The sequence below is a fragment of the Corvus kubaryi genome, unplaced genomic scaffold, assembly GCF_017639235.1.
Source record: "Corvus kubaryi isolate FWS band 111438036 unplaced genomic scaffold, C.kubaryi_AGA036_p1.0 37396, whole genome shotgun sequence".
In the NCBI taxonomy this organism is placed as follows: Eukaryota; Metazoa; Chordata; class Aves; order Passeriformes; family Corvidae; genus Corvus; species Corvus kubaryi.
In genome coordinates, this window is record NW_024581135.1 from 11142925 (window position 1) to 11272642 (window position 129718).

The 129718-nt window shown below is 45.1% G+C and overlaps 5 protein-coding genes across 13 annotated transcripts; 3 read left to right on the forward strand and 2 right to left on the reverse strand.

The window, feature by feature from the left end:
• Window positions 1–14079: 14079 nt before the first annotated feature.
• Window positions 14080–27257, reverse strand: EAF2 (ELL associated factor 2). Its single transcript, XM_042040847.1, has 6 exons — window positions 27072–27257; window positions 24619–24713; window positions 23806–23942; window positions 22911–23056; window positions 19394–19660; window positions 14080–14925 (listed from the first exon to the last, which is right to left on the reverse strand). The coding sequence occupies exons 1-6, from the start codon at window positions 27172–27174 to the stop codon at window positions 14879–14881; spliced, it is 795 nt and encodes a 264-aa protein (XP_041896781.1). The 5' UTR covers window positions 27175–27257; the 3' UTR covers window positions 14080–14878.
• A 155-nt stretch (window positions 27258–27412) lies between these two features.
• Window positions 27413–47547, forward strand: IQCB1 (IQ motif containing B1). 2 transcript variants are annotated; one of them, XM_042040846.1, is made up of 15 exons: window positions 27413–27738; window positions 27886–28121; window positions 28919–29081; window positions 30717–30846; window positions 33489–33582; window positions 34632–34731; window positions 35112–35284; window positions 37787–37899; window positions 38967–39076; window positions 43835–43977; window positions 44395–44543; window positions 45007–45135; window positions 45516–45672; window positions 46750–46979; window positions 47260–47547. In XM_042040846.1, the coding sequence occupies exons 2-14, from the start codon at window positions 28028–28030 to the stop codon at window positions 46977–46979; spliced, it is 1785 nt and encodes a 594-aa protein (XP_041896780.1). In that variant the 5' UTR covers window positions 27413–27738; window positions 27886–28027; the 3' UTR covers window positions 47260–47547. The 2 variants fall into 2 exon arrangements, with proteins under 2 accessions (XP_041896780.1, XP_041896779.1); XM_042040845.1 differs by having other exon boundaries at window positions 27414–27567; window positions 46750–47547.
• A 6231-nt stretch (window positions 47548–53778) lies between these two features.
• On the forward strand, window positions 53779–107164 carry LOC121670830 (kalirin-like). 7 transcript variants are annotated; one of them, XM_042041667.1, is made up of 10 exons: window positions 80082–81498; window positions 84524–84642; window positions 86305–88041; window positions 93697–93871; window positions 94580–94784; window positions 95215–95837; window positions 96769–96914; window positions 99962–100069; window positions 100248–100399; window positions 100529–107164. In XM_042041667.1, the coding sequence occupies exons 3-10, from the start codon at window positions 86474–86476 to the stop codon at window positions 100540–100542; spliced, it is 2991 nt and encodes a 996-aa protein (XP_041897601.1). In that variant the 5' UTR covers window positions 80082–81498; window positions 84524–84642; window positions 86305–86473; the 3' UTR covers window positions 100543–107164. The 7 variants fall into 7 exon arrangements, with proteins under 7 accessions (XP_041897602.1, XP_041897596.1, XP_041897598.1 ...); XM_042041666.1 differs by having other exon boundaries at window positions 100248–107164; XM_042041662.1 differs by lacking the exons at window positions 80082–81498; window positions 99962–100069; window positions 100248–100399; window positions 100529–107164 and adding exons at window positions 54280–54363; window positions 97715–99423.
• On the reverse strand, window positions 106524–114259 carry TSN (translin). Of its 2 annotated transcripts, XM_042041671.1 has the most exons (8): window positions 114125–114259; window positions 113949–114042; window positions 113760–113848; window positions 113611–113653; window positions 110115–110211; window positions 109186–109301; window positions 108458–108537; window positions 106524–108111 (listed from the first exon to the last, which is right to left on the reverse strand). In XM_042041671.1, exons 1-8 carry the CDS (start codon window positions 114188–114190, stop codon window positions 107875–107877), a joined length of 822 nt encoding a protein of 273 aa, XP_041897605.1. In that variant the 5' UTR covers window positions 114191–114259; the 3' UTR covers window positions 106524–107874. The 2 variants fall into 2 exon arrangements, with proteins under 2 accessions (XP_041897605.1, XP_041897606.1); XM_042041672.1 differs by lacking the exons at window positions 113611–113653; window positions 113760–113848 and having other exon boundaries at window positions 114125–114252.
• Window positions 114260–114534: 275 nt separating this feature from the next.
• Window positions 114535–119169, forward strand: NIFK (nucleolar protein interacting with the FHA domain of MKI67). Its single transcript, XM_042041669.1, is given in 7 exon segments — window positions 114535–114708; window positions 114780–114905; window positions 115637–115745; window positions 116406–116617; window positions 117302–117382; window positions 118587–118731; window positions 118734–119169. Coding segments are annotated over 7 exon segments (870 nt in total). The 5' UTR covers window positions 114535–114564; the 3' UTR covers window positions 118787–119169.
• Window positions 119170–129718: the final 10549 nt, after the last annotated feature.

Consider the following 129718-nt stretch of genomic DNA (forward strand, 5'->3'; position numbering starts at 1 on the left):
AGCCTGCCCATCCAGTGGGGTTATTTTAATTCAGATTCACACAGACTTTTTAATTTGAGGAGGTCAGGGGTTCAGTGCTCTGTGCCCTGTGCTCGCCTGGTTACTTCACAGATAATACCTAATAGAGTTTGAAAGGAAACTTATGTTCATGTATTTTCAAAGATTTCTAGCAAGCATTCTGGGCAATGTTTCCAATTTAGAATTTATCTGGAAACTAGAGAAACCTATTGAGTTGGAGTTTTGTTGTCCTGTTCCATTAGAGACTGCATGGATATGAACACACTGCACAGTAAATCCTGCATTTCACTCCCATAGCTGTTCTACCGAGACAAATATTGGGTAGAAAATGGGTTACCAACCTAAAAGAGATTTTTTGCAACTTTGAAAAAGCCCATTTTAAAATAAAAACAAGGCCTCTCAAATCCTTTCTGAAAGAAATGCATGTGTACCCCAGTGGTGAGGGGCTATCAACTAGGACAGGGTGAGACTCTTCAAGTCCAGGTTGAGTTTTCAGCAGGTCTCCTCCAAGCAGGCTACTGGGCATGCTACAATCTCTGCTGCTGGAGCTTCTTCACACTGCATAAACATCACAGCTTCAACCAAACAGTGTCTTGAACCCAGCTTTCTCAAGGCTAATCGTTATTTCTCTTCTACAAAGTGGAACTGTTTCAATAGGATGAATTGATAAAAACTTTACCCAAAAAATCCCAGCCTGGTACACAAAGTTGGGATACATTCACCCAAACTCGCATTCAGCATTCTCTCTCAGCTCCTGCTGTCCTGATGAGTGCTGTTAACTCCCATGCTCTGTGCTGTAATAGAGCATGCAATCATTTCTCTCTTTCATCCGAGCAGAATTTAATCAAAACCACCCCCCTTTTGAGAAGTGTTTTCTGAACAAAACTATTTCATCAAAATATTTTCAGCCATTTTAAGCACAACAGCTCAAAACCATTTGTTGCATTGTGCAAACTCTGCAATTTAGAAAATCAGTAGGAAATCTTTGCCTTTGTCGCTAGCTAACAGTGAGAACCTTTGCCATGCAGACACTCCCTTCTTTTCACGTGCTTTTAAGAACACTTCTGCCTTCAGCTTCTCTTTGCATCCAGGCACTCTGCAAGCCAAGTCAGCATGTCTTTCATGGGACAGATGAGGCAGAATAAAAAGAGGGCTGAAAATACATCTCTCTTGCAGAAGGAAAAGCTGAAGTCTCTGTAATTCTGCAGGGCAAGTTGAGCAAGCAACAAAGACCCTCGCTTTCCTCTGGTGACAGCCCCAGTGAGTGACAGCCCCAGGAAGCCAGCTGGGAGTGCAGAAGCACATTGTGAGCACTTAGGCTAACAGAGCAAACTCCCAAACGGCGAGGGACGGAGAACGTTCCCTGTGCTCTGCAAACTGCAGCTGACCTTCCTTCCACATCCCTGCTCCATCCTCCCAGCACAAGAGAGCCTGCCCAGCACCTCCCGTGTACCAGCACACGCCTTGCCAGGGCTGACGTCTGGGCTTTAGCTTTGCTTTCAGTGCCACTGCCTGGCCAGTCCGGGAACTGGCGTGTGCTCCGCGAGCCTCGCGTCTGCCCGCTGCAGCAGTAGTGTTACACACGGGCTCTCCAGCTTGCAGAGCTCATCCCGAGTCACTGCTGCATCAGAGACACACAGGATGCAATCCAGCACGTAGCGCAGAGTGCTTCTTCATTGACGTCCACGTTTGATGGATGAACCAGGCTTTTAAGATGATGTTACACGTCTTCCAAATATTTTATCACTCCTGACCCTTAGTAATCAAGTTCTTACAGAAGGACCCCTCAATTTCCCCATCAGCACATTCAAACATAAACAACTACAGACACCAAGTCCAGCCCCTCAGTTTCAAGGAAAAAAAAACCAAAAAACAGCGTTTCCCAACATAAAGACCTCACAGTCACCACCAAATCTTGGGGCATAGCTGCAGCAGTTTCTCCCTCGTCCTCCAAGGCTTCAGGGCTCGTTACCAAACTAACAGATAGATAGGGTTTGTCTCTTAGGAGCTTTTCCCCATACGACAATCTATCTGCAGTTCAAACAGATTAGAACACAGCAGGGACACCACATAACACAACTGAAAACAGCTTGAGCCTGGCACTGTTTGTCTCAGAAAACAGGGCTCCCTCCCAGTGTCCTGGAGATACACAAAGCTGTGTGTCAGAGGTGTGTAGAGGATGATGCTGAGCACTTCCTGCTCAATGAGGAAAAGAAGGCTGGCAGCCCTTCTAGGGGCTCGCTCCATATCCTAAAGCCCATCCGTAGGATACAGTCACCAGTTTCAAGTAGTTATTTGGAAATTGTTATCACTCCACTGTGTTCTTCACTGAGGTGCAAGCCAAATTCTTCCTGCAGGTGAGAGCAGCAGCAAACTGTAACTCTGAGATAAGAAAAGCATCAGGGAGTCCTCTCATCAGTCCAGGCTTATAATGATGAGGACACAGAGCTTTGAATGATGGCTGAGAAAAGAAATTATCATAACCCATAAGTTAGTCTGACCTCAGGCAGTTCAAGGTTTTTTGAGGCTTTTTCAGTCAGCTCTGAGCTCTTCCCTCCCCCAGGCCACACTACACATCCCATTTTCCTCCCTAGAAATTGTAGTGATTTAAACAAACATCACTTTCCATGAAATGTGTCACACTTTATTCTGAGGCTGTCAAAAAAACCCTTCCTTGAAAAAGTTCTCCATCTTCATTTTTGCCCAAAACAATTCACTGAACTCAACCCAGACTCACAGATAATTTTGTTCTGCAAAACTGTTTTTCAGTGAATCCAGTATTCCTCAAAAGGTATGCTGATGACCTCCATCACCTTCTTCTTTGATGTGGTAAATAATAAAAGACAATTGAACAAGAACAAAACACTCCTTTACTGCTACACAATTGATTCCACACACAATTTTTAACATCAGAAACAGGCTTCTCAGACTTTCAGAGACAGGAAGTTACTCCAGAAAGAAGAAATTACTTGCCTACAGTCACACCAAGCCAATGGCAAGGCAAAAGTGGTCCCTTGCATTGTAACCCTGCTTGAACCACAAAACACCCTAGAGAGGAAGAGATTTATTTCTATAGTTTCCTGTTTTTCAACAGAAGCACCACCACAGGGGTTCCTGCAAGGAATAGTCATTAGCAGAAATGCTCTCTGGTGCCTAAAAGCACCAGATACAGCAATTGCATTGTGCAAGATGTCATCCCCACACCTAGTGAGAGATGGGCCTTGGAACTGAGGGCTTGCAGTCTGGGAAGATGGCAGAAGGATGGGATGGGGAGTGCTAGTCCCTTCCAAAGGCACAGAGGCAGTGACTCCATGACATTCATTATACATTCCCACATTAGCAAACCCAAAGCTTAGCTAGGCCAGACTTTCTTCATCAGTGCATATTAGCCAAGAAGTGCAATTCATTTTTGTAAATCTCCCATTTCTCACTGGTTGCTTGGTTGTCTCACTCATTGCAGACCATGGAAGGATCCACGCAGAGTAGCAGTTATCAGGGCAAGGACGTACCGATGAGATTTCTTTTTGATCCCTCAGATAACAACCATGGAAACCTCTTGAGGCTGACCCTGAGTAAACTGAGGGAACCAGCATGCAGTGTACCATGCCTCTTCTTAACTCCTACAGCTCTGTGAAACCTCAGCATGATTGCTAAATCCTGGTCCCCAGAACCCCACCTTCAGTCAATGCTTAGCAATGACTGAGTGTTACGCCCTCCTCCTTGAGACACACTGAATTCGGGAGGTTCTTAAGTGCAAATAAGATCTTTACTGAACACCTCCACAGACTCCGTGGGCATGTCTGCATAGACAGGCACAGGTCCCACCAGTCTCACGCTCTGACCTGCCTGGCACAAGCCAAATCCTGCCTGGAAATAGGGAGCAGGGTGAGTGCAGCACCGCCTGCTCTGACTCCCGCTCGGGACAGGGTCGAGGTACTTACCCAGCCCTCAGAACGTGTGTCTGACAGGGCAGTACACATCCCACCACCTTCGCCCAGGAAAAACACCTTTCCCATGGCTTCCTGACACGAAGGAGATCGGTGCATCTTCTTCCTGTGTTCTCATAGTTAGCATTCTGCTGGGCAGAGTAAGTCCGAGGACTCCCAAGGCCACGAGGCCTGCATGGCCCACGCTGCACCGTGCGAAGCCTTGCCACGCCAGCGCCGGCAGTCAGCCCTCAGCGCGTTCTTCCACAGCTGGCAAAGCACCTGGGACCGCGCTGGGCTCTCTGCCCCGAGCTGAGCGGGTTAAGAAACACCGGGCTGGAAGTGATAAAAGCCCCCGTTAGCAAGTGAGGAAGGGGAGAGGAGCACAGATCCAGAACACTACTGAGGGGTTTTATGAATGCCCGCCTCTCCTCCAAGCTGCTAGCAGGCCGGCGGGGCACCCAGGCTTGAGGGCATCGGGTTGTTCTTCGACCACCGACTGCACTTGGACGAGCCCTCCCAGCCGCGGTGCGGGCGTTTCCCCAGCCCGGCTGTGCCCCCTCAGCCGTGCCCAGGAGGTGGCGCTGGCCCCTCGGCCGTGGCCGCCCTGCCGGCGGCACCTGCGGGCTCCGAGGTACGGCACACGGGGAAAGCCGTGCTGGCCCCGGGCTCCGGGAGCGCCCGGAGCAGGGCTCCCCTGCCACGGGAACACGGGGCTCGGGAGCGGGAGTGAGTGCGGTCACCCCGGGAGGGAAACATGAGGTTTTGTCAGGGCAGCCTGCAGCGGGCGGGGTTAAACAGAGGCCTGAGGAGACCCGGACATTTGCTGCTGAAGAAGTTTTGGAGCACCAGCCGGAGGAGCCCAAGGCCCCCGCGAGTGCCTGGACCTGAGGCCAGGAGGATGTTTGCTCTGGGCCGGGCTCTCAGCACTCTCCCTGCCGCTCTCCCCAGTCGTCACTACCTTCAAATCTTGAAATGGCCGCTGAGCCATTGCAAAACAGCTTATATGCCAAGCTGGTGCTCTCAGGCTGTGTCAGGGGTTCTGTGAGGGTGACTGTAGGATGAGGTGCTTGCAGCCAATCTTGGGAATTGCAGGTGAAATTTTCCTCTTACAAACAACAAAAATGCAGTGTAAAATCGTAGAACCATTAAGGTTGGAAAAGAACTCTTAAGATCACCGAGTCCAGCTGTTAACCCAGCACCACTGAATCACGTCCCAAAATGCCACATCCACACACCTTTTGAACACTTCCAGGAATGGTGATTTCACCACTCTCCTGGGCAACCTGTTCCAATGCCTGACCACCGTTTCAGTGAAGAAATTGTTCCTAGTATCCAACCTAAATCTCCCCTGGCACAACACAAGGCCATTTCCTCTCATCTTGTCACTTCTTACTTGAGAGAACAAACCAACCCCCACCAGGTTACAACCTCCCCTCCCTTCAGGTTGTTTGTAGAGAGTGGGAAGGTCCCCTGAGAGCCTCTTTCTCTCCAGGCTAAAGTTAGGGGTGAGGCTGTGGAAAAATGGTCTGCCTTCCTTGGAAAACTGTGGCTGCACAAAAAGAAAAGCATGCAGCATGTAAAAATAACAGATTTAAGAAAATTGTGGGAAGAGGCCCCAAACCAAATAGCTTCATATTTCCTTGCAAACCACAAGTCCAGGGAGTCAAACTATTCCTGAACACAGCACCATCTCTTGTCTTGCACACAAATGCCACAAACTGCTCGCCCAGTGCCATGTGCTGAAATACCAGTTTTAAGGAAAGTTATATATGCATGTCACCCATATTTGACTCTAGCTTTTTGGGGAAAGACAGTCTCCTGGAAAACTGTGTATCCGAAGGAACTGAAACTTAAGCAAAAGTTTGCCCAGAGAGGGTACAAACCAGAGCTGGGGGTCAGTCTGGTCAAATAGGTTGAACTATTTGGCATGCCAAGTTTAGGCTTTTGGAAACCTTCAAGCACATGAAATACAAGCATGTTTACCAATTGGGGTGTCCTCTAATTGCAGCTAAAAAAAAAAAAAATCCGGCTTCAATTTAAATTTCCTCTGTGCTGAGGAGCAGCTCTAGCTCAACCCACGTCCAGGCACCAAAACCTCCAGGAGAAGGGATGCTCCCTGGTTCTTTACTCTCTTCCCACCAACAGTCCAGCTGTGCTAGTGCATAGGGATGAGCAGTCCTGCTGGTAATCAGTAGGAGAGTGAAGTACAGAAAGACCAATCAAACCACACCAGTCATTCAAAATAAGCTGAGAACAGGGGCTGCAGATGTCATTGGGCATTTACTGAACCCTCCTGGAAATTACTTTTCCATGCCTGAAGAAAGCCACTTGGATATTTGTAAATTCAAGTTGTCATTTTAATCAGGTGGAAGTCAGTTAGAATTTTGCAATTAATTTAAGTAATGGTCAGAATTTAAAATCCATGTTCCTTCTCTAGGGCAGTTAAAGCCACTGTAAATGAGAAATTAAGTTTATCAACCATTTCTCCCTTGCACTGAACAAGTGGCCTTCACTGAACAATTGCTGCGTAAGACTTGTCTTTATCTTGCTGAAGCTGAGACCAGAATCTGCAGCAGCAAATGCTCTTTCTTCAGAGCTATCTGTATCTCAGCACACGCACACACACACGCACAAAGGAGAGTTAACAGCAGGCCTTGCCAACACAGGAGTTTATCTTAACACAGCTAATGCATTACCAGCTAATTCCTGGAAATTCAAAGCAGCCAGGTCTCAGACCCTGCTCACACATGTTGCTTGTGATAAGAAGCCTCACTTTTGTATTTCTGCATCTGCTTGTTAGTGTGACTGAACAGGTAAGCTGCTTTACTGCTAAAGGTGCCCTGACCATCTTGTTTCCTCACAGCCCCATGCCAGCCTGCTGCTCCAAGGAGTTTTTTTGGCTCTGCTGGTTGCTAGCAAACAGCCATCACACTCTAGTCTGGGGGAGGCTGCACTGTGCCTATGGTTGGGGACATACAAATTTTACACTCTCCATAGAGGGCCTCACAGTTACATACTTAATTTTATCATACCCTGAAAGCTCAGATAAAGTCATTTGAGAAAGGAGTGCTCTAATTTCCAGTTGTTTTGTTGTTCAAGAACTAGCAATGTTAAAAGCAGGAACAAGATTCTGGTCAGACAAATGTCTCTCTGCAAATTGCCAGAGATACACAATTAGTACTAAACTGTCATTAACCCTGAGTACAGCTTTACAAAGCAGAGTATAAAGTAATCTGAAATTGTGTCCTTGCCAATTTCATCAGGACTTGCTTTTTCAATACAAAGACACCAATTGTTTGAAACAGCTCCTAATGAGTCGTTTTGGGCCACACATAAGTTGTTTCTGCCTCAAGGGATTTGACTGTCAGATGCAAGAGCAACAATGATATATTCCTAGTTTGCTTTTTATCACTGATTTTGTGTTGTCTCTGTGTAAATCCAGACAGATCCAGGCCTGGGATATCATTTTGGCAGGGTGGCCCAGGATCAGTTAAAATGTTTCTGCACCTTTCAACACCACCTTGAGCTTTAACACAGCCAGATCCATTTCCTTCAGGACAAATTGGGAGCAATACTTGCCTGTTGTTGGGGTGGGTTAGTCAGCACAGCCTCACCCAAACCTACTCACCCAGCCTTTGTTTGTGACTCAAACATTTACACTTTATGATTTTTCTTTCTTCATGGGCAGTAGTGCTGGAGGCTGGGAGACCATGCAGCTGGGTGGGTTATGTCCTGACAGGACTGTAAGCTTGGATGTGTGACTAACTCAGACCCAGAGGGAAAAGGGCTACCTGGTGTGGTTCCCAAGGCTTGTCTCCCTTCTGAGATGTTCTTTATGCTTCAAAATGGGCACTTTTTTAGGAAGACTGGGCCTCATTCCTTTGTCAGAAGAGGCATAGCAATGATGTAAAATACTGTTACATCAGCTCGAACGATATAGAGTAGCTACATGAAGAGTAGAGTGAGAGACTCATGGCATAAATACTCTCTTGCATGAGAAGGGAGGAGGGAAGCTCATGATAGCATGGGGGAAAAGAAACCTGTGAGGCCAGGTGGCCTGATTTCACTGGAACTGGGTTTGTGGCAGTCTGGAAACACTGTAGTAGCACAACAAGCTGGTTGGGTGTTAAATTGTGTGGCTCTGTCACCTGAGCAGAGTCCAGCAGTGAGGAGCCCTGCTGCTGAGCCACTGCACTACCTGGAACAGTCACCTCACCTTATTGTGGGATGACCAAAATATTTCCCTCCCCGCTGAGCACCCTGCCAGTATCCCTGTAAACTGGAAAGCTGTGAGAAGTGCCAAGGCAAGCAAGCTTGAAATTACAGTTTTCATTTAGCTTGGAAAACAAATTTACCATCTGTAAAGCCCATCCTTCTTGTCAAAGAAACACAAGGTGAAGAAAACACAGCTGTGAGGCAGCCTCTCACAGCTGAGCATCTCTATCAGGCAGGAGGTCTCTGTGTGGTGTGAGCTGCTGATAAGACCCAGGAGACTCACAGCTACCACACAGCAGGGAGCAGTTTGTAGCCTCAGCCCTTCCAGTAACAAATGCACCTGCCTGGGTGTTGCTCTCAAAGCCCCAGGAAGCAGCAGATCAATCCATCATTGCATTCCCATGGACACTGGGGGTTTGTAAGCCTCCCGTCACAAAGCTGTTCCCACTGAACAGCAGCTGAAGTTACCTGGCAGCAGTCGTTCTGCAGTACAGCACAGACAATCTCACATGAATTTTTCTTGGATTTAGGGAGATTTGTGCAGCATGAGCATGTAGTGTTTCCACCATGGAGGGCATTTGGATCAAAGGCTCTGATGTAACACGGCAGATTCTTTGGCTTGCTCAGCTCAGCTCATCCCTACAGAATTATAAATATAGGCAAGGCATTATTAAAATTTTAACAAGTTTCTCTCTTGGGGCCCTGACTTATTCACCTGTAAGTAGCTGTTGTTTCATCACCAGGAGGGAGTCAAATGGAAAGTACAAAGGCAGGGATGGGTTCTAATCTTTTAGCAGTCATTTTGTTTTACAAATTAATGGGGATAAAAAGTCCCCACTAAGCTCAGTACACGGCTTCCAGGTGGTACTTTCTAAAATGTAATCATTGTGGAAAGAACTTCTTAAATAGCTTAACGGTCTTGCATCCTCAGTTAAACATAGCCATGGCCACTGATGATCACTGTCCTTGACAAACACCATGTTGGTGAAGGCTACTAGGCGAAGTCTGGCTTGTAAGGGGAGAAAGAGTTCAAACAAGGGAGTAACACAAGTGTAGCTGATAATCTGCATGGAGTTTTCCCCACCTGCATTCAGGTCACATTTGGCAAACATTTTTGATGACCAGCATTTCTAAAAAAAAGCAGTTGTAAAGTGTTAGCTAAATGTCAGCTTTCACACATGGGGAAAAAAAAAAAGAAACAAAAAAACCCCAGAAGCCCAGATCATTGTGCAGCATGGGAATGGAAGTTACTCCACACTGTGGTGGGAGAGGATCATAAGGTACACAAACACTTCCAGCAGAATCACTGAAGGACAGATAATTCCAAAATAGTTTGTTGTGCCCTCATTATTCCAGCAAACTGGCACAAAAATGTTTTTATTTGAAGGGGGAATTTCAATCAGACATTGGCCTTTAAAACAGCCTTAGCTTTTAGAAACACTTCACAGTGGGAAATTTTTTAATACTACCATGAACACTTGGATCAAAACTCTGGTAAATGCCTAAATATTTTCATAAATTGCCAATGTGCAGAGAGTCAGGCATAAAAAAGATAATTGGATAAGGGATGAGTTGGTATTTTCATGCTACAACCAGCTCCCATGTCCCTCTGGGAGCTATATATGAGGATGCCCATGAGTATTTATTCCAAAAGTCGTAGCAATGAAAAGGCACAAGGAAAAGGGGGGTCTGCAGAGTTTATTGGAAATTCAGCACATATTAGAAAAGGTACATCCAATTAAGTGAGCTCAAGTTTAATTCTGCTGGTTGCTGAAAGGAAGCCATTGTGCAACTGTTTTGCAAGAGCATTGAAACTGGTAGAACAAGATACACAGCATGTGGAAGTGAAACTAAAGATATTAAAGAAGAGTTTGGGCTGCTGTTGGGTCTTCTTTAATTACCTTTTTAAGACACTCCACTTTTCTTTAAACTTTAAATAACAGCATGAAGAAGGCCTCATCTCTTAGACAGAGCAAGTAATCCTCTGTCATGCGTAAGCACTTACGAGAACAAGCCAAGCTGCTCAGCGCATGGGAGATGAGAGATGGAGAACAGGTTCTGTAACAAGGGCCCCTGTTCAAAGCGAGTCAAGAGAGGTCTCAGCAGCTAACTCACCAGGTATGTGTTGTACATCAACAAAGCCTGCTCTGTTGAATGAAAGGCTCCTTCATCTTTGCCTCTAACCTCCATTCCTTCCTCACCACAGCAGAGGGATTTGCTTCTCAGAGAAGGAAAATCTGAGAGCACACTCATTTCTTCTATGAATTTAGAAAACCACAGAAACAACTAGAGCCCAAGCCCTGTTCCCAGCAGATGTGGCACTGGTTTTACACAAACCCTGTATGAAGTTGGGATCTCTGCTTAGGAGCTGAGTCATTCTCCATGCCAACAAAAGCCTTGAGCTCTGAGTCTGCCCTTCAGGAGCTTTTCTCCATCATGAGAATCCACAGGTGGGGAAGTAAACCCCACAGTAACAGATTCTTTAGATACTTTCACTACTTCAGGCCACTCCTGTGCATGTATCTGGTAAGCAAGGAGCTGCTGCCTTGGGATGCTACTGCTGACCAGTTAACAACCAGCTGTTACTGCAGTTTCATTGAACTGGGCAGATTAATAGGTGAGACATCCTGCCTCAGATGTGGATGACTACTCCTATCATATTTGAGGTCTAAACTGTGAAAGAAATTATCATTTCTCACTTTTTTTCCTCTACATTTCAGTGCATCTTCACCTTCTTATTACATTTCCCTTACCTCCATCAAAGCAGCAAGAATATGTATTTTAACAATATTCAAAACTATTCTTCCTCATTCTTCTTTTTACATGTCCTCAAAAAGCTGGTCTGAAGCCCATACGTACTTAAGACTGTCTTTAGCACCTTATGTGGTTGGCTGAATGACCTCAAAAAGTTGTGAGAGAAGGAATTCACATGTACTGCAAGCATTCAGCCTATCAACCATCATGACCCAAGTTATCTTCTGTTTCTTCCTCTGAGCTTCTTCATTTCTGTCCAGCTTATGCATCCTCATCTCTTCTGTTTAAGGAGGATTCAACAGTCTGCTTGGCTGTGCTCAGAAACCTTCCTGTACAAGTTCTAAAGAAAATAAAAAGTGTTGGCCCGAAATGGTACGATTTTTGTGGATCAAAGTCTTGAGTACCAAATCAAACTATTATCTGAGATGATCTGTTCATATTTGGTTCCCCAGAAATCCATCAAGAAAGACCCAACAAATAATTCCTAAAAATACTGTGGTTCTGTTCTGAAGGTGATGCACTGTCTGTTAGCACAGAAGTGACTTAGTAAAGTCCTTTAATCTGAAAAATTATTATATCCTGCCTTCAGAAAACCCCAAGTAAATGGCAATCCCAGTGTTTATCATGGAATACAGGGGTGCCAGAGCTACCCTGAAGGGATGACCTCAACCTCTCCACATGCCCCAGGGCAGCATTCATGAAAAACAAGAGTAGGACAGAGTTCTTAAAAAAATGGAAGCTGTCAGGCAAGGTAGGTACAATTGGAAAGCACACTTAATCCCCATTTCAGGACTTAACGGGGGTTGAATACTGCAACTGTGAAGGAGCTACCAGACAAACTGTGCTTGTACCACATGCCATGCAGAGAGAAGGGGCAGGTGAACTGGGGCTGCAGTGGTCCTTAGCACTGAAGACTAAAATTTCTCAAGTTTTCAGCTGCATTGGGAAGGTGGTTTTGATTTATCAATAGAAGTGATAAGCAGCTGTTCTTCAAATCCAAAACATACACAATAGCTTCATTATAACGTCACAGAAAAATATATAATGTCTCAAAATATTATTCAAATGTATCTGCTGCTTAGAGATACACATAAAAATGCTTTAAACCTCTGGATGTAAAGACGTAACTGAAAGCAACAAGATAGAACCAGATGTATTTCAAGTCATTTTGAAAGAGGTACTCAGAGGTTGTAGGAACAGTGCTCATGAAACTTACAGCTGTTACTGATATTATTACTTTGTAGTTAAATTAATATCACATGAATAAAACTGCTTTTAAGGGAGAAGAATAGAATTTTCAAATCAGGGTCCAAAAAAGGAAAGTTGCTTTTAAATCTCAATGCAATCCCCTTCTCACTCCTGCCATTTGGGAACAACCTGCAGCAGGAGATATGGAGGCTCAACACCGCTCAGGGCACACGACCCAAGCCTTAGGGGAGGAAATGCCCCTGCAAGTCCCAAATGAGACTCTTGACAAGTCCACTGCATGCCAAGAGGCTGAACAAGCTCCTTAGCTCACCTGCCAAAGTTTGACAGGTACATGGATAATGGGGGAGCCAATCACATATATTTGGGCTGGAAATAGCAGGCAAAGCTTTATTCCTTAATGCATTTACATGTTATCTTTTTCCCCTTCTCTCTCCAAGAACTGTTAGAGAATCTTATCTCCTGTCATGTTACTTAAAGGGAAGCTTTCCTGAATTATCACAATTGTGCATATGACAAAATGCCAGACTGGCTACTCACCACTCTTTACTACACACTATACAAAAGCTTCACTAACATTCTTCTCTTCCTAGAAAGCTTTCAACCCAAAGATCAAATCCTAAAGATAGCACAGGCTTAGTTACAGTCCTGAGACCCAGGAACTTAGAAATCTTCTTTACTCCCAGAGCTATATTTAAGCACATATATACCTGTGAAGGCAGTTATATACAGATTGCACACAACAGTTTTATCACTGAAGGATGATTATAATCCATGAATACATGTGCTCTGCATGTTTTAGACTGGGGCCTGCTCAGTACTTCCACACATCTGCTTGCTCTGTACATCCTGAATGCCCTGTTATTCAGAAAAATTCTGGCTGGAATTAGAATTTAGCATCATCCTAAAGGAAGGCTGATGTAAATAAACCACTGGGGACAGTGGAAGGCAAGTAGAAGACAGTTCAGGACACTGCATTATCATGCACCCCTTTATTGAGCACACAGGGCTGCTCCTTAGTGTGAAGGAGCAACATCTCGGCTCCTCACACTGCCCTAGTAGACTTTTATCAGCAGCATGTGCCAAGAGAGTCAGGTACTCCATCAGAGCCCTCAGTACCCTTTCCCTCAAGAGTTTAAAATGTCTTACCGGGGTTATTACATAGCATCTTTCCTCAAGGTTGGGTATTAGCCCTTCTCTAATACCTGCTCACCCATGGCTGCTAACTGGAGCTTTTTCCTTTGAGTATAAACACAAGAACATTTTGCTTCTTATGATACCAACTTCAGGAAGCCAGAAGACTAATGAGCTGTGATTTAGTGCAGAGCACAAGGTATGGAAGCATTGGAAAGCAGCATTTCCCATATATTACTGGGATAAGCTCCTCTAGTACCATCTATTGTATACATTTACTGAGTGTGCATTTTTTTCCATGTCTGCGCATTCGGGCTGACATATGGGATTCAACCCTCACCGTTTAGACACAGAGCTGTGACCCAGTCGCTGCAATCCAGCAAAGGAGACTTCTGTGTGAGACTGAGGAGACTTATCTTGTCAGACCTCACCCTACAGACATTTGCTACTGTTACAAAACTCTTCAGTAGCAAATTACAGGATGAAATTTGGAGTCTGATCCCCCGTTCTTCAGGTCTTGAAGCATAATTTCAAATGTGGAAGAAATAAGACCTTTTCTTGTCTAATACTACAGTATTACTTTCCACAGGCATTTGGATGTAATCTGTAATAAACATTCAGTTACATCACCATAAACTTTTGGCAAGCTCTTACTAAGGGTCAGCTCATGTAACAAAAGCAACAAACATTTCAGTCTTGTAGACAGGGTGGAGAGTCCTTATTAGCTACTATTTCAATGCTTTATTTCTTTGCCTGACCCCTTCACTGGCACGACTACTTTAGGTAGAAAATCGAATTCATAAGCAGTAAAAACGGCATCTGATGCATGAAAATGATAAATATTTGCTTTATTAAATTACCTTTATACTTCTACAAAGAAATTTTCTGACTTCCATTACAGAATTAAATGAAGGAAATTCATTGCTGTCTCTGCAGTTACCTACATTTAGATACAAAAAGGTTGTAAAAAGACCGCCCTGGTCAAGTTACATAAAAAAGGCAGAGAATAGATAAGTTCCCTTAGGAATCTTGAGGCTCAGAAATACGAAGTCCCATAATACAATGAAATTAATAATTCAGCAATGTGTTGAACAATTGTAAACTGTAACTGCACTAGTGGACCACATTATTCAGCAGTTTCCTTAAAGGTATGAACTGTGAACTGAACAAAAAGTGTAGCTGACACAGCAGACCTCATTTAGTTGTTCTCCCTTTCACTCCCTCCAAGTCAAAGTTGTGAGATCAGCATTTAAATGATAGGAAGGAAACTTGCCTCCATAAATATCAGAAATTTCTCCATTCCATAGCTATTTATATAAAGTAACTAGCTGTTACAAATCAGTTTCAAGTAAAACAGGTGGCTGAGGCAAAAATAATCAAAATCAGATCATACACAATTTTACTGTAAATACAGTAATTTGAAAGATAAACACATAACCATAGCACTGACAGGATATCAATGCTGCCGTATTATAGACATGATGTGTCAGTAGAAAATTAGGATGTCTATTATCAAAATTGAGGACATTCATTCCAGTCTCTGGTAATCTAATCTTAGTGCAAAACAGATGCTAAGACATATTTAGCAAAAAAAGGTGATACATTTAAGGCCAAAAAGTTGTTCAGTCATCACTGTCGCTTCCAGATTCACTCAGCTGCAAGTCATTTCCTAGAAGAGAAAGAGTCAATAGATTAGTCATTTTCAAGGAAATAATTTTCTTTCAAGGTATTGCCTTTCCCAATTAAGGCTTACAAAAGCTAGTACCAAACAGGTCAGGGAAGCTGGACTACATGATCTTTCAAGTCCCTTCTAACCCAAATTATTTTATGATAAAAGAGTAAATAGGTGTAGAACCAAACTCCCCTTTGAAGAACCTTAGAGATATCACTTTTCTACAATTTTAAAATCTTGGCAAGGAAGCCATTAGCTTATTTGCACAAGAGCATTTATTTAATATCACCAGATCACAAAAGGCAACACCTAGCTATCTCTGCCACCCACATTTTCATGCTTCACAAGTGGAAAAACTGCTGGTGAATGCAGTTTTATGAAAAACAAGTTGTTGGGTTTTTTTGAAACACATCTGAATGCTACTCAGCTGTGCTTGAAAACAAAGTGGTGTCTCAATCAAGAAGAGCAGCTCTTTGACATACCACTTAAAGATGTATCAGTGACCTACTATTTCAAACTGGTTTTGGAACAAGTGACCAAACAAAACATCAAAAGGAATTTTACACAGCACTTTAATTTGGTGGCTCTCTCTATATATATATTTCAAAATGAGGAAGTAAAAAGACTACACTGTGCTCGCCCTGGATGTCCATAAGCTCAGGGGGTGGGAGGGAGGGAATCTTCCCAGGATGACAGATAAGTAACAAAAAATACAGCAGCATGCTCTACACAATCTACATCATATCTAGCAACTTCCCACACATTTTTAGGAGTCTGTTCCAACTGGTATGCTTTTATCCACACCTCCCTTGCCAAACAACCATTACAAAAGAAAAAAAACTCATCTCAGGTTGTGCAGAAATGGCCTGAAAACAAAAGAAAAATCACTGAAACTGAGAAAAATGAGTCAACACACTATCTTCACATGCCCTTTCCTCAGCTGCAGCACCCTTCACAGATCCCTTTTGCAGATGGGTGAAAAAGTAACCTCAAGGGGGTAAACCCCACAAGACACTCAGATTGGATCTTTTGTTCTCAGGCGTATCATTTCTTCCAGAACACTGGAGTCTTTAACATGGCCACATTTAGCCTTCCTTTGTTTTCCACTGTGTCATCACTAAAGCTTAGAAAGTGGTACATGCTTCTCTGCAACAACAAAAACACTTTATATAAGAAAAGAATAGTGAAGATGGCTGTTTCCAGCAATCTTTAAAGTATTAGTGTTGATAATTTTTTTGTTTCCAATCCTCTATATAGAGAAAATATTTACAGCCATATTATTTTAAGATAAATTTAAAAAGCAATTTAGAAAGAACAAAATCAAGTTATTTGTCAATAATTATTCAGAACAATGTAATATCCTAAAAAATCTTTCAAGACAGAAAATGGTATTGGTAAATTAAACTCATGTATTTATCACTCAAAGGAGAATTACAGTGAATTCTTAGAAATCCCAGCCCTGTTATGCAGTACCTACTTTACGAGAAGATAGGGAGTGTGAGCAAGAAGATAACCTTCCAAATAGTGTTTCTGCAGCCTTCAAAGGTTGTTTCAACACAGTTAATAGAAATTACACAAACCCTGTAACACCAGCCAAAAATACCAATGCTTGTGAAAACCAGCAGATGGGAAAAGCAAGAACTCCAAGTTCCAGAGTCAGAATTAATATGTTGGGATTTACTTCAGGCTAAACTTTCTGCCTCATTTTTGCAGCCCTACCTCCAAAAAACACCTTCAGAGAGAGGGCAAAATAGCACAATCTAGAGCTGGTGGCTTTCAGATGGATTTGGTGCAAAGATAGAAAGTTCATTTAACGAGGACCATGAAGAAACATCTAGACTATTGTACTTACGAGGCAGCAATGAAGGGGGGGAGAGCTGTTGAATTGTTTGCTTTCATGGTGCCAGTTGCTTATTAGCAATATTAGTTGGGGAAATAGATTGCACTGCAAATTACAGTATTTCCTAAGTTTTTAAATCGGTGAATATAATATACTCAACTGAATTCTTGCTAGTTATAGGGGACAGGGAAACTCATAGGAGTGATCACTGCTTCACAGATCTTAGTGGTCACACCAACACCAAACTAATGTAAGGGAAAATTATTACTTGACAAAGTAAAACAGCTATGTTTGTACCAGTATCAAAAGTGAAGTTCTGCTGAATACTAAGTACCTAACACAAGGCCCCAGAATAGCCCATCTGTGCTGGGTTTTCTTTGGAAAGTTACTTTGTTTAACATAACCCTTGTTTAAACAAAAAGTAGATATAAAGCAACATATGATCAAATATTCATGAAGAACAGATTTATTAGTGCCACCATTTACAGACTTCGTTATACGGCAAGTTGTGAGCCTATATAACCATCTTCTCAAGGTAGCAAGGGGAAGAAACAGTATTCTGGGAGTGAGGGGCAGTCTTGAGCCCCAGATTCCTGAAGAGGTACATATGTATTTGACAGAAGTATTTGGTTACCATGCTCTAGACACCACTTCCTCCATTTTCCAAATTCTACAAAATCTCACCTGTATAATTTCTACGTGCAAGATAAAACTCTGCTCTCTAAGCTTCCCCCAGCCTTCTCCCTGCACACAGAAAGTCAAAGAACAACTTCACTAATTACCCAGTATGGCTCTGATTCTACAGAGGTGCACAAAACTAGTCACAGACATGAGCACGCACACCTCAAAGCAAGATTAGACAAGCAAGCAGCTTGTGCTGACATTTGTTGATTCAATATTTAATTTTGCAAAACCTTGAGATGGAAGAAATGACTGTGCAAAATCCTGACTGAGAACTCTTGCCATTCAAAGTAGAACAATGTGCTATCCATTTAGTTTCTCCAGGTTTCACTCTCCTGCCAAATTCCCTCAGCAACAAAGCTAGAGAAAAGCAATCTCCTTGGAAGTAGCTGGTTTGATCTTTAACTAGTGGAAGTGTCTTGTAAGTGTTAACTGCACTGGAAGTTGGGGATGGAATCGTTTTAAGCAGTAACAAATCTCTAACCATAATAGAAGTAAATGGCATTAATCTCAAGAGCTGGACAAGCTCAAGAGGCCTGAGGTTACAGGCAGGGGTTCTACCTGTCAACATGGATGTGGAACAACATCAAGCCACCAACTTCCCCTGAAACAGTCTTGACGTCGTCATGGTTTAAGCAGCATTTTCTCCCTATGCTGGAAATGGTGGACTTAGTCACCTGTACTTGTATTTCTCACTGGAAGCTTTGCCAGCTGAGATTCTGTCACCGGCGATAGAGCTTAATCACATTTTCATAATAGTTTTATTTAAAGCATGGAGAATGGGGAATCGCATTCGTGAGTAAGGGCTGAAATAAGTGGCACTCTAACATTACGCAAACTGTACACATGAAGACATTGTTCTCTGCAGTGACAGTAAAATGAAAGCAGCATTTAGTTCTCTGCACATGAAGTCACAGGACTTTTCAGTCTGATCTTATCTGTTAATGCAGTACATAATTAAATACCAATGCAGATTATTTAAGTATTTAAATACTAGCTAAAAACAAAAAGAAAAAATAAAAAAAATCCCATTCAAGTTATCCATTAAGACCTGAAATAAAAGTAGATCTGCCAGTCTAAAATTGCAGTATAAAAGTTCAGTATAACATAGAAATGATAAACCATAAAGATCTTAGGCTGCAAACCAGGGTTGATGGAAATCTCTTCAAACCAAGAGCCAACAGCTAAGGAGCTAATTAAAAATGTAATCATTTTGAAAGAGTCACCATAGCTGAATATTCACTTCTATGTCTGAGTATTCCTGTTATTTAGGTAGTGAACTTAAGTTTCTCTACCTAGTGGGTTTTTTTTTTATGTGACTGTTTTCCAAACTCTCCTTTTTTTGAATACATTGAGCATTCAATTCCAGGCTGTGCAGCAACCCTTCTTGAACATCACAGCTACTCTTCAAATTACATTTTCAGTTGCCTGAATGGGCAGAATAAGATAATATCACCTGAAAGAAGATCACCTCCTTCCTTATATGTAAAGGACAGTTTTGCCATGTTGGCCAGTGGAACACTGCCACGAATAGTAACTGACACAGCTAAGAATACACCATCTCTTCTGTAACTCAGAGCATTGCAACCATAGTACCCTTCCCATAGTTCTATTCAAGAAATTATAAGCATATGTTTAGGGAGTGCCCTGTTAGTTCAAGTATTTTCAATACAAAATTACTGTTCTTCAGTCCCAATGTATAGAACTGGGAGGAAGCCAGAATAGGAAATATATTCAACTGCTTCAGCTTTAATTTAATATCTCTGTGAACCACAAACCTTCTAGCTCAGTGTCTAATTCAGCCTGCTGCTGAACAATCAAACCCTAGCATCACTTCCCACAGTTTTAATTATAACAGAGACATACTTAAAAACAATATGGTTTCCTTTCAGAATCTTGATGTCTGGAATTGTGCACTAAGAAAAGAACAGCCTTTGTACTTACGTAGTGTATTCATCATATGACCACTGCTCTCTTGGGATCTGTTATGACTGGCATCTTTGTCAGGAACAGCCTGTTGTGGTATGGCAGACACAGTAGGCTGAGGCTGCAAATACGGCATCGACATAGGAAGAGAGGGCTTCATTTCCTCATCTTCAGAATCACTAGAACTATTTTCACTACTTGATGAAGAGGACGAAGAACTTTTAGAGTCAGATGAACTGTCAGAGCTACTCAGCTGGTCCATGATACTGGCTTCTGCTTTTAGCTCTGCAAACAATATGATTTGTTTCTCAGTTTACATTCATCATAATTGAAATATAAGGAAGAGGGAAAAAGGAAAAAATCAACAGACATCGGGCACACACACTACAGCGACTTAAAAAAAACCCAGACCAAGCCCACCAAAACTCTCCAGAACAAAGAAAAGGGCACAAGTGAGTATCCAGCCTGTCATGTGATTTTCTTCTCTCATAGCTTGAGCTCCCTTTTAAACCAAGTGTTAGAACAAGGGTGACTGTGAACCCGAATGCTTAACCCCACATTCCATGGGGTAATGCATCCCACACAGCCTTTAATTTCTGCAACTAGCAGAAAATGTTCTGTGTTTTCCTTAGCACCCCAAAAGATGGCTTTCACTGACTAAAAACTGCAGTTACACAGATCAGTGACTGTAAGATGTCTGCAGCTGCACCCAAAATGCCTCCCAGCAGTTCAGCATTACAATCAATACAGTTGTTTGGACCATGTGACATTTTGCTCAAAATCAAGTTAAGCACGAAGAATATCCAAAAGAACCATCCAAAGTTCATATTAGGAAGGTTTCTCCAAATCCTCATTTCATTATAGATTTGGAGGAGCGAATAATGCTGCACAGTATGGATTTCTGACATACATTAGCTTAAGACCAACATCCAGAGGAAGTTAATCTTTGCAGAAAGGTACACATAATAATTGTGCAAAACATGAGTGCTGAGAGAAGTCTGAAACAGACCTCTGAATCATGGTGGAGGGAGGACTTGAGGAGTTATGGTGCAGAAGTTCATCACTATTCAAGACTGTAAGTACCTAGACATTTAAGATGGTCTTACAAGCTCTTAGAATACTTCAGGAACAGCTGTGATATAGCAGACACAATAAGGCAAGTAGGGGAGTGGCTCATCTCACTTCAAATTTACCCAATACAGAATAGGTTGAAGGTGAAAGCCACTGAGATGCAAGACAGTGCACAGTTTAAAAGAAAGGAGAGGGAAAAAAAATTAATTAAATTAATCTTTAACACAAACTTCCATGAAACAGACTCTGAGTTATCAAAGGCCAGTCTAAAGGAAAGGCCAGTTTTACCAAAGGCCAGTCTAAAAGAAAATGGTGTTCAGGAAAAATGACACCTGAAATAGTGCAGCAATGGCTACAGGGACAAATTAACCCAATGCTAGGAAAGAAAGAACAATAAAAGACTGGGCTACTCAAACATAAGCAAAAAGATAGGGGAAGCAGAAGAAAAGTAAGAATTGGAAGCATCTAAGCATCCTTCTTTTGCTAAGGATGTGTATAAGATAATATGATCTACCACACATCTGGAGGTGTAAGACACCTAACTGAAAGACACCACTCAAGTCATAAGCATTTAATTCCACTTCCTGCTAAGCAATGTCTAACATAAGAAAAATTTTAAGTGAATGGCCAATACCAAAAGCTGAGAAATAAGATCTCTGCCTTGAATTTTGATGTAATTTAATCAGACAGAATTTAAATTAAGTACTTTTAACCAGTGAAGGAAGAGCTGTACATACACTAGAGGATAATGGCAGAATGAGCTCCCCCCACCCCAGAAAACAAAGTTAGTACCAAGTTCCAGGTAGCGTACCTAAGCAGGAATAGTAAGTTACACAACCATGGGATGCAGAACGATTAAGTAGGAACGCTTCTGAAGAGTCCGAGAGTCACCGGGGATCCCTACACACTGTTCTACCACACGATGCTGTTGCAGAAATGACTTGATACTATTTGGTCTTGTGTTACTACAGACATGATGCTATTTGTTCTTTGTGTATAAAGATGAATGGTGCCTGTAAGACGGCCTTCTTGCTCAAGTCAGCACTGCTAAAACCTTAGTTGAAACAGTAGATGTGTTTAGGGACTACAGGAAGTTTTTGGACTCATTGCAAGAAAGCTAAAGAAAACTGACAACAAATCAGAGATTTAGAAAGGAGACTTCTAAGGAAAGATTAAACCAACTGGTGTAATTTTGCGTAAAGAATGGGAAAATCAGAGGAGTCTAAGTCCATGAAGGACTGCTCAAAAGCAGCACAGTAATCTGGTCTGTACTTGTGTACTTGCATGATAAATATGAAAGTAGTAATAGGCTTGCTGTCAGACTATTTATACAGGAGAATCTGAACAGTAAGGAGAGCAAAGCCCTGGAATGGCTTGCCAGCAAGTACAAGGATCTGTCAGTGGAAGGTTTTAAGAAGAGGTTAAAAGTTATATCAGAAATCTGACTTTAGGACAGAAGGATGGACTAGATGACTTGATAATATTTCTACCATCCTTTTCAATTTTTCTGCATTTTAAATAGTACTCAAAATTGGACTGGCACTACACAAGAGTTTGGTACATTGGCAGCCACTTTGGAGACTTTTAATGTTTGACACCACCACTCCTCCCAAAAGAACAGACCACCTAGAAAAAGCATCATTTTACTTCATGTGTTCCAGTTTTCCTTCCTCTTTGCAACCTTAGATGCATTCTAGTACTGTTCTGCCATATAGATATCTGGTCAGAGCTTAAGACCAAAATGGAAACAAAAACCATCTTCATAATGAGACGTCTAAAAAAATCTGTTTAAAAAGGAATTCAGAACAACTTAGGAAGCAGATGTCAGTTCCAGTCAATGAAACTGCCACCTGTCAGCATTTCTGTAGCAAGTAATTACCACCTGCCATCTTCCTTGTCCTCCAAAAGGAAATAAGGCCTCCTATTAAGTGAAATATGAGTGTCATACTAAACCAGAGTTGCCCAAGGAAACAGTACACAGCACTGCTCAAGGGTTGATTTGTGCAAGTTTTTAGCTGTCTTTTTCATTGGAACCTCATCTTTCACAAGGCTCTATCTGGTAATTTAAACTGTATGTTGAGTTGTAAGGTACTGTAACCCATGTTTGCTGAGTGCACAGAAAGAAAAAACAGCAATGTCAAAATGGAAGTGACTTAGCTCCAGTACCACAATACAACCAACTAAATACTTGATTAAAGTAGCAGTGGAAGACAAAGTCAAGCAGAGAACAGCAGGACCCTTGGCTTATAAAGCCTAATGGTTCAGCTGGATTTTTACCTTAGCAAGCTACAAATACTGCTCTTTTACCCACTTGAGCCAGAGTGGCCATTTCCATATCAGAGTAAAGTTGCTTCTCAAATAACACAAAACAAAACAAAAACAACCCACACACTCAAAAACCTCTTAAAAACTAATTGCTTGTTAACAGCAAAGTTTCTGAAACTTATGTGCCAATGGAGCTTACGCTGTTCAATATCATCCATAGGAGAAGATGGAAATGTTTTTTCTTTTGTTGGAGAGTTTTTAACGTTGTTTGGAACCTTTGTTGCATTTCGCATTTGCTGCTGTTGCTGCTCAATGCGAGACTGGACTTTACTGCTTCCTTCAGCTCTGTGTGTGAAAGGAAAAGATTTTTAATTACTAGAAGGCAAGATACAAAGAAAAAGGCAGGAATAAAGGGGATATGGTACTATGGAATTATTTCTCATGCCTTTCTAAATAGCACCATTAGATTCTTAGGTAAGTTATTATGCTAACACACATAATATATTAATATTATACTATTAATATCATCTATAAATGTGTTAAAAATTATTTTTTTGATATAGTGCTAATAACTTTATAGCACTTTGTCGGTTGATTTGTTTTTATACCTTGCTACCCTTGCCAAGGATCACTTAATAATAATTCTGCTGGAAATCACTTATATGAACTCAGCAGCAGAAAAAAAATATTTAAAAACTTGGTAGGAGAAAACAAAGCCATTAAAATTACTGAGAAGCGTCACAAAATTTTCTTTTTTTTAGATTTCCTCATTTACAAGTCAGAAGACAGTAGGCAAGTACCAGCCAAACAGATATTTTTTCCTCCCTCTAAACACACCAGAAGATAGTTACTATTTCTTTCAATAATATAACATCTTTTGTTTACAAAAAAATAAATTTCCATTTCTTCTGCCATCATGAAGTTAGTTTGCTGAGAAAGCAGGCTTTTCACTCCTTTGAACAAGGCCAGGTACTTTCTAAAATTATGTTTTCCTAAAAATAGTAATGTGTAGTAATATATCTCAATTTAGACTCGTTAACAAATTGATTTTCGTAATGAGTAAAGCACAGTTGTTTCTCCAGTAAATCACCCACCTGGTTTTTTTCACAGTGATGTTGCTACTAAGTTTCTCTAGGCGACATTCTCCAGTGTCATGGTTGATAATTAAGATACATTCTTTTAAGTAAGGCTTCTTTGAGCCCTTGAACACAGTCACTGGTGGAGTTGAGCCCTATTGAATCAGAAGTCCAGTAAGTGTTACTCCTGTAGTCTTTTTTCTTAGAAACAACAATCCATCAGTGATGACAAGTTCACTACAAGTGATCATTTCTAGCCATTAAAAATGTTACTGGTTAATTCAAATTAGATTCACAGTAGCCATGTCCAAAAGCAGCTGGTGTTTGACTGGCATGGGATTTTACTTGCTTAGCTTAGTTTGAAATTGATTAAATGCTTATTTCCCAAGGAAAGCAGACTCTCTCTAGGACTCCTCTCATCAAAAGGGGTTTCAGTTCCCGTATCAGCAGAGCAGTAAAGCATGGCAGGTAGTAAATTTTCCCTTTCCAGTCTTTCCTGCTTTAGAACTGCACTAGAGCAATAAATACCAGGGGGAAACTTGCACTGCCAACATACACATGAAGCTTTTCTGTGCACACAACACTTCTGGGTCATCCTACAGCATATTTCCAGTGTGGCAAATACACTTAAAGTTACAGTGCAGCTGTTTAACCTTCGTGTCTTTTGTAATCTTGCATTCTTAGAGCAATTGTTTTTCTACTCTAAAAGTCACACAGGCAGCTCTGAAACAGCACTGAAACTTTATGCCCTTCCATAGTCAGGATATATACTTAGGACAACAAAATAAATCATTCCCTTAAGCCTGCCACTCTTCAGCCACACCAACTCACCTCAATATTTGGCAGCGTTATTGTCACCTGTTCACCTTTGCCAACTTCAAGGTCTCCTTCACAGGACATATCAATAGATGCAGGCTTGAAGTCATCTAAATATAAAAACAAACTAGATTATTTACAGGCTTTTCAGGAATCTTATAAATGTAGGCACCACTTAATTGCAGTTGGAGGCTGTTAAGTAAAAGCCTTTTTTGTTAGTGTATCATCTACCATCATCTACCATTCCCCGGAGCAGATCATTCCATAAGTCAGTAGAATTCAAAGTCAAGCTGCTTTTCTCAGGATTCGTTATAAGTGTTTAAATCTTTTGGTTAAAATTAGGAAAACACCTTTAGGTTTTAATGGATAAAAAGGCTGAACAAGCTGTCTTATATTTCAAAAGATAAATCCTCATATAATTATCTTCAGAAGAATCAATAAATAGTTCTTGAAAATGTTAATCCCAAACATGGGAGATGTAGACAAGTAACTGAAAATGCAAAGAACAACATCAACCCTCAATATGCATCCCTCTTTCTGTTTCTGACTTTACTGTAACAAGCATGTCAGAACTTGACGAAAATTTGGGGTTTCAGTATAGTTCTTTTTGTTACAAGTGAAATTCCTTCCCAATTTAACATTGATTTACATTTTGTCTTTTTCAGCATCTAAAGTACTAGTTAAAATAAGTTTTGAGCAAAAGAAGGTATCCATTTCTGGTCCTTTTCAAAACTCTGAGACATTGCAAACGAGCATGTGCTCAGGCATCAGCACAGCAGGTCTGGTACATACCATTACCTACAAAGCATTATTTCCACCGCAAATAAATTGGGAAAGGCTACAGCCAAAACTCTGCCTGTGCCGATTTAGGGAGACAGGATGGCATCAAGAGGCTCTTCGAGGTCTGTGATAACATATGAGGGGTTGAGCCCGCGGCTCCGGGTGAGGCAGGGCCAGTCTCGCACCCCGGGGATGCCGGTGCCCTGCCTCGAACGCCGAATGAGGGCTGAGGGGACCCATCGGCCGGCACACACTCCATGGCCACACCACGGCACACGCTCCTCGCCTGGCTGCCTGCCCCATCTCACGCTGCTGGTCACTGGCGGCGGCATTCCTGCAGCTGGGGAGCTTCCCAGTTCCATAACTCGGCCTGCAGCCACGGGCCGGGTGGCACAGACCGCAGCTGGGAAGCATGGCTCCAGCCAGCACACCAACCGGGCAGGAAAACCAGGCTGCAGGAGCTGGTGGGTAGGGCTGTGCGCGCAGCAGGAGGCTCGGAGCTCACACACAGGTGACAGCCCCTGCTAACCTTGCTTAGGACAAACCCTTAAATGTCATCTTACAGGAATAAGCGTACAACAGTTCCAAAGTTTCTCATCAAATCAGAGAATATTTGCTTTAATATGTGGCCACTGGGCTGTTAATACTTTAGAAAATGAAGATACTGATACTTCTAATCTTCTAACCAGCAGCTGTTTTCCCTTTACTCAACTGTTAAGAAAAACGTCAGGTATCAGAGGATATTTCTTCTGCATGTGCATTTGATAGAACTGATGAACGTGCCAGTTTCTATGTCTCATTTGTTGGAAAGGAAGAGAGATTTCAAAACAGATTTCAGAATAAATCATCAAATTACAAGAGTCAGCATGAAACTCTAAGGGTAGGAGGTACCAGACGGGGTTGTTACTCCTCTTTAAAATTAGGGTAAATTTCAAATTGCAGCATTTGCTTAAATCCATTTTATAGCTTTTTTCCACTCTCCTCCGCTTGCACAGTTGCAGACTATCTGCCTAAGTGCCGTTCCCTCTGCTCACAGAGAGCACATTACCCATCCTGCACACAGGACACTCTCCAGAGAACATACGTGAGAATGAAGCTTGGGGATATCAGTCTATAAATAACCAGACAACAAAACCAGAAGCTACAGTCCTAAATTACCAAGGACTATAATCCTGGGAGCATTTGTTCCCTAGCTACCCTCAGAATCTTTGAGCACACACCTCTCTAGATAGTAATTATTTTGTACTCAGGGAGGGCGTACTGGCTCCGTGATTAACACTGCCTGCCTTTAACCTTTGATTGCTGAATTGCACGGAACTTCTAAAAACTGAGCGCAAGGAAAGAGGGCAGAGCCACAGGTTCATCTTAGCTCGGTTTACAGCAGAACAGCAGGGAGACACTATGGAAAAGGCATAAAAAGCGAACTTAGTGCCCAGCGGGTAGCGAGGGGCAGCTCTTGGCTACAATGGCCGTACGTGCTCCCAGAACCGACTGAGACCTGCACCGCTCCCGAAATCCCGGACCAGCACTCCACGGCACTCAGCTCCCAGCTGCGCCCCAGAATCCCGGGATAGAGGCAGCCACCGAGCATGGCCGCAGCCACCCCTCGCCCTTCAGGGGACCGCGGGCGGCCGAACCCCTCCCCGACCCCCACAGCCCCCGAGAACTGCCCCAAACCCAGCACTCACAGCGGACGGTGTGGAAGGCGCAGCGCGGCTGCTTCTCGAAGCTCTCCCCCAGCTTTAGCACCCGCGCCTTGGGGTCGTAGAGCGACGGGACCGCTCCGTTCATCGCGGCAGCGCCTCACACCATGGCGGGCCCCGGGGCCGCCACCGCCGCCCGCACCGAGCATCGCTCACACCGCCCGGACCGGCGGGAGCCGCCCACGCGGGCTCCGATAGGCTGCGACCCGCAGAGCCCCGCCCCCGCCGGGCTGGATTGGGCAGGGAGCGCGTCCCTCTCTGCGTCTCCACCAGCGGGGGCGTCGGAGGCGCCGGCCCGCACGCGGATATGCAAATGACACCCTCCTCCCTTAGGGGAGAGTGCTGGTTGGCGGAGAGAGGCCGCGACCACGCAGCTGTGAGGGGAGGGGGGGCGTGGGGGAGTTGTCGCGTTGGAGACGGCGGGTTCGGCGTTCCAATCCCCCCGCCCTCCCCCGCGCAGTCGGGGAGCCCCCGCGCGGTGGTGAGAGGGGTCGGGGGTGCGTGTGGGTCCCCTCAGAGCTCCCCGAGGGGGCCCCGCGGCCTGGGGGCTTTGCGGCACCGGCGCCGCCGCTCCCGGGGACAGTAGGGGCACCGGGGTGACGCCGGCAGGAGAGGGCACCACTCCCTCTGCCCTTTCCCCGGCTCTGGTGAGGTGAGGCCGCTCCCGCTGCCCGCCCCGTGGGGCCGCGCTCAGGCTGCCCGGCCGGAGGTGCTCCCTGCCGGCAGAGCCGGTCTGGCTGCCCGCGGCCGCGGGAGGGAGCCCGAATGGGGCTCCCTCCATGTTTGTTTCTTTTCTCAGGGGGAGTCCTGCGGCCCGAGGCTTCCAGCTGGTGGTGCAGGAGCTGGAGGTGGGATGGAGTAGTGGCGTGAGGACCCCGCGCCTTAACATAAAAAGGAAAGAGGCTGGAATCGATGGTGGTGTGCGCCTCTGGCTGTTCCCTATGGCAGCCACGGACCCCCAGGTCCTGGCCTTGGCTGCTCAGATCACTGAGAGCAGAGAACAGGACATCCCCCTGCTGCTGCTGAAGTTAAAGGGTAATTAATACCGTTCCTAAAAGAAAAGGATGAGCTAGTGAACTATGGACAGTCCTCCCGTCTGCTTCCTTAAATACAGAAGGTTTTTCTGAAACTCTGTAAGGAAGGTTGATACGGCAGCTTTTCCTGAGTGGCATTTGGCTTGGCAACAATAAGGAGGAGGAGCTGGGGAGCAAATGGACAGAAGTTTTATCTGCCTTTCAGCTGTCGCCCTGATAAAGTAGGCCTTTTCCCTGCTGCTACGGGCAGGGGTCTTACACTTGGTCAAATAATTTCTCCCAGTACTTTTTGGACAGAGAGCCAGGGTGGTTGTCAGTTTTTAAATCTTAACATAGAAACAAGATCATGAGCTCCTGTGTGATTTCCCTGTCTTTCCTTCTGCTATACAGCCACTGCTCATAGGAACAGTTGAAACAAGTCAGGTCCTGTTCTAAATTGAGATTTAATTATAAGGAAGCTATATGTTTCCCAGTGGTTGTGGTTTTATCTAGCCTAGGAAATTCATACAATTCATCCATATCCCAGGTAATGTATGTTTTGCTACTAAATATGTGGAGAGAAAATGGAAGGCTAAGTTTAGCTATCCTTCCCAATTGTCATATAATCTTACAAATGAGTTGTAGCTGCAGCAGCAAAGATTGCTGACAAAATATTTTATGCTGTTGTTAGCACTTTTACAATTACTTTAATCCTGGCTCTGTGTACATATACTCTTCTGACATTTTAGAAAAAGAAAAAAATCTTGCACATCAGAGTCTTATGTTCCTCTTTGTCTCTCTCCTGCTTTCTTCCCACAGGTATTTTAAGTAGTTCTTCCTTAGGATGTGAAGAATCAAATAAAATTAAGCAAGATATATACGATTATGGTCTTACTCAGTACTGCTTGCTGGTCCTTAAGCGAGACCACTCTCAGCTGTGTGGAGCCTGGGCTACTGCTGCCCAGCTAGCAGAGATACTAAGGTAAAAAAAGAAAAGCTGAGAAGTTTTCCTCTAGTTTTCTTTCTGCCCTTTCATCTTGCTCTTTCTCTTTTCAAGCTGTAATACTTTGGCTCCCATCTAGAACAAGGCTTGTTGTTCAGGAAAGGCCAGGGTTAAAGTGCGGGGAGCAGTCAAGAGCAGAGGGGTCAGGCATAGCCTAATTGGTCCTGTTTAATTCATTTGCATTGTGTTTCATTGAGCTGGGGGAACTGTATGGTGGGAACAGGGTTTATGTTGGCTTTACCTTCTTTTGTGGACAGTACTCACCAGTGCAACAGTTCTTACCCAGTAATTATGTAATTCTGAATTGTAGTTATTTAAAAAGGTTTGTTTGCTTAGATTTCATCTTGAAAAGTCTTCAGCCTGATTGACTCACTGCTCAGCTTGACTGTATTTAAATATTTATTTAATATACCCATTTTAAGTATTTACATTTTTAAATATAATAGATGACACAGTTCATACAGATTAGATAACTGATGTAGTGGTGATGGCATTGTACATAAGAGAACTTTAAACTCAACCCCCCAGTGAGCCAATCTCAATTTTAAATGTCAGGAAAAAGAATACATTTAAAATTTTCCTCAAGTTGTATTTAGTTTTGGCTTAACTAGGGAGCAAAATTCTAAGGCATGAAGTAATTATGTGACCATATGTTATTTATGCCATATCTGCAGTATGAAGTTTTAATGCAAGGAATTTTAGTAAGGGATGCAAGAGTTATCACCAGAGTAGTGTGATACTTAAATCATCCCTTATAAGCTGTTTCAGTTGCAGAGAATACTGAAATTTATTTTAGTTGTAAAAATGTCCTTTTGTAACTAGATGAATCTCAGCTTCATGCCTAGAATTTGTTTTCCAAGGGCTTTGGCAGACATCTTTATGTGTGTGCTTTCCCAAAAAGCTAACATAGCCTAGATAAGATATCAGAATGCAAAATTCATAAAAAGTCAGGAAGACTCTTTTGTTGCACTGATATCAGTGCCGAGTGCAGAATTGAAACAACTTACCAGTTGTAAAACATGCAGTTTCTTGTAAAAAGTCTTCCAGAAACAACCGACGTGTTGTGGTGAGTAAAATAAGAGAGCTGAGATCTGAGGAACTGATTTCTAGCCCACATGTCTTCCCCAGTTAGAGAAAAGTTGTAGGCAGGCTCGCTGAAGGTTTTGTGGTATATTTTTTTATACATATTTTCACTGCCTGATGTGCACTCTCTTCATCATCAGGCTTCCTTTATAATTTTCTTTTCTACCTTTCTATTTTGCCTTTTTTTTTGCTTCTTTATGACCATCAGAGCACTTCCCTAGAATATGAAACAAGCCTGAACAGATTCTTTGAAGCTGAAGGAGAAAGTGCCTTGGATATGTTTTTAACTGAGAGATGCCGTAATAAGTAGTAATATGGTCTCCAACCTGCAAGTGATTGCTCTTCCTTGGAGGCAGCCACCTTGGAGCCAGTCACAGCAGTGAGCTGTTGTTCAGGGGGGAATTATCCCATGGCACTGAAGCATTTCTTTGATGATGTGACATTCATTCAAAGTTGTTCAAACAGTCCTTTGACTATTCAGATTGATTTTTTTTCTTTTTTCTTTTTTTTTTTTTTTTTCCTCCTCTGCAGTCATTGTTGTGTAGGGCTAGAGGTGAAAGAAGATCCTGAGGAATTTTACAAGAAGTTTCTTCCTTCAGCTATAGACAGCCTGCTGGTTTTGGGAAAACGTTTGCAAGCACGATTTATCCGAGCAATCAAGGTATTTAAGTTTCATAGTTAAAGGAGCAGAGAATGCCTGCTAACTTTCTGAGGTCACATATTGGATAAGTAGGATGTTATTCTAGGGACATGGTATTAGGAAACTTTATTTTCCAGAAATTGCAGTAGTTTTTCTTATGCCTTGGAGCTCTGAAGCTGAAATCTGTCATTGTGCAGCATTTGCTCCGTGACTTGTGCAAAGCCACTCTGTTACCATAGGCCTGTTTAGATAGTTTGGCTACTACTTTTCACAAGTTTTAAAGGTAGAGGGAAGAAGTGCAATTACAAGAAGGATTGAAGAATTAGAGCAGTATGAGATGGGAAAAAAAAAGCCCTACAAAAGGCAGCATCCCAGTCATGGTAGTGTCTCAACTTTGCATACCATTAGTTCAGCCTTTGTAATAACTTAGTTCCCACTGATTTTGTTCAGCTTTACAAAAAATGGTTTAGGAAGTATTAAGATTTTAAATCAGATTTGCTGAAGTTTATTTTGTCATTCAATTTCTGCTGCATAATTGGCAAAAAAATACCAAGAATGCTCACTGCTTCTGAACTTGCACATGGAGAATACCAAAGGCAGACTTCATTAATTTATAGATTTAAGCACTTTCTCAAATTTCCCTCCTTTTTTGTGGTGAAGAAGGGTTTTGCCTGGCTAGGTTCCCTCATGCTTCTGAAGCATTGCAAGTTCTAGAATCAGAAGGAAAAAAAACCCCAACAAACAAAAACCCGTGAGTAATTTAAATAACCAACTTCATGGATTCTGACAGTTTCTTTTAATATCCCCATTTCCCCATATTATCTCATTTCTTGGCCCACTGGCTTCTTGCTCTTAGTCAAAGTTTTCCTACAAAGTATTGTGATAGACACCACAAACAATAAATTCTCAGAAAGCACCAGTGCAATGACATGGTTTCTGTTAGTCCAGTACTTGAGAAGTGCGTGTAGTGCTTAAGGAGGAAGCTTCCTAAATGACATCCCAGGAGACTCTTATCCACAATATGTAATTTCCCCTATACTTTCTTATTATGTCTCAGCCTACATGCTACTTGAGTCAGGCTTGTGGGCAAAGATTTCTTTTGAATGCAAATCCAGTCTACGTTATAATTAGTACTTTGGCTTTTAAACTTCGTGGTCTCAGAGGTGACTGGGCACCCAGACTTGGTGCTTGCTCAGTGGAATTTTGGAAATCCCACTCTACCAGTGGAGATTTGAAGTTTATTCTGCTCTCTTTTGCTTTTTGTACAAGTCTTTGAAGTCAAGGGAAGTACTGAAATAGCTTTCAGAAACTCACATGTTGCCAAAACACAGAGCAGATAATATCACAGCTGAACTTATTAGTGTTATTTTGTATCTCTCCTTGTCAGTATGGACGAAATACAAAGTTAAACCTTGACTGAGGACTGGGGCTCCAGCAGGGATCTAGGAATAAGCTTCCCAGGGTTTCATTTGTGGAGGCTCAGTTAAGGCTTAATATAAGGCCATGTGCTTTGTAACAGCATTTGTCAGCACTGTGGTACTGTCAAACGCCCCTTTGCTTTTCCACACACCAGGATTTCAGATTTCCAGTAGCCTGTGGCTCACACTTGGAATAAAGACTGGAATGTGCATCTGTATGTGCATTCACATGTTAAAACCTGAATTCCTGCTGGTCATAGGGGAGCACTGGAGCACCTCTGCAGTGAAGAAAGGCTGAGAGAGATGGGGTTGTTCAGTGTGAAGAAGAGAAGCCTCTGAGGAGAACTTGTGTCACCTCCCAGTACCTAAAGGGGCTACAAGAAAGCTGGAGAGGGACTTTTTACAAGGGCATGTAGTGACGGGAGAAGGGGTGATGGCTTTACACTGAAAGAGGGAGGTTTAAATCAGATATTGGGAAGAAATTCTGTGCTGTCAGGGTGGTAAAACACTGGGACAGGTTGCCTAGAGAAGCTGTGGATGCTCCATCCACAGAAGTGTTCAAGGCTAGGCTTGAGCAACCTGGTCTAGTGGAAAGTGTCCCAGCCCATGGGGCTGGAGCGAGATGGGCTTTAAGGTCCTTTCCCACCCTACCATTCTATGATTGATTCTGTGTTTTTTTCCAGTCCAGTGTTATCACAAGCAAGCACGTAACGTAGTCTGTTTGGCAAATAGATCAAATTTCAGCTAAATAGTGGTTTGGTATTTGCTCCCAGACCTCCAACTAGGAGGTGCTGCTGAAGCTTCACCATATCAATTTTCAGGAATCTTTTTCATTTTGACTTCATTAAAGTAATATATTTCCCACTTAGTCCATTCAATCTGTGATGCATATTTGCTGAGCCATTATTTGTCTTCTTATCCCTCCTATGCCATCAAATATTTTTAAGGAGTAAATGAAGCTTTCTCTCTCCTTGTTGTGATTTTTTTTTTTTTTTTCCCAAATGGATGCCTTTTTTTTTTTCAGTATATTCAGATCTTCTTGATTGATCTCTGACCTTAAAGATCTCACAAGCTGGGTTGGTTTTTTTTTTTTTTCACTAGTTCCTACAGTTTAACCAACCTCATTTGGAAATTTGGTGGTTTGGTCTCCAGATTCCTGAGGCATACAAACTTTCCCATGACATCAAGCTGAAGTCCTTAGTGAAGATACATACACGTGTTTTTACCTACTTCTCTTTTGTTTAGGATAAGGAAAAACAAGACTTTTTACACTGGTTCCAAATAGTAACTGATGCCATCTGCTGGCTGTTCGGTGGGCATATTCAACTAGCAGCATGTGGTAAGGGAAATGTCAACCCACAGAACACCTGAACATTTATTTATGGCAGCTACAAGTACCAAGGATCACTCTTAAGCTGATCTCCACCTAGTCTTCTAAATTGGAGTAGATGGTAATTCAGTCTCTCTAAGTAGTTAGCTCAACAGTAATATCTAAAATGGTAAACATCCTCTAAAGGGAAATACTCAAGAGCTCCCCTTCTAGTCTTTCAGAGACAAATATTTAAAGTGTCATCCTGTAATTTCCCTTTGTAAGTCTATACCTTTTAAAAATAGTTTTGGGGTTTTTTTTCCAGTAAGGGACAGTTGATCTTTTCCTGTGTGTGATTAAAATATGCAGAAATTTGACCAGAGTATATTTCTGGGCCTGACGAGTAGATAGAGTTGGAGACAGATTTCTGAAAATTTTGCCATGATGGGAAAGTTTACAAATATCTAGCAAACTTAACTATGTATTTCTAACCAAAATAAGCTTTCATTTAAACTGATGTTAATCACACTGATTTTGAAAAACAGAATTTGGTTTTGTTTCTAGTATTGAACAAAAACCTAAGGATCATAAGATGTGTAACTAAAACCACACATGGTCAAAAAAATTACTGAATATGTAGCTAGAGATACACTAGGATAAAAAAGATGGTGCTTTAATGACATCAGTGGACTTGAATTAAATAACCTGGGGTAACAAACTGCCAAGGTGGAGGTCCGTAACCTTTTTGGATATTGTTGCCCCAGTGTTAATTCCACTATTGTTGTAAAAAAAGGGTACTAGTGTAACATGAAGGGGTTTAAAGCTTTCATTCCATTGCATCAGTGTCTGAGGGATGTCCAAAGGCAGAAAAAACAGGGTTCAGCATGTTTTTTGGATGTTGAAGTAGTTATCTCAGTAAGTTTCAGTATAAGAATTATAAATGAAGGAATTTGTTCCAGAAACAGTGTCTGGTTTTACTTGCTATGGCTTATGACAAAGTTAATTTGTTTTATGGTATTTTCGAGTCTGGTTGTAATTGCATGATTTCTTGTTTGCTTGGTTTTGGTTTTTTTTTTCAGTACTGCAAAATGGTCGCTTCCTACAGTTGTTAATAACAGATGATGTTGAAACAGGAATTATAATGATGTCTGTGTTACACAATATTTTGAGGATCAATAGGTTAGTTGTTTTCATATCATTATTTTTCTTGATAATAAATATAAAAGGTAGTTTGTTACTGCTTGGTAAAATAATTTTTTTTCATATACAAGCATTGTTCTGTTTTATTGTTTGGGTTTTTTTTTTTTCTCTAGTCTTTGTTGTAGAAATTGAAAACATTAAAGAGCTAGGTTTTTAGTGTTCTTAAATTGAGGAAGTGGTAATTGGCTGATTGAAACAGTAGTACTGCCTGGATTAGATTCCTGCTCCAGCTAGCTGGGCATCTTGGCTTGCTGTATATAGCCTGACATAGCTAAAAATAAGTCACTGTTAAAAAGCTCATGTTTTTTAGTGAACACTTCTGTCCCCCTCCTCTTTTTTTTCCTTTCTTATTTTTAAAGTTCTGTCTTGCTTCAAGTTGAAGAAGAGACCCTTCACTCTGTTTTGGATGAACTTGTTTACAAGCTTTCCTCTACCACCAATCCTGCTGTAGGAAGTGCTGCCACAAAACTGCTGTTGTTGGTGGCAAAACTTTGCAAACAGCTTGTGCAGTTACTCACAGCTCGCTACAAAGGTTTGTAAACATGCATGGGACCAATTACTGAGCCTCCTCTTACATTCCCCGTGAAAATAAAAAGACAGGTTTCCCATTGTGGTTCAATAACTCTCCAGTACAGGTGGAAACTACAGTGCTGTGTTGCTTTGGTTTTTTTTTTCCCTTCTATTCATTTTCATTGCAGTTTAAGGTACCACTCCTCTTTTTGTTTCCTAGATTTATTTTCTTCTGCATATTGAGGACTCTGCATGTGGCAGCTTGTCTTTTAAAGCTGTTGTTTGTCACTTCCAACCTGATGGGCTTTACTTCTTTCTGTTTCCCTGTGCAGGTTGGTTATTGAGGAATCCGCTGGCAGGGTGCCTGTACTGCCACAGTCAGAGAGCCCTGTGTCACATCTGCCACAGTGCTAAGGCTCCCTAATCCAGAATATGAAAGTTTTACTTAGATAAAGTAAACCTTTTGACCCTGGCTGCTGCAGTGACTGCTCATCTGATAAGGGGCTGTTTAGTTATCCAGGAGCTGTCTTTTGATATCCAAGTAATTGGAATGAACTCTTTCGAAGAATTAATGAAATGAGTTTATCATTTTGTCTTGATGCCTTCAGATGATGAGGCTGAGTATGTATATAATTTGTTCCATGTTTTTCATTCTTTAATCAGGTGCCCCATTTAATGCTTCTGTCTCTAGCCTAGCAGGGAGCTCCAGGAAACCCCTTTGTACACTATCATGCCCATGGAGACTAGGGAAGAGGCATAATGTTTGCCAGGTCTTTTATATTCTGGATGTTATTGTTGGTCAAAACTACCTGTGAGCAGCCTCAATCTGTTAAAGACAAGGACATTAAGAAGAGGGAGTGCTAGGCAAAAATGCCCAATTCCCCTTTTTTGCATTTGTGCTGACTACTTATTATACAGTACCAGCCAGATAAATTTCTGGACCAGGTGAACAGCTTTGCCACCTTTTTGCCTACAGAACTGAGAGGAGGGATTCCTTATAGTATGGAATTAAGAATAGTGTGCCTAAGGCTAGTATCACATTGTAGATTCTTGGGAAGCTGCTGTGATGGTCTGATCATCCCAGCTGTAGAATGCTGGTTTGTCTAAAGAGGTGCAAATCTCCATCAAAGGATGCTTTATTTTGCTCTAGAATCACAGTATGCCACAGTCATTTAGAAACTCTTCATCTGTCTCCTGTACGTTTCATCTTTCCACTAAGAAAAGAAAAAGAAATTACTTTTTTACTCTAGTTTTTTTTTAAGTTAGAATCCTTCTGTTAGTTTTAACTCAGGCTTTGGAATCCTTTAGAGATTTTGAGGAATAAAAGCAACAAAGAAAGCATTACAGCCTTTCTACCATCTGGCCATTGAAGTCCCTTGGCTTCACAGTGGCTCAGAGCTGTCAGCAGTGTGAGGTGCTTTGGTGTGACCTTTGCCAGTGAAGGCAGCCTGCCAGAGGTGAGGGCATCTCCAAGACCAGCACAGTCAGGTTTCCAGGAGGGCCTGGCCTTTTGTCTGCATGGGTTGACACATCTGTGAGACACATTTGAGGTATTCCCTGTCAGTAGCCAAAAGGTGCATATGGCTGTGTAGTCTGTACAGAGACTGGCAAATGGTTGTGTCAGACCCGCAGCACTTCTCTTGTGTAGCTTAGCTCCCTGCTTTTGCAGGGCTCAGGCAGCCTTGGGCACTCACTGACTCCATTTACACTCCTGCCTGTCTCTCTCCTGAAGTGTTTAACTGTCGTTGTCTTTCCAAAATGGTGCACATGGTGCCACAGAGGTGCCATTTCTGTGTGCTCCAGATCCTGTAAGTACATGTGAGTGTTGGAGTTGCCCAGTGTATGAATATGCTTATGGACAATGATTTGAAGATGGAAAAGTTACTTGAATCTGCAGTTCAGAAGGCGAACACGTGCCTACTTCCTGCCCTCCTTCCCCTTCCCTCCAACTCTCTGCAGAGCCCTTAGGCTCTGGGATTTGTCTGATACAAACATTTTAGCACATGTGTGTGTTGTGGGGGAGTACAAGTGTGCTTTTTAGCTACTGCAGATCCAAAAAGCTGTTTTGTCTCATGGATTGGATGCACTCAGAGTTAAACTATGCTGTACAGATAAGACATCAAACAATTCCAGTTAGAAATAAATAAAATAGATAATGAAAAATATGAGAAGAGTGTTAATAACACCCAGCACTTGTGTGGTGCTTTGAATTCTTTTTATTACCTTAAAATGACTTACTGATAAGACACTGAAAGTACATTGGCAATTTGACTGCCAGTGGTATAGACACAATACTGCCTTGGACATACAAAATCACTTGATAATACTTCTCTGTGATAGTTGGAGCATCAGATATTCTTTGATAAGATTATGCATTGACACTTAAAAGATGGCTCATGCTGTTCAGCCCTCATGCTCCTTTGCACATAGAATCACATTTGATTTGTTGACTTGCAGTTTGTTACTTTAAAAGCCTGAAAAGAAAAATTCACCTTAGTGAACTAGCTACTTCTCTTTTTCTTAGGATTAAAAGGGCTTTTAAGTAAACAGTGGACTGGCAAAGGATTTGACAGGGAGCTCAATCAACTCTTGGACCTGCTATATTTGGAACAATCCAATGGAAAAGGAGAAATGCAGGTGAAGTTTAATGAGACTTTCAGATGTGAAATCCTATTTACATGTGATTTGTGTATGTTTAGAATGGATTTACTATATCACTTTGTAGACACTTTTTAAAACTTGTGTTATTATTTCACTATGTTAATTTTTTAATTACCTTTTAAAATTTATTTTATTGTGGTTTTTTAAAACATCAAGAAATTGCTCAGTCATTAAGATATGGGACTGTGACTCAAGAGACTGACTTTCTGTGCAGATTCACCATAGATTTCAATATAACAATGGGGCAAAATAATTTATTTTTTTGCTAACTGTAAAATTAAAATAACTGCATCTGCTTTTCTGACATCAGTGTTATAAATTTAGATCTCTGAATTCTAGGCAGCATTTACATAGAGCTAAGTCATATGCAGAAAATGTGCAGTAAGAACACCACCTGGACTATGTTCCCAATAAGAGACAATGTGTGTTTCATGATCATCTTAAAAAAATTTTACATGCAGGTTTCTCAGAGACAATACTTTAAAGAAAATCAGAGTTATGTTTGCTGAGACCTGCTTTCATCTCCAACAGAGCAGGGTGTTTTGTGTTAGTTTGTTTGTGAGGTTTTTTTAAATCCATTTAAGAATGGAATTGATTTTTTTTTTCATGTTTGCATTTCAGTGACTTCTGATCATACTGCAAATGTAACATTTTTCCTGCTGCTCTTTCTCCAAACTTGTCTTTCTGTCCTCTCTAGTGTAGGTGTTTTGATTGAATCACCATCTGAAATATCAAGTGCTTCATGTGTTTTAAATACAAATTTCTAATATTGATTATATATATGGGGGTTTTTGTGTGTATGTGCTGTAGATTCATTTGTTTACCACAGAGAGCATCAATACAGGTGATCAGATTAGCTGCTTTTGGGGCAAGTATGGAGTTCATGATAATAACTGTCTTGTAAGACTTTAAATTCCCCAATTTGATGCATTTTAAAACTGATGGGGTTTGGCCAAATGTTGAGATTGTCCAATTATGCAAGCCATAATAAAGTGTTTTCATATGCTTAGAAAATATTCTAACAACTGCTTTATTAATTTCAGAAGCAGCATCAAGCAGCTTGTATAATCCAGGCTGCGTGGCGGGGATTTCAGACAAGGAAAAGGCTGAAAAAGCTACCCCAAGCAGTGATCACTTTACAGAGAAGCTTCAGGTAAACAGCATGGCTTTGTGAAAAACGGTAAAGAATAGAATCTAGTAAGAAGGTTTGGGTTGGGCTGGGTTTTCTCAAGTTACAAAGGGGCAGGAAAAATTCAGGTCATCTAATTCAATGTCCTGTTTGAAGTAGGCCCAGCCTCAAAATGGGATCTGGATGCTCAGGGTCATATCCTGTTTTGGTGGTCTCCAAGGATGGAGATCCTACCATGTCACTTGATCCCTTTCTTTGTGCTAGGTGATTTGCCTTGGGAAGAATTCTTCCATTACAGGCAGTGGGAATTTCCTTGTTGCACTCTTTATCACTGCCTCTTGTCTTTATTCTGAGCACCCGCATGAGTCTAGCTGTGTCTGCTCTATAATACTTCTTTAGGTAGTGAGAGACAGATTTGCCTTCTTTTAGGCTAAACACACCTTGTCTGTCCTTATATATCCTACGTTCTATGGCCCTAATTGTCTCTGTTTGGACAGTGTCTATCCCTCCCATTTGTCAGTATTGGGCTTCCATTGGGGGGCCCAGTAGAGTGTGACCAATGCTCCAGGTTTGCCAAGTAAAGCCAAATAATCTTCCCATTAAGCTGTAGCCTTTGTTCCTGCAAGGGCTCACTACTGGCTCATGTCCAGCCTGTTCCCCCTTTGCAGTGGAGTTGCTGTCTGGGTAGTTGGTGCCCAGCCTGTGCTGGTTCATGAGGTTATTTTGTACCAGGTGTAGAATTTCCCATTTGAACTTCATGTGGCTTTTATTGAAGCATTTTCTGTGTTTGTGGAGGTTTCTCTGAGTGTCAGCCCTGCCCTGCATGGGAGACTGTGGTGACAGCCTTGGTAAAGTCAAGGAAAATGACATCCACTGCTTTCCCCTCATCCACAGAGCCAGTCATCACAGAATGCAATTCAGCTGGTCAAATCTGTTTTGCCTGTGATAAGTCTATGCTGGCTGTTCCCATTCACTTTCCTGTCCTTCCTGGATATAGCTTCCCTGAGAACTTGTTCCCATGTCCCAGGCCCTAAGTTTGGGCTGACCAAATGTTCCTTCATTGAAGATGCCTTTTTCCAGTCAGCTGTTATTTCTCAAACATAAAGGTAATGTAATGCCAATACGAGCTTTTTCACTGCAGATTTTTTTAGCAGAAACATCCAAACAATGTGCTTTTTCAGCAGTACCAAGCTGCCACTTCTGGTGCCAAAAGCTCCAACTGTCCCTTTCCCAGCCGCCAGACTTCTCCATGGAAAAAACTTACTTTTGTGATGCTTTCATGTTTTCTGTGTAAAAATTTGTGGCATATGGAAAACTGAAAGTGTGGCATACTGTGGCATGGGATCACACTAAATAGCACTAGAAGATGATATACTGGTGGTAGGACAGTTAACTGATTCACAGTTAACTTGACACAAAATTGTAAATTATATTGGAGCTATCCTGGAGCTTCCACATGCCAGAGTGCTGCAGAAACCAAGGCCCATAGTGCTTGCTCAGTGTTGTGCTTTCAAGACCTTGTTCTTCATTAATTTTTTAAATCTTTGGCTCTCAGAAGTAGAGTCACTTCAGTGACCTAGAAATAGTATCCTCTGCCTTGGAGCAGCACAGAAGAAGGAAGCTATGTAAATAATGCTTGTCTCACTTGAATAAGATTTCAGCAGTAATGTTAGCACCTGTTAGGCTAGCTCTTTTGAGAAATTTAGTGTGAATCTAATGTAGGTTAAGGGATCTAAATCAAGTGCAGACTCCACAGCAGGTTTTTCAAACTTTTTTTGCATGTTGATCATTACTGTGTCAAAAGTAGATCTTAGAAATCATTGTCAAATTACATTGCATTGTGACCAAAGTAAGACAAAGCAAACATTTATGCTTTATTGTCTAGACTGGCCTTAAGAGGTTATTGGACTATCTAAGGTGTAATCTTTAAATTCTGAAAGGTTTGCAGCGGCAAAGCAGTGTGTCTGTTGAGGGCTACTGATCACCACACTTTTGTGCTGCAGTCAGGCATCCTTGTCACTCCTTTGTACTCCTTGAAGTAAATATTCCTTATACACTTGAAGCCAATATTCCTTCCCTCATCAGGCACCTTGCAAGCCTGCAAGCCAAACTCATAACCCAAAAAATTTGGATGATGGGCTCAGACATAACATGGAAAAGCAGCAGTGAAAGGGTGGTGTGGCTATCAGCAGCCACCAAGCTGCTTGACTCCCTTGTGTCGTATTTTCAATATTGTAAGCATTAGTGTGTGCCTTTTAAGTAGTTATGGAGTCATTTGAATGGACTTTTGAAAGTGTTTGTTTAATATTGAGAGGAATGGAAACGTACAGTGTTCATGGCTCACTCAGTGCCAGTGTACTGAGCAAATACAGTAACTGTCCAGTGCCAGTATTGGTTTTCTTCTAGGTCAAAACATTACACTGAAAAATAGTGTTTGGAATATTGTAAACATGAGTTTTTAAGAGGACTTTTTAACTTTTAGCAGTCAGGTTCTGGTTATGTTCACAGATTTATTTTAGAATAAGTGTGGTTAAATAGTGCTGAGACTGAAACTCCAAACTTTGCTCACCTGCAGCTGCAGAGGAAGATCTTAAACTCTGCAAGTTATAAACTTTTAAACTGTGGTTTCAGAAATATCTCCTCAGTGAATGTTAAAGCCTGCAGTCTCTCCTTGAAGCTAGTTCACTGTTACATAGCTAATTGTAGGATATTTAAAATGGCAATAATTTTTATTAATAATGCATCAAAAATGAAACCATTTTACATTTCTAAAGAGATGACCAGAGGGAGGCTGCTCTGTGCCATGAACTGCTGAAGGAAGCTTAGATCTTACTCTGTGTGTGTTTTACTTTAGCTCAGAGGCAGTTCCCTGTCACGGTGTGGTCTCGTGCAAACAAATACATCTATCATTAGGAGAAACAGAGGATGAAGACCATATGTTTTGCAGACTACATAGGAAAGAATCAGTATCAAAGAATCATTTAAATACCTGACAGACACTCTTGGTTTCACAGATGTGCATCTGAGAAGTTCATGAAACATTTCTGTAGTTTTCAACGTAGTGAAGCTGATTAAAAATCGATGGGCAAAATATTAATAGTTTTATCAAGAAAATGACACCAGAAGTCCTGTTTGGTCCTGTGACTTCATTCTCCTAACAAATATAATATTTGGATTAAAATATTAATTACCTGAATTAAAATTGTAAAAATTTACAGCTCTAATTTGCAGAAATGTGTGGGCTGAAAACCTTTAATTTCCTTGAAATCATTCTGATATAATCACATGTATCATGATCTGTCTCTGTAGGTAGGTGTATGGGCACACCTCAAGTCTGCATTACAGTTGTAAAAGAATTATGGTCTGTCAGATTGTGGTGTAGGCTTTTTTGTCTGTTAGGGTCAGATCTTTAAATCCAGAGCATCTCTTTTACGCAACATCTTTCATCCCAATCTCTCTCTAACCAGTTAAAAAGACTGAAGAGAAATTATGGTTGGTGGAAAAATTATAGCTCAATTTATACGAGTGATGGGAAACACACAAATAGTTCAGTAGTACTGTGAGTCTAAAGGCATGTACCATGCAGCAATAGCAAAATTGCTGGACATTAGTTCTAGTCTGTGGACATTTTCCTCCTCTAGCATCCCTTATAACTCTGCTCTGTCCATTGGTTTTCTTTCCTAGTGCTTAAAGCACTTCTTTCATTGTCCCCAGAAAAGTGCTAGAGGAGAGCAGGATGCAGGGCTGTGGGCCCAGTGGGAGTACTCAGGTCCTAAGTGGGGAAGTGATTTTGCTGCAATAGGAACAGAGAAGTCCCCTTGTTACCTTGTTGTGGGGTAAAGTTGTACATTCTCAGGCCTTAACCTGCTAATGGGGTTGGGTCCATGGGGATGAGAAGGGCAGTGAAGGGAGGGAGAGTCTTAGCTCACACCTTCTCATACTTCACTGAGAGCATGGCCAAGTGATCTCACAAATTACTAGTATTGATACATAAGTATGTAAAGTATTTATATGTTAGACTCTACATAGATATGTTGCTATGTATATAACTGATGTACATGTTATTAGCTTAAACACGCCAGGGCCAGTTGCAGAGGTTTTCAATTGTCTCATCTGTGAAACATCTGCTGCGGCTTTTTGAGTGCAGAGCAGGGCAACATCCTAACATCAAATCTAGAACAGATCAGGAGGAATTTGCAAGAAAATTCTTTCATAGTGTTCTCTTAACAAAGCTGATGGAGCAAATCTGTCAGTCTGTATTTCCTGGAGAAAAAAAATCCCTCCAAAATTAAGAAGTGAGGTTTGGCAGCCAAAATTCTGATCTAGTTTTGCAGTCACTACAGAAATAATGATATGTATTATGGGAAGCGGGTGCCATGCATGCTGATGGATGGACTGGAAAAGGTGCATGCTGGAGCAGATGGCTAATGTTGCTTTACCTCTGCCCCAGATGATGGACTCAAAATTTTTGTTCCAGTTCATTCTGGCTGTGAATGTCCCATCATTCCCTTCAGGGTTTTTGGAACTTTATCCTAAGTAAAGATTTATACTTTGATTTCATAGAGTGGTTCAGAGTTTTTCATGACTATAGATAGCGTGGTAATTTGTTAGTTTGCAGGAGACTTCTCATTGCTTGGTGTCATTCTGCAGCCAACAGCTGGCATAGCAGAGTGTTTTGTGGATTTTCTTTCTTGATGCTGGACCACTTAACACAAATAAAAAGAGAGATACTTTAAAGAAATGTACAGCTTAAGGTAATTGTTAATGATTTTTGTATTGCAGAGCTAAACGGGAACAGGAGCTGCAGCATTTAACAAAACAGAAGGAAGATGAAGCTCTAAAACTGCAAATGCAACTTCAGAGACAGAGGGCCATGAGACTCTTCCATGAACGACAGCTGGCCTTACTGGAAGTTGTCCATGCCAGTATGATTGATATTAAACTATAGCAGAAGATTAAACTGTAGGGGACTCCTTAGGAACAATTTCCCCAAATCTATTTCCTAATCTTGCATGTCTGTTTGCACTGTAGTCTTATTGTCTCTTCTCCTCACCCAGTTATCTGAAAGAGAATGTGCTAATTCCCCCAGGGCTCAGTAACTACTGATCAAGATCTGCTGCCTTCAAAATGGTGCAGGGGAAAGGGAGAGCCAGTTTTCTTGTGTTACAAAGCTCCATTGTAGCTATGATCTGCAAGACTTGGCCAACAGCTGGCAGACCTTGGGGGCTTTTAACTGAGAGCACCCAAGTTTTTTGGTACTATCTAGTTTGATGATTAACGATGTTAATTGTTAAGAGAACCCAACCTACAGTCTTGTAACTGGGTTTTTGTTACCTTTGTAGGTCAGGTGAATAAATACATGGAGGAAATGGAGGAGAAATCAGCATTAACTATCCAGAGATTCTGGCGAGGGTATAGAGCAAGAAGAATTTTTCATCAGCAGAAGCAATCTCTTAAGGAGTATAAGGCAGCTGTCATCATTCAGAGAGCTGTAAGTATTTATACTTTGTTCTAATAGTAGATAGGACTGAGCAGATTATTGTGAAGCCTCATAAAACCCTGTTCATTCTCTTACTGTCAATGTAGCCATAATTTATTAAAAAATTACTCAAGGGGTGATAGTCTAGAGCCACAAGTTGCTTTAAAGGGTTAAACCTTGTATGGGCTATAAAGCCTAATACAGTCATGAACTAAAATATAAAAGCTGCTTCTTTGAAACTCAGGCTTGGAATGTCACCATACTACAAATGAGTCAGTAACTTACTACGAGTGTTGTTACTTATTATTTAGTGTTCATGCTGACCTTGTGAGTTGTCTTTTCAGCATCATAGCTGCATTTAGGCTCTAGCAGATGCAGTGCTAAAACACTTTTCTTTTGCTGATCAATTACAAACAAAGCAGGAAGACAAACCTTCTCTCTGTGATTGTCATATTCTCATATGTTCCTTACAAAGGCTTGTAAATTCTTGGAGAAACGAAGAAGGAGGAGACCTCTCTCTCCTTGGAAAGAGCCCAAGGGACTGACTGATGAGCAGAGACTAGCTTTGCAGCAGAAGGTGGATGACTACATCAAATTGCATCCGGTCTGTTTCTTAGTCATTTCATAATTTGCATTAATGATGCAACATAAAATACTGTAGGGATGAAATATATTCAGCTTCATAAATTCTGATCAAAATAATCCATTTGAGGTATGTATGTATTAACCCTGCTTGTTTGACAGCAAGACGCTAGAATATTGGGGATTTTAACCATTAATCTAATAAAAAGTGTGAAAGCAAACTGTAATTGGAAAATTTGTATACATGATGATGGATAACTTTGGAGAGAGTTGCAGAGGAAGCAAAATTATGAAGTTAACAATTAAGAACAGCATTTGCCTTCCTTGTTTTGGCATTATTCTTCCCCCAAAAGTTTTAAAATAACTAGCTCCTAAGGGTAACAAACTGTTACTTTCCTCCAGGCTTCCCAAATGTCAGAAGAAATGAGTAAAGAATTGCATATGCAGGCTCAGGCACAGCTGGCACAGTTCCTGTTGAGGAGCAGGCTGGATCAGAGAGCAGCGCAGCGGAGAGAGGCTTTACTGGCTCAGGTCAACACCGACGTGGAGCTGCTAATGAGTATGTGACTGCTCTGATCATGGCTTTGATTACCATTTGGATTAAACCAATTTAGAGGGAAAATTAGAGTGAGCAGTGGTAAAGCCTCATTTCAAAACTGAAATATCTTTCTTCATTTGCCATATGCCTTATCTTGAGATTCAGACTTTATTAGAGATTATCCAAGTGCTGCTGTAGGTTAAGTATACACACCTGTTTTTCAAGGAGCATCTTACTCTTCTTCTGAAAGTGTCTCTCTGATATGTTCACAAGAAAAGCAATGGCACTGTAACAGACATTAGAATTTCTTCAAAGGGGGTCTCACACAACATATTCACCCACATTTTTTTGCTTTGGTTTGTTTTCTTGTGTTGTAAGTAAGCTGCTGGTTAAAGCACTCTCACCCCTTCCAGATAAAGAGGGAAATCTTTGAGCTGTGAATTCCATGTTTTCATTTTATCTGGCCTGGCTTTAGGTGAAACAGAATTCCCTACTGTGCTGTCTTAATCCCAGACAAGTGGCTGCATGAAAGAATGAGAGTAGCAAACTGCAGCCGCCAGAGAGCACCCAAGCCGGGCCGAATTCAGCAAGTTACTGAATTCCATTATTTAGTCTGTCACGTGCTGTGTCACTGCAGCTCATCACTCCCTGAGCAGGCAAATCAACAACGCACTCTTACACTGTGCTGGGTCCCCCAAGCAGGGAATTCACAGTGCTCCTGCTCCGGAGCAGTGGGAACACCATGCTGATGTCACCCTGTACCAGGAACACTGATCCAGCAGTAGTGACCAGGACATTCTCTGAGGTTATACTTCCACAGGAAGTCATTTTGGTGGATGCCACCACTGCACCTGAAAGAAGTAGTCCATCTTTCCCCTTTCTTCTTTCTGCCCAATGTATTATGTATTTATTTTTATTTGGATTGCCTCTCCAATCAGATTTATGATTTATCATGTAGTCATAAAATTGCGATGCCCGCACAGGGAAAGGAGTGACCTAGGACAGTGGGAAGTGGGAGGGTAGTACTCTTTTTTTTTTTTGTAAATACTCATAAAACCACAAACAAAATACAGAAAACTCTCCTCCTTGTTCTTGCAGATGCTCCAGGTTTAGCAGAGACCACAGAAAAAGATCTTGGTGCCTTTATGAGTCGATCAATCCCTGTAGCTACCAAGGCAAGACAAACCCACAACACTATGCTGAAATACACTCGTTGGCCATGGTGGAAGAAGCTTGGGGATGAGTTTATGGAGGATGATGTAATTCCTGACGATGCCATAAACACAGAACTGGAAACTCTCTTTATTGGAGGAAGGAAATCCTTTTAGGTAACAAGCAGATGAATTTCATATTCAACTAGACTCGTATCTAGCACTATGCACTCACTTGTGTATGCTTTTATAGAAGGAAAACATTTGAAAAAGACCAAAGCCTTATTTTAGTGGATTTTACTTAGTAAGAATCCCTTCTTGTACATCAACAGTTGGGTCCTATTGATTGTGCTGTTGCAAATAGGATTTAAATACTGTATTTGTAAATGAGGGTATTTTGTAATTTGTATCACTTTAAAAGTAAGTTCATAACCTTTGGTTTTTCGGTTATTCACAGTGGGATGCATAAAGAATCAGGCCATTGTAAAAGCCTGGGATTTTAGAGGAAAACATTTTATTGGGTGATATGCTTTGAAATAGAGATGGATCCAGAACAAACCAAGACACCAGTAAGAAATCAAGCAAGCATGAGGGAGGCTGGATGCTTTCTTTGTATTCTGCCTCCCAGAATAGCTGTGTCGCCGTTGTACCGGGGATGGTGAGAAGAACAGCACAGAATTCAAGTCCAGGATAAATGGCCGATTTATTAATGAATTAAATCTGTCTTTTATAACTTGGCTTGCAATAGAGGAATGATATGATTGGTCCATTGATCAACTACCTACCAGAGTGATTGGCTGAATGGTATAACACCCATTTCCAAAATATTTTTCCCAGTATACCAAAACACTTCTGCACCTGTGAGATAGTTTACAAAATCTCAAACTGTTTCCCAGCTAGTCTGAGCGAGAAAGGAGACTTTCACAGGCAGCTGTAGAAAGCTAGAAAATTTCTCTGCTAGTTTTTTAGTATCCACATAGCTGTCCTTGCTTCCCCCCTCCGTAGGTTTCCTTTTATTTAACTTTGTCCAGGAGCTCTTTATTCATCTATGAAGGCTTCCTGGTGTCTTTGCCCGCTTCCTTTTTATTGTTATGCATTGCTCCTGAGCTTGGAAAAGGTGATTCTTGAATATTAACCAGCTTTCTTGGGCCCTCCAGGGCTTTGTCCCGGGGTACTCCACCAAGCAGGTCCTGAAGAAGCCAGTCTGCTCTCCTGAAGTCCAGGGCAGTGAGCTTGCTGCGCACCCTCCTTGCCATCCTTGAACTCCACCATTCCATGGTTACTGCAGCCAAGGCTGCCCTTGAGCTTTGCATTCCCCACCAGCCCCTCCCTGTGGATGAGGACATGGTCCAGCATTTCACCTCTCCTAGTTGGTTCCTCTATGTCTTGGAGAAGGAAGTAATCAGCAGTGCATTCTGGGAACCTCCTGGACTGCCTGTCCCCTCTGTGTTGTCCCTCTAACGGTATTGGGGTGGTTGAAGTCCCCCATGAGGACCAGGACTTGTGAACATGATGCTGTTTCTATCTGTTTGTAGAGGACTTTATATCAGCTCAATCTTCCTGTTTGGGCAGTCTGAAGCAGACCCCTACTATAATGTCACTAGTCCCTACCTTCCCTTTAATCCTGACCCATAAACTTCAGCCGGTGTGACCATCTGGACCATCAGCTCTGTCTTTTTAAACCAAGCAGAAGTTGCTTAATCCAGAAAGATCTCCAGCGCAGGGCCTCTGCAGTCACTGTGACCTGGAGGACAGTAAACACTAGTCAAGAGCTGGATGGTGCTGCCTAGTGATGTGTCTGGAAGAAGAATTTGAGGCTCTGCTAGTGCCATAGCTACCTGTGCTATTTTTCAGGTGAAAGACCAGAGTCTCAAAAATTAGATCATGCCTCACTGCAGAGGAGGAAAAAGTGCAGTGGTTTCTGCTGGTTGTATGTGGGCAGCAGTATTGGTTCAGCATGTTTGTTTTCCATTCTCTCTGGAAGGCTTTGAGTTTTAATTTTAGTGGAGATGAATGGAAAACAAATAAATAGAAACAGTGGGCAGAAGACCAAGCCCATTCAGATGCAGCTGATACATGGAAATTAATAACTGGATGGCTGCCAGGAGGAAGAGCTGTGCTCTATGTTAATTTTTTTTAACAGAGTTGTGATTTGGAATGCACTGAATTGGCTCACAATTCCTTTCTTGGACAGTTAACTGGTGGAACAATCCATTAAGTATTTGCTAGGGCACTTGCAGGTGTCTGTTGAGTTACATATTATTCTGCACAGCTCTGTTGGGCATTTGAGTCATGTCCATAACAAGACAAGTGCCCTACAAGTACAAGAGCAGAGGGTCTGGGGGCAGTAACCAAGTGCTCCATGGGATGGAAGCTATCCCTCAGCAGCCAAGCTCTGGCACTGGAAATGGCCCAACACCTCTGGATGAACTGCAGCAAACCAGCTTTTCCCTCCTGAATACGTGAGTCCTCTGTGCACATCATTGTCCCCTCAGCTGTGCAGCCACTGGCCCAAACGATTTTGATGCAGATGCCTCTTCTCTTATATTTATTCCTAGTCACACTTATTCTAACAGCTCCTTAGTGCAGGAAGATGGTCACAAAAGGGCTTTGCTGAATCTATCTTATATAAACAGCTGACCCCCATGGCCAGTGTTAAACACCAAGTGAATTAGAGAGCCATCCTCCCAAAAAGCCATTTATTGTAATGGCCTCTGCCACTCACTGCCAGTGGAGTGGATAATGAACTCCCCCTTTGGAATATGCAAATTGCTAAGTCATGGGGATTTTCAAGTGAACAGAGAGCCTAGTGGAAGATGCTGTCTTGCTGGAGGAACTCAAGTTGCTGGTCCAGCAGCACAAATTCCTCTGCTCCACCACAGCCCCGATAAAAATGCTTTGTTTTACTTTGTGCTTGTCACCAGGAAATCACAGTCAGCTGCATTTTACAGACCAGGAAACCTGAGGCAAGAGAGCCATGAGGGAATATGCCTATGGCAATATATAGCTGTATAACCTGTCACCTGTTCCTGTTACTGTCCCAGGAAGAGCGAGCCAGAAAGGGGTCACATGATGGGGTGGAGCTGGGAGATGTTCTTGGATGCCAGTTGCTGTGGCCAGTTTGGAGCCTGGGCCCAGTAAAAGAGATTCCCAGCCTCCTCTGTAGCCCACCTTTGCTCACAGTGGGAGGGATTTGGCATAGCTTGACTCATCCTCTTTTCAAGTCTTCCTGCACCATGGGCAGGACATGTTGCTGGCATTTTATTTCACTGCAGCTCCTTCTGGAATAAAATACTCCTGCCTGAATAATGGGCACAGATACAGACATCTGAACAGAAGTCACCTCCATCTTGCTACCAAGTGCACAGTCCTGTCTGGGTTATACAATTACCCAAAACAAGACTGTAGGAGAGGTCGTGAGCTGTGATGGTCCAGTCCTACTCCTGCTTTCCTGTTTGCCACAGACCACAGGCATGCCCAGAAAGCCTGGAGCTGTTACTTGGTGTCATAGGTTAGCAAGCATAGTCCCGGAAGGGACGTCCTTGCTAAGGGGTGCTTACAGTTTCCTCTGGGAACTGATAGAACCTATCAGCTGGCCAGTTTGAATATGGACAATTCTCTAAGCCACTTAAAGTTGTGATCACCTCTGTGATCCACATTTAAGAATAGGCAAACTCCCCCTCCAAGCTCTCTCTCGTTTCTGGCGCTGGGACAAGTGGCTGCAGGCCCCGTGTGGGGGCCAGCGGGCTCGGCCAGGCCCTGCCTGGGCCAGGCCGGGCCGGGCCACGGCCATCATGAAGCCATGGACCTGTTCCAGCCGTGGAAACCCCCCCCACTGCCTTGCCGTGGGCAGCCGGAGCGGCTCGGCTCTCCCCCCTCTCCACTGCGATAAGAAAAATTCAACATTCCAGCTGCAAAGCTGCAAGGCCGAGGTGAGATTAACCCTTTTATTGCTGTGAAGAGCTGAAAACCTGAGGGAAGAGAGAGAGGAGATGCTTAAAGCTGAAAGTCTGTTGTGAAGCTATGATATATCAGAGTATCCTGTTGTAATTTCATGAAGATATGGGGGGTGGAGTGTTCAACTTGTGAGCAAAAGCACCTGCGCTGAGATAGGCAGATGCTGACACAGCTGTAATTTCATGAGAAGTTTGGACAGGGAGAGATGAACCAGATGAGGACTTTTGCTCCAAACGGGAAAGGAGAAAACCTCAGTCCGTAGAGATGAACCAGATGAGGACTTTTGCTCCAAATGGGAAAGGAGAAAACCTCAGTTCCTAGAGATGCTCCCAGAGATAGTCCTAACGATGAAGATGATGAAGACCCTTTGCTCCCAGGGAAGGAGAAGGGCCTCTGTTTTTGTTTCTGAACGGCTCAACCTTAAAATTGTACCCCAGAAAACTTCAAGAGTGCACCCTCGAAAGCAGTTGCGGGAAAAGCTGCAAGTCGGGGGAAAGGACTCACACGCAGGCAGAGAGACTCCTCTTCCTAAATGGACTGAACAATATTTGGAAGTGGGTGGCTGTCTCGTTGTGATAATGTTTTCATAGCATGAGCAAGAAGAGACTTCTCTTTCTAAATGGACTGCACAAGGTTATTATGGAAGTGGTAAACAGACTGAACATCTTAAGGGTTGTCTTTTCACATCGTCAGTGGGAGAAGGGAGGAAGGTGGGGGGAGGAGGAGAGTTCTGAAGGTGGTATAATTTTTTTTCTTTCTTCTTTTAGGTCTGTTAATAAACTTCTTTATATTCTTTCAAGTTTGGTGCCTGTTTTGCATTTCTCCTAATTCTTATCTCACAGCAGATAAACAGTAATGAGTATTTTGGACCAAACCACTACACTTGGTCATAAACCTACAGCATGGGTAGTCCAGCCAGGCAGGAAAAAGGGGCAGAGTTTGGTTGTATCCAGCAGGTCTCGGCTGTGCCCCTTTGGGTAGCAAGCAGGCTTGACCTGGCAGGCTGAAGGCAGACCTTGCTCACCAAGAGGAATTTTAGGGGTGCTCTCCACACTGGTGGAGTGCCACGCCTGGGGGGGTACCTGCGATGACGAGAGGGGCAGAGGTGGAGCCCGAGCTGCGAAGGCAGTGGCACTCAGGTCGTTAAATATTGACGCTGTCTAAGCTGGCCTGTGGGGGCGATTGAGCTGAATTGCAGGTTTCTGTTGCTGTGATAAATTGGACCAATTTGTCATGTGGTTTTGTTTCTTCCCTCCCTTAAGTAATGCCATACAGGAGCATTATTGCTATGGCTTTAGCAGCAGCAAACAATCTGGAAAACAAAATCCTCTGGTGGATATGGATAAAATGGAAGCAATGGCAACTGTTCTTCTGCCAAAGGCACCACCAAAGTCATGGAGCTGGAAGAAGGCAACAAAAAGAACAAAACAAACAAACAAACCATTACTCAGCCCTTTCAGAGACAGAGACAAAGCAGTGTCCTCTGCTGGCTCCTGCAATTGAGGAAAATTCCTGTTTATGCAGACAGATACTTTTTTTTTTAGCTTTAGCTGTAACTGGACTCTGCAAACAACAGGATGTTCATTTCCAGCAGAGACTCAGGCATACACTCGAGACTGTGCTGCTAAGTCCAAGGGCGTCTCCTGGCCTTTCAGACTGGCTGTAACAGGAGCTCTGAACTGAGGATAAGAGATAACCCCGATGCTATTTCACCCCTCGCCTCTGAGTCTTGTACTGCCCATTTCCATGGGAGCAGAATCTGGTACAAACATCTGCTCTCCACTGCAGAGTATCACATATATTGAGCACAAGGAGAAACAAAAGCTTTCTCCTAGTAGCAGAACCAGGGCTCTTTATAAATTAGCATGCATCAGAAAAGGAGGCAGCTCATTGCAGGGGAAGCTGCAAATACCATCACAGTAGTCTCCAAGTTCTCCTTATCATCCTTCTTTACAGCACAGTAACACTAGGTCATCCCCCGGGCATCCTTGTCTCCAGTGAGAAACCCTTTAATAACGAGATTGTTTACTGCATGAGCAATATGGGCCCAGATTGACCAAGGGGAACTAAAGAGCAGCTGCCTCCTGTTCCTTCTCCCCTGCCCTCCCTGAAGGCAGGGCTGGGTTTAGCCCAGGTGCCTTCTTGGGACAGAATGGCAAAGTCTGGCAGATGAAGACCAAGGATGGGATGCCACAGCTCTGGCAGTTTTTCCCAGTTGTGCCAGAGAACATCTCTGTGACCTTGAGCACATTCTGTCTCTGTCTTTTCCTCTGTCAGATGAGGCAGAAGAGGTTTCGTATGTTTTATTTGTAATTTAAGAGCCTTCAGTGGAAGATGTCGTGAGCCCTGTGCCACTGAAATCCCTTTCTACTAAGGTGAAATGGGAGTTTGACAGACCTCAGAAAGAAAAAAAAAAAAAAAATTGTATAATCAGGTGTTGAACACACAAAAAGAGTTCAGGGTTGCTATGCTATTTATTTCTCTCCACAATCAACTTTTCTCTGCAGAATTTAGTTCTTTAATTAATGTCCTTAAACAGAAACAATGTCTTTACCTATGCTGGATCACTCAAAAAACCCCTTGAATGTGAGCAATTCTGATCAGGGACCCTCCTTTTAACATGTGTCACCAGTCCAGAATGTGCCTGTTCAGAACGAGATGAACACACACGTACAAGTCTGGTAACAGGACCCAGCTCAATCTAGTATTACATTATAAAGCCAGTGAACTGCGGCACTTAATGCTAGAAACAATCAACATTACCATTAATCTGCCAAGTCCGTACTGACTGAAAGGGAAGAGGTTCAAGCTGTCATAGTTATCCCTAAAATGAATGGTCAATTAAAACAGTTTTAAATGCAGGATACAATTCGTATTCCTATGCCCAGGAACAGGGATAAACGGAGGTGTTACCCCTGTGTTGGCTTTATTCTCAGAGCAGCTCCCCTCTTTCCAGAGACTGCCCGTCACGTGTAAGAGCCTGTGGAGGCTGATGCAGGAAGATAGTCAAGAGAGTCACCAGAGCCAAGCTTGCTGTAGGACAAAAGAACGTGCGATCTGTGACCGGAGATAGGGACTCCCGAGGTGGCCAGTCTAAAGAAAAGCTACGGATATGGAAAATGAGGGATCCCAAGCACTGTAAGAGGAAGCCGAGGGCTAACCTAAACCCAGCTCGGAACTGCCCGGCCCTCTGGGGAAGGAGGGGCGCAGGGCTGGGGAGAAGGGCGGGCAACGAGAGACGAGCGCACTAAAGCCGGGGCTGCGGGGCCGCTTCCTCCCGGCCCCGCGAGGACCCCCCGCCCTGTCCCCTCAGCACCGCCTGCTGCCGGCCCCGCGGGGACGCCCCGCTCCATCCCCTCAACAGCGCTCGGGGCGGAGCCCTCCGGGGACCCCCCGCTCTGTCCCCTCAGCCCGCTCGGGGCGGGGCCCTGAGGTCGGTACCTCGCCCGAGCCGCGCCCGCCGTTGCCGCGGCGACGGGCTAAGCTGGGCCTGCGAGCGGCGGGCGCCGGGGGGCCGGGCCGGAGCCGACCCGCGGCTCGGCGCTGCCGGGGCGGGCATGCACAACAAAGGCAGCGGGCGACGCGTCCCGGACGGGCTCCGCAGGTAGGTAGGTGCGGGCGACGGGCGGGCGGGTCCCTCTCGGCAGCCAGTCCCGCAGGATGTGTCCCCACCGCCCTGCTGTGAGGGGAGAGCGACCGGGGAGCGAGCTCCTTCTTCATCCTCAGCCCCGGCCCCGCCGCACCTTGCGGGCGCGGGGCTGCAACAAAGGCAAATGGCTGCGCGGCGGGGAGGGCTGCGGGGCCGCTCATGGAGCGCTTTATGGTTTATCTGTGTGCTGGGTCTCGTTCCCCGGGTCCAGCGGGGCCGCTTGGGTCCTACCGGCAGCTCCGCGCCCAGCGTGGAGACGGGAGCGGGGGATACGCGCTCTTCCCAAGCCCTTCCACACCTGCCCCGGCTGACACCTGCTCGCTGCCGGGGTCCCGCATGTGCCCGCACCCCGCACTCGCTCGGTCCTCGCCGGCAGCGGGGGCTCCGCTGGCGCAGCACGGGCCGGAGCGCTCTGCCCGTGCCCTGGTCCGGATGAGCCCGGCCGCTCGTCCCGGCTCCTAAAACTGCACCCGCAGGGACAGAGAGCTTTGCAGTCGGCAGGATAGAGCCTTGGTGATGCCTGGGGGCTTTTTGTCATGTGCAAGGCGGGATATCGTGTGTTGGTACGGTACTAGGCTGAGTTCGATCGTTGGGAAAGGGTGGCTGGGCAGCACCTGGCTCTTTAAATCTGCGAGGTCCGAGTGGGTAATTTCTTAATTAATTTCCATGTAATTACGAGTCCAAGACGCATTCTCTCAAATTCTTAATAGGTTTTGATACCTGAGGTGTTAGCAAGGGCATCTGTTTGAATCCATAGAGGTAGAAGTTTTACTGCATTATTGAAAGCAGAATTCCCTGGAGGAAAATCTGTAAAATCAACTCGTACCATTTTCATTTACACTGCAGCAAAGCAGCACTGGGTGCATCTACACTTTAGCCTTTCCTCATTTCCTAGTCATTGTGGCACTGAAAAGCATTATAAACAACTCTGCTTGTTTGTTGGTATTATAGTAAGGCCTGAGGGCTTGGTAATGGTTTCTTTCACTCATGGCTCTCAAAATGCTTCACAGACATCAATTAAGACTGGGAGCACTGTTGCAAATCTGGGGAGGTTTTATTGATCTCATTTTACAGATGAAGGAGCAGGTAAGAGACCTAGAAAGATTTAAGTCAAATCCAGAACCTAGGCACAAATTCCAAATTCCCTATTTAAGGTGCTCTTCCCCACCTTACTTTAAAAAATTTTCTCTTAATTTCACTGGCTGCTCCATGAGGTGTTTTGGGCACTGTCAGGCCACATAAGCTTTGGGATTTTGAGATACTGCTCTTGCATATTGCCAAAAGCGATGTGCCTTTAGTGCCATACTGTTGAGAAGAATGGTTTCTGAGTAAAACAAGTCTCTCTTATTTGGTTTGTACTGAGGTAGAACCCAAGAGCTCTATCATGGATGAGGATGCATTAGGCAAGGCATTGTGCAGACAGACAGCAAAGCATGCACAGAGCTGATGAGCCAAATACAGAAAGCCTGGGTGTCTGCTGTGGTTTCTTTGATAGCCTCCCTCAAAAAGAGATACGGTCTCTCTTCACTAAGGCCCTTTGAAGGGTATATTTCCAAAAGCAAAATTAGTGGTTCCTGTTGTAACTGCAACTGCAAAGACTCCTGATCCTAGCCTGGTTTTGAGTCTGTCCGCTTTCTTTCATGGCCCAGACAGGAGATGGACTGTGTTTGAGATCTGGTTCACATCCTTAGGCGGTGCTTATATTGATCTCCTTTAAGGCCTTTAACCAGAGAACCCCAGCTGCAGTCTCAGATTTAAGGCTTGCCTCTGTCTGTAGAGCACTGTACAAGATAGCAATGGTAGCCCCAAAGCATTTATAAAGTTTTAATCTCCTTAAGCTTCATCTGTGTAAGAAAAGCCTACTGCAGACTAGGTGATGATGCACAGCTCCCAGTAGTCACAGAGGAAAGGGAGAGGAATGCTTTTATGGATTTTCTGAGTTTATTATCCATTGCGTGCTTGCTGAGTCTGATTTAGTCTAACAAGATAGTCTGGAAATCCTGGTTTCTTAATATTTAAGTTTGTAGGATATCAAGTTCCACTTCAAATACAGCTTCCCCAACCTCAAACACCTCAGTGCTGGAGGTGCAGGAAGCATTGCTGACTGATGTCAGGCAAGATATGGCATCACAGTTTGTTTCCTTTCCAGTGTTTCAGAGGACAGTTCTTTTAGAGGAGAGACAGCAAGGATAGCTCCAGGTCCTCCATGGCTGGGCATCAGCCAATTACTGTCATATCAGATTAGCTCTGTGGCACATCAGCACACATTTATGTTAATACAAATGCAACATGACTGTTCCATAGTATTGATGGAATTATTGCATTTACAGCCTTATAATATGACTAATTGAAAGGGAGGTTCTGATAACAAAACCATGGACTTCAAAGGTGATTTCTTCTGCAGCTTTTGAATGGGCTAGTTTGGAACTAAGAAATGAACTGCTAGAGGACGTATTTTCCATTGATGCAGTTACCCTTTTTGGCAAGCTTTTGGGAAAAAAAAACCTGTATCACAAAAGAAACAGGAAGATCTTAACGGGTTTTGTCCACCTTGCATGATCCTGTTGCAATACAGCCTGTGCTGCTGTAGCTGCTTCTTGGTCTACGACAAAAGCTGTAACCTGCGTGTGTCCTGCAGGAATGTAGCCCTTGGAACCAGCCTGGAGATTTCCTCAGCTGCCACTGCAGTGAGCACATTCTCCTTGTCCAGAGCAGCTTGGCAGCAGCAGTCGTGGGTGTTAGTGAGATGAGGAGGCATCACATGCAGCACTCCATAGCCAGGATTGGAAAGCTGTCCACAGCTTGATGAGTTTCCTTCTCCCATGTCACCTGCCAGCATTCACAGGATGCACCCATTTGTCTCTGGGAATAAACTGGGCACCTCTGGCCAGCATCTCCACAAGTTTTGCAGTCCCTGCTTCATAATTAGCTCAGTCTCAGTTTCCATCTGTTTTTCAGTTTGCAGTGGCCCTCACAGCTGGTTCCTGGCAGCCATTATCACCTTCCAGCACAGGAACAGCTTTAGCTCTGAGTCTTGGGAGGATGGACAGGGCTGGCAGGATCAGTGAGATAAGGGAAAATAACAAAGAGGTAGAAAACAGGTACATGGGCACAGAGAGGGAAGGTGGACTGAGAACATATGTGACAATGAGGGAAAGATGAAGTGACAGGTGGGAGGCACTGCAAATCCTGAGACTTTGTGGGAGTTGCAGACAAGGTGAGATGTGGAGGAAGTCAGGGAGCTCTGCGGCTTGTAGGAACAGGGTGAGAGATGTCTGCTGCCAGGGATGGATTGCATTACAGCTGCCAGCCCACTGCCCAGGCTTCAGAGCTGTTCTGCCAGCCCGAGCCACTGCACAGCTCTTGTTATTTTCCAGACATCCTCCTGTAAGTTACAGCAACAAAGGGTGAGTATCTCCGGGAGCTGCGCGGGAGTGCAGGAGTCAGTAACCTTGTCCATGGTGCCGTCCTTGCTAGGGGAGGGCCCTGGGAAAACCAGTGGCACCACAGCAGGCACCAGCATCAGTTACATGAGGAGGAGCGATTTGCCGCTCAAGGACAGAAAGGACAGTGGAAAGTCTGTGATTTCAGGAATTAGTTATGGAAAGCTGGGATCCTCAGGCTGAGGTAATAAGAATAACTGGAGAATGAGGCAATTCCCATATTCATGAGCTGACAGACTGCAGTCCCTTTGCCAAAGCTCTGTTAAATACACCAAGGGGCAGAGGAGTTTTCTGGCTTTGCTAACAGCTGCTTCAAGGTGAAGCACAAGGGGAAAAAAAAAATCTCCACTGTCTGCTGATATTCACTTTGCCATGTAACATCTCAGGGCCTGGAGCAACTCAGGGCCCTTCGCAGACCTTTTGGAACAGTCTCTTCACATTCTAGAAATAACCTGTTTGGGAATTCAACAGTACCTGTCCTAAGGATTTCTCTCCAGAAAGGGACTAAAGGTTCTAAAGCTTTTGAAAGAAACCCTGTCCTAGACAGGAAGTCAAGGAGCAGCAGTAAATTTTTTCTTATAAAGAAAAAGCATGGCTTTGTGTTTTTAGCTAGAGAGAGTGTCTACGCCCTTGCCTTCTCTGCTGTTGAAATGCTAAGAGATACGTGTAAGCAAAAATCCATTTTTCCTTTGGGATATGAAGCTTCAGCAGATGGTAGTGGGAGTTTGCAGGCTTGGTTCTTTGTCAGTGCTTGCAGAAGCAGCCTGATACTGCACTAGTTGTGGATGCAATGCTAGAGCTGCTCCAGTCAGACATGGTGCAGCCCATCTTGTGGCTTCCCTGGCGTCTGGGAGCAGTGCTGGCAGTCTCCTGTCAAAAGTAATTTGTTTACCACACAGCAATCCTACTGTTTCAGTAGGCAAGTTTAGGAAGCCAGTTAGCAACTGAAAGATGACAGTGGTTTTGACCACAATCAAGTGATTCACAAGACTCAGAATACACACAGCTGAACTTTTCATGCAAGGTTCTTCCCCCAGGAAAAAGGAAATTAAAGACCCTCAGACACTGAGCAGAGACAGCTCCATTCAGACCTAGCACAGAAGTGATACACATTAGTTTCTAGCCTGTTGGAGCTGTTGTGTCATTTATTTGCTGGCTTCCTACCTTGTTGCAAGGACAACTTGCCTACCATTCCCTCTATTCAAGTCTTTGCTTGTCTTAAGGATCTTTACATCTCAAGCATCTTTCTCAGTAAGCACACCTTGTAGAGAGGTCTAGAGGCAGAGCAGTGGGTCAGGGTTTGGCTGGAGCGGAATTAGCACCAGCCTTGGCTGGTACTGGATTGAAGCTGAGCCCCCTTGACCAACAGGATATCAGTGCCTGGGGATATTAATCAGCTCTGTGCTAAAATACTGCTGTCACTCATGGTGGTGTGGCTGATCCTTCCAGCCTGCTTCTAGGAGTAGACAGAAGGAACCCCTTCCAAGAGGAGGTCTGTCTTGGAAGACCCTTTTCAAGAAATGCCTTATAAGTGCCGGGGAGGTGACTGCTTCTCATAAAGGATCGATAGAGTTTCACTACTAATCTGTGCTGTGGTAGTTTAGACTGAAAAAAACCCCTCAGGCCTGAACTGAGACCTCTCAATTACAAGAAGATGAGAGCAGTCCCTCAGGAGGCCTGGTTTGCGGTACTTAACTGTTTTGCACTGATGTGCCCCATTTTTTACCACAGCTGTTGCAACAGCTCTGTTCTCTGTGGACAGTCAGGGCTCAGGTTTCCACAACACAAGATAACCTGTCAGTAAGCCCCAGTGTGGCACTTCTCCTCCTATTTAAGGGCTCAATTTTAAGGGAAATTGGCGCTTTATGATTGCAGAAGCCGTACCTGCAGTGGGGAGACCTCACAAGACAGTACTTCAGCTTTCCTTAAAGCTCGGTATCACTGAAAACAAGCATCAGCCAAAGTCACAGGAAAAAAGAAAAAGAAAATCTGTTTTTGAAAGAGGAATGGGTAGGCACGGACTCCTTTGTACTGATAAGCAGAGTGTGAGCTGATCAGCTTTTTAAGATTAAGGTGCATAGCTTGCTTGTTTGATCTGCCACTGGAGTTTCGGAACACCTTCCAACAGGTACAGGAAGAGTAGATGTCTCCTTCCTGGCTCTGAGAACCAGGTCTGCTAACTCAACAGCCGGTCCTGTCTTTCGGTGAGGATCCTCTGCCCTTTATTCTGGGTTCTGTCCTTACCTGGGTACCACAGAGCCACCTTCCCAAGGGAGACAGTCATTGCTTGTCTACACAGTGCTGCAATATTTCTGGTCACATGCAGACAGTGGAGCAATAACTCTGCAACACTTTTTGTTCTGGCTCTCAGCACACTCTTCAGGCTTTTCTTCATTCCAGCAGTAGCTTGAAGTAAATCCATAAAACAGAGCTAACCCAGCCAGAAGAAGCTGCAGACACTAGCATAGCCCACAACCACATCAGCAATCCTGTTCATGCTTACAACAGTGCAGCATACATTAGTGTGTACCTTGGATATCTTTTTGTACAGGATGGCTTTTGACCTCCATGGGAAGAAGCTCCCTACTCCCTACCTGATGAGAGTCAGGAACTTTGTTTCCTCTTTGCCTAAGAGCCATTCTTTTACCTGTATCTCACCTCATATAAAGACCGTCAGAGCACAGTCCTTTTTGAGTGAAGTAATTTTCAGGTCAAAACTCCAGTTATGCCTCAAGCTAACACTACCTTAAAGAGCAATCCCTTTGAAGGGTGTATAAATGCCATACAAATCAACTCAAAGTTCTTGTAATAGGAAAGGCAGATGAGATTTATATATCTGGAGAGATGGTCTGCTACTTTCAGATGGAAATTAGAGAAACAAGGCAGGTTGGCCCCTAGGTAGGTACTTATTAAGGGGCAGATTTCCATTTGCTTTCCTTGCTGGATTGTTTTGAAAGATGCGAGCACCTATTTTTGGTGAAATGTTGAAGCACATTCTGTGATAATATGGCTGTGACTTTTAAGGTGCTGAAGACGTTTAAGAATGAGGCTTTTGTGCTGTTCACTGGTGAATCTGAACATGGTTACAAATGCGGATATGTGTTAATAAAGTGGCTGAACTTTTGAAAGGCATACTGAGGTAAGGCCAGGTCAAGTGAGACCTCCACTTTTCCAGACAGTGAACAAGATCATGGTATATCTGGAAATACAACTCTTAGTCCATGGTTCCACCTGCAGGACCATAGTACATCAATTTGTAAAATAGCATTAACAATCCGCTTTGGATTATCTCTGTAGATTACCATAATTATTGTATGGTAAACATGTCCGTGTGGAAGAGCCCTCGGCAGCACTGTGCATGTGCAGACTGGCATTTGCCACACATGGTATTTAGCAGATGCATCATCCTGCTGACATAGGCATAGCTTCTGTAGGTGTAAGCCATGCACAGGGTGTGGTGACAGGAGGTAAGAGGTTTGTAAAGGTGAAAGCTGGACAAGCATGCTGAGATCAAATCTTTTGCTACACACCATCTACAGAACTTCCCCAGATTGATGTGTTACATCCAATGCCCCTCTCCTTTATGGCAGTTTCCAGCTCCTCAGCCCTGTGAACCAAACATTGCATTTGCAGCCCCATGCCACTGGCTATCACCATCACTTGCCTCTCTGGGTGCCAGTGTGGCAGCTGCACCGCTGCCTCACGCTGCAGTGCTGGGTGGTGGACACAATGCTGTGTGCAGTGATGAGGGATGGGCTTCCTGTGCTTCACACATCTTCCACTCGATGGGAATCAGGTGCTCAACTGAGCTAAGACAGCGCCTCGGCTGTGGGATAGTGGGGTCTCACACAGGGTCAAGGTACAGAGGTTTGGGCAGTGAATGCTGCTTCAGGTTGAATTCCTGCTTTATAGCACAGCTCCAGCTCATAACACAGGACTGGAGCAGAGCTGTAATGGGAGGGCAAGTGGCTGTGACTGTGGGGCAGGTGATAGTCCTCCTTCAGCTTCTTCATCAGGGATGTGTGTGGGTCAAAGGATAAGGAGTTTATAGGAAAGCACAGAAAGATGGGTTGAGAGCCTTATCCGGCAACAGAATAGCAGAAGGTGCTCTCTGGCAGGAAAAGGCATTTCTTTAGCAACTAAGAGAGTGTGTAGCAGGGGTGCCTGTGTTTAGGAGTGGGGAGGAGAGAGGAGTTAACAGGAAGGCAGCAGGGTAATGCAGGAGAGCAGGGAACAGGCAGGATGAGGTCACAGCCAGAGCTGATGAATGGCAGTTGTGTGTTGGCTTGGGAAGTCCTTAAGTGGGAGCCCCACATACAAATGCCTGGAGCTTTTGAAAGTCAGCACATCAAGCACCAAAGCAGCAGGTGTGCAGCATGACTCCACATGAGGAAGAGCAAGCAGCAGAATGCCTGGTTCCTTAAAGAGGTTCTGCTCTTACCCTGCCCTATCCTCTCTGCCCATTTTGCCATTCCTGCTGCTGTTGGAAATACATAGCATCTGGAAAAAGCAATGCCCTTGTACAGTGCCTTTGGCTTCAGGAGAGTTCCTACAGCGTTGAATTCGCCCCATAGATTTTAATTACTCTCCACTGTGATAGTAATGAGAGCCAGTGGAATTGTACTGATTTTATTTCCTTTTAATTTGTTATGATGCTCTGGATGCAGATTAACTTTCCTAGCTCGATACATTTATTGATCCATCCTGCCTCGTGTTGCAGTAAATGGCTTGAAGAGGGGGGCAGCTGATTTCACTGTAGCTTCTCCTGGTAGCTCTGTACCGCATGCAGTGTCCTCCTCGCTCCTGCAGTAGCCAAAATCATGTATCTTTGCTAGCTTCTGAGCAGGTTTTTTTCATCCACGTAAATGAGGATAAACACTAGCCTAGGGTACTGCTTCTCTATATGCAATAGTCCAGCTTCCTTTCTGTTTGATGTACTGACTATGAAGACTGATTTGTGATCATTTGGTGCAGATGAGCCTACTCCTAGGCCCAGCACACAGGGATGGTCCTCACTGACTGGAACTGTCCTGCAAGGAGAGGAGAGCTGCAGTCAGAGGTGTCTTCCAGCAGTGCTCCTTCAAGTACACATCTGTCCAGGAAGCCTTTGGCAGTGGCCAGCCTCCTGTCCCCATGCCCATGCCCCTGCTGAGCGTGGCTGATGGCCACAAAGTAGTTGTGGGGTGTGGAGCAGCAGGAAGACTCTTAACTTCACAACCTTCCTCCCAGTGAGGGAACCTGACAGCAAAGCTGCTTGTGTTGGATTACACCCTACTGAGGGATCCTCCTCCACTTTATTTGGAGAAAGACCCAGCACTCCTTGATGCAAAGTATTTAATGTCTTTTTTTCTCTACTCTTACATCACTGAAGTTATAATGGGGATGAGCCTGAGTTCTCTCCGTACAAAGCTCTAACAGAGGTTGAGATCAGGAGGCTAATTGTAACAGGCATGACTGCAAGATAATCTGCAGTCTCATTAGCAGGAATTTGCTCCACAGACTCAGTGACACCCCTGGCTCAGTGGAGCCAGGCTGGGTGTGCCAGTGCATTGGTGCAAGTGCATGGCCAGCCCCAGCCTGGAGCCACCTGCTATCTCTGCACCACACAACCTGCTGCTCCCAGCTGCTGGTGGCTTTCTGGGCCTGGCTGCAGACCTGGTGCTCCACCAAATTGAGTCAGCTCACAGGGCAGTGCAGTGCTTGGAAGCAGTAGGGGCATCTTCTGTTCCCCATGGTGTTCCTATCCTACATCATCTTGGATAGGAGAGATCCAAAGAAGAAAGAGAAGTTGGACTCAGCAGTCCTGCATCCCTCCACGTGCCAGCCCATTGACATAGACTGCAGCAGGAAGCCTCGTGTTCCAAGGCTCATCTTAGAAAGCTTCCTCATCCTCAGCCATGCTCGAAACACTACTTTGTGGTATTCTAACTTTGTGTGTCCTTACAGCATGAGGCTGCTGTGCCACTCGAGTCCAGAGGGACACTGACTGCATTGCATGAGTGTCACATCATCAACCAGAGGCCGTCGGGTGTACAAGTGCAGTCATTGCACTGCCAATGAGTAGCCCAGCAGCTCAGTGATTATTATCTGGTTGCTGATGGTGGTTATCAGTGCCTTGGAGGCATTCCTTGGAGCAGAAACTGAACCTAGGCCAGGGTAGTTTTGCCTGAAATTAAAGTCTGAACAGTCCCTTCAGATGTGAAATGTTACTTGCTTCTCTTGGAAAATAGTCCACCAGCTCTGTGCACAACTTAAATGCACAGGAACATGTGTACTGACCCTGCAGCACTGGGCAGGATAAAGCAGTGAAGAGGTAAATATCAGTTTGTCATGTCACGTCACACAGCTGTCTCCAGGACTTAGAAGCCTATATGCAATTAAAGCAGCCAGGCAATTAACATGAAAACAGTTGAGTCTGGTCTTAACCTAGTGCATGTCAACATGGCTGTTGCAGCTGCAAGGAAGCCTCAGATTTATCTGAATGGGCTTGCCCTTACACCCTTTATCTCTACCTTGCAGAATATGCATTTCCAAACTTTGTCATGTGTAATTTGTCCATAGAAGCATGGTGGCAACAATCTTCTTTTTTTCTTGATCTCCAAAGATATCCTGTGCACCTACCTGCCAATATCCTGCTTATGTGGGCCCCAGAACAGTGAGGAACTGCTCTCACCAGCTTCATGGAAGATACTGGGCAAAATATTTGGAAAATGCTTTATGGAAGATCAGAAAATAGCATTAAGCAGAAAAACTGAGGTAAACTGGGGCACAGTGAAAAGTCAGATACAGAGGATTAGATCCCAAACCTCATCATCCTAGGGAGTTTGGGGCAGAATCCTGCAGACCCTCAGCCATGGACACCCATCATGCATTAGCCCAGCAGTGTCACTATGTCCTTGTACCTGGCAGCACTTCCTCAGGATACTTGGCATTCATTTAGGAGGAGGAGAAGCTTTGGGGCCTAGTGATTCACCAGAGAAGGTGCCTATGCTGTCTTAGGCAGAGCAGTACAAATACACATTTTTGGCTTAGTTCCACTATATCCTCAGAGAAAATAAAAAAAGCATTTAGCTTTTCTTTTTGCTGTATAGACAAAGCCAGGTTTCACACTTAGCTGGGCCATCAGTGACACTGATGATGAGTGTGCCTTTAGTACACCACCACTGAAGGCAGAACTGGAAGAAAGACTCTTTTGCTCCCTCACTTGTACCCCAGGGAAACATATGTGTCTCTTCAGGCAACTTACAGACTCTTTTGTGATCCCAGCCAGTCCAGTGTCCCCAAAATTCTAGCCAACTCAATTTCATCTGTTTTATATCTCTTGGGTTAAAAAAGCCAAAAGAACAAACAAGCTTAAGAGAAATATCAACGTTTTCCTACTCTTGATTTACACCATTTGCCTTCCTTTCTGTCTGGAATGAGAACTAGGCTGCTTTGTGCCCTTCTCTAACTTTCTTTCACTGTTTAGGCTGGGAAATGAACTCTATCCCAGCCAAAACCAGGTGTATGTTTGAACAGGCTTCAGCTTCCCCCCTTCCCCAAAAGGGTTTGCATTGATACGGACTTTTTATATCTTCCTGAAAAAAATGGGTTTGTATTGGAACCAGTGAAACTCTTGCTTCCCTACTTCTTTTGCAGTCCCTACCTCACAGAATCACTTGAAAAGAAACAACATTTCCTCCAGGATTTTGGGTTTTGTGGTTTTTGTTGTTGGTTTGGGGTTTTTTAATAATAAAATCCTTTACTCTCACCTCCCAGTGGGAATTCCCTGAAGTACTCTCACCTGAGTGTACCTCAGGGACGATGTCTTGCTTAGAAAAAATGCTATAAGTACCAGCTGGTCTCCTGAAGGAACAAAGAAAAGGAAGCCACATAGCAACTGCTGTTGTCTGGCAGGTCAGAGGGCCACTGTGCCTCCTAAACCAGCTCCCAAGGCAATTGTGCATCATCACCAGCCAGGTGCCCTTTCCAGAAGAGAACAGATGACTGCTTAAAAAAAAAAAAAAAAAAAAAAGAGAGAGAGAAAGAAGGAAGAGAAGAAAACAATGATGAAAGGTCAAAAGCAGCTGCTTTTGACAGAACCGCACACACAGTTATGCAGGGTAAAGAGAGGCATGTATGGGTCATGGACTGGTCTTCTGATACCACAGTCCTGTCCTTGCCCACATACCTGCATTTCCTTGCCGCTTCAGAGGGGAAGGCACAGTGTCCCTCAAGACAGCTGGGCCATGCCAGCTTGTGCTCAAACAGTGGCTTGGAGCTCTCATACTTGAGCACACGTCTCAGAATTAAGTTAATTTCAAGTAATTACAGTTCAGTTTTAGGAAACCTTACCTGACTTTCCTTGGTTCTCAGAGACTGAGAGTACTTGCAGATGCTGGAAGGTAGTTTTATTTTGGCCTCTTACAGATAATAGAGCTGAAACACAGGAATTGGAATGTCTTGTCTGGGGAGATCTGGGACCAGACATCAGTCTCATATGTTACCAAGTTACAGTTTGTTCACAGCATCTCCCATTCACATTGTTTGTTCACAACATCTCACATGCAGCTGTGAGAGTTACAGTATTTGCTTCATTCACACACTTCAGAATGAGAAGTCACAACTTCAGTTTGTGGCTTCTCCAAATGATCTTAACCTCTGTCCACAAAAAGCTCAGGAGTGTAAATCAATGTCCTGTGACCTCCCACAGAGAGGCTATTAACAGACAGCAGGAAGAGAAAGTGCTGCCTCCATTTCAAGGCAAGGGCAAGTTGGCTTTAATTTTTAAAACACTTTCACAAGTGATTGATGAAGCAGTATTTTTGGAGAGGAGAGCAAACTGGCAGTCTTCTGGTGCTATGTCAAATGTCTCATGATGCCAGTGGTACATCAGAGTACCTTTACCAGCATACTTCAGACACTGAGGCCTTGCTAAAATCATCTGCTCTGGCTGAAGCAGGAATGGCATCTGAAAGTAAAATCTGGCTTGAGGAAATAAGCAAGGCATCGTGATCTCTGTATTCATTAGGATCTTAAGTCAAAGGCTGTCTTGTGTCCAGCTGTCTCAATGATCTAGAGGTGCTGTACCATCAGCACCTCACGAATTCCTAGGTACCTGGTGGGAGACAAAGGAAAGCAATGCAAGCTGGAGCTGAGAACAGATCTGGCTATGAGGCCAGTTTCCATCATCACCAGCTGGAAAGAGAGAAAGTGATGGACTTCAGGGAAGGTCTGGAAATGTGGATAGTGGAGACCCCATACCAGCAGCTGGGAAGCAGGAGCATGTTCATTGCATTTATCAGGTTCTCCTCTTTCTTTATTAACTACAATTCCTCTGACCTCTGCAGGAGGACATACAGGAGGAGGAGTATCGGCCATCTTATTACAGTGCCTGATTTTGTTGCTGCTTTACATGTTTATAAAAGGTTTTGCCATTGACATCAGTGGAGTTGAAAAAGAGCTCAAGTGGGACCAGATTAAGTTAGCAAGATTCTGTTCCAGGGCTTCTGACATGCTTCCAAAATCCAGCCTTGCCTCTGCCCGGGCTGTGGGTAATTTGATTCTGCTGATGCTGACAAGAGCCCCGAGCAACAGCAGAGATTGCACCTCAAGATCTGCATACTCAGATGGTAGTGCCTATTTCTTAGCGTAGCAGGCTGATTTATTTTCATACATAATGATCAGAAAAGCAAGCCAACACCCTCAGACATCCCTAGCTTGTGGTGAATATTGAAAAGCAAACATGATTCCAGTAAGAATTGTGAAAAATGGAGCCATTATATTCTGCAGAAGTTGATGGCTGAAGCAGAATGTTTCATGCCCTGGCAAATATCAATGACATTAGCAGGCTGGCTTCCATTTGAGAGATGTGGGTGATTTTCACAGCCGGATGACCTCAGCACCAGGAACCAGGGCCTCTCCCTTCACATGGAGAAAGCCCTTCAATCTTTAACTAGCCAATCTTTGACTTCATCTTATTTAACGATTTTAGGCACTGTGCAGTGCTAAAGAGGATCTTGCTGAGCTCCTATTACCTCAGCAACAGCTGATATGTAATGAATTATTCAAGACAAGCCAGTTCCTTCATCAATTTTAATAAATCAAGTTTTCCACCATGTTCTCAGCAGTGCTGCTGGCTGGGATATGATGAGGTAAGCCCATTATTTCTTGGGGCCTTTTTCGTTTGGTCCAGGTTTACATACCTGAGGGCCTTGATAACAGCCAAGGGATTAGCAGCAGACAGTGCTAATTTGGGGTAGATCTACAGTGAGCAGAAGAGACAACAGAATTCCCCCATCTCTCAGGAGATCACACAGCTGTCTTTGCACAGGGAAGATGGCTTTGCATCTACAGAAACAGACTCAGCTGCTACATGCTGACCCCCAGAGCAGGGTGTAGCCCTTCAGGCAGATGGCCTGGACACCACAGCATCTGAGAGGGCACTTACCTTCTTTCACACAGACTCAGTCTCATGGAATTGTTCCTGCGCCTCTAATATTTCTCCTGAGCAGGCACATTGTGGTGTTTATGAACCAACCCCATTTAGGAAGTACCTGTGTGGATCAGCCATCAATGTAACACATGCACACATTGCCAGGCACAGCTATTAATGCATACACAACTACTAATGTAAACACAAGCAGCATCTCTCCTACACTGCAGAAATCCCATCCAGGCTGTTGATAAACTTCACAGAGCAATAGCTCCCACCGAGCTGAGCTGGTGACTGTGGTAAAACATCTTTCCCTGAGCTTCTGCTCAAACTCAACAACAGAAAATGCTTCCTGACATTGAAGCACTTGTGGCACTTTCTCTACATCTCTTGAATAGCCAGGAACACACTTCTCTCTGTTCATTATCAACCTCAAAAGTGCTCATTCTGTTTTTTGCTTCTCTCCTGGCCACATGGGAACCAAATTCATAATGGAGTCAAAGGCAAAAAGGTGCTCTACATCTCCTGTAGAATTTAATTTTATTACATTGTGCTGCACTGCATAAAGAGGTGAGAAAGGAGGAAATGGGTTTTTCTCTTCTCCTCTGTAAACTGCAGGTTACTTGGGGTAGGGTATTTCTCCAGCCTGGGCTTTGTAGAGAATGTAACACTTACGGTCCTTATCTCTCCTGTACACAAGACATGCAGTTTGTACTGGAGAGAAGCAGAGCGTTCAGCCCAAACCCATTTCTACTGTGGCTGCAACCAGCTCTGACTCTTCCTGTATTCAGAGAACTTACATTGTCATGAGGACATGATCAGATAGCTGCACTTTACAGCACGTGCAAGGAAGGCAGAAATCTCCATAGGTGCTTTTGTCATAATGTATTTTAGGAGAGGGAAGATGAATTGCTGAGGAGGAGAGAGGCTGGACATAAGCAATGCTAAGAATGAATTGCTTACAGTCCTGGTGATAAATTCAGGCACAAGTTAGTTCCAGAGCATCTAACCTGCAACATGTCTGTGGTGCATCTCATGATTGTGCTGCTGGTGAGACATCCAAGCACAGCAATTTATCCACAGAGCTGGCATCAAGGCTCAGTTTGATTGATAGATGAAAGACAGACCTTGCTAAAGGAAGGTCACAATTATGAGAGATTTATTGATTTGCTCTTTGGGGATGGATCATAAAAGAATAGCACCTAATTGTGAGAACTATGAGGGTGGCTCCTCCCAGTGTATTAAATAGCAATAGCCATGTATCTGTGTTTCAAGAAGTGGGAGGGATATTTGCAGATCCTGCAACCATTGCACCTGCTGGCTCTTCAAGTCTGCCTCACACAGACATAGGGCTGTTTCCCATTCCCACTAATCATCACAGCCCCCACTTCATTTTTGGAGTGACACCATGCTGTTTTTAGGACTCAAAGTATTTCAGCTCCTTTATACCATCATTAATCCTGAAGCTCTTTAATTCTCCCTATATCTTTTTCCCCCCTTATCAGTTTTGCGCAATTCTTAGCTTGTCATTTTTATTTACTTCTTTCCCAGTGTTTACACACATAACATGCTTGTTTTCACTTTCCCAATAAACAAGAATCCTGGGGTTTTTTCAAACCAATATATTTACTTTCCTCAGCCACAGGATTATGGCTATTTGAACATACAGGGAGGAAAAAAGTTCCCAATTATCATTTGTATTTTTCTACTCAAATTTCCCTTTGTTACCTGGCTCAGTTGTTTTCAGCTCTCTGAAGCTGACATTTTAGAGTTGTAATGAGGGATAATTGGTTTGTACTGGGCTCTGTTTGCACACAGCAAATGTAACTGTGGAGTCATCATTGGTAACTAAGCTACCAGTTATGTGTTATTTCTGTGATCAATTCCTTGTTATCTGTCAAGATTAAGTCTAACACAGCACGCGTCCACAAGGGATACAACAATTTGTGGAGCTAAGAACCCATCATCTAAAAGACTAAGAGCAACAGCAGCACATGGCTCCTCACTTACTTCCTTGACTGCAGTCTCTTAGAGACACAAAACCTTTCTCTTTCAGTGGATGGGAAAGCTTAATGGTCTTAGAGTCTTGATGGTTAATGCAGAAGAAGTTCATTGGTTGCCACATTTTATTCCTGCAATGCAGGCAGTGACAGCCAACCTATATTTACCCTTTATCTGTTAAAGCAAGTTGTTAATACTCAGAGGCTCTCTTTGCTATTCAGAAGGCCACATGTGACAGACTTGAGTCGCTTTGCTCCTACATCCTAGAAGGTCACCCAGCAATGGTCACTGCAGGGGAACTTCAAAAACCCTTGAATTTCTACTCTCATTCCATGTCAACTTTTTTTTCTTCTTTTTAACTGTGGGTAATACTCAGCAACTTCAAAGGCTTGGAAAACTCCTAGTCAGGAAGCAAGCAAGGATGGACATCTCTGGGAAGGAAGGCGAGGTAGAAGCCAGGCAACGTGGGCAGGTTGAGACAGTAACCTTGGAAAAGGAGCACAGTCCCATTGCACCTAAACTGGAAGGGCAGAGTGGGTCCCATAACTGTATCTTTTTTCACCCAACAGGCCTCAGAGAAATCTGTAGTACCAACACAACTCTGATGTCACCCAAGAAATAAAGCCAAGCAGATCAGGACAAGCACACACAGAGCCTAAGCCAAGTAAGGGCCAAGGCAAGAGCTTAAATGCAGCTCCCAGGCCAGTGGGTGGCAGGAGCAAGAGTGGAGGTCCTGGATGAAGCTGGTCAAGGTAATTAGAGGCAGCTGTACAACACTCCTCAGCCTAAGCTTCGATCTGCTCTGCTACCCAAATTCTGTTCCAGAGGAATCACTAGGAGACATTTCATATAAAAGAAATCCATTTTAGCTTCATGCAGGAAAGAAAACGTGGTCCATCTGGAGCGGGTTGTAACAACTCTTCCATCACTGTCTATCTACAGCAAATGTTACATGGTGCTTAGAAAGAAATCTTTAGAAGCTCCATCTCCAGACTCAGTTTGCAACTTATCCTTGTTGCTGCTTGCTGAAAGGAGCCATATGGATTTTGTACTGAACGTTGCATAAATGCTAATATGCAAGTATATTTAGAGATGGCATATGGGTAATAGTAAATGGAAATAAGTGGGTTTTTTGGTTCAGATTACACAGCCAAGTTCAGTGAAACAGATGTGCCAGTGGGTTAGCCAGGAAGGTTCATTAATCTGGAGTCCCAGGTTCAGATCTTGATAAGGGTTTTTTCTGCACTTGCTTGTGCTGGCTGACTTTTTCAACAGAACTAATGTTTGCCAGCAGATGTAGAAAATCTTGAAGACTTCAGCCATTGTAAAAAAAACCCACAACATACAGTCTGATCTGGATTATATTTTAGACCAGTCAGAGGCAGCAATCTTTATTCTCTGGGGTCCTGTAGGTACAAAGGTACCTGTCAGAGTTATTTGCATCAATTTAGAAAAGTTACATTGTAGTCTAGTAGCTGACAGAAGAGCCTGCTATAGCTAGTAGATGTAGGAGATTGTTTCACTTTTTTTTTTTTTAATCCTTGCAGAACACCAGAAAGTCCTGGGTATGTGGGAGTTTGTGGGCTTCAATGCCCTCTCTTTGAGGGAGGGTGACACGATTCATACTGGCACAGTGTGTCACAGCTCCTGTTGTGCCTGCCCCAGTCAGGGAGCAGGAACTTCCTCTCTGCCCAGGCAACAGGTATTTGAGCTGGATCTGAAAGTTCTGGACTGAGTCCCATCTGGCATCAGATGAGCTGATATCTGCACAGTAACTGGCTATGTTAAATAATCTCCTATTTCACTCTTTTCTGTTTTTCAGTGTTTGCGGAATTTACTCATGGAGCCTCAAGCAAAAAAAAAAAATCCAAGTTGAGATAGAAATTTCTCATGAAGCTGTAGATAAGGCATCCCCTTTGATGATAATACTACAATTTTATCTACTCTGATTAAAAGGTTAATTAGATTTAGACCTCCTATGCACAAAGGAAAAACGACAGCATCCTGACAGATTTTAACAACTTGCTCAGAGGTTGTCTTACAGCTAATCCACTGTGGTCACTCCAGTTCCCTCTTCTGTCACAGCCTGCTGCCTCTTTTTTACAGCCTTGCCTGCACATTAAACAGCAGCCATAAAGCATTTTGCCACTGGTCCTGCCAGCTGATGAGTCCTTTTTAAAGCCTACTCATTGCATCGCGTGCATTTCTCTTTGCATAGGGAAGTAGTTAGCTTTGAATGTCACCCAGTCCTATGGAGGCAAGTGGGAAGATGGATTATGTTGGCAGCAGTCCATCCATCTGTTCATCTGCCAACACTAATGTTTAGCTTTTCAAGCTCCCAGTTGTCTTAAATAATGCTGACCTACAGGATCTGGGGTGGGAAAGGTCACGTAGCTCATTTAGTCTTCCATTTCTTAAGTGGTAATTAAACTTTCCTGAGGTGTTATAGCTCCATGCAGGGATCGTTGATGGCCAGTACTTACGAGGTTGAGGTTAAATTCTTTCCTGAGATGCTGTGTTGCATGAGACTCTTACCATGATGTTGGCTGCAGCATTTCTACTGTATCATCTCAGAGTACTCCTTAAAGAAGGTGTTTACAAAGGATTCATGTCTGTTTCCCATGAGGGATTAGATGTCTGCATAGACAATGTTTCCTCTTTTTGATTGATATTATGAAATTGTATCAATAGAGTGGTTTTGCTTCCTTGGCTGTGGAGTGTTCAGCTTTGGGTAGGTGTGTACACTTTGTGACAGCCACCAAGGCTGCACACATTCGGTGCTGTGTTATTATGAAAAAACCCTGGCTGGTTGCCCTCAGCTCTGCCTTGCTGCTCTTGGTTCAACTTTTAGCACTACTTTGGTAAAATAAATGTGCATGCAAGGGCTGTCATCAGCTACTATGATCTGTGTCTTATTTTTTCCTAGTTGTGAAAAAAATAAAGGTTAACAAGAATGTAGTGACCTTCATTAGGCTCTTGGAATATTTTACAAAATGGCGTGGAAGTAATGATACCTAACTCAGGCTGTGAGAACCCAGAGTTGGTTGGGAGCTGCCAGCTTCAGACCCTGCAGCAAGTTACTGGCATAAGAAGTGACATGGAGTATCTTGTGATTCTGGATCCGGGGTGGGTCTTCACACTTAATGTCATGAGGTCTATATGATGTCAATATTCAAGACCAGCAGCACATGGAGAAGGGATCTGATTCAGTATCCTTCTCCCTCACTCTCTTAGGAAGAGCTGCAAAATTGCTGCATTTATTCTTAATTTTCTTCACCGTGTTACATGTGCAGTTGCAAACCTGCACTGCATAAAGATGGAGCTTGCACAAAGTATCCAGTACATTTGAACAAACAAAAACATTTTCTTACAGCTGGCTTTAAGCAAAGGGGTGTGTCCTGCCTCCTCTTCCATCACCTTTCACGATAGTGTAGGGTCTGGTAGAAAACCAAAAAGAAAGAGTCCCATGGCAATATTGATAAGTTAGAATATATAGATGTGGTTAGGAATATCCCAAGAGTACATGTGTTGGTATTAATCAGTCTTGGAATTTGTTTCTTAATGATGACTTTAAAACATCTCCAGTAAACCATGCATGACACGATGTGTCTGGGGGAGACTCGTGTGTGGTGAGAAATCCCATGGATCTTTACTGCCTCCAGTCTGATCTCTCCAAATCCTGTTCCTGTGGGGTCACCTGGGAGTTAATGCCCAGCTGGGGCCAAATACAGCCCAGAGTGATTCTCCTATCTTGAATGCATCTGATGTGTTTTTAAGTCTTGATATTGTGACCTGAGAAACCTTTGGTGACCAGCTGTTTAGGGCAAATCACATTTGGAAAGCTGTCCTGTGGAATGTGTGCTCCTCCCAGCATGCTGGGATTTGTCTCTAAAGACATTTCCCCATGCAACTCCAAGTGGAAGAACCCAGAGCCCAGTGCAAATGCCATTTCTGCTCAGCCCTAAGCTGCCCTGGGCAGTTCACTGCCTGTTGTGTCTCTGCAGTCACAGAATTGTTTGCAGAGAAGTAATAGCTGCAAATGCAGTAGAACAGCAATTCCCCACAGGCAGAAATCCTATTTCAAGAAGCTTTTATGTTCCTATCACCTTCTGTCTCCCAGTGCAATAAACCAATTCCTGTCCTTGTCTGTTCCTACCAGTTTGTGGTGGTACCTCATTTCTTCCATCCATAGCACTCACAGTACTCCATCCCCTTGCTCCTGGCTGGGGAAAAGGCAGGACACTGCAGCTAGGTCTGTGCTCTCCACCCTGGCCAGCCGCAGGTCAAGCAGAGCACTTAGATGTGCTAATTGCAAGTCACAACATTTCCTACAGGAAAGACATCAGCTGGAGTTTTCTCCAGCCATCAGTGTTCCTAAAGCCTGTCAGACAGGCAGGCAAGAGGAGATAGAAAAAGAAAGTCCAAGTAATTTCCATAGCTAATTGAAATGGAGGGGAAGGGAAGAGGTGCAAATCCAACTTGAAAGGGCAGCCTTTGCCTTTGATAATCAACTGGGAAAAACAACTTACTGGAGCATTGAAGAATATGAAACAAAAGCAAATAAGTGATGCTGACAGTCTGATCAAAGGGTTGCTATACAAGAGAGACCCTCTGTCAGTGCTGGTCCGGCCTCCATGTGCTTAGGAACCTTGCCCAGTAAATTTGATGAACAGCTACACGTAATGTAGAGAGAGGAACTGAATTTTTCTCCTGGGATCTGTTCCTGATGTAAAGTGCTTTCAGACTCTGTAGGCCATTAGAACTAGGGATATCAAAAAATGCAAAAGAGAGGAGCAGGGTAATTTTGTTTCTGGTTCCTGAGGTCACATGGAGGCAAAGGATCTGAACACACAAGTAGAGGGAAAAGCTGACACGTCCATTGGATCTGATCTACACTGGGGCATTTACTGGCAAAACTGTCTATGTAATGGTATTGCTATAGATAATGCTCCCCTGTGGATATCATTCTTCTGTAATAACAGATCCAAACCAATAAAAATTTTCTGGATTAAGAGTGCCCATCAGGTGATGGAGTGATACATGCCTAGAGTGGTGCTACTCTTAGGAATAAAAGGTTCTTTAGTAAATTTGTATGTACTCCTAGACATAAAACAAAGCAGAAAATGTAAGAGTCTTAGATGGAGAGCATACTCTAAAAGTTGCTATTCATACTGAAATCATCCCCCAAATAAGGCATCTTGCAGTTTGTGCACTCCTCGGTGGACTTAGATAAATAGCATCTGTAGAGAAAGAGGGAGTTCCACTGGAGCTTTATCACTTCTTCATTGATGTGTCACCAACCTGAATTAGGAATGATTTTCCCAGAGAAAGGAAGGTCAAAGAAAGAAGTGTTATTTTAGGAAGATGGCTCCTGAGCCCCAAATCCCAAGAACACTTGTGCAAAGTGAAAGGACCCAATTGTGACTGGAGCACAGCCTGTTGTTTCCAGCAGTGGCTTGGTTGGGATGAAAGGTGAAAGCTTTCTCTAAACTGCGCATTGCAAATTAGGAAGCTGAGAGAGAGCCCATGACACCACCTTCAAAGAGAGGATAGCACTGAGCCTCAGGGAAATAGAGCAAAAAACTGCAACAGCGGCTTTTCCATGCTTGAAACGGTTCTGGAGAGGCAAGGGGTTCCCAGTGGCTATCGAAGCAGCTGAATGAAATTGTCACTTGCGATAAGACATCCTGAGAGCTGGGGAAAATCCTGGCTTTGTGCCCACTGGCACAGGTCCAAGTGATTTCACTGGAGCCAAGATTGTTATTCCGTATATGAAATGAATTGCCAGAGTGAAGCTGCAAAAGTAATGCCTAGTACTGAAATCTACTTGCAGCACTGCACCTCTGCACCAGAGCCCTGCTGCAAGCAGGAGTGTTTGCACTGGCTCTGGAGAACACTGTGCTGTTCTTGTAGGAGGCAGGAGGTGTGAAGTGCCACTAAATTCACCAAGTATGTCACATAACTGCCCCTTTGTGGGCAAACTCACTTTTTCTTTTGACCCACTTTTTTTTTTTTTTTTTTTTTTTTTGCTAGCTTTCCCAGGATTCCCACCAACACCAGGGACTATCCATCAATATCACCATAGCAACAAGAAGTCATTAATGGTATCCTGCCTATTGACAGTCAGAATCTACAGGGTGCTGGGCTGGGTGGCAAGCCATCACCATCAGTTTCAATGAGAAAGGAAAGAGCTCAGGGTCTCTGTGGAATCAATCCTTTCATTCTCCGTCCTCTGCATCTCCCCAGAGAAGTCCTGCATTGTGTAATGGCAATAAGGGACATATTTCTTCCCTTAGCAAGTTCTGCGCAGTGTGTGCTTAGGGGACTGCTGCCAGGAAAAGATGGGGCTGGATTTGTTGCACAAGTAGGGATAAATGTGCCTCTCCTGGGTTTGTTTGCACGGGGCTGTGGTTCTGAGAGACACTTTACATTGCAAATAAGCAACTTATCCTGTAAACCTCCAGGGAGTTCAGAGCAAAGCAGGAGGCTCGGGGGCCAGGAAAGGGGAATGGCAGGCTAAACTGTGTGGAGAGATAAAAGACATGTCATATAATTCTGCTAAATGGTGAAGGAAGGGAAATTCTCAGCAGGTGTAAATTAGCATTGACAAGCGATACTGATTTACACCCAGCTCATGGTCTGGTCCACAGTTTAATCAGCTGAAAAGCATCAGCATCTGAAAGGGAAGGGGTTGTTTAGAGAGGCCCATGGGAGGAGTTGAAAATCTGCAAAAAAGAAGAAAATAAATTCTTCTTGGTAGGTAGGGAAGAGCTTGTGATGTTCCGTGGGACTGATGCAGAGGCAGAGCCTGGCCAGCTGCACCAGCTCCCTGTCAGGACTCCCACTGCCTCATAGTGGGCAACAAACATGGACCTTCTGAGGATACATCCCTCAACTGAGACAGGTGGTGGGCACAGTCCTGCCTGGTTTTCTGTAGAAGCATTGCCGAGTGCCTCCAGAGCCAAAGGAACAGGAAATGTTACTGCTTGTGGCCATCCATGCCAGGCCAGGACTACTGGTGCTGCTGGCACACATTTCCTCGTGGCAAACCTGCCTCTGCCAACAGTATTCCAAAGTGCCTGACAGCTTTGGGATGTAACCAAGCAAGGTTGACCAACCAAGTGTCAGATGAGATCATATGTCTCCTTTACCATCCTCAACATCTCCTTTCTCCACCAGACCTCCTTCTGATCTCACATGCGTTGCTGGCATGGAAGAACTCTGCTCATCCACCTACCCTAAGCTTTGGGGAGTGCTGGAGTGGCTTCCAGTGCAGAGTTAATGAACTGAGATCAACAGAATTAAGTAGTGGGGCTTTTTTCCCCACTAGTGAGATGAGAGCCAAGGTTTATATTGCCTGGTTGGAAAGATTGATGCAGTAAGCCACTAGTGCACTCAAAGTTTAACATTTGTGGCTGTGCTGCAAAAAACATCTTCCTAGTATAAGGAAGGGAGTAGAAACTTTTGACGTACAGCTTATTCTTAGAATTGGGCTGTGATTTCTTTCCTCTGCCCTATGCATTTTAAAGATTAGGCTGAGACTCTTGGGACAATCTTAGAACAAGGAAGAAGGAATACCTTCAGCCACCCTGAAGGAGCCAACTGCATAGGACTGGTTTTCTATTGTCCTTCTGGGACTGGTGGAAGCAGTGTAATTGGGCATGGGAAATGCTATGTTTCTATGTGCCCTGATGGTCATGTGTTGCTGGTTCAGCCAGGGGTATTTCCACCTTGAAAGAAATCCAGCATCATGACTGAGGCCCTGCAAATCATGAGATTAAATCATTAGTTAAATGGCGATATTAAAAAAAGGACTTGATTTTATTTTTTCCATCAAGTGTGACTTGGCTTTTTACCTCTTTCTTGCCAGAGAGTGAATGAAAATTGTGAGTTGAAATGTGCAAAAGATGACAACATTCAGCTGAGTGCTTAGGTGAAGGCTCTGTTGATCCTCCTCACATGCTGCAAGGGGAAGGGAGCAGCCAACCCTTTCCTGCTACTGGCTTGATTTACTTCTCAGTTCTCATATTTAACTGACCCATTGTGCCCTTCCTTTTCTGCACTGTCCCTTCTGCCTTCCTCAAACACATGCAGAGAGGATCAAGACAGTTTTAGATGATCTGAGGTGTAGTTCCCCACCTCTTCATTTTTCATCTGCAGACATTGCCCATCTGTGTTGCTCTTTCCAAAAGGATGTGCCATTGATCACAGCTGGAGGCAGAGCACTGGGCTGGCAGTACTGGGCTGCCTCACAAAGGCATGCGAGTCATTGACTGAGCGTAGCAGGGCTGGGCTGGGGCACACCTCTGGCAGCTGGGAGCCAGAGGAGAACAGTCTGGAGCTGGCACTGGGAAGTCACAACTGATGCTGGACCCTTTGCTGGGACTGAGCTTCAAGTCACAACCCTAACCTTTTCTTCTCCCAGCCTCCCAAGAAATAACAAATTCACTTGTAGCCATATTGCAGCCATTTTCTGCAGTTAGTGCTGATGTTATACCTATGAAGAGTGGGAATTTGAAGGAGAAGTGGAGGTGCCAGATTGTAAAGTGAGCTGACATATGGCTTTATAATTCCCAGATATCTCACAGGGGGATGGGTAGGTTTTCCTGGCTCAGGTTTGCCTCTGAGAGCTGCCTGTGTCTTTGCCGGGTATGGAGCAAGGTCAGAGCCTGTGCTCAGACCATGTCTATTCCTTGTAAGGCCAGTAGTGAGTGCTGTGTGTGTATGCCAGGATCAAGGTGGGTGATGGTCAAGATCTGCTCTGCATGACCCAAAGGCCTGGGAATGCTTGGTTCATGGTGTCTGCACAGGTCAGGGGAAACCATCTGGGTCCTGAACATCAGCTAACTCAAGCCTGAGCATTGTCTCTGCTTGGTTATAACCCTGTGGACTCCTTCTCCAGCCATAGGAGGGGAGCAGAGTGGCTCACAGTGTTGCAGACAAGGGCAGCATCTGTCAATCAGATGTACCCTGCAGGTTCATGGGTGCTGTGAGTGATCTGTCCCACAAGAGGACTTCATTGCAAATGAGACTTGCTTCCTCCTGAGAGGGAGTCATCCAAAGGAGCTTTGTGGTCAACCAGGGTGTTGAATCACTGAAAGCTTGGCAGATGGTGGGTGTTGCCATCTCTTGGGATGCTTCACAGCTGATGATGACAAGCAACTCCAGCTGGGACACTTGATGGGGATGTCACACTGGTGACAGGAGCATTTGTTACAGAATCAACCTACTCAGCCTTCCTTTGCTGCAAGATGAATGTTAATCCTCTCAAGCTCCAATCCCTCTGCTGCATCATCAGCAGGACTGTTGGAGCAATATTGTCCAAGAGATTGAGTGGTGCATTGGTGAGACAAAAGGGTGTACCCTTTCCCAAAGCAAGGAATCAAAAGGGAACACAGGACACCTTGCAAGAATGCTACCTGAAATCAGTGTGCTGGAATGCCTGTCCTTGGAGGTAGGCTGGAAGCATCATGTCATCACAGCCTTTTTGAAGGAGGAACACAAGGAGAAGGAAGCTGCTGAGACTAAGAGAGCAGCCAGAAAAATTCATCAAAGGCACTGCTGCCAAGTGCACAGGTGTGTGGAGCAGTAGGGCTTCTCAGGTGAAACCTTTTATGTCAATAAAAATAGTTCCCAAACAGCTTAAAAATCCCACAGAACAGAAGCCAAGAATACTTAAGTGAGTCGATAAAATGTTGAGAGTGGCTTTTTCACTGCCTTGAGACTATTTCAGAGCCAATCTGACCCAAATAGAAGCTCACATGAAGTTATGGTGATTCCTACACTCTCCCTGTTGGAACTGAGCTGATCCATACCAGGATGTTCATATGGTGATGAACAGATACTGTGGACAGATTGTTCTGTGATACATCTGGCTGGCACATGTGTACCCTGTGGGCTGCTCCGACCAGCCAGCCCTGACCGTGGCCAAGACCAGTTTTTCTGGACAAGTTGTTAACAACAAGTTGTTGTGTGGAGTGCAGTGAGATGGAGGAAGACTTGGAGAAGCAAGAAAAAAATCCCAAAAAGGATTAGGAAAAGAGATGTGAAAGGAGGAGAATGGCTAGACAATATCACATGGCAAAGCAAGCAGCTCATAACACAGCAGAATTTAATGCAATTGCCTGTGCTCTCAGCAACCTCTTGATCCTGGGCTGCACTGGGTCTTCAGGGGTTTCCCATGCCAAGCTGTCTCTGAGACTTTGTGGTTCCTGCTTATGTTTAAGGTGAGAACACAGGGACTATAAATACAGTGAGCAGACTATGAAGGTTATTGTTTTCCCTTTATTACCTGGCCTTGAAATCAATCTGGCAGTCGTTCCTCTTGTTAGCAATCCTGATTTATGCCATGAAGTGGACAATGAAAGCAGTGATAATACTGTAAACTCAGGGAAAGTTATGGTTAGCTGTTTACCCTAGGAAGGAGAAGAAACCCAGGAAATTGTACTAGTTTAGGGAACTACTGTGGCTGTACTTCTCCTGCTGCAATTAACAGACACTATATAAGCCGTGTTCCTGTTTCAGCTGCTACAACAGACAAAAAACCCCCCAAGAAATTTAACTACAATCACCTTATCTTCATCAACCAGTTTCTGCAGCACAGCTCTGGTTAAGAGAACAGGTAAGAAAGCAAATACAGCCAAGGCACCTTTCTTTTTCTTGTTAACCTTTAATATGAAAAAAATAAAACATCTGGCATTCTTTCTCTTGATACTGTTGGTGTTCTGCTAAGCAGCTGAAGTGATGTGCATGACATGGAAGTAGGCAGATCATGCTGTGACCATGAGGTTAGCTGTATCAGATAGCACAAAACTCACAGCAGTGTCATAGCTTGCTAAAATCCTTTGTATAGCTCTTTGAAATGTGCTGTTCGCATCCCTCTATCTGGCTGGATCTCTGAAATAAAAGGGAAATTGTAGTCCAGAATAAACCAACCTCTGTTCAGTGCTGCAATTTGCAAAACCTAATTCAGAACAAATAGAATAAAACACGAAGGTTAGTGTAATCTCTTATTTCAAGATGGAGTAAGGATCTGCAGTTCTTCCCCTCCCTTGGAAGTAGGAGTTTGGTGTGATGGCCGTGACTCGGAAGCTCATTTGCTTCTGACTGAGATATTGTAAATGTGAAAAGTGGAAAATGTACCAGTCTCACTTGATGTCTCTGATCAAGCAGGAGAGGCCAGACAATAGCAAGCTGCTCTCCGCCATTTCATGGAACAGAGGTCCATGTTTGGTAAGTCTATAGAGCAAATCTTGCTGCAGTGAACTCTGCAAAGCAGCACCAGCAAACCTACTCAGCCCTGCCAGATTTGGTGGCCTCTTTTCCTGAGGCCTTGTGATGCTCTGTGATCCCTTGTCCTGATATTCCTGGAGTCCTTGAACATGGTCTTCTCCACAGTGCTTTTCATCAGCAATGAGCTACTTATCCTATGCCTGCCTGCTTCATCGTCCTGACACTTCATCTGGTGCTTTGCTGGGAAGGTCAGCCAGGCAGAACGGTTCTGATGTGTTTGGGAAGAAATAATTTATCCTTCAAACTTTAATCCTTGAGAAATAAGTTCTTGGGGGGGATTTTACAGGAAAATTAAGGTTAGTGGCAAGTCTCCAAGCAGGCACTTATCAGAGTAGTGAAGAAGTTGATTAAACACAATCACGGGGTAGAAAATAAGCTGAGCACACATTGCCCTTAGTCTTATGCTCACTTAAGGCATGAGGCTCATAACCACTAGGAGCTTTTCAGTCCCTGAGCAGGGGAACAGGGAAATGTTTCACGGACAGTGTGATTGAGGAGCAGTGATGTGCTGCAGCAGCAGCCAACACTGATCTCTGCTTTGCTATTTGGCCTGGAATAAGTCAGAATTGGCCTGGAGGATTGCTGGTCTAGAATAAAGCCTGAGCTTTGGGTAAGTATGGACAGGACTGCCTGGAAGTACCCAGGTGCGTAAACAAAGGAGCGTGGCATCAATCCACAGTGCTCACATATACTGGGGAGTGATAAAGACCTGGCAACTCAGTTCTTGGTCTAACTGGAGGAGAGCAGAGGATACATTAGGGCTGCTGTGTACCTTTAGGAGAGGGTAAATTAGGACCCAGAGTTGGGTGACCATGTAAGAAACCCGCATTTCCTTCCTTCCATTGCCTCACACTTCTGTGACCATTGCAGTTCAATACCTGGAATCACCTGCTGTAGCTATAGCATGTACTTACAGCTCTGAGGTGGTGGGAGGACAAACTTTCACGTTGCTGTGGTTCCCAGTGTTTCTTTGTTGGTGATCATATAAGACTGCAGCTAAATACTCTGTATGTACTGTGGGCCTGCAAGTGCATGCTCAAAGGTCATCTCTAGCATATCAACCAAAAGCATATTAACTTGTTTTGGGTTTTTTTCTGTCTCCATCTTGTGCTCTCCTCCAGCAGACTGCCTACAACAGGCTTGTGGCCATGTTACTTGGGAGCTGAGTGTGCAGGCACATGTTTTGTATCATGGGTGTCAGTGGCCTGACAAATGCAGGCATCTGAGCTGAAGCAATGATGCTGTTGCTGTGTGCCATGGAGCACAAGAACGGGAAGGAGGGAGAAACACTCAGTGTTTCCTGGTTACAGGCCAGGTACAAATTACCTGGTGTTTTAGAGAGACTGCTGCTTTTCTCCTGCTCCAAGCATCCCTGAGCAATGGGGAATGGAGGCTGTGCCTCAGCCAGTCCCCTGTCCAGGTCATGACTCAGGCAGCAGCTGCCCAGGGTGCTCAGGGAAATTAGGTTTAGCTGCCTGACATGCTGTGCACAGCCCTCAGGGCAGTGACATGGGGGAACAGGCAAGATCACAAGAGTTCAGTAGGAAAGAGATGGTCCTTCCGAGAGTGAAGTGACAGGGAAGAAAGGTGCTGCTGCCTGAGCTGGCTGTTACAGGATCTCCACAGCTGCCCTGCAGGCATTTGGGGGAACAGAACTCACTGATTTCTGAGGCTCCCTCTCACTCCAGCCAGGGCACCAGACCCCCTTGCACACCCACCTGTGAGCTACATCCATGTGCACCTTTGCTCTGAGCTCTTCTGGAAGTATCAAGGGACTTCCTGTGTCCAAAGTGTTCTCTTAAACCGAAAAAATCACTTTACAGAGAAAGAAAATTCACCCCTGATGGGTGACAAATATTAAAATAAACTATTTGGAAGCAAAATTCCCATCGTCCTGTACTTAATCCAGTAAATTTTGGTGCTTGCCTATGTTTCCGCAAACTCTGCTCAACCTCCTCTGTAAAGTCTCTGTCTCCTGCTGTCTCACAGCCAGCTGTGGCTGTTCTCTATCTTCTCTGGTTCCTCCACTCTGCAAACTTGCCTCTGGCTCCTGCTCTCTGTCCCTCACTCTGCCTGCCCTACTGAAGTGACTTTTGCCATCCCACAGACATTTTCTGGAAAATCCTGCCCTGACAAAGCAGCAGCAGGTCCCTGCTGCCTGGCAGTGCTTGAGAGCACTGGCACCTTCCACGGCTGCTGGGGGAATGGGCCTGTGCTGTTCTGCAGGGCAGAGGGGTACCCTCACCTGCTGGAGGGTTTGAGGCATTCCCCTGAGGAAAGGAGGGATGCAACCTCTCCTCCATGGCTTGTGCTGTGCACTTGAGCAGGCAGGGGCAGAGTGGCCCCCAACCACCCACGCCTGACATCACTGTAACTGACCTGCAGCCCATAGAGGGGTCAGCTCTACAAGCCCTGGCAGTGGACTTCCAGCTGAAGAGAATCATGAGGACAAAAGTCAATTGTCTTCTCAGTGCTGCCCATCTCTTGATGAATGGAGCAGCCACAGACAGATCCCATCCTGTTGTTTCTGTGCCTGCTTCCTTACTCTTCTCCTGACTGCTTCTACCCCTGCCTGTGCTCTTTCTTCTCTGGCCCCCTTGCTACACATGCACACATGCAGAGCCTGCCGAGCCAGTGTCCAGCCCAGGATCCTGCCTCACGTGGGCCTTGCGTTCTCTTCAGGCCTCACTCTGTGTAAGTCCCTGCCTGGGACAGGGTCAGCTTTATTCTCTGCTCTCACTGCAGCAAGGGCTGTTTTCTCTTTCTTCTTGTTCTGCAAGCAGAGTGCCAAATGTACATGGTGGCTTTTAGTCCTGTGGCTGCGACTGATCACAGACCAACCTGACAGGGCATGGCATCTTTTATTAACAGCACTTTCTCACAGGAGCCTCTCGGCACTACCAGGAGCCCTGCTCTCTGCTCAGTGACTGGCTCTCACATCATATAATTCTCTCTTTCTTGACAGATTATGTTATAACCTATGATCACAGAAAGTCCTGATCCTCACGTTTCTCTGCTGTCACCTGTGGGCTCCTCCAGAGCCATGAAGAAGGGGGAACTCCAGCCCCATCATGAGAAGACTGGGTGAGAAGTGTCTGTGACATCTTGGGGAACAGCCACACTTTGAGAGCTAGTTTTAATTTTTATTTTTAGCAGTTAGGAAGGATGGAAATTATGTTCTTCATTCAGTGGTGAACCACAGGAGCAGTTCTGCCTTCCCTCTCTGGGATTAGATTAGACATAATTTCATTAATGTGGGGAAAGTACGCTAATTTGAGCCACTCTAAGCAAGGGATGAGTCAAGCTCCCAGTGTGTTAGCAAGATTGGCTTCCAGGCAATACAGTAATTCAGACTTCCTCTCAGATAGAAAATGTCTGTTGGTGCATCACATGGTTAGGTGCCTGTGGTGTCTTAGCCTTCGGGGACTAACAAACCTCTTCAATTCCTCTCCTGGTCAAGGTGGCTGTGCTCCTTGAATAGTTGGCCATGTGTGGGGAATCCAGCTGCCCTAGAGAACAAACAGGCTGGGCTGTAACTGGTTCTGTCTTGCTTTACCAAGACCTCTTCCTGTGTGTTAAACCTGGTTGGTTCTTGCCTGGTTTATTATTAAAGACTCATGCCGCACCATCCCAGCTCTATCTTGCCCTTGTGAATCTCAGGCTAATTCCATATCCCCTGCCCAATCTTACTCTCCTTTACTTATGGCACTCACTCATTCCCTTTGCCTCTGATTGCCAAGGAAGGGAGTGGACTGGGCTGTAGCAGACACTGATGTCTTGTGTGACTGCTGGCAAGTCCATGAGGCCTAAATCCTTAAAAAAAATCTAGAGTCTCTCAATTCAGTGTAAGGAGGCTCCATCCACTTCCAGCAAGGATGTAGCCACTTAGCCTTCATCCTGCTGGTCCAAACTGGAGTTTGGGGATTTAACTCTCTACTCTGAACATGTGATTTAGTCACTTAGATTCCCTGGGCCTTACAGTGCAGAACACAGCTCACAGGAGGAGCCTTGAAAAGCGCACCTTTCTCTTTTGGGGCCTCTGCTGAGCTGTCATCGGGGAAATGATCATTTGAGCCCATGGCTAAGGAGTCAAGAGGATGCATTTGTGAAAGTCTGTAAGGTACCTTTATCTCTGCACTGGAAAGGCCTTGGCAATGCTTGGCTACCATATGCAGTCAATAAACCATATGTATCTTCCTTGTGAAGGGTGAATCAGAGCAATAAGGGGCTGCAGTGTGACTGTCAGGCACAAAACCACCACCTGCCAGCCTTCTTCTTCCTCCTTGCTACTTGAATCTTCCAGGAGATCACACTGTTACATCATCCTTTCCCACCCCCAGCATCCCCCTTAACCCACACACTCTTTTCTGCACTCCATTTGAGGGAAAGAACCTTGCTAAACGTGCCATCTCCTTAGTGCTGCTGTGTGAATAAGCTGAACCTGCAGCAAGCACTTCTGAGCATTTGTCTCTAGAGCAGAGCAATGTTACTGTGAGGGAATTGCTGAGGGTAGGTGGGATAAACTTCTCCAAATTCAGATGGGTAGTGTAAGGCCACTGTTGGCTTGGCTAGAGAAGAAAAAGCTTCCCTGCCCCAAGCCCCACGGCTCATCGCCCCATTACGCTGCCCTGCTCCTACACAAGCTGTTGCTGTTGGATTCTGCATACCCTGGAAGCAGACCTGCTTTTGCATCCTGCGAGTCAGCACCAGGCTGCTTCAGTAACTCATCTTTCCTTCCATTCACAGGTCTACTACGCATGGCGACTCCACCCATGTGAGAGCTCTCTTATCTGAGTGCCCAGCAGCACACTTTGCTGTCTGTGGTCTGTGGACATTGACTGGCATCTAAGCGACACCCCAGCTCCCTCCTCTCCCCCTAGACGCCACTGTCCTAGAGCCTCCATGTGCATTTGCTATGACATACATCAGTGTTGATGAGAGACAGGAACACTGCCGGGTGATCTCGAGCTGCCAAAATAATCAGCTCTGTGCACAACATGCCTTAAAGGATTTTTCGGTTAGCAGAATGCATCCACTAAAGAACCTAGACACTCATGTTTTTTCTGGGGACTTCCACACTCTTGCCTGCCACACGGGCAAGGCACCTTTGGCCAATCCTGTGGAAAACCGGATGTATCGGAGTGTGGAGAACCTTCACTGGGCAACAGTTGCTGACTGTGGGGTGTATTCTCACTGCCGGAGCCTGGATAACGAGATCATCTTCCGCTATAGAGGCACCAGTCAGTGGACAGAAGGCTGTGTGGACGTGGCCCCAGTACTGAGCGCATCAGATTCACTGAGGAACCTCTCTCTCCGTGCTAAACAGACATCTCGATCTGCACAGAATGTGCTCCTCCCTCCCTTTGCCAAAGTGCCTCAGTGGCTCTTCCCTTCTGCAGAGGAAAGAGCCCTACACGGGGATGCCAAAAAAGAGCTGAAGGAGAAGCTGAGGCTGCACAGCAGCAAGGTGGCAGAGCCCTGTAAGCCAGTGCGCCCACAGGTGGCCCTGCCTGAGCTGATGGCCCAGGAGTTCTTTGAATGCCAGGTGTGCCAGCAGTGCAAGAACGGCTGTGCTGTGAACTGCTGCACAGTTCTGGTGAAACACAGTGCTCTCAGGCACAGCCACACAGCAGGGCAGGGACTGTGCTTTGCACACAGGATCATCAGTCCAGAAGACATCAAGCAGGAGGCTCAGAGGAGGCTTCAGCTCCGAAGGCAGAATAGCTCCCCTAGTTTGCCCCTTCAGCATGCTGGGGAAAGCCATGAGATGAGCAAATCCAGAACACCAGAGACCCTAGAACAGTACAGTGGGGAAACAGATGGCAAAGTCACTTTGGGACAGAGCAAGAAAGGCCGCTGCAAAGGGAGGCTCTACATACCCACCTTTGAGGAGTTCAAGCAAATGAGAAGTAAGGAGGGAAATTCATCTGACAGCAGCAGTGGGCCAGCAGATTGCTTGAAAAAGGGTTTGCCTGCAAACCAGACACTGGAGGAGGAAAACAGTAAGAATGTCTGTCCAGAAGCTTTAGGGACCAAAGCTGTGAATGAACCTGCTGTCACAGCAGAGGAGGATGATGATGTATTCCATGAAAACCACACCTCTGCTGGCTTTTCCCAAAACCCAGTCACATGGGATGGTTTCAAGATGAGCAGTCCTGAGGTGAAGGACAGAACCTTCCAGACTTCCATCCCAGATTCATCACCAGTCCCTATTTGTTCCAGCCCTGTTCCACGATCACCTCTACAGTCAGGAGCAATACACAGTGCTGGGCAGGAGATCTTCAGTGATGAGCAGCAGAAAGGAGAGACAAGACAATTAAAAGATGTCCTCCACCTTGCAGGGCAGTCGCTGGCTTCTGAAGCCCAGTCCTCTTGCTGTTCATCGCTGCTGTTAGAAGCCACAGACTTATCCAGCTATGGAGCTAAGCTACAAAAAATGAAGGATGAATTCATAGGTTCAGCCTTGGAACTTATTAAGAAAAGGTAACATGCTCCGTGGGGTCACCTGAAAGCAGTTCCCTTGTTAATGATCTAGTCTTTCTCCTGATATGTACATTTAATTCCTGTAGCATAAATGCACTGTTGGCAGAGCCTTTCATCTTGGAGTCTCTGATAGCCACATGGACGTTGTCTTTAAGCTGTTCGGCTTAAGCTCCACCTTGCGTGGGATTAAACATCAAAAAGCATTTTCATCTAGACTTTGCTTTTTTGTGCACCTTAACCCTGTAAAGACAACAGCCATTAGTAGTTCTGACACCCAGTTTCCCACCCATTTTATTTCTGTATTAAATTACCAAAATGTCTTTTTTTTTTTAGCATCTGTTAAAAGTAGAAGACAGCCAAAGGATACAAAGTACTAATGATTCCTTTGAAGAAAGATGTCCTCCCACCACTGCAGGACATGAATTTAGATAGTGTGACATGCAGCAGCAAGTACTTTCACTTGCTGCCTGTATGTAGTGAACAGGCACACAAGGGCAAGATGGCTGCTACGAGTCTTTAACCCCTTCTTGGTAACCTGCACAGGCAGTGAGTGAAAGTACTTGTAAATACTGATCTTCTGCCATCTCTGTGTAAGCAGCCAGAGAAAATACTTGTGTAAAGCCTTCTTCCATCTTCTCCATCCAGGGTTTTTCCCTTTCTCTGGGTAAGATGCACAGCTACTGCTTTCTCTATCCTGGTTTTGGACACTGCAGTCCTGTTACCTCCCTCCTGCCAAAGAAATGGGGATCCCTTTCTATGCAGGGTGGCTCAGTAGGAATCAGCAAAGTTTTAGAAGCTAAGAATTTGGAGCAGTTATCACTGTCTTATTGTGAGATAAGGCTGATGGGAAAAGGAGGAATAAGTGTTGGTGGAGTGGTTTGTTTCCATGCACTTGGCTTTCATGGTTGGGTTTGCCAAGAACTGCATTAGACTTAGTTCTGGCTGCTTCTGCAACCCACAGATGGGTGTGTGAAATGCCAGGGCATCAACCTTGTATGCTGTCTTGTTATTTCTGGAATGCATGGGCTGAGAATGGACTCGGGTTTTAGAGGAGGTGCTAGTGACTTCTGCATAGGAATGAGAGTCGTCTGAAAGAACTTCTGTGGAGTTGTAGCCAGAGTGACAACAGAAATACTTCTGCAACTTTATAATCCAAAGGGAAGTAGGTGTTGTCAGAGCCCTCAGTGCTTCCCTCAGCTGTCCAGCCCAGCCTTTGTGCTTTTCTTCTACAGTATGAAAACCCAGGGAAGAGGTTGAGAAGGAAGTTATGGTGTGCAACCATTTTAATGGATTAGGCTATTTTTGTCATTAACGTGAAATGAAATACACAGAACGGCACAAGCAGTAAGGGTGTAAGAACAGCTGTCTCTGTGCAGATCAGTGATTCCACTGGTATCTGGAGCCTGAGCTGCGTGCACAGCAAAGTACAGGAAATGGGGAGTGTGTTTGAACTTCCTTCCCCCTACTCTCCCGGCCTCCAAACACTTCCTGCCCAGGGCCTTTATGGTTTCAGTGTGGTTTCTGCACTTTTAATATCCACAGTGGTTTTTGTTTCTGTGAATGTGTTCAGTCTCCCTAGTTAGATTTGTTAAAATCTATGAAGCGATTTTATTAACACCAAAATGACAGCTGATCTAAAAATGTGGATGACAATGGTTTCAGTATTAGAGAGGTGTTTTTATATGTGAAGGAACCACCCTGGCCTTGTTATTTTCCAGAGTAATAACAAGTAATGGTAATTGTTATTGCCAAAGCACTGGTCATTGGGAAACTCCAGTTTCCTTTTTTTTAGAAATTTCTCATTTTTCCATTATTTTCACCTGAGACTGTAATGTCCCTGAATATTCACAACTCCAGCTGATTTTCACTGCAGAGGTGGGAGATTTTTGTCCGCATTTTGGGTGCTAAATTATGATCGCTGGCATCCAGGCCACATTTTTTCTAAGTCTTGAGTGAAATGAGCTGAAAGCTGGGGATTTGGTCCCATTTCCACAGATACTGAGCTCAGCAAGCCTTTGATAGAGATGTTGTGATGGAGCATCACAGAATAAAATAGCTAAAACTGTCTTCTCTTTCTAGTGCTTCTGTGTAAGTGTCACTTTTACAAAGAAGTTTTGTCTGTAAGTTAACAGTCTCCCTAGTAATTCATAGTTAATTACTTAAGATTCATTCAATTGACTTAATATTTTGTCAGTGAAGATTTGATTTTCAGTCTCATCATTATGGTGGCTTTAGCCCCCTCATGGGTCACTGGATACCCTTAACTTAGGTGGTAGTCCTGGCTGACAAGGGATGTTGACATCTAGGTGGAAATCTGTGAGCTTTTCAGTATAGAGTCCACTTTCTGAAATTGCTTTAGTGGCGAATTGTTCAGGATAAGGACATGCAAGGACCATGGCTTTGTGTCTCTGAAATGGGAGACATGGTGACAACAGAAACCTGCACAATTTAGCCAAGAGCATGACTAAGAAGGCTTCCTGAAAAGAGTGATGGGCTGTATTTGGGGTGACACCAGGATAGTGGCTACAATACCAACTTCACCTAGCAGAGGACTCCAAGTCAGGAAGGCAGGTGACAGCAGGGAAGACGTGCACAAAAATGTTTCCATTAGTCAGAAAGAGTCAGGAACATGTGGAAAGGGCTGAGAACTGCTGGCCTGGACAATGATAAAACCATGAAGAAGCTCAGAGAGACCGTGAAGGAAAGCAGGTGCATTTCCAGTTGTACACCATCCCCAGAACCTCCACTTCCATGCAATTCAGAGATGATGACGAGAGGTTTAAAAACACATTCAAAGACAACCTGTCCTCCCTGTGCTGGCCCAAGCGCATCACCTTTCTTGGGGAGAACAGAAAAAACTGACACCAACCCCAGGCACAAACTCCTGTCCCAATAAGTGATTTGATCCAGCAGATGGAAACTTGACAGAGTCCCCCCTTCTACAGTTCTGTGTGAGGGCAGAGGGGACTTGACTTGCTTGAGCAGGCAGTGGTGTGAACCTGTTGGCAGCACAGATCTCTGCCAGGAGGAGGGGACTAGAGAAAGAAGCAATATCATGTTTTCTTGGCAATGTCCCCTCTTCCTCCTACGCCAGAGGCAAAGGTTAAAGGACCAGCCCTAGGATGTGGTTCTACAAAACTGCTTGTATCCTCCCTGTTTTGCCTACATCCTTCTGATCACACTAGTGCATGGAGCAGCACTTACCCCAAGACCACACAGCCAGTACATCAAGCAGGAGGGATCATAACAAGAAGTAGAACAGTCAAACCAGGGATGAAGAAATCTCCTCTCATACAATGTGGCCTCTGCATCATTGCCTTTCTTACCTCCAACTGACCAGCCATGGGGTGGGTTGAATTTCTCAATATTCAGTCATGTTTCCTTAGCTCAGCTCTCTGGGTAGTATTGGCTCTTATTCCCACTGCAGATCACATCTGGAGATTTTTTTTAAATATCCCTTTTGGGCTATGGAAACCACAATAAGTGGTGGCATCTGGTCTGTAGACCCTATCAGCAGAGAGCTGCTGTCAACTCCATTTAGAGGAGCAGTAATACTCTGGAGTGCTTCCCATATTTAAGTGGATGATCTTGAAGCACTGTGAAAATGACAAATGAAAGCTCAGCATCTCTCTTGAGAATATGTTCTGTATGGTGGGAGGTGGTGTGATCAAGAAGATAATAATCCAATTGTGAGCTCTGCTACTAACTTTGGACACATCCCATTGCCTCTCTGTGCCCCAGCATGGTCCCTTTTCCGTGTTACTCAACCAGGAACAGTTTGAGCAGGAGCAGCTTTTGGAAAGGGTGGTTTTCAGCAGTGGCACATCATCTTCAAGAGTTTTCTTGCTCATTAACCTGTGCCTTCCCTCCCATGGGTTTGCCCAGCTGAACTGTTCATACTTTACCCAACTCAATGAAATATAGATGAAATTATCTGTCTGAGAATACATGAGGGAGGGTTTTTAAACCCATATAATTTCAAGACTGATTTTAGATCATGGCCACACAGACAGTTACAGAAACATGGGGACAGTTACAGAAACATGGGGACAGGAGGGAGGAAGGAGACAGGAACCTCTTAAGCCAGGCCAGGCCAGGCCAGTACCATGGTGGGACCGCAGCCTTGCTGTGTGCCTGTGCTGCTCTTACTGCCACCTTGTAAAGTGCTACAGACTGCTCTGTGACAGCAGTGGTGTTGGTATCCCCTTTCTATAGGCTGGGGAGCAGAGACCTGGAGGGGGACAACAAAAAGCAAATGCCAGGAGCCTGCTGTTGGCACTGTTGCCATTGCTGCACAGCCACGAGTAAACTCCTTTTAACTGGTTGTGTCAGCAGGGGCCTGGAAACATAAATGGAAGAAGATGAAAAAGCATCATCTGGAGAGATGCAAACCAACTTTTTTGGCCTGACAACAGAGCCAGTTTGTGTTCTGGGAGATTTGTTCCCTCTTCAGCGATTTCAGTATTGGCTGATGGTTTGTTATTGGAGCCAACTGTCATTCACTGCAAGGAGAATGCCCATCTGTCTCATGTGTTTGCTTGTAGTTGACACTGTTGGAATTGCACATTAGCAGTATGACCTATCAGCTTAAGTTCACAAGTGAAGCCTTTAAGAAGCAGGTTTTTCTCATAGGAGATTTTTGTTAAGCATAAAATACATGCATAACCTGAAATATGTTCCAGACACTGGCTTCCTGTATATACAAGCATCCATATCCAGTCCTCACAACCTTTCTTTTCAAAGGAATCCAAGTCCATAAAAACTAAGTAAACCCAAAATAAAAAAAAAAAATATTCTTCCCAACAGGCTTCATTATGCATGGCAATAAGATGTCTTAGAGAGCCTGTTAAAAAAATGTATCACAAATAGTATCACAAACGACAGCCTGTCAACTACTCTGTCAAGTCAGTGGTTTTGCACCAGACTGTGTCTGTCTGGAGAGTGGTGTTGTCTACAGAGGGGGGGACGTGGGGTTGGACAGGCTGCCTGTATCAGCCAGGCCAGGCCCTTGTTAGCACTAGACAGCCATGAATGAGGGCATCCCAGAACTGCCAAGTGAGAGCAATAGACACTGCCAATCTTTTCAGGTCTCTTAAGTGTACCCAAAGGCCTGATCCTGAGTTCACTGAAAGTAGTTAGTATCTTTCCAGTGATTTTAATGGGCTTGGGATCATATGAGATGAAAAACAGAGGGAATACTCCTTTAATCCTCTAATCCCTTCAAAGTATTATGGTTTATAGCAGGTGATTTTCTTCCAGATGAGCAATATGGTTTCTGTGTTGGCAGCATCTCCTTAAATAGCAGCAAATATGGATGTGGCCTACTTAGAAAGGAGTGTTTCTGGTCCCTATGGAGAACCTCATGTTTTATGGACACAAAAATGCCCTGTGAACAGCCGAGACTTGATAACCCAGAATGATGCTGGCACAAGTACAGTTACCCAATTTGTGCTGTCTTAACTGAGCTGTGCTTAGAGCCCCTGAAACACAGGCACAGCCATCCATGCTGACCAGTCACAATCCCTGCCTGCACTTTCCCTGAACTGTTGCAGGTTGTTGTTTGAACCTGGGCTTGCTGCTCAGTCTCATCTGTGTCAGGAACGGCAGGAGAACTGCATCCGTGATGTTCAATGGAGTCTGCTTCTTCCCTTGCAGCTGCAATGCTGAGACTGCTGCCAAATCCCCCTCCAAGGGGCAGTGTGATCTGAGGGAAGCTGATCTCCCACCTCTGGAGGACAGCCAGCAGCCCACAGCGATGTCCATGTCAACAGAGACCTGGGAGGACAAGTCAAGCAATGAGACATCCAGTGACACTCCACCTGCAGGGAATGTAAGAGAGAGGAATTCCCCTCTCACACATGGGTTTAGGATTTTTTCTTTGTTAGAAGCTCTGAAGGATCCCTTCATTGTAGGAACCAGGCAGGCTGGGAGACAGCAATCTGATACCAACTCCCATGAGTGATTAAACTTAGAAGCATTAGAAGATTTTTTTATTACACTTAATGAAACAGGAGTGAGATTTTTGCCCCTGCCTATGTACCTCTGCATTTCATGCCGGGAGTTCAGCAATAAACCCTTCATGGCTTCCAGTGTGTCTGGGGGTTCAGACAGATTCCCTCCTAGTGCTCCCTTGGGCAAGCTGCTGGTGCAGGTGGGGCACGGAGGCTGGAGTTCCTGACCCTGCAGTGCTGAAACCTTCACAGAGCAGCTGCAGGTGAGCTCAGGTCGCTGAGCACAGACCCATAGCCAGAGCTGTGCTGTTGACTTGTTCATGGTTATTTGACAACCACCTCGGAGCCACTGTACTCAGAGCTACAAAACAGCAAAGGGAGAGGGGTTCTTGCTTGTTAGGGCTGAACAAGACAGAGGGACTTGGGGGAACAGATTTTTTAATGATCATGTAGCAGAGCTACATTTACAATCCCACTGCTGAGGAGTTTCCTTTTCTCTCCTTTGGCAGCTGAAGTCCAGTGTCTGCAAAAACAGGTGCTGCTTTCACCACAGCCTTGTTCCAAACCCTTTCTTGCCTTTCTTGCAGACCTCCAGTCCTGGCTGTCGCCGATCCAGCTCCGACATCGTCCATGAGAGCACGGATGGTGCCAAGGCCCAGCGGGAGTGCCGGCTGCGGCCGCACTTCAGTGACCCGATGCCGACAGACTCGGTGAAGAGGAAGCAGCTGGAGCTGAAGATCGCGGCTGCAGCGCGGCAGCACGCACAGAAGCGCCGGCAGGAGCGAGACTACGGTACACACACTGCATGCTCGGTGGCTCGTGGGCCACATGCTGAGCCCTGCTGTGCTGCTGTAAATGTGGAGTAACTCTACAAACTGGGCGGGGGGAAGCATCCTGAGTTGTACCCAGGTGTGCAGGAAATCAGGGTCTACTCTGCTCTGTCCCTTTCTGGTAGATGGCAGGGGAAGGGGCAGCCCAAATGAGTTCACAGGTATGGGCAGTGCAGAGATGACAGATCCCAGACTTCACCTGGGAGCCATTTACTTCTGACTCTCACCAGTCTCAGCAGCAAAACAGGGTGGGGAGACAGCTCACAGCACTGCTTCACCAGATCCAGCCTGTCCCCCCAGGGTTCCTGCCATTCATGGCTGTGCCAGCACAAGTTCCTCAGGTGAGCACTGTGCAGCTGGCAGTGCCTGTAACAATTTGTGTCTGTTCTCAGGTCCAGTGGTAGCAAAAGCCAACCTTGGCCATGGTGGCAGCTTTGATGAGACCCGACGCACTCCACGGGGCTCCCTCCGCTCCAGACATCACTGGAGCAATGTCAGCAGTCTGAGCACAGACAGCGGGATCGTTGGTGTGAACGATGCCCGGGATGACCTGGATCCCGCTGAGGCCACCCGGACCAAGTCAGCAGATGTGGAGAGGGCAGATAGTGGCATTGGCCAGATGCCAGCCAGGAAGTGGAGGAACAGGGCATCTGAAACGCTGAGCTCCCTGCAGGCCTGGGAAGCCCACCGTCCCTGCACCGACTGTGGAGAAAGGGACCTCTCAGTGGAGACAGATGTTCAGAACTGCAACCAGAGGCGGGCTGACCTCTGCGAGAAGTGCCACAAGCACAGGACGGAGCGCAAGGAGTCTGTGCTGGAGTTTGTCAACACAGAGGCCAGCTATGGAGAGGACCTGCGCATCATCAAAGAGGAGTTCTACCTCCCAATGCAGGCGGCTGGGCTGCTGAGCCAGGAGCAGCTCCAGGGCATCTTCAGCAACATCCAGGAGCTCATTGACCTCAATGAGAACTTTCTGGAGATACTTCAAGAAGAGATTGATCAGGCCTTTGACCAGGTATGATGCTGCATCTGCTCTCTAAAGGGGCCAGACCAGGCAGACTGGAATAGGTTTTGTATTAGTGAGGCAGCATAGGTGGAGGAGAGGAACAGGAGGTAGGACTCCTGGGTTATGATCCGCTATCAGCTATCTAGTCCCTTGCTCCCTCAGCTATTCTGATTTCAGTAGCCTTGTGCCAGGTCACAGCTGCTGGACTCACTGTGCTGTGATGATGCCACTGCCATCAGCAGTCTTGCTCATTTATCCCATTATCGGGTCTTAATGGCCCCATTATCAAAGTTAGTTTTAGGCCAGTTAGCCTGGATGCTGGTAAGAATGTGACCATGGGGGCACAGAGCTCAGCTTGCTCTGTCTCTCAGGCTGTGCTCTTGCAGCCCTGAGCTGACTGGCTTCGTGCTGGCTTGGCTGTGTTTGCCTTGGATTGAGGTTTACTGCAGCTTGGCTCTAGGCTGGCTGTGGGGCCAGGCAGTGCAGGCTGCTCCCTGCTCTATAGCTCTGTGTATGGCTGCTTCTGCTGATGCACCCTGCCTTCCACAAGGAGCTTTCCTGCCCCACCAGCATGGTGGTTAGAGGGCAGAGAAATAGAAATGAGGCTGTGGGGCCACAATGCACCCTCTTGACTAGAAGGCTCACTCTGGCCTTTGAGCCCTTGCTCTGATGAGCTGGCTGAGCCCACAAGAGGAGAGAAGACAGCTCTTTGTGTGTGGAAGAGCAAGTAGTTAGACCAGCTTTCCTTCCCCTCTCCAGGCACTGATTCCCCCTGGAACTGTAGGAACTGCCTTTTGACCAGGAAGGGTGAGCCCAGCTCCACCTTAGGTCTGGTGCTCAGCAGATCCTGCGGCAGGTTCATGCTGATAGGACTGAAGGTGGGCCCCGTGGCTGTGCCTCTCCTGAGCTAACTGAGCAGGGCTCTATTGCATACTTGCAGGGGGACGATGACCTGATGACCGTGTGCATCGGAGAAATATTCCTGGAATTCGTAAACATGCTGCCAGCCTTCCAGACCTACTGTCTTCAGCAGTCCTCTTCTGTGAATATGCTCAACGCACTGGAGAAGGAGAAGGAGTTGCTCAGGTGAGAAGGGGGATGAGCATATTCATCCAGGCTCTGGGGACAGAAAGGCAGCAGGCTGAGGGTGAAGCCTTTGCCAGCCCATCCAGGTCAAAGTTTGATGCTAATGTTCTTTAGTTACCACTGCTCCCTCTTGGGGTGAGGACAGTAATTTATTCTCAAAAAATACTCAGTCCTTGGTATCTCCACTAAGGCAACCAGCTGGTCCCCAGCTGTACTTTGTGTTTTGTGGTAGCAGTGTCTGCCCACTGCCCACTGCACTGAACTGTCACCAAATAATACTCAGCTGAGAACAGCTCTCAGTCCCTGTTCTGGAGCCCAGGCTGGATTTCCACTGCAGAAAGCCACTTTGTGGCACACATGACTTGAATTTGGTTCCCATTCCTAGCCTTGGTCTAATGGGCAATGTCAGGCGAGTCATTTCTCTTTCCACTGCTCAGCCAAATTCTTATTTAATATGCTTTGTAATCTAATGGTGAAAGACATTACAAATTAATGCAATCTGATATAAACTGATGTATCTGCCTCATGTTTACATCAGTGGGTACCAGAGAAAGATCACACCCTTGCTATTTTATTATTTAATAGAAGACTGTTAGGATATTGTGTGCAAGTGTCCCAGGCACCTCATCAGGATTCTGCAGCTGAGCACAGCTGCAGAAATGGTTGTTAGTCTTTGAGAAGACAGAATTCACAAGGTTGCTGAAAATGAGAGGGCTGCAGTGCCCAGCAGCTGTCAGCATCACACTGTTCATTGGCATTTGAGATTGCAGGATTCATCCTGTCTTCTTAAATCCCTGCAGAATATTCCTCGATGTCTCCCAGAATGACAACACAGCACTGCGGCGGATGAACTTGAGGTCCTTCCTGATGGCCCCTCTGCAAAGGGTCACCAAGTACCCGCTGCTGCTCAGCAGAATCATCAAGGCCACCACCGAGTACCACCCAGACCACAGCAGCCTGCGGGAGGCCAAGAGCCGCATCGAGTCCCACCTGGAGCACATCAACATGAAAACCAAGCAGGAGGGGAACACGTGGACCCTCCGATCCTTTCGCCAGGACAGCAAGAAGAAGAGGGAAGTCATCAACATCGAGATGAGAGAAACTGCCCTCAAAACTGTCGGCTGGCTGCGGGAAGAAACGCGGTTTGTGATGGAGGGGTCTCTGCAGCTGGCCCAGCCCCCCGACGGCCAGTGGGTGAAGAAAGGCAGCAAGACCCTGAAGTTCCAGAACATGCAGGTCCTCCTCCTGGTGAATATGAAGCGTGTGTCTGAGTCCAGCCTGGAATCAGCCGAGCCAGGGCCTGTGAAGGATGCAGTGCTGGTACTCATCAGGGACAAAAATAACGGGAAGTTCCATTTGCTCAGGGAGCCCTTGAGACTGAGTAATTGCATCGTCTCCACTGATCCCGACTGCGACGACACCTTTGAACTCATTGAGATCAGGCGGGAGGCGTTTGTGTTCCGGGACAGCGACCGGGCACGGACTCACCACTGGTTCAGGCAGATCAGGCGCTACTCCAGGGAGCTGGGCTCCTGGAAGAAGCGGCGGAACGCGCTGCCCAACATCATGATCAGCACTCCTCACACCAGGCCCTGAGCCTGCAGGGGTGTTGCCACATGCAAAGACCATCAAGAGCCCCAGTGGCCTCAACTTGCTCCATGGACAACTCGAGGAGGAGCCTGGTCCCCGAAGACTCTTAATAGCACTGGAAGCAAACACCACAGGTGCTGGTCTCCAGCCTCTGGACTCACAATAATTTGTGGCTCATGTACATACAGAGATGGGCTCTCCTCGAGGAGATCTCTGAAGGATAATAGTTTAACTTGTTAATATTGCACTGCAGGAGAATGATGTATGATGCTTGCCATTGCATGGATCGTGTTGAAAGCCAGTCTTGACAGTAAGAGAGGTTTCCACTATTGACTGTATTTCATCAGCATTAGGTAAAGTCAGGGTACTCAGCAAAATTAGGTGCAGTATTATGCAACAGAGGATGAAACCTGGAAAAAATTATGTTTTCCACCACTACTCCTAAGGACTGTGTTTCATTATTCACCTCTGTATATTCAGTCAAAATGCTTGTTTAAAAAGAAAGGCCTTTCATCTTTAATCCAAATCAAGTAGGTATCAATTTGCTCAAATTCAGCTGCATGCACACAGCAAAAAAAAAAAAAAAGAAAAAGAAAAAAAAGAGCAAACATGAGTACAAGGAGTTCTTGCTCTCTGACATATACACCCCACATATGTGTAGAACCTGTGGAAGAGCAGCACACCCCCCAGTGAGAGTCTGTTATTTAACTGACTTAGGGACTGGAACATAATGCTGCATCTGAAATATCTCAGAAGTATATGTAAATACAGCGCTGCTACCACTGATAGTGAATTTAAGAGTTTGCAATTATTTAAATGATGTAATCTAGTGTATTTCAAAATGTAATTGAAAGGAACAATTTACATTGTACTGTAGAGTAACATAAAAAGTTTTAATAATTATGTTTCAATTACTTTAGGTGGGTATTTTTAAAAATATTTGTATTCTGGAGTCTTTTTTTCACTTAGTATGGGTTGCATTCAGATGAGCAATGTGCCTACGGCTGCTCTGTGATCCCCTGAACAGAATTCAGGGCTACTCCAGATGAGACTGGGAGAATGGTACAAATCTGCTACTCAGATTCTCACTAGACAGCAACAGAGGGGCACAAACCCTTTTGCTCTGGAGCCAAAACTGAGGCCACAGAGAACTCTCCCATAAGGTCCAGCCTCTCTCAGTTCCTCAGCAGGGAAATGACTCGAAGCTGAACAATGGTAAAAAGGCAAACAGGGTTTAACCTTTTCAGCCTGACATTACCACTGACCACTGCTTTGCAAAATGTCACGCTGTGACTTACACAGCAAAGGCCAGATTTCAGCCTGGAGGCTAAATTAAAGGAGCCTAAATTTTGGTCCACAGATCTGGGAGGACAGCCTGTAAATGTTCTTTCAGGCCCACAGGGTAAAGACAAAGCCAATCCATATTATTCACTACCAACAAAATATTTTTGTTACAGGCTTTTATTTCACAGGAGGATTCACACAAGTACATTTGTGTATTTCTCCAGAGATCAACCAGCATCAAAGGACACCAATGAAGGCAGACAGAAGCCATCTTCACAAAGGTAGCTCTAGTCTTGTAAAGGCACCACTGACCCAGCACCTGAGCAAGCCTCAAACTGTGTCCAGTGCTTTGTCCTCTGGCCACAGCTGCCAGGGCTTGTTGCACTGCTCTGGGCACTGCGGCAGACACCAGTGACACGTGCCTACTGGCTGTATTTTCTCTTGTTCTGCACCACCCAGCATGTTAGTGTTTCATCTTGTCCTTGAGGAAATGGGAAGATTTGCATCAGCTGAAGGGTACCCAAGACATGAGCGTGGCCGCACACAGCTGAGCTCTGTAGCGAACAATAGCTGTCTAAATGATTGTCAGGGCAGCAGCCTGGCTCCCTCAGGTGAGCTGGAATTCCCTCAAGTGCTTTCTAATCACTAGACAATAAACTGTTTGTTCCCCCAAAATATGCATTGAGCGGCCAGTGAAGAGCACGAGACATTGCTTTTAGTTTGTCATTTGTTTTTCACAGAGACAGATGCCTGAGCAGAGCAGCTGCTGGAGGAAGATTTCTCTTGTGCTGTCGTGACAGATCTCATCTAAGAGCCTTCAAGCCCCATTCACCTCACATGCAAAAAGCAACAGCTTGTAGCACCTTTGTCTTCTCTCCCAAGACGACAATGGCACAGCCACCTTCTCTTCCTTTCTCTGAGGCACCTCTGACAAGGGAAGGTGTAGGTACAGTAACAGCCTAATTTATCCAAACAGCAAGTGGCTTTCACAGCCACACAAAGCTGCCGCTTGCTGGAAAGTTTTCAATTACTTTCCAGCACAGTGATTTTCTCCACATCAATTCATGCTCAAGACCACCAGTGGACCGTTTGTACAGTCATATCTTTAAATCAAGATACCTTCAGCCAGCCTGGCTGTTCAAAAAGGTTAGAGAACAATAAGTGTACGTAAAAGGTCTGATATTTAGCATCAATCTTATGTTTGGCTGATTGTTCACTTTGTCAGATTCAGGGTTTTTCTAGGTATCACAGGAAGCACCTGCCTGCCAGGCTCCTGTAATCATGGCCTATTTCCTCTGAACCAGACAAACTCTCCCCAGAAGAAGGTCCATGAATAATCACCAGGTACTGAGTTATGAGCAGGCCATGTACTTGGTGCTGCAGCCCTGTTCTAAAAATCCTGTGGCCAGGGAACAGTAACTACAAGCCCTTTGATCTGGGACAGCTATGGGAAGCAACAGTGGGATTGCTGAACCTGTCAGACTACACAGAGGTTGTGCTTCCAACATACGCTGCTTTCATGTACCCGGTGTGTGCAGCTGCTCACCTGCCTGTAAATTACGGGTGTTGAAAGGGGACACGAGCAGGGAACAATCCCTGTGGCCCTGTGAGTGCCTGTGGTGTGGGGTGAGGCAGCACAGGCAAGGAGTGTCAGCACACTGACAAGGCAATAGATTTCCATAATCCTCAGGCACTTTTCTGAACTAGATGATCCCTCTCCTGGGAAGTTCCAGGTCTTTCAGTATCACGTGTACACATCTTGGCAGCCATGGAGATTAGTTGTGCTGTATTTTTCCATTTCTGATTAACAAACTGACAAAATGCTATTATAACCCAGGGTACTTGGGAACAGGGTTGTCTGCAAGCCAAGAAAGCAATTATTTGTTCCAAGCTGGCCATCCTAGGTCTCTGTAATATTTTTATGCCTCTCATTGTCATGACTGACAATACTAAGATTACTTTTCAAGACTCCTGCCCACTGAACTTTCCCAGCTAGTACAAGCAGGCCTTTCTGGAAGTACCCCTTATCAGGGGAAAAAAGAGAAATTTGGTTACTCCCTTGATTTATCGGAACTCATAAATGACCTTTAAAAATAATTTAGTATAAGCCTTACTGGTCATTTACCAGGAAAACAACAAAAGACAGTCTTTATTTTTAGAGTCCGTGTAGTTTTAAGCTCTAAAGGCAGACACACAAGACAACAAAACACTGGATTAGGAGCCCCCTATGAGCTTAGCCAAGGAAAGACAGAATAGCTCCTTTATGAGTCACAAGGCTGGGTGGGAAAGCCTGAAAAAAACACTTGGAGATGAAGAGCAAAAACTTCAGAGGGCAGACACTTCTGCTTTAATGAATAGAGATCCTCTCCTTTATGGTGTCCTTGTACTTTCCTGGCTGTCCTTAACAGAAGTGCAGATGGGGAAGGGGCACTCGGTGTGAGTCTCCACTATTTGATCAAGAACACATCAGAAAGGGAGAACCAGCTTTGGTCTGGCAGCAGGTAGTTGTCATTGGAGACTGAGAGATTGACCTCAGCATACCCCAAATCCTGAAGAAAGCTCTGAGATCATCTCAGATCTCCTCACTTTGCTGCATGTGAATTATAATGCAGCAGAAGTCCCAGAATTTTTTTTCCCCCCAGCAGGAGATTCTGGTGAATCTTGCACTGTCTTGCTTGTCCCTGACATGTTCAAAGGTAAAATAGTTTAAATCTTCTAGCACCATGCCAAAGATCCTTTCAGAGCTCATGGAAGAGGCAGCTGTAATGACTCTCATTTTGTGATGTCAGCTGTGTCTCCTCTTACATGTGTGCTGGGGAACTGGGTAAGATTTAGCTGGAGCTAGGCTGACATTCTCTGACTTGAAACTGGAAAAACCTGGAACCAAAACCAATGGAGGAAACTGTCCTCCCAGAAATCAGATAAATATTCAAAGTTCTCACTGTCATTGTTGAGTGACCTGTCACTACAGTGGAGTATGAAGGAGCAAAATGTCTTACTGATCAGGCAGATGGAGGAACTGCCTTATTTCTCACATGCTGCTGCAGAGGACAAATCTGACCAGACATAGGTACAAGCAATGAAGAAATAAGGAAGTTTTTACAGTAACACTGCACAGTCAAAAACTCCAGGCAAGCCCTAAGGGCGCTCATTAGAAAAGAATATACCTCCCTTGGGAAGCCGAAGGTGATCCCCTAAGGGAAGCCTTTCTACAACATGATGGAAAATTTGAGTGATAGGAACAGAGTTCCTGTTCTTCAGCAGAGATGGAAGAACACTTTGGGGCAATCAGAACATAGGCAGAGCATCCATCCAGCACTGATCTCTGCCCAGGCTTGACTGGGAGCAGTTACACAGCTGGAAAAGATTTGGAAAGCTGGCATTAGGCTCTAGATCCATTAGAAAGGATTAACATAATAATAATAATTTGCAAATCTCCAGCTCAAATCCTGCCCCAGTGTGATCTCCATCAGTGCAGGCTTTGCATCCCTGAGAAATTATCTCAGCTGCAATTGAGAAGACCCAGTCTGCAAACAGCCCTCTCAGGGAAGGTCCTCTGCATGGAATCAGGCAAAGGATTTGTTGGCAGTGGAGGCCCAGGTAGTTTGAACTATTCCCTCCTAGGGCAGGAACTTCCCTTGCAGTGCCAGAGTCACATCCCTGGGAGGATCTGCATCAAGCATCTCTCTGGGTGCTGTGGGCAGGGCAGATGGGAGCAGCATGCCTGGAGATCACAGTAAGGTCACAGAACAGATCTCATGACTGGTGCTGGGAGTAACCAAACCATGCAAAGAGCACAAGGCCTTTATAGCCCTGGACTGTTTCACAAGGGCTGAAGTCTCTTTTTCTTCCCTTAAGGCTTTCTGCAGTCCCTGCTGAAGTCTCCAACAGGCTGTGGTGATTGTCAGACTTGACAGCAGCCTGTGAGAGCTGCACAGGGCCCTGGAAGCAGCCAGCTGGCTCTCCCTGTGGGGCTGGGAGCCAGCAGACTTCCAGGGGAGCAGAGCACCTTGCAGAGCTCAGGCTCTTACATTTTCCCCAGGTTAGATGTTTGTATACCCAGAGTGGGAACGTGCAGGTGGACAAGCACTCAGACAAGGAGTGTATTCCTCCTTTCAAGAAAGGGCTGGTTCTCCTAGGGCAGGGCAAGCCCCCACTGCTGACCAACCAATGCAAACCAGAAGTGCCAGTTTGAAGGGACAATAAACAGGCAGTGAAGCCTGCAAGGAGATACCTGTCTTACCTAACTCATGCCTGACCCACAATATGCAGACAGGAGATACAAACCAGACAGGACTCTTCCTTTTGAAATCAAAACACTCATTTCACGGCACTCCGTGAATTCAGCAGGGAAGAGGCTCTGAACAACCCCTACACACTCTTTAGCAGAGCTGCACCACAGCATCCAGTAACAGTACTTGAACAAGAGAAGATGGACTGTGGATGGGTGATGGGTCAGCATCCACAGACAGACCTCCAGAGTTATCTGCATTCACTTTCTGCTCCCCTTAATTGCCTTGGTGTGTAATGACCTTGCAGGCTGAAAAATCTGGGTGAGGCTCTGTAGCTCACTCACTTTGCAGTGAAATGAAATTATTTACCCAGAGAGAAAATCCTTGGCAATCCTGCCAAAACAGGAAGCAGTTAAATTACTGCAAGAAAAATCAAACCATTTACCACGTAGTGTTACAGCTCAGAGAATACTGAAAGCTGGTGCTGCAGGGAGAGGAAGAAGCCTCCCTCCACACACTGGCACAGCATGGAGTGGGGACTGTGTGATGCACCAGGTCAGGAGCAAACACTGCTGAAAAATAAAGATGGTTTCTAACAAGTGCCACTTTAAAGAGGAGGCTGGACTGGCTCCAGTTAATCAATTCCAGCAGGCAGAGCCCAGTTCAAGAGCCAGCCCCAGGGTCTATTGTGCATCCTGCTCACCCCAGCTTCCCGAACTGTTTCAGGTCAGCACTTTCATTGATCTGCTGGGCTTGAACAGGCAGGGCTATAAATAAAGAGCCATTAATCAACTATTTAAGTACCCTTTTTACTGAAATAAAGAAAACCCACAAAAATGACCTCAAGATGGGAAAAATCCAAATAAACAAGTTAGTGAATACAAAGATGATCCAAGAGAGCGCTCCCGGGAACACACTTGAGGAGGCTGAAGTGGCTCAGGGAACAGCCGTGCTGGGTGTTGAGTCAGACTCCCAGTGCTCCTGCGCTGACTCATTCCCCTCCCAGCTGCCACCACACGCTGCTCAGTCCATTCGGCACCAACAGGAGTCACTTGCTCAGAGTTCAAGTGCATCTGATTCACCACGAGCCATCCAGCTTCTGCAGTCCATTGCCATTCCCTGCTCCTATTTCCCCTGGGAAAGGGAAATGTCAAAGAGACACCCCCTTCCCTACTCAAGTCCTTCTGAGTTTTCCCTTCTTACCTCGGCTCCCAGCTCTGGGACAGGAACACAACTTACCGTTTAGGATCAGAGTAATGTGCAGAGGAAGCTACAAAAGCATCCCCATCTTCCCCTGCTGCTGCCTAGGGAGAAAGGTAGTGGTTTTCTTTTCCCTTCTCCAGACCCAGGCTGAGAATGAGTTGTGTAGCCTGGCTCTTGTAAAAAATGCTTTTCCAGAGGATGATGCTAGGCTCTCCCAAGAACTAGAACAGGAAAGAATTAGGTGTTTGTTAAACACCCTCTAAGAACACAACACTGTCTCTTTCTTGGGCACTTGCTCTTCACAGAGCCTTAGACAGAAGGATCCCACACCTTGCACCTCTGTCAGCCCTAAGTAAGAGCCTTGCTCTTGCAGTTGTCCCTCCCATGGTACCTGCCCCTGTGGCACAGCACTGCTCCATCTGGGATCTAGTGAAAAGCTGCGTTAGGCATACAGGATCCCGTGTCAGGAAGCAGACTTGCTGCATGACCAAGTGCAACTGGGGCACCGGGGACACAAGTCAGTGCAAAGCCTTAACCAGCAGCTGTGCTGCCACATGGCCTCACATCCCAGTCCCACATGCCAGGAGTCCTCTAACCTAAGACACACCACACTGATGCTCAGGAAACCCTTTTCTATTCCCCTTTTTTATTCCCCTTCTCTATTCTGCTCCCACGAATTTCCTGTGTGACATTGAACTGCAAGCTGTGTCTGCACAGCCTTAGGGTGTTGGTTTATCCCTCATCTCTGCTTTTGGCAGTAAAACTGGCTTAAGCTCCTTCCTTCCTCCCATGTCCACAGTGCTGAGGAATGAGCAAACACTGGCACAGGGCAAGAACAAAGAAATACTTTAAAAGCTGTTACATTGCCATGGGGCTCAGGAAGTTACACCCTCATTTTCTTCAGCTGTGAAAGGGGAATATTACAATCTCCTCATGTTAAGTGACATAAGACACGAAGGATGAGGACAAACAGGAAAGATTATGAGATGCTCTGAAGATAATCTTGCCACCTCTTGGATTGGTAAAGATACACTCCATAGCTCTCCTATTTTACTTGGTGAAATTGCTCAAAATTAAAAAAAAATTTTAAAAAAAGCCTATGAAATGTGCTGCAGCTTGACTTTGCACTTGGCAGTGTTAGGAGTGCGCCAGTGAACAGCTACAGCCAAGGGGAGGAACTCCATTATTGCCCAAAGACAGCTGAAGGATGAACTGCAATGCTGGTATTTCAGAACAGGCTCCCAGCAAGGGAAGCAAACAACAGCAGATGATCAGACAACAGGCAGAGGTACCAAGTGGCCAAAATCAAAGAACAGCTTTTATTGGCCATAATAACCAAGAAACCATTTTCTTCCAATAAACAAAACAACCCCCTAATTCAAACAGTGGTAAATCTTCACTAAGAAACCGAAACACCAACAAACCCCACATAAACTTAACTGTTCCTGTTCATCCTCTGAAGTATTCCTCCTCCTCCTAAAGAAGTTAGCTGTTCTCCTTAACCCTCCTGCACCACCAGAAGTAGGAGAATGGCAAAACTCAGTCATTTAGGACAAGAGAACAAGCACATGGGGAGGCATGAGTCTGTCCACTTGAACACATTAAAGAGGCTGTTGGTGTTTGCAAACATCTTACATACAATTACTGGAAGTAGTAAGTTCTGTGTTTCTTGAGATACAAGCATTTTACTACACAAACTATAGTTTTATGTTTGGTTTTTTTTTAATTCCAGGATAACAGGTACAGTTGTGGCCTGTACAGCTTGTTACAACTCAGACACCACTGCAGTTTATCAGTTTACACTTCTCTTTTCAGAAAACTTGGAAGCTAAAAAAACATAAAAATTGGTTACACTGAGTTCTCAAGGCAAATCATCATTTAAAACTCTGCATTTACTCATGCCAGTAAAACAAATGCCAGTAAAACAAACACCAGAGAAAGCAGGTGTCTAAAAAAACCCTGCTCTCCCTGATAACTGAAATCTTTATGGAAAGAAAATAAAAAAAAGAGAGAGAGGGGATGGGAGATATGGCAGGGTGCAAGACACCAGTTCCAATGGAGGAATTCTCAGGAGTATTTTCACTAATTTCTCAATTAAAGGAGATACATTAACAGAAACCATTAAAAAAGAGATCTGGTTCATAAACAGTTATGCAATTTTTTTCAACTTATGTAAGTGAAAATTTAAGAAACAAAAAGGCAAAAAAAAAATCAGTGTCTTAAAAAAATCTGATATTTACATACTGTGTTTCTTAAAAGATTCCACGTGTCTGCACTGAGCTGTGTGCTGTGCACACATCTCTGAGGGCGTGTGAGCAGAGACAGCCACAGCACTTCCCAGCCAGAGCAGGGAAGAACACTACAGAACTAATGGGAATCTCAGCTCATGGGAGTTACTAACTACTATTGTTGCTGTGCAGAGAACGGCACCGTGTGTTTGACAGAGGAATTCCACTGGAAACAGAGTCTCCTGTCCTAACCTAGACATGATTTTACAAAACATCTAATGCCTGTACTACACCTTTTGTAAGAAAATAGAGAGCAGCTTTGAGCTGCAGTTCTTCTAAACTACTGTAGGAAGGCTTCTCTAGGTACTTCCTAAATTGGCAACCATCTGAGGTAATCGACGATGCTGTTCAAACGAGCATCCTTCACTTCTCTCCGCCTCCACCAACTGTTGCCTCCTTATTGAGTCCTCTGATCGACAAGTCATAAACCACTTCCTCAATTTTCTTGACATCGTATTTGAGGCCATCGTAGCGTTTCCTCAGGGAGTCATTCTTCAGGTTGAGGAGGCGGAAGCCAGAATCCAGCTCGTTGATAAAGGCTGAGATGCGGAGAGGGCGGGAATAGTCCCCAGCTGTGACACTGTTCACTGCCAGCCTGGCCTTCGAGAGGAAACACCGGAGAACATCAGCACAGCACCCCCCCACGTCACATCACTGTCCCCATCAGTTACTGTACCAAATGAACCACTTGTGTTCCAGGCAGTCAGATTATTTGTACTTAGATCTACCTCTTTGCTGACCATAGTTCTGCATTTTCAATCAAATGACTAATGTAAATCTTAAAAGTATCGCTGAGGAACATGCAGAGAACCATCTTGCTACAAGTCCAGATCAAGGTGTTGTGTATCATAACTTCCACGAACAACCCAGGAAAGCTAAAAAAACACATTGCTTTTGTTTTTAAGGTCAGTTTCAAACCAAATACGTGCACAAGTATCTTTCTTACCAGCTCACTGGCCAGAGTTAATATGCCAGAAAGATAATCTTCAATGTCCAGGTGAAAACCCCGTTCTCGATCAGCTTCAACTGAGACAAAAACAGAGCAGTGATGAGGTGGTGCTGAGCACGAGCAAACCCAGCCACCTTAAATTGCATTTGTTTACTGGAGCTAATTTGAAATATCAAATTTATGAAATATTATTACAAAATAAAAGTCAGCCTTTTCCTGTATGTGATGTAATTACAGCCTCTCCTCAGTTCTCGATTCAGCATCTTGTACATCCTCAACTGTACCTCCAACAGGGTAACTCGATTTACATCTATATACAAGATGTATTTTCCTTACTTTTTTTCAAATCTTTTGCTCTGTGAAGATACAATTATTTTATGACAAAGAATTTAATCTGTTTTATGCACTTTTTAAATACCAAAAGCAAGAATTCAGAGAAACAAGCTCTCATCTTTGTGTTATTCTTTTGGTGCATTTACACACTTTGAATGAATGACTTTCACTGATGAAGAACTTATTAACAAATGAATACTTTTGTTAACGTTAGGTTTGCCAATTTCCGTCTTCTGAGAATTCGTTGTTTATATAATGAAATCAAATACCAGATAAACTCTGGAACCGATTTCCCGGGAAGAAATGAAGTTCTGCCATTTCCCTGTACCTCTGAAAGCTACAATGTCTAAAAGGTCACAAGCTCTTTCTCTTCAGTTACAACATTAACTTACTCCCAAGTATTTCTGCAACAGCTTCTCGGGTCACCAATGTCTCTGACTCCAGGTAGACTACGAATGCTGCCAGGAACACCAGCCGCTGCAGCACAAACCTCCAGTGCTCATGAAACCTGCAGAAGAAACACCAGATCAGGGTATAAATAATTAATGTTTATTAATGGAACGTTAGACAACAAGCACACATTATGTGTGTGTTTTCTGCCTTTCTGCAGTGCATTTTGCAGTATTTTTGGTTTATCAAAATGACACCAGCCAAAAGGCATCTCCTTGGTACTCCAGAACTCCACACCCAGGTTACCACGCCGGATGCTGACATCTGCTCGCCCCTCTCACACGCCTCCTCAGCTCCCACAGTTTTCCAGGTTGTGTTGCCCACAGACAGCCAGGGCTTTCCCTCCCACCCTCCCTCAGCAGATCTGAGCTGACAAGATTCTTATTCTTTGAAATGTTCTTGCCAGGCACTGTCCCCTTCTGGCAGCAGCAGAACACAAAGGTGACAACTTCATTTAATGTCTGCAGAACCAAAGAGCCATTTCATGACAGATTTAGAGCTCTGCTTGCAGAAACGCCCCAAACCGAACAACTTAACTGAAATTAATGGAGCAGCAAATGCCCTGCTCCCAGATACAAGGGCAGCTCCAGCAGAACACCAACTTGTTAAGTTTCCCTTTTTATTTTTTAAGAAAGTTTCTAGAAAAATAGTTCAATATTGAGTATTTTTAGTGAAAAGGTATAGCGTTTGAGCAAAAGCATTTTTTATCTATGCTGGTAAAAACCTTACACTTGTCTACCACAATGTACTTTTCAAAGAGAAAGAAGCATTCAGCCCATAAACCTTTACATTGTTATTCCAAAGCAATGATGACACATGCCCAAGCAATTCCCATATATATCTGTGTCTGGCTGTGTGTGATCCTGCACACCTGTAATACTGATCAGCAGGAAACTTGGTCTTCAAAGACTCCATCTGTGTCCTCACTGTACCAAAGTGCTCACGAGCCTTCTGACACTTCTTTGGGACTGAAAAAGAAACAGCCCAGCATTCAGGGAATGAATACATTCAGGAAATGGAAATTTGACAGGCAACAGCAGTTTGTAAAGAGTTTTCCAGTGCAGACAACACTATTTATGCTTCTTTCTTGTCCAAGATAGGTTACTGACACTTGGAATCAATCTGAGAAGTATTCCTGGTCATGGTCACACCATGAGCCACAGAGGTAAAGCAGAAAGACTCCAGAATTCCAGGCTGTCTGACCTGCTCTGGGCATTTGTTTTGAACTTGAGCCAAGATGTCCCAGCAACAGCCAGACCCCAAGCAATGGAACAGCGCTGCACACAGCAGCTGGCCCCAAAGGAAACGCACACACCCCCCAAGCACTGCTGCCAGACAACTCTCACAGTCAAAGGAAAAGCAACTTTTCTTTCTCCACATTAAAATCTTATCCTGTTTTTTTCTAATCCATCTGAGTTTGGTTACATGAGGTGCAACATCCCTTCAGGAAACTGCATTTCCTGCTTTTTACGATGTATTTGAAGAGCCTGGGTTTCAGCCTGTCCAGAGTTACAGCTCTGCAGAGGAACGATCTCTTGTTCCTGTAGTAGCCACTGCCACCTCCCGTTTGCCGACAGAGTTACAGCCCCGCTGCACCTGCAGTGCCAGCGACCGACCAAAGGGCTCAAACCACAGCTTCACTGCAGCCCTTTCACAGATCCTGGTCATGAGCCAAAAAAGGCCAAAGATCAACCTGATAGGCCCTCCTGCATCTTCATGTACAGAAGCCAGGATTATTCACAGAACCTAGATCTAAAAGCTGTGATGGTTTTTACCAAATAAGACGCTTAAGTGTGATTATAAAACTTCTTTCACTTAACAAAACATAATTTCTGTTTAAAAAAACAAAGGGAGGGAGAATAAATGCAAAAAAATAAAGAGCTTCAGGAGGCAGAATGTGGATGTGCTCCATGTGGCAGCCAGGATGAAAGAGCTGTGTGAGGCTCACAGAGCTACAGGGTTGCCTCAGTCGTGTGAGCCATCACGTGGCTGTGGGGACAGAGTAAGGAACACGTTCACATTTGGCTTCTGCCAAAGGAACCTGTGACAAAAATAAACAATCCTTACTGTAAAGGCTCAGAAAATGCCCAGTGACACACACAACCCCCAAATTCAAACTGTCCTCACACGTCCTCAGGTATCGCCTCTGATGTTCTGCTGTTGTGAGAGCAAAGACACTGAGTTGGCTCTCAGGCTCCGGAGGCCCTGCCTGTCACCCTGACTGGTATCAACAGCAGGATGCAGCACACGCTGCCCTGCCCAGCCTTCTCAGCAGTTCTCCAACTCCATTTGGGACAAGGAGCCAAGGAAGCCTGTGCAAGATGACATTTTCAAAGCCACTGCCTGGTATGAAAAGCTGTCCTCCATCAAACTTCCAATTATCCCGTGGTTCTGCTAACAGAGCTCAGCCCACACCCCTTACCCTTCTCTCTGGTAGGACAGATTCGTCAGCCCAGAGCAAACCCTTTCCCTGTTCCCACTGGCTCTCTGTTGTCTCCTTGAGTTTTCATCACTCCCTCTATTGAGGATGCAGGAATAAACAAAGGATCAACCAGGAGGCTGCAGGAAGAAGTAAATCATCTCCCACTTACAGTGGCACAAGGAGTGAGGAACGACTGGGAAAACAGCTCTAGCTGCAATTCAGGGCAACACAGCTACAGCTGTTACTCTGTCACCTGTGAACTTCAAGTAATTAACAGTATTTTTAGCTTTTAATTATTAGTTTATATGGTTTATTCTCATTTAAGATTTTTCTAGTTCAATATAGTTTATTAATAGTGTTAATAATTTTCCTTACATCTTGGAATAAATAAGGCCAAAAAAATCTTTATGTCACAAAGTACAGCCAGAACTCTGTTGCAATAAGAAAAATCTTCTTTCATAGTTCCAGGAATCATTATTTATCCCCTTTTACTCTACTAAGGAAGAATCATTCTAGTTTCTTAGTAAAAATGCTGTACTGCATCAAACAATGAGATGCTGTAGGAAGCCAAACATACATTTAAGGTACTACAGTGCAGAACTAAAACCATTATCAATCAAAGTGTAGTCTGAATACGTGACAACTGACAGGTGCTATTTATCCCCCAACAATGCTTCTGTTTATTTGCACTACATTATTATGCTTTAAACCTTTATTAATCTAAACGTTTCTTAACTTTCTTTACTATGCTTGTAAATATAACTTGATGACAAATTCACAGGTCTGTTATCACAAGTTAACTCCTGACCTATTAAGCATGAACTCATTATTTTTGCAAGAATTATAAGATGAGGCTTTGGGGGTTTTGCTTGGGGATTTTTTTTTGGTTGGTTGGTTTGTTTTGCATTTTTAGCTGGTTTTGTTCTTTGTTTTTTTCCTTTAACTATTCCAAATCTCTTCTCAGACTCCTCAAGTTACAGGACCAGCTCTCTCCAGGAATTAAAAATCAAGTGAAAATACACCAAGTTGAACATGGGCCTCTACTATCAAATGCTTGAAAACGACTCTGAAGTTGTTACCCACACAATGACCAGGGATTTTCCCAGGTTAGAAAACTGAGTGTCTGCTTGTGTAAATAACCCCTCAGCAGCTCTCATTTCCAGCACTGCCAGGTTTCCCAAGCAGATGGAACTTGCACTTGCCCGCACTGTTGCTCATGGCTAAACACAGACCCTCTCCGAGGCCAGAGGAGCCCCAGGCCTCCAGCTCCAGCCCCACTGTGCTGAGGAACCTCTTCAGGCTGAAAACAACCAGTCAGCTCTACACGTGAGCAGAACAGCACCTGGGGAGGCTTGTTCTGTTCCCCTTCACAGGGTGGCGTGCATAAATTCCTTTCAAGAGTTTCCAAAGTCAGAATGGTTGCTTCTTCTCACAAGATATTGACTGGAAAAAACCCAGCTCTTAAATGACATATTTAAGTTTATTCCAGTAGTTTTACCAGTAGGCTGAGAAATGAGGGAACAGAAAGAGCACATCTGACACCTGGGCCTGCAGAGCTGCTCTCCTGGTCTGGAGGAAACGGGCTGGCCCAGAAACATTCTGTCCAACATTCAAAAGCCTGGAACCAGGCTGGTGACAACCCAAACCTCCAAAGATGCAGAACAATTCCTGCTGTCACTCAGACATCAAGGGCAGGTCCTGCTTTTTTGGCCTTTGCAAATTCTTTTCACATTTTGCTGCATTAAGCAAATTTTATACATGCACACAGAATCTGTTTGGCACAAACCAGATTAATGTGTGTTCCCCCCCATCCCAGTCCATCCTGAATACCCCCGAGTGCTCAGGACCACAGCTTTTTGGGGTGTGGGGTGAAGAGATGGAACAGGGACATTGATACAAAGGCCCGACAAGTAATGATAAAACAGTCTATGTGCAAGCCACTTACAGGGAGACCTAAGAGCCAACTCAGCAGCCCAGGACGTGAACACCTGGAAAAGAACACAGTGCTCTGCACCGAGACAGAAAAGCGCCAGGCTAGGGAGGGGAGAAAGGGATAGAACGGTGTTCCCTAAGACTGAACAACAGCTTTACTACTTGTGTGGCTTGAAACCTCCCAGCTGCGCCCTCCTCTTCCCAGCAGCCTCCGGGAAGCCCACACTGGTCTCCTCGGGAGAGCCTGGAAGCTGGAAAAGAGTTCCCAGTACAGGGGACCTCCGTGCTCCGAGGGGCACTCCCGCCCCCCGGCTGTTCCCCGCTGCCCGGGGGCGGCGGCGCGGGACTCACTGTGCTGGAAGCCGGGCCCCTGGTGCACGCCCTGCAGCAGCGTCAGGATCTCCCGCGCCGTCTGCTCCAGCGCCTGCACCACCTTCCGGATCTCCTGCGGGCACAGCGCGCCGTCAGCCGAGGCACAGCCCCGTCCCCTCCCGCGCCCGTCGCGCCCGTCCCGCCCGCCCTGGCACCTCTCGGATATCCTGGTCCTGGCCGAGCGCTCCCTGCAGCGCCGCGAACATCTCGCTCACCGACATGATGCCGCCGCTTCCCGCCCACCGGGCCTTCAGTGCCGCTGGCGCGCGGCTGCCCCACGCACCGCCTGACCGCGCCGCGCCGGGCTGCCCCGAGCACCGCCTGAGCGGCCGGAGCAGCCAGGAATGGGCGAAGGGGCGGCTCCGGAGGGTGCCCAGAGAGGGCTGATGGCCCCAGGGGGGCAGCTGGTCGCCCCCAGGGCGGGAGTTTGTCGCCCCGGCGGCGTCTGTGTTTCAGGCCGCCCTCCCGTGCGAGGAGGCCGGGCCTCGTGGGGCTGCGCGAGGGCCCCTCCGCCCCGTTGCTGGGAGACGGCGTCTGGCCGCGCGGCGCCGGCGCGAGGGCAGTGACGCACTTCCGGCGGCCGCGCGGAGGCAGCATGGCGGCAGAGGCGGCCATGGCGGCGGAGGCGCCTGCGTCCGCCACGGCCGTGAGGGCGGCGCCGCTCCTGGCGCTGGAGCCGCGGCTGCAGCGCCAGTTCCAGCAGAAGGTGCAGCGGACCCGCACCAAGCGAGCGACCAAGGTGAGCGGGGCGGCGCGGCGGCGGTGCGGTGAGTCCCGGCCCGGGCTGACGCGGTCGCTCTGTGCCTGCAGGAGGAGCTGACGCCGGGCGTGGTGTTCGTGGGGCATCTCCCGCGGGGCCTCTGCGAGCCGCAACTCCGCGAGTACTTCGGGCAGTTCGGGACGGTGACGCGGCTGCGGCTTTCCAGGAGTAAGAAGGTGAGGAGCGGCCCCGCGGCTGCCCCGGGGCTGCGGCCCGTGCAGTGCCGCAATGCGGCGGAGCGCTCGCAGCCGGCTGCCTGAGGCTGGGCCGGGCAGTCTCCGTGACCTCTGGGGCTCCCCCCTTGCCCAGCATGGGCCCTGGGAACGCGCAGAGGCCACAGCGCCCCGAGGCCCTCGGGAGCCCCACGTGGGACGCGGCGGGGCCGTGCCCGGTCGGACCGGCAGGGCCGGGGGCTGTCTCCGACTTGGAAGCGGCTGGGCCGCGGCTCTTGTGGTCCTTTCTTCCGAAAAGAAATTCACTCCAGTGAATTTACAGTGCCTGAGTGCACCAGTTCAACGTACAACGTGAAGTGAGTGCCTCTGTTCTAACTTACTTGTTGTTTTGTATTCGATAAATCTAATTTCTTCTCACTTCTGGGTTTGCTGTCACATTATAAGACTGCTGTATAAGCATGGAACAGCCAAACAGCAGCCAAGCAGGGCAGCTTTGTTTTTTTAACAAGTGTAGATACTGGTGAGCAGTTTGTTTTGTGTGCAAATACGTATTTTACAAATAATGTCATACCAGTTTAGGACTAAATCTGATGCTTTTCGCAATTTCAGTGAGCTTTCTGAAACTACTTGTGGTTAGCTGAGAATGGGCTATGACTTTGGAAGAATAAAATAATTTTAATAGAGCTCTTCAGGTAGCAAAGCGTTGTTTCAGGTTTTTGTCTCGTCACTCACAGACTGGAGCCAGCAAAGGCTATGCATTTATGGAGTTTGAGTCTGATGATGTGGCCAAGATTGTTGCAGACACAATGAACAACTACCTGTTTTCTGAGAGACTGCTGAAGTGTAAGTATAAGCTGAATTTTAAGTCCTCAAGCATGCAAAGGAAACTTGTAGTTATTTCAGTTATCTTTTTCAACTGTGCATAGAATCTTAGGGTTTTTTAATGAAGTTTTGTCCCAAAAATCTCTTCTGCGGGGCTGAGCTTTTCATCACGTGTAAAGAGCATGCTCAGCAGCCTTTTGGTCACTACTGCTGTCTTTTTCTCAGGGCTGATACTGCTCTTAGTGTGATTGTGTAGCATGAAATCTCAGGGTATGGTTGGGTTTGGTGTAGAGGCAAACACAGAGTTCCTTTCATGTGGAAACTCCTTGGCATTTGTACCTGCTGCAGCTGTTGTCTGTGAGGTTTCACATGAGGGGCTTTTTTGATTAAAAGATTGATTAAATCACTGAGTTTCTCTGACATGGTGACAATAAAACTTGCTTTGTAAGGGGTTATGAATTACGTGTTGTTGTAAAACAATTTTCTCTGCTCTTTCTGGGTGAAACTCTTAAAGTGTTTCATCCATCCATCCATCTCTCTTACTGGCTGAGGATGCAGTGCCCAGTTCAGTGTTCCTAAATCGCTGCACCAGCACGGTGTTGTAGCCATGAATGGTGTTGTGTGAGCGCCCTTGGCGGGAAGGGGAGCTCTGCTGTAATCCTATGTCTGTCTTTGGTACAGGTCAGTTCATACCTCCCGAAAAGGTCCATGAAAACCTCTTCAAGGACTGTGACAAGATCTTTCGGAAGCCTTCTCAGCCGGCTGTCCGGCGCTACAACAGGATCCGCTCCCTCGTGGAGAAAGCCAGGATGACCAAGCGCCTGCTGCGGAAGGAGAGGCTTCTACGGAAGAAGCTGGCTGAAAAGGGCCTCGAGTATGACTTCCCAGGATTTGTAAGTTTGGTGTTGTTTCGATGAGTGTGTTAAGCAAGGTGTGTTTCTAGGGTTGTGCTGAATACATGGAAATCATGTGTTTTGTGTGGAACTGGCAAAAGCACTGGAGCCCCAGGGAGGCTCATGTGTGTTAGGAACTGTATAGAAGCTCCAGGAATTCAGTGGGGTGCTGTGGCTGGGCTGCACTCCATGTGCCTGTAGAGAAGTAAATAAGTAACAACAGAGGAGAGATGTTCCTTTTCTTCTGTTGGTACAAGCAGTTGGATATTCTGTGGTTTAATACTGGAGTGCAGATCACCAAAGAACAGAGGGGCTTTGCCCAAGCCCTGTGGGAGGCTTTGGCAGGGTAGGGGGTCTGAAAGCAGGTCCCAAGACCAGAACTTCCATCCACAGCCCCTGCATGTTCCTCCTCTGCAGAGTGCTTGGGTCATGTACTTGAGTTGTAAGCAATTAATGCTGTTTAATGTGGAGTGTTTTTAAAATGCACAGTAGCACCTTTTCTTGTGTTGCTTTGAGTGTTTTTGTTCGAACCAGACCACTTCTGTGTCAGTCAGTTTATTACTTTAAACCTATTTGCTATAGCAAAGACTTCGTAGCTATGAAACAAAGGAACCTGTGAGCTGTTAAGTGTTCGCATCTTCACACAAGCATGTAGTGATCCACCTGATCTGTCTTGCTTCCTAGGCTGCACAGGCACTTTCCAAAAAGAGAAAAAAAGTTAAAACAGCCAAGAAAGCAAAACTGAATGTTTCTTTGAGCAGCCAGGTAAGACGGACCAGTCCTGGTGGTGTCCAGTACCACCATTCACACTGGGGTGGATGTTTAAAGTCTTCAGCTGGCACCTTCATACTGATTTCAACACACAAAAACCTTGACATTGTTTGCTTGAGAGATGTTTGTGCTAGAAGTAGCTCCTTTGAGATGTATTAACACTCTTGAACTGGGGAGGGTGATTGAATCCTCGTGCTTCTTTCTCCCGTGGGAGCATTCAGCAGCAAAGGCTTCTGCTCAGCACATTGTAACCAGTGCCAGTCCCTCGGTGTGTCAGCCTCTACTCCCTTGAGGCTGGGGGAATGCAGGGTTCTGGGGACAGGCACCTGTACACCCCCTGCACCTGTGCTTTGAACTGACATGATGTGATCTCCTTGACGGAATTCTTCTGTTGGACCATGTTACAGTGCCAGCCTGTTTTGATCAAAAGGAAGTTGAATTGTTAATGTAGTTTAGTGCTGTCTGTCCCCATTTCCATACTCTACTGTCCCTCCTACCCCATGCTCTCCATGCATGGTATTTGGTGTTTTGGAAACAAATCCCAGGGAAAAGTAGCAGTAGAATGAAAGGGAAGTTCAGATCATCAGGACTGAGATTTGGGATACTGACGGTCTAAAAACGCTGTAAGGCTTTAACCTTTCTGTTCTGTTTCATCACTGTTGTGAGTTTGGGGGGGCGGGGGTGTTTGTTTGGGGATTTTTATTATTACTGGATTTGCTTGTGATAATTGGGACGTGGCTGGTTGTGAGGAAGACAGGATAACTAATACATTCTGTCATCTGAGTTCTGAGGACTTAACTGAGGTAATGAAGCTGGGATGTTTCAGCTCTGCTGTGAACTTGAATGTGGCATTTCTGTATGCCAGGCTCAAGTATACTTTCCCCCCGTCCCTTGCCCTGATTCTCTTCCACTTGACTTTCTTGATGCTTTGAGTCAGGAAATAGAAAGTTTAGAAAGCAAATGTGCATTACAACACGTTAGAAAATGTGAATTAATTTCCATTTGCCGTTCACATACACTTCTTTGAAGGTGACACTTCTGTCCACAGAAATAATGTCTACAAAAGTAGCTAGTTATAAAACTAAAACAATTTCCTGAAGGAGAGCTGGGCTGAGCTGTCTTGTGGTAATACAGGGCCAGTGACAACTTTCTCTGGCAGATGGCTTTGCAGTGAACCCTGTTTTTCTGATCTCTTCAGGATCCTACTCCAGTCTGTACTCCAGCAGTGCTCGAGCGCCGGAAAGCTGCTCAGGTGGATGATGACACGGAGGATGATGAAGTAACTCTCAGGCTTCCCTCTGCCAGTGTTAAGAATGCTGTGCAGAGACCAAAGAAGCAGCCAAGGCAAAGACCAAGCCTGAAGAAACAGAAACAGACTTAAAATTTTTGCGGCTGTAGCCATGTTTTTCTCAACTTAAAAACTATTGAGGTGGAGCTTCTACAGGGTCTGCTGCCCTGGTTTGGTTCATCCTGCCTAGACTGGTTCAGTTTTTCTTAGGCAAGGACTCTGTTCACAAATCCTCTCTCTCTGGTTTAGCCATGAAGGGACCTATGGTCTTCTCTGACTACGAAGATTTTCTTGACTTTGTGCTCACAAGTGCCCATGCTGTGACACAGCTACAGTCGTGCCAAAACCTTCAGTTAATTTTGTAACTCGTGTCTAGCGCTCATTTTTTGAAAAGAAAATGTGAGGCTGTCCATTCAGAGCTTGCTAATGCAAGCAACTGTATCTTAAATTTATAATTAATGACAAGTTATTAAAAAATTTACCATTTTCCAACTTTCTTGGCTCTTGGTAATGGTTGTTCTGTTTAACTGAATGTCTGTGTTTTGTGTGAGTTCTCATATATTCACAGCAATTGAGGCTCTCTAGAAGATGCAGCAATAATCAGAGCAGTCTGGGTTCTTCTGCTGGCAGTTCTGTTGTCCTTTGTCACTGCATTTTAGTTTCACTGCCTGCATGAAACAAGGGTATCTTCTGCTCCAGGGGGTGATAAGCACATTGAAATATTGTAATAACCAGGAGTGCAAAGGCAGGTTTTTGTCAGTAGTAGTATGAGTTCAGAGAACTGAGCGTAGCTTTTTGTGATGCATTAAGATTCATTCTTGTTCCAACTGGCTTGTCATTGCAGATGGCAGATATCCAGTCCTGTTTGAACAGGCAGTTTGACTGTGCAGTTAGAATTTGGATTTTAATACAAGTCTGAGATCTGTAGAAATCCCAGTTTGGGTTCTGTGCACATACTTAGCCTTCATCTTTTGTTGTCTGAGATTAAACACTCTAATGCTGTTGGCTGCTGGTCAGGCTTGGCAGAAGATTTCAGAGGAAAGCCCAGGTGACAATAACCAGCTAGGTAGGTGGTTGGCACTAACTCCTTGGCTATTTTAAGACTTGAAGTCCTGGCAGAGAAAAATTAATCTAAACCATTGTCCTTGCTGATTCTGATCTGTCTGGCCTGATCACTGGAATAATCGTGGGGTCATAATGACATTGTCTTGGTGACTCATTAGATCATTCTCCTTTGTTGAGGAAGCCACTTGGATGAGTGCATCTCTATGCCAAATGCTTGTCACCTTGGGCAGGCCAGGGAAATCTCTTCACCAACCTTGCCTTTTAATGGAAGTGTTGCTGTGTACATCTGCAGGCTTCCTTCCCTGTGCGTTGTTTCATGAGAAGCAGGCAGTGCTTGCACCCCAAACCCGTGGGAAATACATGCTCAGCCAAGGTCTGAGATATGCATGATCACAATGGTTGGCAGAAATTGCTTATCTGTTTGTATCTGATGTGTAGCTCTGGAAAAACTTCTACCTTGATGTCATACAGCAGAGAGCAGCAGAAAAGAAGCAAAATGCATCTGCCCAGAACAGACAGTTTTCTTTTGGAGTCCGTGTTCCTGACTTTGTGTTGGGCACATAAAGATGGCTGTTGGGTCAGGATGAACCAGAAATGTGGCTGCATTTCTCCTGGTGGGAGCTGCCTCTCCTGACACACGACTCAGCTGTGTGGACATGCTGCAGCACAAGGGTTGCTGGGCTTGTAAGGAAACCCGTCCTCTCCAGGCAGAGTGGAGCAAACGGCTGCACTGGTGTGACTCACGAGTCTCTAACACAGCTTGAGAACACACGAGAAACCTGATACTGATCTTAACCAAAAATGCCCATTTCTGTGCCACAAGTGCTCCTTCCTAGGCTGCCAAATTAAAGCTGCTCTTAAGGAAACTTAGTTTATCTAGAGTAACTTCTCTGGTGCAGTTCCACATTCCCCGAAGCCTGAGCATCTCCATTCCTGTGCTTTCCATTGCAATGCCTTGGCCTGCATTTTGAGCCTGTAGTTGCTTTCTTCCCACTCTGCTTCTGTTGCTGTGCTCCTCTCTGTGCCCAGTGTTCTGCCCCTGCCTGTGTCCACTCACTGCTTTCTTCCATGTTTGACTCAGTGGCTTCTCATGCTGCTTGCAGTGCCAGGGCCGTCCTGTCTGGCTGCATGAGCTCCTGCGTGTCCTGCATGAGGGACTTTGGCTTCTGCAGGTCTCTTGGAAAGGTTTGTGCCTTTAAGCTGAAACCCTGGCTGCTGCTGGCTTTCCAGAGTCACATAGCAGTGCGAGCCTTGATGGGAAGACGTTCAAGAAAACTGTGCTTAACAATAAGGTTGCTTCCTGCTGTAATTTTTCTTTCCTTTCCTTTTGTTTGTTCATCTTCCTTCAATTGAGATCAGCTTAGATGGCAATTCTGAAAAGCAAGGAAGCAAAACTCTGTGTTGTTGGAGGAAAGCACAGCAATACCTAGGCTACAGCAAGGAACTCTCGGCAGAAGGGCAGCTTTTCTTGGTGATAGTTTCTGTTTTTAGGCTGCCTGTGTTATTAATATACTGCTGTCCAGGGAGATGTACGTAAGCAGAAATTCAGACACCTGATACTTGCCAAACATAGTTTCCATAGCAAGTGGACAGATGTGCTGTGTCATGAGTTATGCCTCAGTCCCTGCACTGATTTTTCTCATCTCTCCAGTCATTTGTTTGTACATCTTGGACAAACACAAACCTCCTGGCCACTGATTTTAGGGCAGGCTCTGAGTTGTTTTTACTGGGATGCTAGGAGTGTTGAGGCTGTGGTTTCAAGGCATGACTTGCAAGTGCTCTGCCTTTCAGTTATGAATGACTTTGTGGAGCTGTTTTGCTGAACACTCATGTATGTGCTACTGCTTTCAAGCTTGAGAAACTTAAGTGCTAGCCAAGCCTGTTAATTTGCACTCATTTATTACAATTTCTCTGTTTTGCAGGAGGGAGCAGGTTTTAAGAGTGTTCACCATTTCCTGGCACATGAAGTACGGGAAGTAAAAGAAGAATGGGGGGGTAGGGAGGGTGGGGGAGAAAAGCAGCACTGGCTGCAAGATAGAGGGGAAAAAGGAGTGATGAAACCGCTGCTCACCTCTCAAGAAAAAGATACTGGTGAATGTGGCAGGGTGAGACTGCTCAAAATTAAATATGCAGTTTTATGTTTTCCTACTTGTTTTGCCTGTTAGATGTGCTGTGGGATGCCCAGGCTGCACAGAGCATGAGGAGTGTGCTGCCATCACAGTCCAAGTGCTGCTGCTTGCTCATGAGCCAAGTGAAGGAGGAGAGCAGGCTGGGCAGGTGACACTTGCTCTTGCCAGTACCAAGCCTGTTTGTTTGCATATCTGGCTTTGGAAATGGCTGCAGCCCTGGGGGACAAGTTTAAAACCTGTCTGCAAATGGCTCATGGTGCAAGGCAGGACTTGGGCATGGCTCTGAGGGGTGACATGCTCTCCTCTCCAAGTAATGCACCAGCAAGGCAGAGGGGAGCTCCAGCAAATTCCCCCTCTTGCAGCTTTCCCTTCAGAGTGCTGGCGTGTTTGGCTTTCACTTTGCTGTGCGATGCAGCTGGCTGGGGTGGGCTGTGCTTTGTGAGGTGCTGAGCACATCCCTGCCCTGGGCAGGGTGCTGCAGGTGAAAGCTGGGCAAGCAGATAACAGGAGTACAGTGAATGTGATCTCCATTATGTGTTTTCCAGGAATATCCACAAATCCTCTTGGACCAGACTCCTTCATTGTCCAAGGTGTTCAAACACATCCTCTTTTCCTAAAAACATCTAAACTCCAAATTCTTGAAATGTCTAACTCTGGGCACCAATAATGTGCGCTTCTTAACCAGAGATATGCTGGGGACCACCCCAGGGTGCTGCTGGAACAGTGGGGAGGCCATTCTGTGTGTCAGGCTGCTGATGGCACTGCTAATGCAGGCACATCCCTTCCTGCCCAAGGGCAGCAGCTGTCAGAGCATGCTGAGGAAATGGTTAACTGTATGAGTGAGAATTCCTAAAGCGAAACACTTTATTCCGTGCAGGGTGCAGCAAGGCCTCTCATCACTTCTGCCACCCAGCATTAATTAAGCATATGGCAGGAACAGAGAGATCTTGGCTGTCCTGGGAGGCCTGGAGTAGTTGCACAGCTGTGTGTTTGCGGGCAGTAACCATGTGGCTCTCCTGTGCTGGGAAAGGAAAAGCTACAGAGAAGCTCCTACACAAGTTTTGGCTCCAATCAGGGAAGAAGGTGCTGGTTTATAATTGTCTTCACACATGTTGTTGAAGAGAGGCAGAACTGTGAGGGCTTTGACACAGCGAGGTAAGTGTCTGCAGTGAGCCACAGGCACTGGGGTCGCTTCCTTTCCCTGTCTGCCCGTTTGATCCATCATGTGGAGTCTGGGGCTTGGCCTGGATTTGAAACTTGTTGTTTTAAAGAACAGGAAGGAAAGAAACTACTAAATCCCATTTTTATGATAGTGACTTTGGAAAGCCCTGTTCTTTTCTGTGTGTTTTTCCAGTGCTGAGTGAGAGGAGCCTTGGTGAGCAGGTGCAGACCTGGAAACTGGGCTGCTTGCTCTGCAGTGAGGCATTGCTGCCAGTTTCCCACAAGGGCTTGCACAAACTCCCAGTTTGCTTGTGTACTGGTTTTTTTAAAACAAGCAGGGAAGTGGAGTTACTGCTGTCAGGGTGGCTTCATGAGGCTGAGAGCATTGCAGCATTTTGAGGGTGAAGGCAGGACTTGCCTCTCTGCTGTGCTTGCTCAGTTACTGTTTCTCACACAAGGCAGCTGTGCAGTGGGGAGTGAGCAGGGTCTGTGCCAGCTGTGCAGCAGCAGCAAAGCTGCTTTATCACCTGCAGTATTTTTATTTCTGTTGATGTGAGAGCTGGAAGGGCTTTGGTGTGGTTTTCAGGTGCTGAGCTGCATTTTCAGGTCTGCCTGTTAGAAGAGGGCTGTGTTCATCTGCCCAGAAGTGATGGCAGAGGAAATGTAAGACAAATCTATAAAGTTTTCCTTCAGCTGTCCCACACAAAGACTGATGTTTGTAGTTTATTAACTGGACAATGCTTAAGGTGTGTTCTGTTGAACTATATCCTTAAAAACAAATTCCAGGTTTGGAGCTGCTGGAGCTTTGTGACTGGTCTGGCAGGAGCTATGCAAGTGCAAGGGACTAATTTCAGAGGCAGTATGGATTCCTTCAAGGCAAACCTGTCTGTTGGTGTAATGTCAGTGCAGCCACATCAGATGAATCACAGCCTAAGTTTTTATCCTGAGAACTCCTACCTCAGCTTTTCTCCCCCATCAGCTCATAATTTTACAAGATGAAATCCTGCCGTGTTAATATGTAGTACAGAATGAACCAGTTGGTTGTTAAGACTCATTTGGAGTTGGTGATTTGGACAGTTGGGTTTGGGTGGGCTGTTTGCTGTGTTGCCATTAAATGTCAGCCCCCTCATTGCACTCTGTAAGAGCTTCCTTTAATTTCAGTAGAAATCTGCATTTGGGGTGAAGGGTGACCTAATCTTTAAAAGGATCTTAATCCATTTAGCCTCTCTTGCAAAGCTCAGCGTTTTTTCCTTGTCGGGAGCAGACTGCATTCCTAACCTTGATGTGTCACTTTCCAGTTGGCTTAATATTTGGGAGAGGATAAAAAGGAAATGTTTTCAAAGATTGAAAGAACCCGTGCTGGTAAGGTATGCACACGTGTGATGTGCAAGTATAAAAAAAAAAGGAGATATGAACATAATTGTGTTTGGATGGTGGAAAAAAGATAAAATAGTATCACGGATGACTATAGAGAACAAGCACAGGAAGAGGTAAATCCATTTGAAACAGTATAAATGGGAAACTAGGAAGGAAGCGGAAATGGGGATGAACTGTTGCTTAATGTGAATTTAAGTGCAAGACAAAAATAGGACTCTTGTAAGTTTGACGTGTAAATGTCTCTTTCCAGAGGCCTGACAGCAGCCAGGAAAAATACAGTCTCTGATGCAAATGTAAGACCTGGTGCCCATGCCTTGGTAAGACCAGAGGTGATCTTCCAAGGCTAAATCTAGCACAGCTCAGAAAGCATGGAAAACTGTTGCCAGTAGCCTGTATTCGGTTTTGGGGGGTTTCAGCTTAGGCTCTGGTCACAAAGCAAAGAATGCCAAAATTAACACTAATTGGTACCTTCCCTGATATTTGGTCAGGGAGAATGAACCATTGCCTGCCTCCCTGGAGGCAGTCACTCCGTGTCAGGGGAAGAAGCCTGTGGGGATGTTGCGTGGCTCACAGGACCTTCCTGCCAACGGGAAAGCTCGAATCCAACCCAATTCACACTGCCTGAGGACTACCTGCTTTGTACAGGATGTTTCTCCTTGGGTGGCCAAATGTCTGCAAGGAGTGAACACATGCAGACGTGCCCATGTGCACACGATGAGCCTTGAAGCCATTTGCTCATTTCCCTTTAATCAAAACCTTCTGCTCTTGTGTTTTCTTTTCTGTTTGGTGACTGAAGCGAAGCTTCATGTGCCTTCACGTGGGAGTTAAGTGGGTCAGTGGGATGCTTTGTTCGTGGCAGCTCTCACGTGGAAAAAGTCCGATGCAAAACGCTGAGGCTTGGCAGGAAAGTGCCAATTAAAGATAGCGGTGCGGGAGCACATTGTGTGAGCTGAAAGTGCTCAAATCTGGGGCTGTGACAACTGTCATGTGCAAAGGAAAGAAAGAGGAATTATTAAATTTCACGTTGGTCTGAAGTACTTGTGCTTTCCCTGTTTCAAGTGTTTGTTCTCACACAGTATGGACGAGGAGTTTGTTCCCTGTTTCCCAGGTAAGTGAGGGGTAGAAGAGGTGAGTCACATAGGGGGGCCTGTGCCAGAGTGGGATCAGCAGCACTCAGAAGTTAGGTACTTGGACTTCACCTCATGTTGGCCCATGGTATTTGTGCCAGCAGCAGTCCAGCCTTCTCCTCAGCATGGCACAAGGCTGTGCAGGTGATGTGGCAGGAGATGTGCCAGGAGATGGCAAAGGGAGAGATGCACTGCTTCGTCGAGTCAAGTGAAGCTGTTCTCGCCCTTAGCCATGCAAGTATTCAAGCTGGGACAGCACATAAAGGAACTGTGGCTTTCTAAGTCTGCATAGCAGAGTACTCAACTCTAGGGGAGCAACCCAGGGACAGACAAGCTTTGACACTGCTGTCCTCTCTTGTTATGGGCAGCTGCCATCATCATACTGTCATTCATAAATAAAAACATTTCTCCTTGAAGCACCAGGCTCTCAGATTCCTGAGCAGATGTTGTGCAAAAGGGCTCTGAAGGAAAGGGGAAGAGCAGGTCATTCAGGTATAGTCAGTGTTTCTGCTGAAATAGAGCCAGTCCATCCATCTGCTTCTCACTAGTTTTATTGATGTGTTTTTATTTGAAAGAGCAGTGTTGGTAATTGAAAGCTAGACTATCCCTACATTTCGTTATTTTAAAAAGCTTCCCGACTTTGCTTTGCCCTTACTTAGATGTCCATAGTTAAAGTTCATCTCTTTTTTCACCTTGCAGATGGGCTGTGCATTGTTGTGCACGTGTATAAGCACACAGCTCCTTGTGTCCAAGCAGAGCTTTCTCAACAAGCAGGGGACAGTGTGCTTTGCAGGTGGACTGATAGAGAGATACGTGCAGCTTCACTGGGAACAGTATCCTCTCAGGAGACTTTTCCGCTGCACTGGTCTCTTTGTTTTGGAGACAGGTAAGTAAATGGAGATCTTTCAGAAATCAGAGCATAGTAAAAAGTTCCTTTTTTTAGGTGTGTTATGGATAAGGGTACTGCCAAATGCCTGCTGTTGAGCCACTGGTAGTGAAGGCCTGGTCAAGCAGTCTCTTATGATGGTAGCAGCTCCTCCAGTGGTTACTTCAATTTCCTTCATTTAGAGAGTCCTCCCTGCACTCCAGGATGAATCCCCAAGGACTGCTTAGCAATAGCACAGTTGTTACCTGACAATAACTTTGGAGAAGCTGAGTTATCCCTGCAGACTGGATTCCATCCAGAAGCTTAGATCTGGTTGCCCTTGGGGTATCCTGCTGTGCCTTCACGGTGGGTCTCCATTGGGAGCTGTCGCAGGCGATGGATGTGCAGGTCTGTCACAGGTGTGCCAGAGCTAATGCGGAGTGATGGCCCTGGGAAAGCTGAGAGGCTGCGCCGAGGAATCGAGAGCAGGATTAAAGAATCCTGAGATTAATGTCAAGAAACCTAAAGGGCAAGAATCAGAGCAATGCTTTCACCTCCTACTTTTAAAATATTGGAAGAAAACCTGCAGGTTACAATGTATTTTGTACTTATTTTCCTGATGAAAACGAGGCTTATGTGACCAGTCTATCTGTCCGCTTCTGTTCAACTGCCAGGCTAACTCCCTCCTTTTTCCTTCTCGGTGTTTAGGGGGGAGGAAACAATCTCAAGTTTCATGAGCAATGGAAGAGAGAAATAATCATTGCCAGCCTCAGGGGAAGGCAGGAGGGAGCTCGGGCGTGGTGTGATCCCTTGTGATGGAAGGCTGCCCTTCCATCTGCACGCGGATACAGCCCTGGACTAACCCGCCCGTGTCCCCTTGGAGGGGAGTGGCACAGGACACACAAAGGAAGGTAGGGCTGCTGAGAGAGCAGGGCGGATTAGAGGGACAAAGAAGAGAGACCTGTGAGAAGCCAGGCATCATTAGTGCTGCTGCTCATGGAGCAATTTGGTTGTCTTAAATATAGGCATAAATTGTTCTAAAAGTCTCTGGAGGGAGCAAGGAAACAGTCATGTAATAACAGGCAAAAAAATCCAAACATTAGAGCTGGTTAGGTGACAAATTTATTTCTGTGTAGAGACTTTACCTGCTTTAAATAAAAATGTGAAGAAAACACATAGAGAAAGACCATGTCCACAATCTGTCAGTTCCACAATGATGAAACTTCTAAGTTTTGTGCAGTTGTTGTCTCCCGAAGTCTTGTAACCAAAGGGAGAATAAAAGCCACATTTTCTGTGCAAGTTTCATCTAGGAGGGGAAAAAAATACTTTAACCTATGCCAGCTGCATTTCTCAGCATTCCTTTACAAAGCTTTAGGCTGCCAAACAGTGACTGTAGAATCACCAGAAGTAAGAATCTGTGAAAAAAGGGCAAACATGCAATTATATCAGAAGGCAGTTTGGGGAGATTTCCAAAGCCTCTTTATTGTAATATTGAAGAGAATAAAGTCACAGCTAAAGTGTGATACACAATAAATAATAAATGTGTGATGCAAAGTTATTGATTTCTTACTGAACTAAACTAAATATTGCTTATCATAATTCACCTAACTTAGAACTATTCAGGTTTTATCTCATTTTCTTGTTCAAAATGAAATGTGAAGGTATTTGGGAACAGAGAGGGAACTGTCTAGACTCAGAGAACTTTGCCTGTAGTTCTAGCAGATCCAGATGAAGTAGAATGATTGGTCCTTTATTAATGTTCCCATGATCTCTGTCCTCAGAGATCATGTTGCCCTCCAGTTGGGAGAGTGCAAAACAGGAGAAGGGCAAACCACTGGAGGAGTCCTGTTTGCAGAACTGCCCAACCAGGGAGGGAAAACACTCGGCACATGGGTTGTGCTTCCTCTGGGAGCAGATAGAGAGTGAAAAGGGGACTGGGTAGCCACAATAGTTGAAGCAGAGCTGTTGTGTCTCTACTGTGGGTAGTAGTGCTTAGCCAGTTAGGGCTCTCAGGAGATTAGCTACTGCCTGGGGGTAAGAACCATGGTAATTTCTAAAGCTGGTTTGTAATCACCTGCTTTCAGTTTACTGAGAGCTGGCATCCTTTTAAGCACTAATATCCCCAGCTTTCTCTTGACATCTGTGCAGCCTGTTCCAGACTTTACACTCAGCCTGTGCCGATGGCTTTACCCAAAGCAGCAGTTAGGTATTGCTGTGGAACCTGATGGCAAAAAAGAACAAACTGGCAAATCTAGGATTATTTGGAGGGGGCTTGCCAAGAGTCATTGCTGTGCCAGAGGCGCGAGCCAAGGAGAAGGGCATTATTATTTCACGAAGTTATTAATGAAAGTCAATCACTTGTTCCGCATACAGCTCTCCCATGTTTTGATGGCTCAGACTCTGTGCTCGTTGGGAGCTGCAGTGTTACGGAGGTCAGCTGCCTTCTGCAGCACAGAGGACGAGGACAGTGGTAGTTTGAGGGGATACGGAGATTCATTCCCCAACCAACAGGAGAAAAGCAGTCATGAGCCCAGGCAACAAGATGGTCAAATACATCTTGGTAAAGAGCTTCTGCACAGGGCATTTGTTTCCCAATCTCACCTCAGTTTTATAGTGGAAGCGCTGGAAATCTTTCCATGAAGGAGAAATAATTAGTTACTTTTAAATGCAGCTTTTTAACTAAGGCTGTACAAAACAGAGAGACATGGAGCACGTCCAGTGGAGGGCAACAAAGATGATTAAGAGATTGGAGCATCTCTGATATGAGAAAAAGCTGAGAGAATTGGGGCTGTTCAGCCTTGAGAAGAGACGACAGAGTGGACCTCATCCGTGTGTGTAAGTATCTAAAGGGGGATGCCAAGAGGATGGATCCAGGCTCTGCTCAGTGGTGCCCAGCAACAGAAGAAGCAACGGGCAGAAACTGATGCACAGGAATTTCCACCTGAACAGGAGGAAGAACTTCTTTACTGTGCAGTGACCGCGCACTGGAACAGCTTGTCCAGAGACAGGGTGGAGTTCCCCCCACTCCAGAGCTGTGTGGGCACAATGCTGTGCCATGTGCTCTCGGATGGCCCTGCTGGAGCAGGGAGGTTGGACCAGGTGACCCGCTGTGGTCCCTTCCAGCCTGACGCGCTCTGTGGCTCTGTGGAACAGTTTCCCTCCCCGGGGGCTCCCTAAAGGAGGGCAGTGCGCGGCCACGGCCTCACGGCAGCACCGAGCCCTCGCGCTCTCCGCGCGCAGTGCGGGGAATTCCTCTCAAAGCGTTTCGGCCTGGCCGAAGCAGCTGCCGGGGGCGCCGCAGTGCCTGGAGGCCGGTCA

Excerpts from the sequence above, each read along its gene's own strand:
- EAF2 (XM_042040847.1), bottom strand. The coding sequence starts at position 27,174 with ATGAACGGAGCGGTCCCGTCGCTCTACGACCCCAAGGCGCGGGTGCTA. Across the intron at positions 24,714-27,071 it reads CGCCTTCCACACCGTCCGCT|ATGACTTCAAGCCTGCATCT; the intron begins GTGAGTGCTGGG and ends TTTTATATTTAG. Across the intron at positions 19,661-22,910 it reads TATGGATGATATTGAACAGC|AGCTAAAAGCAGAAGCCAGT; the intron begins GTAAGCTCCATT and ends TATTGTTTGCAG.
- IQCB1 (XM_042040846.1), top strand. The coding sequence starts at position 28,028 with ATGGCAGCCACGGACCCCCAGGTCCTGGCCTTGGCTGCTCAGATCACT. Across the intron at positions 37,900-38,966 it reads ATGGAAAAGGAGAAATGCAG|AAGCAGCATCAAGCAGCTTG; the intron begins GTGAAGTTTAAT and ends TATTAATTTCAG. Across the intron at positions 44,544-45,006 it reads CTGTCATCATTCAGAGAGCT|GCTTGTAAATTCTTGGAGAA; the intron begins GTAAGTATTTAT and ends TTCCTTACAAAG.
- LOC121670830 (XM_042041662.1), top strand. The coding sequence starts at position 86,474 with ATGACATACATCAGTGTTGATGAGAGACAGGAACACTGCCGGGTGATC. Across the intron at positions 88,042-93,696 it reads TTGGAACTTATTAAGAAAAG|CTGCAATGCTGAGACTGCTG; the intron begins GTAACATGCTCC and ends CTTCCCTTGCAG. Across the intron at positions 96,915-97,714 it reads AAGGAGAAGGAGTTGCTCAG|AATATTCCTCGATGTCTCCC; the intron begins GTGAGAAGGGGG and ends AAATCCCTGCAG.
- TSN (XM_042041671.1), bottom strand. The coding sequence starts at position 114,190 with ATGTCGGTGAGCGAGATGTTCGCGGCGCTGCAGGGAGCGCTCGGCCAG. Across the intron at positions 113,849-113,948 it reads GGGGCCCGGCTTCCAGCACA|CTTCCAGGCTCTCCCGAGGA; the intron begins GTGAGTCCCGCG and ends ACTCTTTTCCAG. Across the intron at positions 109,302-110,114 it reads CCTGCTGATCAGTATTACAG|GTTTCATGAGCACTGGAGGT; the intron begins GTGTGCAGGATC and ends TTTCTTCTGCAG.